The 125,048-nt window shown below is 41.9% G+C and overlaps 1 protein-coding gene across 2 annotated transcripts; it reads right to left on the minus strand.

Moving 5' to 3' along the window:
• Positions 1-38,734: 38,734 nt before the first annotated feature.
• FAM81A (family with sequence similarity 81 member A) lies at positions 38,735-114,837 on the minus strand. Of its 2 annotated transcripts, none has more exons than XM_058737550.1 (9): positions 114,719-114,837; positions 96,062-96,129; positions 94,764-95,037; positions 71,571-71,689; positions 55,074-55,203; positions 53,476-53,582; positions 46,384-46,519; positions 44,604-44,799; positions 38,735-41,086 (listed from the first exon to the last, which is right to left on the minus strand). In XM_058737550.1, the coding sequence occupies exons 2-9, from the start codon at positions 96,106-96,108 to the stop codon at positions 40,962-40,964; spliced, it is 1,134 nt and encodes a 377-aa protein (XP_058593533.1). In that variant the 5' UTR covers positions 96,109-96,129; positions 114,719-114,837; the 3' UTR covers positions 38,735-40,961. The 2 variants fall into 2 exon arrangements, with proteins under 2 accessions (XP_058593533.1, XP_058593534.1); XM_058737551.1 differs by having other exon boundaries at positions 96,033-96,129; positions 114,719-114,778.
• Positions 114,838-125,048: the final 10,211 nt, after the last annotated feature.

A 125,048-nucleotide genomic window follows, 5' to 3' on the forward strand; every position in this document is an offset into this window, starting at 1 on the left:
GAGATGAGCAGAGAGAGAGAGGAAAAGAGAAGCTTGGAAAAACTTAGCAAGGACAATTAAGGACAAAATTTCATTCATCTTCTCATAAAACAAAATCTTGTTGGCCTATTTCTAGTCTTTTTTTTAATGAATAAAAAGTCATAGTATGTATACAGTTATGGAGTCTGCTCTTTTCACTTGGTATTACATACTAGGCAATGACTCATGCCACGAGGACCTCTTTGTAAACATCATTTGAATGGCAGCAAGAGATCCCAGTCCACTGGGGGTTGTAAGTGATGAATCACAGGAATCTACCCCCAAAACCAAGAGTACACTGTATATATACTGTATGTTAGCTAACTTGACAATGAATTATATACATTAAAAAAAAAAGAGATCCCAGCCCAAAGATGTCCTGTAGGCCACCTTCCTCATTTGTTGGCCTGCTCTTGGGCAGGGAGTAGTTCTTTCTCACTTGCTTGTTTGCAGTCAGGTGGGGACCAGGGGCTTGGAGCCAACACAAGAATATACACTGGGGAAAAGACAGTCTTTTCAATATTTAGTACTGGAAAAAACTGGACAGCTACATGCAAAAAAAAAAATCACAAACACATGAAACTGGACCATTGTCTTACATCATATACAAAAATAAATGCAAAATGATTCAAGACCTAAATGTGAGATAGGAAACCATAAAACTCCTAAAAGAAGAAATAAACAGGGGTGCCTGGGTGGCTCAGTCGGTTAAGCATCCAACTTTGGCTCAGGTCATGATCTCGGGGTCCTTAAGTTCAAGCCCCATGTCAGGCTCTGTGCTAACAGCTCGGAGCCTGGAGCCTGTTTCAGATTCTGTGTCTCCCTCTCTCTCTGACCCTCCCCCGTTCATGCTCTGTCTCTCTCTGTCTCAAAAATAAATAAACGTTAAAAAAAAATTAAAAAAACAAAGAGTAAGTTCTTTGACATAGATCCTGACAATTTTTTACATCTTACACCAAAAGTAACAACAACAAAAGCAAAAATAAACAAGTGGATTGATGTGGATTATATTTAGCTTTTAAATAAATATTCTTGGGGCGCCTGGGTGGCGCAGTCGGTTAAGCGTCCGACTTCAGCCAGGTCACGATCTCACGGTCCGTGAGTTCGAGCCCCGCGTCGGGCTCTGGGCTGATGGCTCGGAGCCTGGAGCCTGTTTCCGATTCTGTGTCTCCCTCTCTCTCTGCCCCTCCCCCGTTCATGCTCTGTCTCTCTCTGTCCCAAAATAAATTAAAAATGTTGAAAAAAAAAAATTTTAAATAAATATTCTTGATTAATAAATTGTTTTCACTTTTATTTTTAAAGAGAGACAATCACATCAAACTAAAAAGTTTCTGCATAGCAAAGGAAACCATCAACAAAATAAAAAGGCAGTCTACTAAAGTCTACACAGTATTAAAAATAAAACAGCTAAAAAAGTGGAAGACCCAAATAGCCATTTCTCCAAAGCAAACATACAAATGGCCAACAGACACATGAAAAGATGTTCAACATCACTCATCGAATGCAAATCAAAACCACAATGAGCTATTACCTCCCATTTATCAGAATGGCTAAAATCCAAAAGACAAGAAATAACAAGTATTGGCAAGAATGTGGAAGAAAAAGAAACTTCTTGCACTGTTGTTGAGAATGTAAATTTCTGTAGCCACTGTGGAAAAGAGTAGGGAGATTCCTTCAAGAACTAAAAACACAAGTACCACAGGATCTAGTAATTCCACTTCTGGGTATGTAGAAAGAAAATAAAAACACTAATTCGAAAAGATCTATTCACTCCTGTTTATTGCAGCATTATTTACAGTAGCCAAGATATGGAAGCAATTAACTGTTCATCGATAGATGAATAAAGAAACTGTTGTACACACAATGGAATATTACTCAGCCATAAAAAAGAATTAAATCTTGTCATTCATAACAACATGGATAGGCCTATAAGGGATTATGGTAAGCAAAATAAATTAGAGAAAGACAAATACCATGTGACATCACTTACATGTGGAATCTACAAAACGAAACAGAGACACCTGTCCGGCTCAGGTGGAGCGTGCAACACCTGATCAAGAGGGCAACTCTTGATCTCAGGGTTGTGAGTTCGAGTCCCACGTTGGGTGTAGAGATTGTGTACATTAAAATATTTATAAATAAATAAGCGAGGCACAGGTAGACACATAAATACAGAGAACTGGTGGCTGTCAGAGGGAATAGGAAGGGAAAGGCAAAATGGTGAAGGGGAGTGGGAGATACAGACTTCTGGTTATGAAATGAAGAAGTCCCGGAGATGAAAGATACAGTAGAGGGGATATGGTCAGTGGTAATTGTCATATCACCATATGGCGACGCATGGTAGCCACACTTGGGGTGAGCAGAGCATAAGGTATAGAGGTGTCAAACCACTATTAAATATACACAAAAACATATATATATATGTATATATGTATATATATATGTATGTATATATATATACATATATATATATATATATACATATATATATATACACACACACATATATATATATATATATGGCAAGTCCTCAGAACAGTGCAACCCACACCTGGACGAAAATAAATGCTTTATAGATGTTAATTATTATTAATGAGATCTAACTCAACTCTTTTCTTTCCCTTTGAAGAAACAGTGGACAAACCATGGTCCCAGAGAAACCACCATTCATTTGATCATTCAGCAAATCTCTACCAAGTGCTAAGTGCTCTCAGAACTTGAGAGCATGGAGGGAACTGCTATGCTGCTAATAAAATCTGCTGTGTTTGTTAACGACTTGTTTAGTGCTTTTTATGGGGTAGACATTGCTGAATGTCTTAGTTAGCTCCACAGCCATCCTATCAAGTTATTGTTCCCATTTTACAGACGAGAAAACAGAGGCTTAGAGCTATTAATTGCCCAGACCAGCAAAGGAGGTGAGGAAGAAGGCCACTTAAATGTGTGTACCCCATCTTCGGCAGAGGGAAGTGCATCTTATCCCCAGAGATATCATTCACAGGGCCTTGCATTTAACAAGGTCTCAAAAATATTTTTGAGTTTAGTGTACAACTAGCTTGGCCTTTAAGAAAACGCAAACTTCATTATTTTTCACTTTTGAATAATACATGTCACTATATCCAGCAAGAGACTTATTTAACATCTGACATTATTGGCTATGCACGTGGAAGACGTACGTTATATCTATACCTTGTGCCTTATACAAATTCAAGTTGATTAAAACAGTCTAAAAATGTTTTTACAATTTACATAAGAATCATTGCATGTTAGATGAATGCTAAGTTTATTTTTATTTTTAACATTTATTTATTTTTGAGAGACAGAGAGAGAGAGAGAGAGAGAGCGAGCATGAGCAGGGGAGGGGCAGAGAGAGGGAGACACAGAATCTGAAGCAGGCTCCAGGCTCCGAGCTGTCAGCACAGAGCCTGACGCAGAGCTCAAACTCACAAACCGCGACATCATGACCTGGGCCGAAGTCAGACGCTTAAGTGACTGAGCCACCCAGGCACCCCAGATGAATGCTAAATTTAAATAATTATATATATATTTATATATTTATATATATAATATTATATATATATTTATATATATAATATTATATATATTTATATATATAATATTATATATATTTATATATATAATATTATATATATATATATATAATATTATATATATATTTATATATATTATATTATATATATTTATATATAATATATATTATATTATATATATGTAAATATATTTCGTATGTTATATATTATATATCGTATATATTATATTATATATTATATATATTATATATCGTATATATTATATATATTATATATCATATATATTATATACATAATATATATATTGTACATAATATATATATAGTATTTATACATATATACTTACATACTATATTCTACTAGAAAAATGGATATTTGTATTGCTTAAAGTCAAAAGTGATCCTTTAAAGAAACGCAGATGCTGTATATAAAACAAAACCTCCTCAGATTTAACAGTAAAAGAATGAAACCTTTCACTATGACAAAAGACACCACAAGCAAAGTCAAATGACAAACAGTAACAGGAAGAATATGTTCCCTTAACATCCATAATAAGCAGAGGACTCCTTCTATATGACAATCAGAGGTTGTCATGTCCTGCTAAAGTTTGCAGGGATAGATCTTGTGACCTGCCCATGGTGTCTTACCAAGGGAGTAATGGGTTATGGGACAACGGTCTCTCCCTCTAGTAGAGGTGTAAGATAAACCGAATAAAGCAATTCTATTTTATTGATTTATCAAATAATTTAAGAAGTTAATGCTATTCAAATCCTTTTAGCAGCAACTGAGACTTTCAAAGTGCTTTTACACATCATGTCCCCAGCCTGGCCAAGAGGCCCACCTGGCCCAGCTGTGGTTGATCTTCAACAACATTCTTCCTCTTCCTCATTCTGCTCTCCTATCACTTGCCTCTTTGCTATTCCTCAACACACTCTAGCATCTAGCAAAGGCCTCAGTGCCTTTGCACATACAGTTTTCCTTCCTGTGGATACTCTTGCCCCATACACCCTCCTACTTCATTTCATTCGAGTCTCTCCTCAAATGTCCCTTCTTCAGCCAGGACCTCCCTGACCATAAGGGCAGGGACTCTGTTTTGTTCCTTTAGTGCCCAGAGCTCCTAACAGGAACTCAAATAAAAATGTGTTGAATCACAGAATCACTTCATGTAAGTTAATTCACATAATAAAAAGATATGTTTATCCAGGATATTTGCATTTCTTTCAACACAATGCGTGCCTGTTGCTTTTTTTTTTTTTTTTTTAACATACCTCCAGCTCAAGCACTTGCCTCTTTGACGCATTTAGAAGCTCATGCTTTCCAAACATGCTACTGTGAATTATGCACGTTACAGAAATTAGTCATTCTTCTTTCTTTGGTCAGTATGGAAACTCGAGCAATTTGACAACTGTTACCAAGCTGTCTCCTGTGGCATTCCTGTCCTATGAGGATTCCAGCTTTATGAAAGTGGCACTTCATTTCATTTTCCTGCAGTATTTTCCACCGAAATGTGATGCCGTCCCGCCACAATCCCTGTGCTCGCCTGTGGTCTCAAGACCAACCTCAAGGGGCACCTGGGTGGCTCAGTTGCTTAAGCAGCTAACTACTGATTTTGGCTCAGGTCACGATCTCATGGTTCATGAGTTCAAGCCCCATGTTGGGCTCTGTACTCACTGCTTGGAGCCTGCTTCAGATCCTCTATCTTCCTCTTTCTGGCCCTCTCCCACTTGCAGGCACATTCTCTCTCTCTCTCTCTCTCTCTCTCTCTCTCTCTCTCTCTCTCGCTCTCAAAAATAAATAAACATTAAAAAAAAAAAAAAAAGACCAACCTCGGCTCTGTCCAGCAGGGCACAGGGATTCATGGAAAAGGATAAATGGTATTTCCATCATCTAGTGTGGGGTGGGGGGTAAACAAAATATATAAAACCGATAAAAAAAAAATCCTTGTACTCAAGAGGATAGGAGATTCAAGCCATGAAAACAGATTACACTAAAAGTCAGAATAGAAGAGATGTGTAATGGAAGGCCCAGCAACGTTCTGTAGAAAAGCACATTGAGGGAGAAAGGAGATAGAGCTTTTGTTTGTGTTCAGGGACAGGGATGCTTCAGTTAGACTGGGGTTGACTTAGGGGGTGGGAAGAAGTTAAAATGTAACAGAGGAGGAAAGCTTCTTGGTGAAGAGGAGGATAGGGAGGTACTTGGGTGCAGCATGGGGGCAGGGGGACAGGACAGTCCTACTGAGGGACCGGAAAGTTCACACCACAGTCTTCTCAAAGAAGTGGAAGGCTAGGTCACTGGGTGTGTCGTGGCACAGGAAGGATGAAGTTGCAAAGGACAAGCCCAGATGGTAGGGAGAATACCATAGTAACTAGGGGTAAATAAAAGCAGCAGCAGGGGCGCCTGGGTGGCTCAGCAGGTTAAATGTCCAACTCTGGACTTTGGCTCAGGTCATGATCTCACGGTTCATGAGGTCAAGCCCCATGTGGGGCTCTATGATGACAGTGCAGAGCCTGCTTGGGGTTCTCTCTCTCTGTCCCTCCACCGCTTGTGTGCACATGCTCTCGCTCCCAAATCAACATTAAAAAAATTCAATAACTAAAAGCAGCAGCAAGCATGCAGGCTCTGGCCAAAGACTGATCATGTAACACTGTGATAAAGTCAAGCAACGTGGATCTAGGTTTTTGTTTTTCCAGCACTATTTAAACAGCTCGTGTGCACGTGTGCACAGGTTACAGGCAATTTTCAGCTGGCTTAACCTGTGGTGGGAAATCGATTAGGCTCCTGAAAAGAAAAGAAAACCAAGGGTGAGAAGAAAGGAGGAAGATTATGAGGGCAAAGAAAAGGTTGAACACAACGCCCACACTGGATAGGGGGACAAAGGAGGCCAGTGCAACAGGCATTGGGCAAATAAGGAAGACTTGAGGAACCAGAAGTTGAAATGCTATTACAGAGCAGGTATGAGTGCCGGGGGCGGGGAGAAGGGTGGTGTAGAGAGAAGGTAGAAGCTTACCCTTGCAGCAAGGGACTCCTGTGTAATTTCACATTCTGCAAGGGGGCCTAAGAGGGCTGCTAAGGTGGAGAAGAGGAAGACACAGGGAGGCCAGATACAGGATGAGGCAGTCCTCTGGACACTGGGGATGCCCTGGATGATCATCAGGCCCTGAGTTCTGGGTTAACCCAAGAGGATTAAGGCACCTGGAGGTAGAGACAGAAAGCACCGTGGCCACTGTTAGTGGCTTCAGAGGGGATGATCAAATCATGGCCTGAAGGTAGAAATGGAGATCACAGGTGATACAGTCCTGGCTCCAGTATGCTCCTGGGACTACGAGGTTGTGGGAAGGACTATTAAAAAGTTACAAAAAAAAAAAAAAAAAAAAAAAAGAGCTGAGCCCACAGGGAAGAATGAGGGTAATGACAACAGCAGGGCTTCTCAAGGCAAGAGTGGGAGGGTCAGGGGACCAGCACATTCCATGAAGTCCCTTTCCTTAAACACCCCTGAGCTTCCAGAGCCTTCCCTCCTGCCACCTCCAACACTTAGCTAGCTCACTGCAATTTCCTTTACATCATAGGATTTCTACAAACTTTCCTCAAGTTAGGGATTCTGAGTTAGCAGGTTCCCTGCCCAAAGGACCCCCAGCACTTTCTGGGGCAAAATAACAGGTTTGTTTTTGTTTTTTTTTACATTTTCAAAGTAATTACAGCTGCCCTGTAATGGACAAGAATTCTTAAGTTAACCACAAACAAGGAAATGTTGGTGAAGGAAAAGCCTGGCCAGGAAAGAATCTAAGAAAGAACCAATGGTTCTCAAGCACCTCAGTCTTCTGTTCTCCCTCCCCCTGCCTCTCTGCGTGGCTGTAAAAGGCTGGAGTTCATCACACTTAAGGCGCTACCAGGGGTCCATGCTGAGGAGCATTGACAAACATCAGTTTTGGTCTCAGAGGCAATTGTGTTCCAGTCCTACCTCTGCCTCTCCCCACTCTTGATAACCTTGTATCATTTCTATCAGCTTCAGTACCTGCACTTCCAAGATAATACTATCTACTTCATATAAGACTCTGTGACTAATAAGTACAGTTCCCAGAACCTGGCATATGAGAGTTGTTAGGCATTATTACCTACACTAACCACATTAACGTCAACATTAATAATGAAGTGTTATACATATCACACGTATATCCTCAGAAGGCCTATTGAACAAATGCTCACTTCTCTAGGGTTGCATTAATCTATTCATAGACATTTCAGATACAAAATCTTTCATAAGCAAGGAGGAAACCAAAAATAGATTCTCTATCAATAGCTTTCTCCATTGGATACAAGAGTCAAACAGGTCACCCCATTTGTCCTTACGACTAAGATCTATAATGTCTACCACAATTGCCTGCTGCCTAATTTTCATTGCCTTTGGACTGGCCACCATTTAGCATTTAGTTCACCCTCCATGCTGCTCAGACACAAAGGCTCCTTTCTAAAACAGCAGTGGTCTCAACATTGCTCTCCGGTATAATGTTGAGTAAAACTGGTACGAGGACATACCCTTGACTTGTTCTTAATTTGGGGAGGAAAGCATTCAATCTTCCACCACATATATGCTGTCAGGTAGAAGCTGTTCATTTATTTTTTTAAAGATGTCATTTGTCAGATTGAAGACTCCTAGTATACAAAGTTGTTTTGTTTTTTTAAAAGCAGAAATGGACCTTGGATCTTGTCAAATGCATTTTCAGCATCTATTGAGATGATGATGCTTTTTCCTTTGTCTTTTAATATGGTGAAATGCATGGACACTTGTATGTTAAACCTTTAATTCCTTGATAAATCTCAGGGCAGTACTCTTGTTATATACTCTTGAATTTGTTTTGCTAACCTGTTAAAATTTTGACATCTATATTCACGTGAGATATTTGCGGTATAGTATTTTCTTGTAATGTCTTTCTCTTGCTTTGGTAGCACAGAAATGCCAGCCGTATAGAAGTGACAAATGTTGCCTCCTTTTCAATTTCTGAAAGTTTGTGTAGAGACGTTATCTCTTAAATATCTGGTAGAATTCACCAGTGAAATCATCTGGCTCCAAGATTGCTTTTATGGGTATTTTTTAACTACAAATTTGTTTTGATAGATGTAGGGCTATTCAGGTTATCGGTCTTCTCAAGCAAGCTTTAGTTTGCGTTTCTCAAGCATGTCATTTAATCCAAGCTGTCAAACTCTTTGGCATCAAGTTCATGATATTCCTATGGTGTCATTTGACTACTACCTGCAGAATCTGTGCTGATGCTGTATTTTCCATTTCTGATATTGGTAATTTAGGTCTCTTTCTTCCTCATCAGTCTAAAAGTTCATCAATTGTACCTTCACAAAGAGACAGGTTTTGGCTTTTGATTTTTCTCTAGTGTTTCTATTTATTTGATTTTGTTCTGATATTACTTCCGTCTTGATGCATATTTTGAGTTTCATTTACTGCTCCTCTTGTAGTCCAAAGTGAAAGCTGATTTAAGACCTTTTTCCTACTACAGATGTTTAGTGTTACAAATTTCCTCTAGGTACTGCTTTAGTTACATTCCAAATACACCAATTTCCTATTTTCATTTGCCTCAAATTTTTCTAATTCTACTTTTGACTTCCTCTTTGGGTTATTCAGAAGTGTTCAAGGATTTGCAAATGTTGAACTTTAAAAACACATCAATAGAAAGTTAATTTGTTTAAGCAATCCCTACACCCAACATGAGGCTCAAAATTATAACTCCGAGATTAAGAGTTGCATGCTCAGAGAGCCAGCCAAGTGCCCAGCTATTGTTGATTTCTAATTTCACTGTGATAAGATATACCTTAACATTTGAATTCCTTTAAATTGAGAATGGTTTTATAGTCCAGAATATGGCCTATCTTGATATTTTACGTCCACTTACCAATGTGTATTATGCTGTTAGGAAGGGTATTCTGTGATCAGATCAATTTGGTTGATACTTCTGTGGCAGGAAAGGGGAACCGTAGGATCACCTCACTGTTCTTAAGTGATTAAGCTGTTACTTAAGGAGTTCATTAGCCAGAATGGGAGAATGGGTGCCATGGCCTACATAACAGCAAGGAGCTGGGAAATGGCAGGGGTGGGGGTGGGGGTTGGAACACACAGATACAGCAGAGGCCCTGGAGGCTTCTTAGCACTGAAGCAGAAGTGACTTCCCTAAACATGCCACCAGGAGAGGAGACCTGGAATCCCAACATGAACTCTTGACACTTTTTTACAACTTTTTACCTGGAAGTGAATAAAAGGTCATTTCTTTTGGATTTAGTTCTTGCTCTACTCATTTCTAGTGGTAGGATATTTAATCCAGATTAAGTAAAAAAAAAAAAAAAAAAAAAAAAAAAAGGAGTTTCATAGGTTGGGGGGTGTGTGTGTGTGTGTGTGTGTGTGTGTGTGTGTTTGTACATGCGTGCACCTGTTTTATAGTCCCATCTGTCCCTGGTAATTGCAGGTATCATCAAATAGACTGACCTGGAGTTAACTGGAAGCAGCAAGAATAAGGTAAGAGCAAAGGTCATCATCATTTATTAACTTACGTTCTAATTGAACAGAAATTCTTACTAGATGCCTTTATAACCCCTTTTGGAAAGTCTTTCAACACTTGCATACATTTAGGCTGGGACAGTATTCAGTGACCTTCATGCCCTTTAGGGACTGAGATCCTGCCCTCTATGACAAGGTCATCCTTCAAAATCCAGATCCCTGGTAACTTCCAGAAACCTGCCCAGCAGAATTGCTCCTATGACCATCTCCCTGCAGCCCTGACAAAGCTCATTATAGGCTTCAGTACAGAGCCAAGGGTGGAGGCGAGGACTAGGCCCCCCACAGGACCTCAGCCCTAGTACTGAATCCCTGAAAACCCACATGTGGGACAAGGGACACTTACTGGCGTTTCCCACTCTGTTTCCTAACACACACATACACACGACCCAAGTGTTGTGGGATTGCATGAGGGACACATTTCTTCAATTCCAGCCCCTCTCCTCTGGAACTCAGATCTGTATATTCCTCTCCTCACGTTTCTCCTACACTTCAAATGTCTAAAGTTAGGCCCCTGATATCCCCTCCATTAACCGGTGCTGCCTCCCCCAACCAAATCCCCTTCTCTTCCAGGTGGTCCCTTCAGTAAATGGCACTGGTGGCTTTCATGAGAAACCCAGTTGTTCTTCTTAGCACCAACTTTTCCCCCCTGCCGTTGGATCATCAGGTTGTATCATTATCACTGCCCTATTTCCTTAATTCTAAGACACTTACATATTCTCCAAAGCAATAGAGAAATTGCTTGGCATGAAGCAGGTGCTCCGCATCTGGTATTGTCTTCTTACAACCTACATCAAGGGGCCATTCAGCCAAGAGATGGGTTGTGGCAGAGACAGCGGTCACTGTTCTGTGTGTGTCAACTTGGCTGGACAGGTATTCCTAGATCTTTTTCACCCACTGGTGGGACTCCTCCCAGTGGAACTTTTGTTTTAATCTGGGTTCTTTGTTCTTTGTTCTTTCCTAAAATATCTTCAAGGAGACTGCATCATAACGCAGTTTTCCCTTTAACTTTGGCCTACTTTAACTTACAGAAAAGTTGCAAAAATAGTGAGGGAGGATAAAATGAGAGAGGGAGGCAAGCCAGAAGAGATTCTTAGAGAACTGAGGGTTGATGGGGTTGGGGAGGTGGGGTAAATGAGTGAAATAAGATAAAGAGAGAGAGAGAGAGAGAGGCAAACCATACGAGATTCTTAAATATAGAGATCTGAGGGTTGATGGGGTTGGGGGAGTGGGTGGGATAAATGGGTGACGGGCCTTAAGGGGGGTCACCTGTTGGGATGAGCACTGGATATCATATGTAAAAGATACATCACTGTGTTCTACTCCTAAAGCCATGACTATATTGTATGTTGAGAATAAAAAAAATTAAATATTTTTTAAAAATAAATAACGTGGGGGGGGGGAATACAAAAAGTTCCCTTATATCCTTCGGAGATTCCCCAAATATTGTTTGCTTTCTGAACTATTAAAAGGTCAGTTACAGGGGCACCTGGGCGGCTCAGTCAGTTAAGTGTCCAAGTTCAGCTCAGGTCATGATCTTGGAGTTTGTGGGTTCAAGCCCCACATGGGGCTCTGTGCTGACACCTCAGAGCCTGGAGCCTGCTTCAGATTCTGTGTCTCCTTCTCTCTCTGCCCCTCCCCTGCTTGCACTCTGCCTCTCTCTCCAAAATAAATAAAAGCATTAAAAAATAATAAAATAAAATGTCAGTTACAGACATGGTGCCTGCTTATACCTAAAAACTTCAGTTTGTGTTTTTTAAAAAATAAGAATTTTCGGGGCGCCTGGGTGGCGCAGTCGGTTGAGCGTCCGACTTCAGCCGGGTCACGGTCTCGCGGTCTGTGAGTTCGAGCCCCGCGTCAGGCTCTGGGCTGACGGCTCGGAGCCTGGAGCCTGTTTCCGATTCTGTGTCTCCCTCTCTCTCTGCCCCTCCCCCGTTCATGCTCTGTCTCTCTCTGTCCCAAAAATAAATAAAAAACGTTGAAAAAAAAATTTTTTAAAAAATAAGAATTTTCTCTTAAAGTACCACTGTCCAATAGCCACAATCTGAAGACTAACATGGATACATACAGAGCTACTGTGGTGGAGGCAAGGGGGTGCGTTGAGCCAGGACTCTGCCCTCACTGCTAGAAGGGAGTCCGAAGTTTGTGGCCAGCCTCCCTTCCTGTAGTCCCTCATCTTGTTTTGCCATCAGTTGCAATGCTGTCAGTTTGAGGCTAAACAGAATGTTCTGCTATTGACACCCACGGTGGAAAGGAGGCCAGTGTGTCACTGGCTCAAGGAAACAAGCCTCAGGGGTGGACAAGTTACTGCACATAAAACCCTGGCTATGGGGGCACCTGGGAGGCTCAGTCGGTTGAGCGTCCGACATCGGCTCAGGTCATGATCTCACAGTTTGGGGGTTCGAGCCCCGCGTCGGGCTCTGTGCTGACAGCTCAGGGCCTGGTGCCTGCTTCTGATTCTTTACCTCCCTCTCTGTCTGCCCCTCCCCCGCTCACGCTTTGTCTCACATTTATTTATTTTTGAGAAACAGAGTAAGAAAAAATTAAAAACAAAAACAAAAACCCTGGCTGTGGCCTGGTCCGGCCCCTCCCAGAACAGGGTCTGAAGTGGCTGAGGCCCAGGCCTGGAGACAGGCTCAGCGTGGAGGCAGGGGCCGGGTCTGAGTATGCTCAGGCAAAACCCCACCCCTCGCAGCCAATCTGAAAACTGAACCGCCAATTCTCAGCTTAAAATGGGATATAGCAATACTTACGTTTTTAAAAATTTATCTACAGATCTTACTCACATTTTTCTAATTATATTGAGTCCTTAGCAGAAGAAAATTCTGGATCATGCACTGCATTTGGTTGTCATAGCTCTTTCATCTTAAATGCAAAGACTAGGGAAATGCTTAATGACATGTTGGAAGAATGCAGGCCAGTTATTTTGTAGAAGTTCCCTCACCTTGGCTTTGTCCGAGGTTCCCTCATGATTGCGTCCACCTTAGCCACCTGTGTTCTTCTTGGTACTGATACACCTTCACAATGGAAGTTTATTGCACACACCGAAGATGACCTAGCAATGCAGATAGAAATTACCCTGTTCCTTTCCAACTGGAGGAGTTAGGAAGTTCTTGAAGGACTGTCACTCAGGGCTGAAGGTCTATGTAAAGGATCCTGGTGACTTTCAAGAGAAGCTGTTTAATTTGTAACACTATAGAATTCAATTAAGAATAAAAATCTAGGAGTTATGTCAAATAGAAAATACAGATAGACTTTCACTCCCTTAAAATTATACTTTCAATTCATAAATGTGGTTAAGAGATGGAGATTGCAAGCAAAAGTATTTGGGGGTAGGGGATGGCGGGCGGTGGGGTGGGGGACACCTTGAGCTGTTAACAGCTGAAAGGGATTCAGAAATAGCTTTAGGCTCTGAGTGTCTGCAAACCTCAAACTCAGACTTTGTGGTATTTAAATAAATAGTTGTAATTCTATGAATAGGTGTAATGTTACTGCTCATTAATTTAGAATTGGTACATTTAGTGTGCAAGCCCTGATGCCAAGGCAAGTATTGCATCATGTTCTTATGCACAAAGCACATTCATACATATACTTGATCAGGAGAAACAAAACATTACTATAGAACGGCAAGTGACAGGAGTGATTTTTTACTTTAACAAATAGTAATATTTTTATATAAGCTTGGCACTTTTGCCAATCAAGTGTCAGACAATTACGAGTCCTTAGAGAACAACAAAAAGTGGCAGGAAAAAAAAAAACCGCCCATGGCTGTCTTCATTGAACTAGAAAGTTTAGTTCCCTAAAGGTAGTCATTTAAAAAGTGTCCAATGTAGGGGCACCTGGGTGGCTCAGTCGGTTAAGCGTCTGACTTCAGCTCAGGTCACGATCTCGTGGTCCGTGAGTTCGAGCCCCGCATGGGGCTCTGGGCTAATGGCTCAGAGCCTGGAGCCTGCTTCCGATTCTGTGTCTCCCTCTCTCTCTGCCCCTCCCCCATTCATGCTCTGTCTCTCTCTGTCTCAAAAATAAATAAACGTTAAAATTTTTTTTTTTTAAATAAAAATAAAATGTGTCCAATGTAGAGGGACGCCTGGGTGGCTCAGTCATTTAAACATCAGACTCCTGATTTCAGCTCAGGTCATGACCTCACGGTTCAGGAGATCCAACGCCACATCAGGCTCTGTGCCAACATCGTAGAGACGACTTGGGATTCTCTCTTCCCCTCTCTGCCGCTTCCCTGCGTGTGCTCTCTCATGCACTCTCTCTCAAAATAAATAAATATAGAATTTTAAAATGTGTCCAATATAGAAAAAAAGTGGTTTATTTTTCAACCTCCAGTAAATCGCTGAACCAAAGTTCATTTGGCATCAATGATATCACGGTAATACTTGGATTTTTATTATCATGAAATTCCTTACCAGCTCAGCATATCATATCAATTTTTAAGCTGGCACATTCTCCTTTATCTATAATTAAAGGTAAGGTTTCTTTCATCCCTCCTCCTCTCCCCCCTGTCTGCTGCCACTGCCCAATCATGTTTAAGTTCTTAGTCTAAGAAGAAGCTCCTACGGGGTGACTGAGCCACCCAGGCACACCTCCAAGACCCTGTGAAGAGGATGAGAAGACAAGCCACGGACTGGAGGGAGACCTTCGCCAATACTCTATTTGAAAAGAGCTTGGAGTCAGAAAATATAAAGAACCCTCATAACTCAGCAATAAGAAAAACCAACTTTTAAGATGCGCCAAAGGTTCAGATGCACACTTCAGCAATGAAAATCTTCAACAGGCAAAAAAACATATGAGAAGATGATCAACATCATTAGTCATTAGAGAAACGTAAATTAAAACCACAAGACACCATTACACGCCTATTTAAATGACCAAAGAAGATTGGCCATACCAAGTATTGTTATACTCTGCTGGTAGAAATGAAACTTAGTAGGACTACTTTGGAGAACAATTGGACATTTTCTTAAAAATATTATGTACCTGGGGCACCTGGGTGGCTCAGTCAGTTAAGCGTCCGACTTTGGCTCAGGTCATGATCTCACAGTTTGTGAGTTCAAGCCCCGTGTCAGGCTCTGTGCTGACAGCTCAGAGCCTGGAGCCCGCTTCAGATTCTGTGTCTCCCTCTCTCTCTCTGCCCCTCCCTGCTCATGCTCAGTCTTTCTCTCTCTTGCTAAAAAATAAACAAATATTAAAAAGTACATATAAAAGGACATAATATACATTCTTTCCTACCCCTGCTTTTACACAAGATCTAAATATATTGTTCTCCACCTTAATGTTTGTTGAATTTTGTTTGCTTTTAGTTCAAAGTCGATCTTCACACATAAATCTAAAGCTGTGTGCTTTTCCACTGGATCTCTGCACCGTGGCTAATCTTCTGCTGAGGAACATTTGGATCATTTCTCATCTTTCACTAGTGCAAAGAAGGCTACAATGAATGGCTTCACATAGTTTCATAGAAGTACACGTGTACCCCACAAGTTAAAGCCCCAGAAATTGAATTGCTGCACCCAAGAGCATGGGCATTTGTAACTTTGATGTTTTCAACACGGAACCAATCTGTACTTCCTCCAGCCACGTATGAAAATGCCTCTTTCCCCACAGCCTTGTTGACAGGTGTTCAACTTTTTTTTTTTGGCACAAATCTGACATCTCAGCAGAGTGTTAATTTACTTCTATCATGTGTAAAGTTGAGCCCCAACTTCCCCTATGTGTAAGAGCCATTTTTGTTTCCTTTCCGTGAACTGTTTGTTCATGTTCTTTGCACGTCTTTCAAGTTTTATTGTTTTCTTCTCAGTTGCTAGAAGTTCTTTCCATATTGGAGACATTATTAGCCCCTTACTCATAGTCTGTGGTAAGTATTGCCGTTCTTTTCCTCAGATTGCCTTTTTTCCCCCCTTTTCTTATGGTATAGGTTTTGTTTTGCCAGTTGGAGGGTTCTGTGGGGGTTTTAAGTGTGGTCAAACTTATATGCCTTCTCTTTTGGGACTCTGAACCTTGAGTCCTATTTTGAAAGGCATGCCCCACTCTAAGCCTATAAATGAATGCTTTCACGTTTTCTTCTAGTTCTTTTAGGTCTTCCGTATTTTTCTATTTAAATCTTCAATCCATTGGGGCACCTGGGTGGCACAGTTGGTTAAGCATCCAATTTTTTTTTTTTTTTTAATTTTTTTTTTTTAACATTTATTTATTTTTGAGACAGAGAGAGAGCATGAACAGGGGAAGGTCAGAGAAAGAAGGAGATACAGAATCCGAAACAGGCTCCAGGCTCTGAGCTGTCAGCACAGAGCCTGACGCGGGGTTCGAACCCACAGACCGCGAGATCATGACCTGAGCCGAAGTCGGACGCCCAACCGACTGAGCCACCCAGGCGCCCCAAGCATCCAACTCTTAATTTTGACTCAAGTCACGATCTCGTGGTTTGGGAGTTGGAACCCCTTGTTGGGCTGTGCCAACAGTGTGGAGCCTACTTGGGATTCTCTCTCTCCTTCTCTCTGCCCCTCCCTGATTCATATATATGCATACTCTCTCTCTCAAAATAAGTAAACTTAAAAAAATCTTCAGTCCGCTTGGAATTTATCACCTTAGTCAACAATGTGAGATGTGGATCCACACCAATTACTCTGTTTAATATCAGGGAAGAGGTAGCTTGAGTGATAGACTAACCTCCAAAGCCCTTAAGGTGGCAGGTCAGTGCTGGGTTCCGAGGTTCCAGATTAGTCAACTAAGGTCGCATCTTCCTTTCCAAAAAGTCCTGGTTGTCCAGTTCTAAATTCTTTCTAAGAGTATATTAGCCAAGAAGCTGTTTTGAAAGTAACACTAAAGAACTCACTCAAGTAAACTGTGTGTTGCATTCCTAGTTTTCCCCCACTGCATTACTTTGACCCATGAAAATACAACGGCAGCATATCTCAACTGAAAATACAGGTTATTAAACAAGGTTGTGATGACATTGCAAATACATATTCCCATTGAGTTTAGTGGACAAGAGCAGAGTAACAAAGGCATATTGATAGCATTGATGTACATATCAGAAAGGAATTAAGGAACATAAACTGTAAAGAGGACAGAGAACCAGGTGGTTTATTTTCTCCAAAAAAAAGTCTTTTTCCCCCCAATTTCTTTTTCTCTCATTTGACCCACAATGTTGAGTACTTCCTATAGGGCAAACCCAAGCTAACTCCTGCTGAGCTGTGGGTGTATCTCCTTTGGAGGAAGTGTGAACAAACAGATAACTAAAGGGAAATTATTTCTTTCAGTCGTCTGGTGTAGTGGAAAGGGCACTGGCAGGAGGGTATGAAACTTGGGAATAACCTAGGATAAGTCACTTAATCCTGGTCCAAATTCTCATTTCCTCATCTGCAACACCAAGGAACAAATCTTCTATCTACACCCACAATTGGGTTAAAAATTAAATGAGGGGTGCCTGGGCAGCTCAGTCAGTTAGGCGTTGGATTTCAGCTCACGTCATGATTTCACAGTTCATGAGTTCAAGTCCTGTATCAGGCTCCACGTTGGCAGTGTGGAGTCTGCTTGAGATTCTTGCTCTCCCCTGGCTCTCTGCCCCTCCCCCATTCATGCTTTCTCTCTCCCTCTCAAAATAAATAAACTTAAAAAAACTAAATGAGCTAATTGGTGCAAAAGGGCTTTTCAAAACACAAAAAAGGATGATTCAGACTGTCAGGGTTGGGAAAGAAAAAAAACCACAGGCTCTAGTTGAACATAGTCATGTTACTCTATGGAAATGGCCAACATAGGAGGGTCTGAAAGCCTCGGCCAGGGGCACAGGTGGAATCAGAACACTGACCTCCTGATGCCAAGCTTAGTGCTTTTTCCAAAAGCTCCGTCAGCAAACTTGGCATGACAATACAGGCCATCAGCAAGGTGACAGGACAGTGAGGCTAAAGCATCACTCCACCGTTAAGCCCAGGTGTGTGTCCACAGCACTGAGTGCCACCAACTGTGTGCCCTGGGTCAAGACCCTCCTTCCCTCCAGGCTAGTTGGTCAAAGGAGTTGGGCTGAATGGACTCTATGTGTCCTTCTATCAATTATATTCCAGGGTGTTCTGTCAATGCAAATATTCTCTCATTTTCTCCCTCCCCTCTTTCCCCACCTTCCCCATCTCACCCACACACACACACACCCCCCCACACACACACACCTTTTACTTATTGCACTAACCACAGGCCACAGAACAGGCACATTAGTTATACGAACTCTTACCTGCAATGAGTGGGCTTCTCATCTTCCTTGGATCAAGTCAAGGCCAAATTCCTCTTCTTGACACTAAAGATCCTACCAAACTGCCTTTCTAATTTTACACTAACTCACTTGAACTTCTTATTGTTAGTCTACTGTGCTCCATACCATCCCCAAATACTCCTGCCACTTTTCCACCTTCATGCATTTGTGCTGTTCCTGAATTGCCATCCTTTCCCCGTTATCATCGAGACTCTGTCTTTGGGGCGGGAGGATGGCAGGAAGGACTCCACCTGCACATGCCAGGTCACTAGGATTATAATGCTTTTGGAGACTAGGTACATGTTCTGCTCTTCTCCGTCCTCATAATGCTCTGCGATGAGACTCCACCCACATAGCAAAGGACTGACTACAGACATTGTGTTTTTAAGTTTAGAGGTTTTTTGTGCAGTTGGGTAAAAAGGTCAAGAGAAGTGAAGGGAATGGCCTAATATCAATGGCAGATCAAGGACACAGCTAAGAGATCAGAGCTGGAAAAGAAGCCTGGCTCCCAGGACTTCTAGGCTAGAAGTTTGATCAATTTCTGTCCCAGGGAGGAGTTACAGAATTGAGCATTTAAAATGTATGCACTTGTTAGGATTCCATTTTAAAAGTAAACAATTAAAAGCCAAAATAACCATGAATATATTATGGTACTTCCAAACTATAAAAGATTATGAAGTCATGAAAACATTTTAATAGTAATCTGAAGTCTAAAAAATGAGTTAGAGCATAGAAAGAATGAAACAACATAATAGTCATGACATGTGGTCCATCAATGAAAATAGGTATAGGGTAATATGAACAATTAATCTGTAGAAAACAGAAACACTGCTATACATACTTATGCCTGCAGACACACAAAAAAGCTTGGAAAGACAGATCTAAATGGTTAATGGTGCATCAATGCACTGGCAAAATTAGGAGGAAAATTTTATATACACATGTAGTGTGTATATGCAGGTGTTAAAATGAACACACACTATTTTTATACTCAGAAAAAAGTTAGGATCCAATTTTGAAAATACAACATGTCTGAGAAGAGGAAAGAACTTTGCCAGGCATGACCCTCACTTTTGCAGAGTCCAGCCAAAAGGCCACAACCTACCCTCCAGAGGAAATGACCAATACAAAAGCAAACAGGGGAGTGTCTCATGATTGTGACTGCTGCCATCACTCTGCTAAGGATCCCAAACCTTACAGTTTAATTGCTTCCCAGATTTAAGAGCTTCCCTTTAAACCCTTAGCAACCAGAACAGATAAAAGCAGATTTACTGAGAGGCACCTGGGGATGGCAATCAGGAAAGCCCTGAGGAGACTTTCCTGTGTGGCCCGTTGGTAGCCTGAGAGCCAATCCCACACCAGTTTGAGAAGAGAACTTTCTGTTCCTCCCACTACTACTGCTCTCTTCGTTCATGTAGAAATAAGAACAGAGTCAGAAGACCTGGAGTCACTTAGTACTTTCATTTAATTGCCAACCATGGGGCTATGCTCTCCAAACTGGAGTTTTCTCATTTGTAAAATGACACTGACTCTGCCTATCTCCCAAGATGCAGATCTTATTTAAAATAGAATACATCCAGGGGCGCCTGGCTGTCTGTCAGTGGATCTCGGGGTCAGGAGTTCGAGTCCCACGTCGGATGTAGAGATCACTTAAAAATAAAATCTTGGGGTGCCTGGGTGGCTCAGTCGGTTGAGCGGCCGACTTCGGCTCAGGTCATGATCTCGCGGTCTGTGAGTTCGAGCCCCACGTCGGGCTCTGTGCTGACAGCTCAGAGCCTGGAGCCTGTTTCAGATTCTGTGTCTCCCTCTCTCTGACCCTCCCCCGTTCATGCTCTGTCTCTCTCTGTCTCAAAAATAAATAAACATTAAAAAAAAAATTTTAAAAAAATAAAAAAAATAAAAACATAAAATAAAATCTTAAAAAAAAAAAAAAAAATAGGATACATCCATACCTTGCAATCGCCAGATGGGTCCTACGTAGGACCCATGGAAAAGGCACCAAGAATTGATTAGTAAATGAGGAAATACAGGCACAGAAGAAATTGTTCTGCGTTGACCCCGCTTGGGTGGTGGATAGGAATTCATGCTCTAGGTGCTAAAGGATATATCCATGGACCAAAAGAGGACTCAAAGACAAGGCAGAGAGGACCAAGGGGTCTTGTCTCACCTTTGTGTACCAGTCGGTTCTGCCTGATTTCTAGTTTATCTTGTGCATTACTTTTCTTATAATTTAAAATGGGCAATGTTATCTACCTCATGAATTATTTGAAAATGAAGATGTATAAAACCCTTCCGCAGAATAGAACACAATTTGCCAACTGTACTTTTAGTATTCTAAATAGGACCAAATATCCATTTATTGACTTCTGTTCTAAAATTAAATGAGAACCCCTCCCCCAATTTAGAACTTTCATCTTTAATATTTCTGATGGTTTGAAACAGCAGACCAGCCTCCATCCAAGGGTGCCATGCAGGCCACAGGAACTTGGCGGACCCATCTGCACTACCACCCATAATCCACACCACCATATAACGGGGCTCCCTGATTCTGGCCTTGACACTTGCTATCTCACTATGGCAGTTACAGGGAACAAGGAAAAAAATCTAAACCAGATAAGTCATTCCTCTGCTCCCCTTCTAATTGCTGCCACCTAAGCCAAAGCCAAGGTCCTCACAAAGCCCAGTAAGGCCTCACAAAACCTGCCTCACCATCTGCCTTTCAGCACACTTTACTTGCCCCTCTTGGCCTTTCCTGGAACACCAACCGCTCCCTTCCCCAGGCCCTCCATATGTGCTCACTACAGGACCTGAACCCCAACCTCGCTTATCTGCATGGCTCCCCACTATGAGTCATTACTCAAATGTCACCCTTTCAGGGAAACCTTTGCTGCTTCCCCTACTTTCAAATCACCGCCTTACATATGTACACACACGCACGCACGCACACACTTCCCTGGTTTATTTAACTCCATATAGTACTTCTCACACTAAATCTTACTTCTTGCCCATCTCTCCCCACTGCAAAATTTGCTCCACGGGAACAGGGAGTTTGGTTTATTTACAGCTGTATCCCCAGGCCCTACAATAGTATGTGGCACATAGAAGGTCCTGGATAAATATTCACTGAATTCTGGCCACAGGGAGATGGATTATTGAGTTGAACTAGTTTATTTAAGGTTCTTTAAGGTTTCTTTGAGTACCTGCCCTGCCCAAAGAAAGGGTAGGTAGGTGTGATGGAAGAAAAAGGGACAATGGCCAGACTTTGCTGTGACTCATATTCTCCCAGAAGGATTGCTGAGGCATAGAGATTCCAACATTCCTACAGCTCCCTCAAGGGCATCCTTTAATGTTTTACCACTATAGTTTTGCTCTGGTTAGGGTTGCTTCCCTCTGACAACCATAAACATCCCCCACACATCCCACCCCACCCCACCCCACCCAAGACATAGGTTAGCAATCATCTTTCAAACATATGGCCCACTGTTATCTTTTTTTTTAATGTTTATTTATTTTTGAGACACAGAGACAGAGTGTGAGTGGGCAAGGGGCAAAGACAGAGGGAGGCACCGAATCTGAAGGAGGCTCCAGGCTCCAAGCTGTCAGCACAGAGCCTGACGCTGGGCTCGAACTCACAGACTGTGAGATCATGACCTGGGTGAAGTCAGACGCTCAACCAACCGAGCCACCCAGGAGCCCACAGCCCATTGCTATCTTAACAGCAGCTGGTGCCTCAAGGTCCTGGAAGCCTTGCTTCCAAATTCCTTAAAGACTTACACGATCTCTAATGCCCACTAACTGAGAAATGTATCATCAGTCACTCCTCACAATCCCAGTGTAGCTCTTTCTGCCCATGGGTCCTATCCCCGTGCTGTAATAAAAGCACCTTTTGGCACTAAAAAGTTCTCAAGAATTCTTGATCATTCACTTGTGACTACATATCATTTTGGCACCCAACATGGGGCCAGAGTCCTCATGTGGACCTCGAGCGTTGGTACAGACTTGGCGAATTACTCCCTCTCTTTCATTTCAGGGGCTTTTCCAGGAGTGTGGTCTTACTCAAACACTTTCATGTCAGTGTCTCAGGATACAATCCTCTAGTCTGTGGCTACTCTACACTGAGGAATAAAAGCGTGCCTTTTAACTGGAAGCTAGTACCCTGGCCAAAATGGTAAGGAGAACCACAAACTTGATGCCCTCTCTATTCCTATTCTTATAAAAAGCGCTCTTTCCTGGGCCTGGCACCACCACTTAAATCACTAGGACAGATGCCCATCTTCAGACTCCCATGTGAGGTTTCCTCCTCATTGATCTAACATGATCCCTTCCACACATCCCTAGTCTAACTACTTCTGGTTGCGAGACCTCTGCTCAGAGCTGGCCGAAACCAATGCCTGATTGAATTAAAACCCAACCAGGGACCATTTCCTAGGGAAGTCAACTGCAAAGACTACACATGTTAGAATGTTTAGACCATGATGGATTTCTACCTTTACTATTTTTCATCACTGATCCCTACTGACTACTTAAATTCCAACATTGGGTAATTTTCCTTTGTTCCACTTTTCTGGTGTTTTCCACAGGTTAAAAACAGTGGGTTCTTCTCAGCATGATGACACAGCATTTTGGCCCATTCACCAGCACCCATATAGAGTCTAGAATGCAGTGGGGAGGGACGCCAGCACCCCTCCTCCAGGCCTATGATAATCAGAGCCTGTTGTCTGTGGTTAGTCTACCTCACGATGGGGAGGAACTTCAAGGAATATTCCCAAGCAGCTGCCAAAAGTCCTTTTGTTTCTAGGAAATTCCCCATCTTCCCCAACATGACATGGACTTCCTATTTTCACTTCTTGTTGGGAAAAGAATATGTGTCTGTTCATCTGTCCAAGCTGACAAGTTTCATTAGTTTTTTCTTTTAATCGTTTACTTTTGAGAGAGAGAGAGAGAGAGAGAGAGAGAGAGAGAGAGAGAGAGAGACGGAGAGAGACATAGTGTGGGCAGGGGAAGGGCAGAGAGACAGAGAGGGAGACACAGAATCTGAAGCAGGCTCCAGGCTCTGAAATGTCAGCACAGAGCATGATGCAGGGCTCAAACTCACAAAATGTGAGATCATGACCTGAGCCAAATCAGACTCTTTCACCGACTGAGTCACCCAGGCACCCCATAAGCTGACAAGTTTGAGGACCAGAAGTTCTCTTTCTTGTGTCTGGACTTTTACCTACCTCCAGACTTGTTGGCAGCACCTTAGCCCCACCCCTGCCCCGTTTCTGCACCACTAAGGGTGTGGCCCGCGTCACCAGCTCCTATAGCATCTTTGGGACTCCAACACCATCAGCTCCTCCTCCTCCTACAAGGAGCAATCAAGGAGCAAAGATTATCCCTTCCTGGGCCTAAACCACCCATTTCAGATTTCTCCATTGGTCCCCCAGGCAAAAATGGACAATGGGGAACAAACTGATTCACTTTTTTTTTTAATACTTTTTTTTTTTAATTTGTTTTTAACGTTTATTTTTGAGACAGAGACAAACAGAGCATGAAGGGGGGAGGGGCAGAGAGAGAAGGAGACACAGAATCGGAAGCAGGCTCCAGGCTCTGAGCCATCAGCCCAGAGCCTGACGCGGGGCTCGAACTCACGGACCGCGAGATCGTGACCTGAGCTGAAGTCGGACGCTTAACCGACTGTGCCACTCAGGCGCCCCCAAACTGATTCACTTTTAAGCAGACATAGGTGCAACGTATTCTGTATGAAAGCTAATTAGAGTTTGTAGATTTTTATTTTTTGGGCTTGTCAGTTTTATTAAGATGGACATGTCTGTGGAGTTGTCAACAATATAAAACTTTTATTCTACCAAGGTTTACTGATGGTCAAACTGGCTTTGGTTAGCTCTTGCAATTTGTCAACAAAAGATGGCTTCAAGTGATGGTTAATTTTGTCTGTCTCAAAGATTTAATGGATAATTGTTAAAACAGCTGTCAAAATCTTTGGTGGCCTGAAACTTTCAAGTTTTACTTAAATGATGGGCAAGATTGGATTCATTGGATATCTAAGTCTTTTCCAAATAAGAGAGGATACTAAAACACTAATTACTAAATATAAAAGGCTTATCTGCTTTTGGTTTCCCATTGCAGAGAAGCTGAGGATACATGCTTTGTGTTTTTACTGCACTATGAAAAAACCAGTTTTTAGAAATTATAAAGTTTTAAGTTTGTCAATCTAAATTCTGGTATAACAGTTCACAATTGGTTACTCTTTAGAAACTTTAGGCTCGGAGCATCTGAGTGGGTCAGTTAAGCATCCAACATCGGCTCAGGTCATGATCTCATGGTCTGTGGGTTCAAGCCCCACACTGGACTCTGATGACAGCTCAGAGCCTGAAGCCTGCTTCAAATTCTGTGTCTCCCTCTCTCTCTGCCCTTCCCCTGCTGGTGCTCTCTTTCTCTCTCTCAAAAATATTTAAACAATTAAAAAAAAAAAAACAAAACCTTAGTCTCTACCAAAAACTAAGCATTAAAATTCTAATAAATGTAATTAAACGTTTAATATGACCCATTTGCCTTTGGGATCTTGTTTCCTTTGTTAAATCATTTTTATCTTATGATGATCTATAATCCTACTTAGGCATGTGCTTTAAAACTGAGGATTTTAACAAACTTCAGAGATTTGGTTTGTAAATGAAATTTTTTTGACTAATTAGACTTATTTTGTATGTTACTTGGAAAGCACTGTCAAATAAGCTTTCGGTTGTATTGTATGGGTAAATGCTCTAACTGTTCTGGAAAACAGATAAAATTCCTAAAGTTTGATAGGTCCTAGTATAAAGCCATCACTTAATATTCTGATTACTGAATGGTTCTGTGTCACAGAAATGACTAGATTTCCTTGCCAGCTCTACTGTAATAACTCTTATCAGATTTTTTTTTCTCCCATCAGATGTTAACTGTGGCCATTTTTTTTGAGTCTTTTGTCATTTACAGTTATTGTTCTGATGTTCTTGCAAAATGTGTTTTGTCTTCAAGGAGACTCATGAAAAGAACTTTTTATTATTTTGAAGTAACGCCTGCACCCAGTGTGGGGCTCCAACTCATGACCCTAAGATCAAGAGTCACAGTCTTCTGACTGAGCCAGGCAGAGGCCCCTCTCTTGTTATTTTCCTCATGTTTTGCTGTTTTCTGAGGCATTTGAGGCCTTTGTGCCTGGTGCTGACGCTCCTACAGTGCCGTTCCTTCGTTCACACAGGTGTTCCTTTCTGCTCAAGAGACCCCCACATGTTATCAGTCCCAGATACAGCTGCCTCAGCCTTTCATGACTCAACCAATGAACTTTGACCCATAGGTATGGGCCTATGTCCCAAGGCAGCAGGAAGTTACAGAAGGTAAGAGCTCTCAGCCGCAGCAACCTTCAAGATTTGAGGGTCAAAGTTATTCAGGGTGGAGCATGGTGGACAAAAAGGAACAAAGGCCAGACTTCCTTGTGGCTTGTAGAGATTCTAACATTCCTCCAGCTCCCTCAAGGACATCCTTTAATGTTTTACCACTATAGCTTTGCTCTGGGTAAGGTTACCTCCCTCTGATGAAATACAGGTTAGCAATCATCTTTCAAACTTACGGCTCGCTGATAAACATCTCAAGAGGCTCAAGACTTACGTTTTATTTGACAGTAGTCAACAGCCTTAACAGCAGCTAGCCCCCCAAGGTCCTAGAAGCCTTGCTTCCAAATTCCTTAGAGACTTACACTACCCCTGACCCTGGCTAACTAAGTATATAGTCACCCCTCACGATCCCAGTGCAGCTCTTCTTGCCCCTGGGTCCTGTCCCTGTGCTACAATAAAAAGCACCTTTTTGCATGGTAAAGGTCTTTAAGACTTCTTTCTTGACTGTTTGCTCATAGCCGCACATGAGGTAGGCCACCCACTTTTTGAAGGTGCGTTTTAGTATTGAAGGGGGTGTTGTGTGTGTGATGAAAGCAGGAAGAGACTCATTGAGAGAGAGAATCATTCCCTTAAACCGACAAGAGTTTATAGGTAGACAGCAATCATACCGTCACTATTTGTTATAAAAGGCTTCTAGCTGTCAGGCAAAGTGTAGGATTACAGCCTTCCCAGGGGAAGATGGGAAAACACTCTTCCAACAAGTGAACACAGAATTAATATAGGTATTAGAATGGGTATTAGGATAAAGCGAGCAAAGTTAAACACTGACTCTATGCTCTCGTGGTAAATACACTTGCCGCTTATCGAGGCTGTGAGACATGAAGACATGCCCTGGGTCGAGGGAATCCGATTAGAAGTGGTTATTGCCTGTCTGCTAACTCCACTGCAGTTCCTTCCCCGGTGTTAGGGGTGCTGGCAGCTTCACAGCTGTGCTCATTCAGCCTGAGGCTCAGGCATGTGGTTTTAGCTGTTGAGACCACAAATATGAAGTCTTGGAGAAGGGCAGTGTAGGGGGGACTGTCCTATTGAGGTAGTGTAGTTGATCACTGCTGGGCAGGACCCCATGCTTACCTGAGTCATGGGCAAACCGGAAGGGCCCAAAGCTGAGGAGAAAGGACCCTCAGACACCCTGGACAGCCCAACAGGAGAGGCCACAGTTCTTTTGACACACCTGTATGTAGTGGCTGATGTTTGGCCAGCTAAGTGTAGGATGCGCTTTGTAGTGCTTGAGGTCTGATCTTCTGTACAAAGAGAGGGAATCTAGTGCGTCGAGAGCAATTTCATTCTGCCTCAGGGAAGAGCTCTGCCCTGCTCTCACCACCTCTTTCCAAACCTTCTCTGTAGCTTATTTCCTCTATTAGATCCCAAATGTATTTCTCTCCCCCTCTCTAATGACTGTCACAGAACTGACACCTAGGAATTGGAGGGTGCTGGTTGGGGTGAGAGGAAAAGAAACTTCTTTCTTCTAGAGGTGTTTAATTCAAGGAAGTCTAAGTTCATGTTCATGTCATTTCTTGTTTTAAACATTTATTTTGAAAGAGAGAGAACATGCACACACTCCTGAGTAGAGGAGGGAAAGAGGGGCAGAAAGAGGGGGAGTGAGAGAGATAATCTCAAGCAGACTCAGCACGATCATGCAGAGCCCAGTACAGGGCTCAATCTCATCAACTTTGAGATCATAACCTGATCTGAAATCAAGAGTTGGATACTCAACTGACTGAGCCACCCAGGTACCCCTTCATTTCCTTTCCTTATACCCATACTTATCCTAAAAAGAACTACAATATATATAAAATATACTTTAAAAGTTAGGAATGAGGAGGAAGCAGTAAAGTAATAGAAAGGACAGGTCATACAAGGCAGCAAATACACAACGCATCGCAGCAAGACTTACATCCCTTTAACAAGGTTATAAATCCAATTCTAAATTTGCTAACTGGAAGGAAAAAAACCTCACAAAATAAGAGTAACACAAATTCTAGGGTCTGATTCAAAAAATAAAATGGCTTGAGAAACACCTACTTGCCAGTCAGAACAGTTTTACAGGTATGTAATGAATGAATGAGGTCTTTAGAATGGACCAAACTATAGCTTCACAGAAATACTTAGAAGATTCCACAATAACCACGGGCATCGCTCCCAAGAGCCACTTGTTGATAGCAATTCTAGGATGTCTGGGCTCCAGACAACTGCTAATGTAACATACCCAGTCTTAAATTTGAAACCTGGAGATAGGCTTGGTGTAGCTGGGACTGTTTTGTGATTGTTATTGCTGTTGTTTTAAAGTTAATGCCTTTAGGAAGGGCACACTGCCTCATTTCCCCACTCTCTATTCTTCCAGTAGCTTATACACTTATGTTGCCTAACTGGCCCCGAAAACATTGCCTTAGAGACTCGGTCATTCATTTACTCCTTCAATAGATATTTTTCAGTACCTTTTATCGTTTGGCACTGTTCTCTGCAAGTAAGCAAACAACCCATCCTGCCTCAGGAAGCTTAAATCCTCGTGGAAATTAACAGAAAATAGATAATAATAGGTGGTTTATCAAAGGAAAAATATACGGGATTACCAGGAAAGTCCAGACAAAGATCGCATTTAATTAAGGACAAATGAGGAAGCTGGAGCTATCTAGGGGAACAGCAAGTTCAAAGGCCCTGAGGTAGGGAGGCACTTGCCTTGGAGGACCAGCACCCAAGCTAATGGGAACAGAGCAAAAAGCACGGGTGAGCTAAGAAGCTCTAAAGGGAGAAAAGAGAATATAGGACCTGTTAGATCATTCTAGGTACTTGAGAGGAGGCCATCGGCGGGTTTTAAGGGGAGAAGTGACATCACCTGACAAAGTATTAGGACTACTTGGATCTGCTGGGGATCAGCTCACAGACTATTACAATCATCCCCTGATTTAGAAAAACAGTAATTGTAGATTCTTCAAGAAGTTCCCTATAGATAGGATTATTTTCTGAACGCTGTGGTGGCATCCCTGGCAAGCAGCAGTGGTGTGATCAGTTGGGGGGAGACGTGGGAATGGTCCCTGAAGAGGCAGGGATTCCTCCCCTTCAGAGGGGAGCTGAGGAAGCCAGTCTGATTCACCTGAAGGGGACTCACATCGCCTGGAGCAGAGCTACACCAAGTAATTGTTGGCTGGAAAATATTCAACAGGCAGGTACAATAGAACTTTGATCTCAGGCATGCATCACTCACACACACACACACACACACACACACACCCTTTCCAACACTTTGCTTTGAGCACAATTACTTCCCGGTGAGCCCTCCAAGACAAATGAGCAGTAAAACAAACTGGAAGGTAACTGAAATCAAAGATTGGCTTCCTGGGATTAGAAGAACCAGCTCAAAAAACAATTAAAAGCCAGAGAACCCAGGCCAGAGAACTCTGCATAGGCTATGGTCCTAGAGAACAATAACCCTTTTGTCTGGTCTGAAAGGGAGTATCTATTTCCTTGTATCCCAGCAGTAAAGCACCTGAACAGGAAGTGTCCCCCACAAGGGCCCAAAGCTCTGTGAGGGCACCAGTACCAAGTGGAGGAGATCTCCCAACACCCCAACTCTGCCTCTCACTGGGTGGGTAACTGAGAGCCAAACTGGTTCCTCTGGGAGCCAGGGTCTCACCTCTAAATTGGGAGTTTTCAGAGGGTTAAAAGCTAATACGAACATAGCACAGTTCATACTAGGGATTCACTCAATCTATGTTAGCTCCTTTTGCCTCCCGTCAGTTCCCCCAAAATAAGAAAACCAACACAAGGTCCCAGACTACTTTTCCACCTGATTTGCCTTTTCCACGTCCTGGCTAAAGGGGTCTGAAGCTCCCCTGATGAGGAGTAAGACCCGAGAAATCTGCCTCCACCCCACACCCCTCCACACATGTCCCTTACCCCCCAAAACACAGAAAAGGGAGAATGCCCTAGGCAATCCTCCATGATGGGGGGCAAGGAAAGCTCCAGAGGACCAGCCCACCTAAGCTCTCACAAGAACTGGCTCCTAGAAACCCAGCCTAACTGTTATTCTGAATGTCTTGCTCTACCAAATAAAATGCGAGATCGCTTAAGAGGGCTTTGTGTTTCAAGAAAGACCAAAAAAAAGCACATTCCTTTGTGGAAGAGAAGAGTCTTCCCAGGTGCTTGATACATAAGAAAATTCTGTTCAGGTTGCAAGGATAGGACCTGCCCCAGGCCTCCATCTGGTCTAGGAGAGCCAGTCATGAGGCCACGGGCCCTAGACAGAGAGTCTGGACATGCTGCGGCGTGGAGGAAGCTGCCAAGAGTCTGGGGAGCCAACTGACATTGAAGACACGTACACAGGAAGAGAATTGTGCAAAAGGAAGTTCGAGAAGGACAATCTAGAAAGTCATGCTGCCGACCTGTGGAGCCACCTGGGGCCCAGATCTCTCCATCTCACTCCTCCCTGGGTGGAGTCCATTCAGTTTCCCCTAAATTCCCAGGCATGCGTCCTCACAACCAGCGTACCTTGCTTGACATAATTGGATCCTAGTCCTTCCATGCAAGGAAGTCAAGGTGTTACTGTTCCCCCTGCCCTTACCAGAACTGTTTCTGCCTGAAGGACCAGCACCAGGACACCTGAATCCAAACCCCTCCTGTCTGCTTGGTGCAGGATAAACGCCCTCCCCCACCCCCACTCCCACTCCCACCCCCATTCTCAGCCTCAGCCCTGGCTTTCTTGCCCCTCACAGCCCATCGCTCGCCTGGTCACACCTTATTACCTCCTATCAGATTACAGCATGACACCCAAGGGAACTTTGGAACCTGAGAATTTCAGGGTTGCATGTCCAGACTCATGGGCTCCCAAAACTCCTTCCATATAGCTTTGTGCAACATATAGGTCTCCCATTTGTGGGCATCTCCCCATATTATGTCTTTCAATCCAAGACTATGTACTCGTCCTGACCTCAAAATATGTTCCATCGCAGCTCCACAGGTTCTATGTTCCCAGGTGACCCAACATTTTTGCCACTTCAACTATACAGCCACTAAATTTCAGCGTAACAAGGGAGCTTACAAGTCACAGACTCTTTATGAAGCCTGAATCCCTCTACTGTAATTAGGGGAGTGTGTCCTCCTTGACCAGAAACATAGCCCAGAGGTACAAGCCACCACACTGTTCAGGAAGGAGTCCTCCTGAGTGCCCGGCTTATTCTTTGGGACACAGAAAGCCAGCCCCCTCCCTCTTTCTTGGAGTAGCCATCCGAGGGTCAAGACACTTACCTGCCTCCTTGTTGTTCTTCTTCTGGCTAAACATCTCCAATCTATCCATGCTGCTTGGATGCTTAGTTTGGAATCCCCTAACCACCCTACCTGCACTCCTTTACATATGCACTGGGCTCACTGAGCTTTTCACACCCTAAGGTGCATAAAAATCACCTGGGCTCTCCTCCTTCCCTCTCAGGTCTGGGTGGGGCCCAAGGAGTCCAAGTTTCTAACAAGCTTCAGATGATACTGATGCTGCTGGCCACCACTTTGACTAGTAAGACTTCCACTTGGGATGGACTTTCTCCTTGGAATCATCTCTTGTTAGAAACATGACTCTCAGGGCAACCTGGGTGGCTCAGTCGGCTGAAGCGTGTGATTCTTGGTTTCAGCTCAGGTCATGATCTCACCGTCTGTGGGATCCAGCCCGCGTTGGGCTCTGCGCTGAGGAAGGTGCAGAGCCTTCTTGGGATTCTCTCTCTTCCCTTCTGTCTCCGGCCCTCCCCAACACATGCTGTCTCTCTCAAAATAAATAAATACAACTTTAAAAAAAGAAAAAGAAGCATGACTCTTGGGCCCCATCCAGATGTCCTGAATCAGAATCTGCATTTTAACAAGATCCACAGGTTTATAGTATCCCCTTGAAAGTTAGAAAAACAAGCTGGCAACCGTGGCTGCATATTAGAATCACCTGGGAAATTGGTAAACAATCCCATGGCCCAGCAGCACCCCAGACCAATGATATCAGAGGATGGGATTCAGGCATCAGCAGTTTTAAAGCTCCCCAGGTGATTGCAATGTTCAGCCAGTGTTGTGAACCCTGCCAGAGAGCACTTAAAATGTATGGGGCACCTGGGTGGCTTCTTCGGCAAGTGTCTGACTTCAGATCAGGGCATGATCCTATGGTTCATGAGTTTGAGCCCTGTGTTGGGCTCTATACTGACAGCTCAGTGCCTGGGGCCCACTTCAGATTCTGTGTCTCCCTCTTTCTTTACCTCTTTCACTCACACTCTGTCTCTTTCTCAAAAATAAATAAACATTAAAAGAAAATTTAAAGTGTAGGCCTACCCTTGAGACTTTCGCCAGAGAAGGGCAAGGACATGCTATCATCTTTAGCTCCTCCGGTCATGGCCTGAGGTCCTCTTTGCTCTAGACAACCATCTGTAATGCTAACTCCTTTTGAGGCAACACAGAGTAGTGGTTAGGAGCTCTATTCTGGAATCAGGTAGATCCCGATTCGAATTCTGATTCCAATACTTACTAGCTGCATGATCTCAGAAAAGTTACCTAATTTCTCTGTGCCTCATTTCTTTGTGTGCACAGTGGAGCCAAGATAGTACCTACCTCCTAAAGTCACGGTGAGGGGCGCATTAAATGAGAAAAAGTATATACAGTTCTTAGCGTGGCCCCAGCACCACAGAAGTGCTCAGCAATGGTTAGTTGCTGTTCTTAACATTGATGCTAGAACTCCTGGACGTTTTCCTGATCCACTAGTATCCTGGCCAGATTCTGGAGGGCCCAACTGAGGGCCTGGGAGTTGCTAAGGGACCAGCAGGAGCCTGGGGCAAGGACAAAGGGGCTGCTCAGCCTGGCGCTTCTTGGTAGATGTGGGGATCGGTGATAGCCCACACTCAAAAAACGTTAGCCAGTAGTAGAGGTGGTACTGGTTTTTTTTTTTTTTAATTTTTTACTTATTTTTGAGACAGAGAGAGACAGAGCATGAACGGGGAGGGTCAGAGAGAGAGAGAGAGAGAGGCACAGAATCCGAAGCAGGCTCCAGGCTCTGAGCAGTCAGCACAGAGCCCGACGCGGGGCTCGAACTCATGGACAGTGAGATCGTGACCTGAGCCGAAGTCGAACGCTCAACCGACTGAGCCACCCAGGTGCCCCGAGGTGATATTGGTTTATCGGAGAGCCCAAGCCGGGAACTTGCAAGGAGCTGCACAGATCCAGGCACAGGTGTGGAGAAACCATGATAATCACAGATACCATTGGCTCTCCTTGCTTGGGGCCATTCAGGAAAGCAGAGCCCTCACCAAGTATTTCAAATAGGAAATTTAATACAGGGAATGGGTCACCCAAAGTGTGGAAATGAGAAGGCAAGAGGGGACGGTGAGATGTTCAGAGGTTATAGCAGCAGAAAGCCCCTACTAACCCGTACCTGGAAGAACAAAGAGTTAGCCACTGGATGGACACTGAATGCTTGAATTATACGTAGTTTTATCTGCTAGCAATAAGATGTAGGTAACTTATTCCACCGGGTATGAAATTCTTCCACTGCCTGGCTCCCTCTTAACTTCATCAGGTCTTTGCTTCACAGCAAGCCTTTCCCTGGCATCCTGTTTCCACGTGTAGCTCCCCTCCTGGCACTCCCCTCCCTGAGGACCCGCTGTATCTTCCCCCAAAGCTCTTATGATCATCTGACATACTGGTATTTCCTTGTTTGCTTATTTTCTCTCCCCACCTCTACCTCATGCTAGAATTAAAACTCCATGGAGGCAGAAATTTTGGTCCATTTTATCCACTGCCATGGCCCAGCCAGTACAGAGTAGGTACTAAATCACTATTATGGTTACAGCCTATCATACTAGCACACTACTTACGCCCCTACAAACCCACTTCTAACTTCTCTGGCACTCTGTTTCCTGTTCCAGAAAATGAGGGAATTGAGGTCAGTGATCTCCAAGGGCCTTCCCACTGAGGCACTCCTTGGTTGTGGTTCTTACTACTGAACCAGATTTCCTCAGAGTTCCCAGTGACCACACAGGGGCAGCAAAGGACAGCAAATCCCCAGGGCTGGCCCGGTGGCAGGAGAGATTCCCCACTCCCCTGCCATTCTTCCTCGAGTCTCAAAGAAGAGTCAGATCTCTTCTTAATGTGTGGCCCAACCTAGTTCCAGGAAGAATTAAGTCACAGGTCTGAAAATGAAACAAAGCGTGGCAATTAGGGAAAAAAAACAGACCAGAGACTATCTAAAGCAATCAGACACGCAGGAGATAAGCTAATTATGGTAACTGAGCGCTGAATTTAGCTCCAACTTTCCAGACATCTAGGCAGGGCAGCGATTAGGGTGAGGTGAGTGAGGCACACTCTTCAAATGGTAAATGTAAGGAGCAGCCAGAATCCTGTCATCAAGATAAATGTTAGTACAATGTTTCTAAAAATCTACATAAATGACAACAAAGTCCGCAATAAACAAAATGTCAAAAATTTAAAATTACATGCAACATGTATTTAGGGGAGCAGAGTTTTCTGTTTTGCCTCATTTCCAAAATGGTTCTGGGCAATGTGGTTGAATCTAGTCTTTCAGGCTTGAAATGTTGCTCATCGTGCATTTTTGGCATTAATTTTGATCTTTAAAAATACTGTTTTAACACATTATCATTTTTTTTTTAAATTTACATCCAAATTAGTTAGCATATAGTGCAACATTGATTTCTGGAGTAGATTCCTTAATGCCCCTTACCCATTTAGCCCATCCCCCCTCCCACAACCCCTCCAGTAACTCTCTGTTTATTCTCCATATTTAAGAGTCTCTTATGTTTTTCCCCCTCCCTGTTTTTATATTATTTTTGCTTACCTTCCCTTATGTTCATCTGTTCTGTGTCTTAAAGTCCTCATTAACACATTATCTTGATTAAAGTTTTTGCTGTCCCTTGGAATTTTCCAAGGTGAAGGGAGCCTGAGTGGCTGAATTGGTTAAGAGCCTGACTTCAGTTCAGGTCATGATCTCACAGTTTGTGGGTTCAAGCCCTGCGATTGGGCTTTGTGCTGACAGCTCGGAGCCTGGAACCTGCTTCACATTCTGTGTCTTCCTCTCTCTCTGTCCCTCCCCTGTTTACACTCTGTCTCTGTCTCTCAAAACTAAATAAACATTAAAAAATTAAAAAAATATATATATTTAAATTTTCCAAGGTGAATGCCTCACTTTGCCTCACCCTAATCCCCTAGAGAGATGGGTCCCTCTCCCTAGGGAGCCTCTGCATCACTCAACAGTCCCCTGGCTGACATCCCCTTGCCAGACACATGCCTTAAATGTCCTGGTACAAACCTACTACACAGCCCCGCCCCTTGGCTGACATACTTTGGCTCTTCTCCTTGAGTCTCGTACCAGCCTCCCCATCCTCTATACAACACCCCCAGCAGTAGCATCTACTGATCAGAACCAGCAAGTGGGACAAAACCTTATAAATAAAGACCTGCGAAATGATCTCTAATAGGGACAACTGATATAAGATTGTAGAGATGAGGGGCACCTGGGTGGCTCAGTTGGGCAAGTGTCGAAACTCTTGGTTTCAGCTCAGGTCATGATCTCGTAGTTGGTGAGACTGAGCCCTGCATTGGGCTCTGCGCTGTCAGTGCAGATTCTCTGCTTGGGATTCTCTCTCTCTCTCTGTCTCTCTGCCCCTCCCCTCTTCTCTCTCTCTCTCAAAATAAATAAATAAACTGAAAAAAAAATTGTACAGATGAGACAGAAGGAAAGTTCTGGGTCCAAATCCCATTCTAGGCTGACAGATGAAGGTACAGAGTTTGGACAGAGTGGTCAGTTGAAAGAGCAAGGAACTTACTACTCTAGACCAGGGCTGTCTGATAGAACTTTCTGCAATAACAGAAATGTTCTACGTTTGCATGGGACAATACCGCAACCACTCACCACAGGTGGCTATTGAGCATTTGAAATGTGGCCAGCGCAACCAAGGAACTAAGTTGTTAAATGTATTTAATTCTGATTAATGTATATTTAAATTTAAATGGGCTAAGGACTAGTGAATTACAGCACAGTTCTATATCAGCGAGTCTCAAATTTAACTTGCATTAGAATCATTAGCAGGACTTGTTAAAGCAGGTTGCTGAGCCCATCTCAGAGTTCCTGATTCAGGAGGTCTGGGATGGAGCTGAGAGCTTACATTTCTAACAGTGCCCAGGTGAGGCTGATGCTTCTGGTCTGGGGATACTTTGAGAGCCACCAAGCTAGACAATATTCTCATTCCAAACAATTGTTAGATATTGAACAAATCACCTTATATGTAGGTATGGGCTTTCTTGAAGCAAAATGGCAGCCTAGACTTAGAAGACAGGTATGGATTGAAATCCCTGCTCCTCCATCAATTAGTTCTATGTCCTTTGTTTCATTTTCAACTTCTATATACAGTTGACCCTTGAACAATGTAGGGGATTAGGGACATTGACAACCCTCCACCACCTCCTCTACACAGTCAGAAGTCTGCGTATAACTTTTGACTCCCCCAAAACTTAACTACGAATAGCCTACTGTTGATAGAAGCCTTACCGATAACATAGTCAAGTAACACATATTTTGCAAGTTATATGTATTATATACTGTATTCTTACAACAAAGTGTGCTAGAAAAAAAATTTTATTAAGAAAACCATAAAGAAGAGAAAATACATTTACAGTACTGTACTGTATTAAAAAATCCACATGTAAGTGGATTGCGTAGTTCAAATCTGTGTTGGTCAAGAGTCAACTGCAATATTAGTCAATATTTAACCTCTCTCTCTGCTCCATCCACAAAATGGAAATAATAGTACACACCAAGTAGGGTAATTACAAAGATTAAATGGGATAAAGTATATATGCCATTCAGTATAAGTTTTTAAAGATCATGTCTTGCTCAGAAAGTGTATGAGATTATATATGTAAACATGTAATTTGTAGCACAAGCAATGAGCATTCCACCAAATAGCTCTGTCAATATTACACAGTGCCAGTGCATCAGTGATCTATGGCTGCATATAACAAATTAACCCAAAACGTAGCAATTTAAAACAAGAAAAATTTATCATCTCGCGGCATCTGTGGGTCAGACGTGTGGACATGGCTTAGCTGGGTAACCTCTGGTTTAACATCTCTCATGAGGTTGCATTAAAGCTGCCAGGGCTGCAGTCTCACCTGAAGGCTCAACTGGAGGGCTAAGGAATCCACCTCCTATTTTTTGTTGTGATAAGATATGTGTACATTTTAGTAATTCAACCATTTTTAAATCTACAGTTCTGTGTCATTGAGTACATTCACATTGATTGCAACCATCACCACTATCCATCTGAGAAGTTTTTCATTTTCTCCAACTCAAACTCTGGACCCATTTGGTACTGGCTTCCCATTCCCCACCCCACCCCTGAGCCCCTGGCAGCTATCAGGCTACTCTGTTTCTATGAATTGGACTCTTCTATGTACCTCAAACAAGTGGAAATCTACAAGGTTTGTCCTTTTGTGACTTGCTTATTTCACTCAACAAAACCTCCTCAAGATTCATCCATGCTGTTAATGTGTCAGAATTTCTTGTTATGGCTGCATAGTATTCCATTGTAGGTATATACCACATTTGTTTATTCATTCATCAATGTACACTTGAGTTGCTGCCACCTTCTGTGTCTTACCCCAGCTTCCCAGCCCTCTCAACACTGGCCCCTCGGTGGATGTGGCTCCTCCCAGGCTGAGTCCTGGAGAAGTCACGCCTGCCCCAAGGATGAGACTAACTAGCCTGTGGTTCTGCCCAGCGCTTCCCCAGATTCAGGGACTGACCCAGTCTGGTCCTGTCTGCTTATCTCTGCATCCAAGCTGCTCTTCTGTGTTTCAGGTGGGGATATCACTTATCTTTGGAGGTTAGAGTCATTTCCCATAAATGATCCCAGCAGGTAATGGGATGCTGTCAACCAAAACATGGACCCTCTATTTACCTGCTATGTCCCACCACCACCATCTCCCTGCCCATATCCCATATTTCACCACTTAATACCCAATTTTGCATGAACTATTTCAGCATTTCAAAAATTATAAGTGAGCCACTTCTTTTATATAATTATAATCTCCACTCTGCAGATGAGAAAACTGAGATTCAGAAAGGTGAAGAGAACTGCCCAAGGTCACACAGCGAGAAGAGGGCAGTGACAGAACCCCATATAGTTATCATTGAGTTTCCAGGATGTCATGAGTGGTTTGTGGGGTTTTTTTTCCAGGCTGAAAGCTGAGTGGGATAACCACAGTTTAAAGGGAATCGTTTTTCTGTTCAGCAGCCACCCAACATAACTCATCTCCCAATGCAGAGAACCACAGTCCACTGCCTAGGACGGCCCAAGCACAGGGGACGAAGTGTCTGGGACCCTACCGTCCTATGGCACCAAATGGCCCCGCCTCTGTTGCTTCCACTGATAAACCAGAGGAAGCCAGTGGACCCAAGTGAAGCTAGTAAGGTGCCTCTCTCGGGTGCTTGGAACTAGGGCATTAAAGAGCAAAGGGCCTTGGATGGTGGAGCTGTAAGGTCATGTAGAGATGGGGCTGCTGTCGGTGGGCTGGCAAGTCAGCTATGTGGGAAGCAAGGCTGTATCTTTAGAGATGGGACAGTGGTATACTTGATAGGTGCCCAGAGAGTGGAAGGAGGAGGCTGCCTGGTTTAAATCGAGGATCCCACTTACCAGCTGCAGGACTTGGGGCAAGTTGCCCAACCTTTAGGTGACCCATTTTTCTCATCTGTAAAATGGGGAAGTGAGTAGTCCTTAACTCATCACCATAATGAACTGAGTGAACACACACCAAGTTCACAGCACAGGCACACATGCACAGTAGGAACTGCCAGCTGGCATTACTCCAGCCTTGAAGACCCACAGACGGAGCAGCTCCCCGTGACTTTCCAGTTCCCAGTAGGTTGCCTCACTCTAAAAAAAACTTTTAAGTTTAAAAATCATACACCACATTTATTTGGAAATTTTATTCTTTTTATTGCAAATTTCTGGTAAAGGAAAGAACACGGAAGCTGATCCTCATTTAAACTTTGGTCATAAGAGCACACTGTAGTTCAGTGGCTTACAACCTCAGCGGCCTTTGAATCACCCGGGGGCCTTTGACACCTTACTGATGTCTGCCTCCCTCGTCCCAGAGGTTCTGGCTTAATTGGTCTCGGGGGGCAGCCCAGGCATCAATAGCTTTTTGAACTCCACGGGTGATTCCAACATGTGGCCAGGGTGGGGGACCCTGCTGGAGCTCATGGCCTGAGCTTGGCAGCATCAGGAGCACCCAAGCAATTCCAGCGGACATCCAACCGTCGCCTGCTCACGTCACCCCACAACCCGAGTCCTGCTGGCCCCCCCGTCCCTCTTCCCAAGTGTCACATGTGCTGACTCTTCCTCCTCAGAGACCGCAGAGGAGAGAGACACTGGAGGACACGTGACTCTCTGTGCTGTGGCTTGTGCGTAAACAGGGGAAACTGTACTAAATATGGTTATTCTATCGCAGAAAGAAATTCACTTTCTGGTTGAAAATGAGCACTAACCTTTTTTTTTTTTCATTGTCAAGTGGAAATAGTCTTCCTATAGAGAGAGATGCAAAGATTTGTGACAAAATAAGGAAATACGTGTTGGATGACACATTCCTTAGATGATTCCTCAGGTCCAATTAAAAAAACATTTTTTTGTCAAGCCAAAGAAGGTAAAATACTGTGTAGTGTAGCAGCATATTTTATATGGGTAAACAGTAATAGCCAGTTATATAATTCATTTATGAGTTATCCTAAAAATAGAAAATGCTTTAATTTTCCTGAGTCCTTGGCAAACAACAAAACACAAATTTTTTTTTTTTTAATTTTCTAGAATGATCTTCCTTTTCCTGGGCACCCTCACAGTTTAGGACAGTATGTGTCTCACCATCAGGTTTTACATCCACGGGTCAACAACTTCACTGGCACCAATTTTCAATGACTAGTCAAATATGGAGATTGAAAATAAAACACCCATCCTCCACAAAGCTGCTCAAAATGAAAGGTTCTTGACAGTGTTATAAATGCAATATCAATTTGATTCTCTGTCCATATAAAAGTATGAATTTCTATACCATTAATAATACTGAATGACTAATGTCTTAACAGTGATAAAATTTTCAGAACACTTAAAAATTACATAGGATCCCATTTTTACATCATAATTCTGATGTATTATCATGCCTTCTATTTTGTCTGTAAAACTTTTATAGGATACAGTGCATTGACGTGGTAAAACCAAGGCACAAGAATACAGTTACAATAAGTGTATATAAACCTTAGCACTTTGTGCCAATTTTGGAAACATTTAGAGAGGAGATCATAAAGCCTGAAAAATTCTCACATCCTATTATGATTAACAAACGATTAATTGTGCAATAAACAGACTATCAACCACCATTCCATTATTAAATATATGGCTATCACTATACAGGCTGTGGATAACTGAAAAAAGTTTTCAATATTAAAACCTGGCTTAATTAGGTGGTCACTGTAGATATTGTGCCTTGCATTATCTAGATAATTGTCTTAAGTTTCCATTTTAATCTGCAATGTATATGGCAGTTATCAATTTTTAAGCTTTTTTCATCATGTAAATGATGAAGGGGGTTTCCAAATGTTAAATCCCTTGTCTCTACAAAAGACAGAAGATTTACAAGAAGATAACCTTATAAGAAATGCACAGATAACAATCATAAAATCCAAATATGGACTAAAAGGTTGAATTCTAATCTACCAGGACATTCTCTTAATTTAGGGTAAGGAGAAACATTCCTGTGATAATTCATTAGTTTCTTAATTTTAAAAAAAATCACCATGACATTTTTGAAAATAGTAAAGTCTTGGCTAAAGCATCAAGCTTTGAAGGAAAGTTAAGTCTTTTCATTCATAAAATGAAGGGGATAAAAGCCTTTCAAAATCCAGGGGCAGGGAGGATATTCCATTGAATTTAGAGAAGTGGAATAAAGTGGTAAAAGTTGTATTTCATACTTTTAAAAAAAGTGTTTTTGAGACTCAAGGTAAACGTTTAGACCCATGAAAATACATTTCTTGGCACATGCACGCCATGAATAGAACAATCCCGAATGCAGTGACAGCCTGGCTACACAGGTATCTAGCTCTAGCCCCACGAGCAAAACCACGTTTGAGGTCCTTGTCCCAGCCCGCTTCACATGGGACCTTCTGGCTTCTGCATCTGTTGGATTTGCTTCTGCAGCTGGTCCTTGTCCAACTTCATCTTGGCTTCAAGAACTTGCCTGAGGGATCCTATACTTTCATAGATGGCTGTAAACCCTTTAAGAAGAGGTAAATTTCACAAGAGTTAATATTAAAAAAAAATGTGTCAAGTTCTACAACATATAGTAATAGTTGATTTGGGCAAAAGCTATCAACAGATGCTAAAACTAATGAAGTAAACGTTTGATAGGAAACAAGACAGTTACATAGCTTGGGAGCATCTCCCTACAGGTTACTTTTTTTTTTATTTTTATTTTTTTAATTTTTTTTTAACGTTTATTTATTTTTGGGACAGAGAGAGACAGAGCATGAATGGGGGAGGGGCAGAGAGAGAGGGAGACACAGAATCAGAAACAGGCTCCAGGCTCTGAGCCATCAGCCCAGAGCCCGACGCGGGGCTCGAACTCATGGACCGTGAGATCGTGACCTGAGCTGAAGTCGGACGCTTAACCGACCGAGCCACCCAGGCGCCCCCTTACAGGTTACTTTTTAATTACAAAGTGGGAAAGAAACTATTACAGTGGAGAAATCTGGCAGATACCACTATAACCAAGGGATCAAAGCTAATGTCACCAATGCCGGGAGAAACCAACACCAGGTACCCCTGATAAGGTTCCCTGAGAAGTGAAGGACACACCGCTTCTGTGGCATCATCTGTCCAAAAGGCACAACCTGAGGGGCACCTTGGTGGCTCAGATGGTTAACTATCCAACTACCGATTTCAGCTCAGGTCATGATCTAATGGTTCATGGGGTTGAGCTTGGGATTCTCTCCCTCTCTCTCTGCCGTTTTCCCACTTGTGTGCATGTGCACATGCACTCTCTCTCTCAAAATAAAAAAATAAACATTTTTTAAAATGCACATACATACATAAATAAATAAATAAATAATAAAATGCACAACCTGAATCTAATTAAGAGGAAGCAAACAGACTCAAACTGACATTCCACAAAATACTGGCCTGTATTCTTTAATGATGTCAACATCACTGAGAAACTGATCCACTTCAAGACAGTAAATACAGAAAAATGATAACTAACTATGCTGTATGATTCTGGAATAGAACTTAGACCAGGGAAGGTCTTCTATAAAGGAAACAATGGTTAAAGTTGAAAACTGAATATTGAAAAAATCTACAACATATTACACTATATTATAGTTATTTAAGAGAATGTCCTTGTTCTTAGGATATATAGAATGAAATAATACAGGAGCAAAAAGGCATCATGACTTCTGCAACTTACTGCCAAATTATTTAGGGAAAAAAATTATATTTACACATACACACACACACACACACACACACTCATATCACACAATAAGATTAAGCAAATTTCCAAAATGTTAACAACTGGTTATATAGAGTTTTGGGGTTACTCTTACTGTTTTTCTAAATTTGAAATAATTTCAAAAGAAAAAGCAAAAAAAAGAAAAAAATTCTCCATCAAAAACACATTTCATATTATTCTATATTTATGTGGGTTTTTAAGATAAATGTTTAACAGCTCTTGTTTTCATTAGTAAATTTAGAATTTTCTCAAAAACATTTCTCTATATTACAATTAATGTCATATAAGGAATAAATATTACTTATTTTAAAAATGTTCTTATTAGAAAGATACAACATATGAAAGAGTAGGTTACAAATCAGCATGAGCTTCCATTTGAAAAAGCACATATATATATCACATATGTATAGAAAGATTTATATAAAGATGACAGCTGAGTGAGAGAAGTTATGAGTATTTAAAAAAATATTTTGCACTTTCTTATTTTCCATTAAGAAACATATTGTTTTTAGAATAAGAAAAAGTAAATTATTTTTATTTTTAAAAAGCTCATATGCCTTTCTTAGTAGTAGTTACTAAATCTTAACAACCTCAGTGGCATGTTGAATATATAATAACAAACCCACCCAGAGAATGATGCAAAGGTAAACACTGATGAGGGGCGCCTGGGTGGCTCAGCTGGTTAAGCATCTGACTCTTGGTTTCGGCTCAGGTCATGATCTCACAGTTCGTGAGTTTGAGCCCCATGTCGGGCTCTGCGCTGACAGCACAGAGCCTGCTTGAGATTCTCCCTCTTTCCCTCTCTCTTTGCCCCTCCTGCACTCATGCTTTCTCTCACTCTTAAAATAAATAAATAAACATAAAAAAATCACTGATGAAATATTCAAATACCATATTCTAATAGCCCCAAAGACAAAAGAAAGAAAATTCATTGTTATCTTCACAAGTTCTTGAATTCATAAATTTATTTGTGATTTCTACTTTAAAAAAATGATAAAACTTCTGGTGGTAACAACAAAACTATTCTTGGGATAACTAACTACTTTTATTCCCATGTAGCCAAAGTAGAACGATTCTGCAGGGGAAAATTATGGAATCATGGAATTGGAGGCAGCTGGGAAATAATGTAGTCCCCCTCATCACATTGTAAGACTGTCTTCTTTTTCCCAACCACACCCAACCAGCTTCCACTTGAATACTTTCAACAGCAAAGAACCCTCAGGCTCACAAGCCACCAGTGTCTTTTTTTAAAAAGAACCCATTACCTGAGGATATTTCTGCCCTGTGTTAAGTTAAAATCTGTCTTCAGGTAACTTCCAATTCACTTACTGGTTCCAGGTCTGTATTCCTGAATTCACAGAGTAACTAAGTCTAGCCCTTCCTTTATATGCAATAATACTTCAGACGTGGAATATAGCTTTAACAGTTTCTTCCGAACAAGTGTGAATTAATGGGCCCTGTTGACTTGTGAGCAGAAGAAAATCATTCACTGCTGTGGTAGCATACTGCCAGCAGTAATAAAAGAAGCCTTCAGAAGTGCCGCAAAGATATGTGTTTATTTCTGAGACACACCGACAGTGGCTATAAACAGAAAAGAGCCCTCAGAAGGCATTAAAGAAAACGCACACAAGGGACGCGTGGGTGGCTCAGTTGGTTAAGTGTCTGACTTCAGGTCAGGTCATGATCTCACGGTCCTTGAGTTTGAGCTGCGCGTCAGGCTCCGTGCTGACAGCTCGGAGCCTGGAGCCTGCTTCAGATTCTGTGTCTCCCTCTCTCTCTGCCCCTCCCCTGCTCACATTCTGTCTCGTCTCTCTGTGTCTCTCAAAAATGAATAAATGTTAGAAAGAAAGAAAGAAAGAAAGAAAGAAAGAAAGAAAGAAAGAAAGAAAGAAAGAGAGAGAGAGAGAGAGAGAGAGAGAGAGAGAGGAAGGAAGGAAGGAAGGAAGGAAGGAAGGAAGGAAGGAAGGAAGGAAAGAAGGAAGGAAGGAAGAAAGAAAGAAAGAAAGAAAGAAAGAAAGAAAGAAAGAAAGAAAGAAAGAAAGAAAGAAAAGAAAATGCACATTTGCAAGCTGAGCAATTTTGGTTGGTTTGCCTGTCCATCATGGTGGCTTTCCATGTACTTAGAAATGACACGACATTTTAGTTCCCTACAGCACAGCTACTCAGAAAATCACCTAAGGACATTTTACCGTTATTACCACCAGCCGGGGTCACAGTAGTTGCATTAACTGGTTTTCAGATCATAGTGAAAATAAACCATGAGAGCTGTTTTCTTTTTGGCCTACCAGCGTCAACTTCTGCCTTCATTTCCTTCATGTCCTCATTCATCTGTAACTCCAGCTTGCTGATGCGCCCATGAACCTTCTCCTCTTCCTGTTTTGTTCTCTGCACCTCCATATTCTTCTTCTGACTCTCTTCTATTTTGTCAAGTCTGGCTGACATCTGGCTCAGCTTCTTCTCCATGTCCCTTTCACTGGCTCCCTGAGATCCGTGATAAGAATTGCACCTGATTACTCCAAAAGGAAAGTCTGTACTGCACTCGCATCAGTCCTAGTATCATTTAACAACAATCTGCAGGGAACAGAATCGCAAGGGTGGCTTGTTGCTCACTCAAACATCCATTCTCCCCTGTTTCCTTAACAGACCCCCAATTTTCAGCATGGTGTAAGCTCACCCAGAATTAAGGCTACATTTTATATAGTCCCCTGAGTTTAGTGCGGCCATAAGATTAAGTTCTGGCCAACAAGATGTATGTGGCAGCTTCTAGGAAAAGCTAAAAGGCAGCTGAGACATGGCCTCACCCCTTCCTTTTTCCTTCTGTTCCTGCAATTCAGACGTAATGGCTTGAGCACTAGCCATCATCTTGAACTATGAGAACAAGGGTCACTCTCTAGAATTGGCAGAGGTAAGCCAGAAGAATCCTAGGCTGCTGAGGACTGATTAGCTACCGCATCAGCACTGCACTCCCTACACCCAGACATCTTTTATGTGAAAGAGAAATAAGATGCCATCTATCAAAGCCACCGTTATCCTGAGGTTTGCTATTAGTTATTAACCAACCCATGTGTAAAAATAAACAGTGATCCAAAGACACAGAAGCCTACAAATGTAGTAGTATGAAATTAAGCAAATCAATCAGTAGATCTGATAATATATGGGAGAACACTTAAAGAAGTATTTGATATATTAAATATTGTCTTTCCTTTACTTTCTAGCGTGCTTGGTTTTTATGGGAACCTGAATCTGCAGGTGAGCCTTGGAGGCCAAGACTACAAACACTGAGCTTTCACTCGGCTATTGCATGAACCTAGCTCTCTTGATGTTATACAATGTGGTCTGCAATCCAGCAGATCAACACTGAGAGCCAGCAGAGTCAGAGATGCAGAGTGCACTGGATGCTTCTGCTCCATCAAAGTCCAATAGGAAGAAGCAGTGCAAGAGAAGAGAAGGGAGAGGAAGAGGGTCAGGCTAAACGACCAAAACACAAAAAGATTTGCCTGCCAAATACCAGTTTCAGAGCCTACTGACTTTGAAGACTCTACATGCAAGGCTTTCTTGATGGTTTTATGGAGCAGTTCTGCAAACCTTAGTTCTATGGGAGAATGGGCTAAAAAGAGAAGGAAAATGGAGAAGAAAACAGTAGATTTTGTTGACGTGTTGCACCGTGAGTGTGCATACTGTGGTTGTAGTGTGATGGCGGGGCCTAGTGGGAGAAACCTGGCCAATGTCGTGTTTTCCAGAAGACGAAATTAAACCAAATAGGATGAAGTTCGTAGCTGTTAGTTTTATTTAGAAATGCAGGTGGACAATTTGGTTCACTAAGGCCTTGACTTAAATTCATCTTAGCTGAAAGTACTAAAATTTTCTATTCAGCCTTTATTAACCAAAACAAGTCCAAGTGCTCTCTTTATAAGGAGTACAAAGAAAGGATTCTAAGGCGATAAACAACTGAACAACTTAATGTGGTGCTACGTAAGTCAATACTAAGTTGCAAGGGATTATTCATAAACATTGCAGGCCCCCACTGAATAACTTCACTATATTGTGCTAAACACCAATACCTACACTGTTTTCCTTAACAACCAAGGAAAGCTGATCGATTTTCTGTAAAAGTTCTTTTTCTATTCGTTCTTGTTCCTGTTGCAACCAATTCCGTGCAGATAAAATCTCATTACTGAGCTCCTCAATCGTACCTTTAAATCTAAAATAAGAAAGTTAGTAAGTTAGATGTAAAAAAATTTTTGAATTACATCATATAACCTCAGTCTCTGGCTATCAAATTTCTCACAAATATGTCAGCATTAACCTCGGCTCCCTCGGAATTACAAGCTTACCTTCCCTTAGAATTGTCCTTAGCACTAAATTGGGGATGGGGTGCCAGGAAGGATGACACAACAGATAAGCACCTGCTAACACTTCCTACTGGTGTAGGGCGGATGGTGTGGGTGTTGAGGTGTCACACAGTGACACACAGCCACGCCCGGTGCTCATCTTTGCCTTCAGAAGGCCCCCAGTGCTCCTGGCTCAGAGGACACAGTATGTTGGCACCCTTCCAGTCTCCTCTCTTTTCCTGGGCTCTTCCTCCCTCTCCCTGTTATCTCCCAGGACTGGAGCCTGGCGCCCCTTCTCTCAAATGTTCTCCAAATTGCTCTTGCCGGATACAGATATTTCCTAAAAGAAAACCGACAGAAAAAAACCCTAACCTCCATTCCTCCAGTCCTTGTCCTTTCCAAATACATTAAAATTCACTCCACACTTGCTATCTCATTACTTTTGTATTAGTTTTATTATGAAATAGAATAAAAGCAGAAGAGAACATATGACTTAAATAATAGTAATAAAATGGACACTGTGGTAGAAGACCCTAAATTATCTGCTACATGTTTTCCTCTTCTTTCCTATTAAGAAATCCTCAAAGAGGCGCACCTGGGTGGCTCAATCAGTTGAGCATTTGGCTCTTGATTTCAGCTCAAGTCATGATCCCGGAGTCGTGGTATCAAGCCCCATGTCATGCTCTGTGCTGAGCATGGAGCCTGCTTGACGTTCATCCTCTCTCTCTCTCTCTCTCTCTCTCTCTCTCTCTTTCCCTGTCCTCCCCCATCCCCACTGTCCCTCTCCCCTGCTCATTCTCTCTCTCAAATAAAATAAAATAAAATAATAAAAAATTATTTAAAAAAAAAAGAAAGAAAGAAATCCTCAAATGTGAACTGGGTACATGGCTGCCTGGCCAGAGACTACATTTCCCAGCCTCTCTCGCAGCTAGGTATGGCCATATGACCAGGTCGGGCAATGGATCACAACTGCCCGGGTCTTGCCACTATTAAAAAAGCTTCCTGGGCAGGAAACGCAAGCCAGCAGCCCCTCCCAGCTGTGGAGCTCAGCCTACAGCCCTGCCTGACCAGGAAGACTGACCACAGAGGCTGCAGCTTAATGCATTCACTTATTCTAGCAGTATTCTGATGTAGTCTTTAGAGTTTCTCCATATAAGATCATACCATCTGCAAAGAGGAATAGATTTACTTCTTTTTTTCTGATTTGGAGTGCTTTTATTCCTTTTTCTTGCCTAAGTGCCCTGGCCAGGACCTCCAACACTGTGTTGAATAGAAGTGGCGAGAGTAAACACCCCCACCTTGTTCCTGATTTTAGAGGAGAAACTTTCAGCTTTTTACTGCTGAGTAGATGTTAGCTGTGGGTTTGTCATATATGACTTTTATTATGTTGAGATACATTTTATACCCAATTTGTTGAGTCCGTATCAAGAAAAAAGTATCAAATTTTGTCAAATGCTTTTTTCCATACTGAGATAATCATATGATTTTTTTATCCTTCATTCTGTTAATGTGGTGTATCACATTTGTTAATTTACATATATTGAACCATCCCTGCATCCCAGGGATAAATCCCATTCCCTCATGGTGTATGATCCTTTAAACTTGCTGTTGCATTTGGTTTGCTACCATTTTGTTAAAGAATTTTTACATCTATGTTTATCAGGGATGTTGGCCTGTCTTTGGTATCTGGGTGATGCTGGATTCATAAAATGATTTTGGAAGTGTTCCCTCCTCTTTAATCTTTGGAGGGGTTTGAGAATGGGGTTTGGGGTGGGGGTTATTGAATTTGTTGGCATTTAATGGTTTATAATAATCTTTTATGATTCTTTGTATTTCTGTGGTACCAGTTATAATGACTCCTATTTCATTTATAATTTTATTTATTTGAGTGTTCTTTCTTTTTTTTCTTGGTTAGTCTACCTAAAGTTTTGTCAATGTGGTTTATCTTTCAAAAAATCCCCAACAATTAGTTTCATTAATTTTTCCCATCATTTTTCTTTCTTTTTATTAAACATTTTTAAAAGTTTATTTATTTATTTTGAGAGAGACAGCACGCACAAACTAGGGAGGGGCAGAGAGAGGGAGACAGAATCCCAAGCAGGTTCTGCACCATCAGTGCAGAGCCCAATGCAGGGCTTGAACTCACAAACTGTGAGATCATGACCTGAGCCGAAATCAAGAGACAGACACTTAACCTACTGTGCCACCCAGATGCCCCTTCCGTTGTTGTTTTTCTATTGTTTTCTAGATTCTATTTATTTTTGGTCCAATCTTTATTATTTCCTTCCTTCTGCTGTCTTTATGCTTTGTTTGTTCTTCTTTTTCTAAAAGAAAGAACATATCTTTCAAGATACCTCATATATTTCAAGAGTATCTCATATTCCTTGAGATACAAAGTTAGATTGTTTATTCAAGATCCTTCTGTTTTCTTAATGTAGGCATTTAGTATTGTAAACTTTCCTCATAAAACTGCTTTGGCTGCATTCCATAAGTTTTGATACTTTGTGTTTCCATTTTCATTTATTTAAAGATTTTCTAAATTTCCCTTTTGATCTTCATTGGCCCATCTGTTGTTCAGGAATGTGTGGTTTAATTTCCATATATTTGTGAATTTTCCAATTTTCCTCCTATTACTGATTTCTAGTTTCATGCTATTGTGGTCAGAAAAGGTACTTGATATGATTTTGATCTTCTTTAATTTATTAAGACTTGTTTTGTAACCTAACATATGATCTATCCTGGAGAATACTCTGTTTGCACTTAAGAGAAATTTGTATTCTGCTACTGTTGGATGGAAAGTTCTGTACATGTCTGTTAGGTTTCTAGTTGGGCAGGGCTTCTGCCTATGCTCTGAGGTCAGGGGATGGGAGGAACAGCTGCCTGGGCTCCCCAGTCAGATGGGCCTACAAGCTGGGCTCTGCATTCAAGCAGGGCTGCTGGCTGGGCACCCTGGCCAAGTGGGGCTGCTAGGCTAGACTACACGATCAAACAGAGCCACTAACTGCACTGGGCAATTACCTCTGGCCGGCTGAGGTCTCAGACTGTGTTCGCTGGCTGGGCAGTTCGCTGCTGTTTGGACTCCATGATTAAGGGCTGCAGGCTGGGCTCCACAATTGCACCCAATAAAGTGAGACCCCCAAGCTATGCTTCCCAGCCAAGTGTTACTACTGGCTAGCCTCCAAGTTCAGCTGGCTTCATCATCAGACAGGGCCTCAGGCTTGCTCCAGGACTGGGCAAGCTGCTGGTTGTGCCACACTGTTGAGTGAGGTTCCTGGCCAGGCTTCCTGGTCAGGTGGCGCCAGCTGCTATACCTCACAGTTGGGTGAAGCTGGTGGCTGGGTTTTGAGATCAGGCGGAATCATTGTCTGGGCTTCTGTTTGGGGGAGGGGTTACTGGCTGGGTTCTCTGCTTGGGCAAGGCTACAGGCAGTGTTCAACAAATAAGTGGGAGCAGTCTGGGCTCCACTTACTAAGCAAGGCTGTAAGCTGGGCTCCACAGCCAGGTAATGTAGGGGGGCTCCAAGGTCACCTGGGGTCACTATGCAGGCTCCCCAGTCAGGTAGGGCTACAGGTTACAGCTTTTATTTTTGATTATTATATTTTCTAGAAGTTCTATTTCGTTGTTTTCAATTCTGACTGATCATTTTTAATAATCTCTCATTCCTCAGTCATACTTTCAAAATGTGTGTGCATGTGTGTGTGTGTGTGTGTGTGTGTGTGTATACTCACACATACATGTACATCACATACAAATGTATGTACGTACGTGTATACTTATTTTATCCAATAATTCCTATATATGCAGTATTTGGACATCAAATTCCTCTTTTCTCTGTTTCTCCTGACTCTACCACATGTGTGACTTTTTTGTTTGTATTCTTTTACAATTTTTGATTATACATTCATGCTCCTTAGAACTTGATCTGTTCTGGGAAGATCTGGGAAGCCTTCAGGACTGGGTATTTACATCTGTTTCTTCCAGCTTCTTAAGCCACCACCAAAACAGGATCATTCTAAGATTAAACTCTCCACTGTGGTTTTCTTCAAGCTGCTTGGGTAATGTAAATTCTAGCTCTAAATTTATATGAAGGCTGTATTGTGGGGGCACATGGCTGGTTCAGTTGGTAGATCTCAGGGTCATGGGTTCAAGCTCCATGTTGGGTATAGAGGTTACTGAAAATAAATAAGCAAAATAAATAAAGGCTATATTGTGGTCCTGAATTTTCAAGGAATATCTTCTATCCCTCTACCCAGAGCCAAGATTTAGACAGGTGAGTTTCCTTAGGCTCTCTTTGTGGAAAGGGCATTTTCCCCAGTTCACCCAACCAGGGTTTTCCCTTTGGGTAATCAATCTGACCTTCTGCCCCAGGCTTTGTCCCCTCTCCCCTGTGAAGAGCGTTTGTGTCTAGACTTCTAGACTTGAAACTGTAGGAAGGAAAATAAAGATGTTCGTGTCTGCTGACTAGTAATATCTCCTAACGAAGTAATTTACATAGGAAAAAATACCAACATGTTTATTTTTTCCTCTGTGATGGAAGGAAGAGGATTGAAGAGATTTTTCTGTACTTGGCAAGCGTGTAGGATCTATGAGAAGTGGTGACATAACTCAACGATTATATAATACAGACAATTAGTGAAAAAAGAAACATGCTTGTCATAAGAGAATTCCTGTTAACTCAGCAACAACCTTGACACAACATTAAATATGGTGATGATAAGATATAAGAACCAGGAGAATGATTAATTTAAAATCTCCACAAGTCTCTAACAAAGTTCCACACTAAAATCATTGTTAAACAATATATTAAGTCAAATACACACACACACACACACACACACAAACATATATAGTGATGACTGGCTCTGCTTAGGCAGGAAAATGCCAAGCTCATGAACATTCATGATGGGAGAAGATGTATGGTTTTGTGACTGAGTAGAAGGGCAGATGATGAGTTTCACTGTGGGCAAGTCCAGTTCAAAGTGTTACTATAACAAAATGGGAAAGTATAACACATCATAGGGTGCTGACTAGATAGTTTACAATCACCCTAGTGCACACCTCTCCCACCTACACTACTGCAGCAATGCCCCCACCTGATGATGTTCCCATCTCTGCTTTGCCCCCCACTTTTAAAAAAATTTTTAATCTTTATTTATTTTTGAGAGAGAGAGAGACACAGTGTGAGTAGGGGAGGGGCAGAGAGAGAGTCTCTGGAGACACAGAATCTGAAACAGGCTCCAGGCTCTGAGCTGTCCACACAGAGCCCGACACAGGGCTTAAGCTCACTGAGCGCTAGATCATGATCTGAGCTGAAGTCGGACGCTTAACCAACTGAGCCACCCAGGCACCCCACGCTTTGGTCCCTTTTGATTCACTTTCTTTTTTTAATGTTTTTAGTTATTTTGGGGGGGGAAGGAACACATGAGCAAGGGACGGGCAGAGAGACAGAGGGACAGAGGATCAGAAGCCGGCTCTGCGCTGACAGCAAAAAGCCCAATGTGAGGCTCGAACTCCTGAACCTCACGATCGTGACCTGAGCCAACGTCCAACACTCAACCAACTGAGCTACCGTGGTGCCCCACTGTTTTCTGATTGCCACCAAGGCCATTTAAAAATAACTATAAATCTTATTATATCACCCCATCTGCCTCAAGCCCTTCAGTGGCTGTCCTCACTGCACTACAGCCAGAGACAACAACCCCGCGTATGGTCTACAAGGCCCTGCTGCCGGCTTGCCTCCTCCCCAGGCCTCACTTCCCCTCCATCTCTCTTCCAGCCACCCTCGCCATCTTGCAGCTTCTTGTATGCCACACTCCTCCATCCCATACGTTCTTACCTCACTCTTCACCTAGTGAATCCCATTTCTTCTTCAGCTCTTACTTCAAACATCACCTCCTCAGGAAGGAGGCCCCACAACCAGGCCTCATAGCACCATTCGTTGTATTAGCTTCCTGTGGCTGTGGTGACAAATTGCCACAGACTTGATGGCTTAAAACAACACGTTTATTCTTTCATAGTTCTGGAGGTCAGAGGTCTAAAATCAGTTTCACTGCGCTAAAATTGAAGTGTGAGCAGAAGTGGTTCCTTCCGGAAGCTCTCAGAGGAGAATCATTGCTTTGCCTCTTTCAGCTTCTAGTGGCCACCTGTATTTCATGGTCTGTGGCCCCTTCCTCATCCTTAGAGTGCATCTCTGAGTCTCCAGTCTCTTTTTCCATTATCACGTGACCTTCTCTCATGACTCTGACCCTCCTGTCTCCCTCTTACAGACACTCTAGGGATTACATGGGGTCTACGAGGTAATCCAAGGTAACCTACCCATCTTAAAATCCTTAATCACATCTGCAAAGTCCCTTTTTACCATATAAGGTAACATATTCACAGGGCTTGGGCCATGGTGATCTTTGGGGGACCATCATTCAGCCTACCACAACCATGCACCTTTTCTTCAAAGCAATTGCAACCATTAGTAATAATAAGGCATACACTCACTCAAGTCACTATTTGATTAATGCTCATCAACTCCTTAGACTATAAACTCCACAAGGACAGGAACAGAGTCTGTTTTTCTTTATTTCTGGATCCTTAGCAACTAGGCCAGTGCTCACTATATATCTACTGGATGAATAGATAATTATCCAACTACTAAAAGCCATAAGAAGGAATGTAAAGTGGCAACATGCTACAAGGAAACTTTTCCTCTTAACTTCCATTATTGTTTTCAGTTTGTTTTATGTGATAAATAAAAATGAAAAGGAAAAAACTGTCCTGGTGAATAGGGTTATCAAGAACTCGAACCAAAAAAAACGTTTATAAGCTGACTACTTACTTCGTATCCAAAAGCTGCAGCTGGTGGTTACTGTCTCTGTGGGACATCTTCAGTTTGGTGCTTTGCTCTGATATCGACAAGTCCACTCTGTTCAAAAGCTGAGAAATCTGGGAAAGAAACCTTGCTTGTAATATCACATATGACCTTTAGAGGTAGTTTCAGATAACATCTGGTAAGCTATATTCTAGTCGATGACATTAAGATTCAATATAATTTAATATATTCTTTTAGTAGTTCACCTCATCTTTCCACTTCCATTTTCTATCATACACACTCATCAGAAATCAAGACCAGGAGTGATGCCAAAATTCATGACGCTCTGAGTACTTAACTTTATAGTTCTCTGATGAGCAAGCCTAGTTTCTGCCCAGGACCACTACTTCCACCTGCTGGCACAAAATACAGTTATGTTTACTTTGGGATTTCTACCATTAATGTGGCTGCTAGACATAGAGAATGGAATTCTTATCACTTGCAAAATCCTTTGAGGTCCCAGATTTACCTCCATATCAAGTCAAGTCACCAGAAAATATAATTTGTAAATTCCATCCCTCCTACTCCTTGTTCCCACCACCCGCCCCTTTCCCTGGTCTTTCTACTAAGAGTCAATAGAAACTCGTCCTATACGAAATGTCTTTAGTTTCTTCAGGAATTACGGTGTTCGATATTCCTCACTCACAGATTCATGGGACAAGTATTTATTAGATCCAGAACAAAAAGAAGTATGTCTCCTTCTATAGATTTCTATATGCATCCGACTTGGCTCGGCCACCAGGAAGCTTAGTATCTACTGAGCATTTATCTTCTGTTGTGGTAATTCTGTCCTTACTCATTCTCCGAAAAAAAACTATTGGAATCTTGTTTTATTGTGGGTTTTTTTGGTGGCTTTAGAATATCTGTGTCCTTCACATAAGCAGATTTAGATTTTTATTGAATGTATTTTGAACACAAGTATTTTTACTCCAGCAAACTGACCAGGTGCCTCTTTCTACTGGAATGGTCCCTCTTTGCATGAAGAATAGCAAGTAGGGCAGATACTGTGGGGCAGACCCTAGAAGACAGGCCCCTTGATGGCAAAGGGAAGCTTTGGCCAAAAGCAAATGGTGAAATGCCAAAAGTTATGCTTTATAAAATTGATCTGTGTTTCAAGGTGGAGTACTCTAAAATTCACCGGCCAGCCTACCTCTACCTTTGTCTGAATCCTTTCCCACCAAAGACTATGTGATGAGGTAGCATGTAACATGAGTCCCAGGACAGTAACTATTTCCTGGACCAAAAATGGGGACATGGCATATAACAGAATGCCTGATCATTTACCTATGCACGAAGTAGTTTTGGAGCCATAATTTAGAATTTCTGGAATATACTAATTGTTTTAGAAATGAGGGAAAAGAACCTTTAAAATTAGGGCTCTACCAAAAAATTTGGCGCTTTGGTTGCCGTACCCGTGAAGGGCCACTGCACTGAAACAGGGGGAAAGAAGAAGTGAGGAAAAGATACGCATGTGCTAGGCGTCCCGGCTGGTTTCTCATCACCATGTTATTCTTAGCTAAGAACAAATTACCTCCTTTTAAAAGGCTACCTGAAGTAGGCCATACCTGCCCCTCTGCGTCTTTGATTTTTGTTTCCAAGATAAGTTTGGCAGCTTGCTGTTCTTTGTTCAGGTGCTGGAGCCCCTCATAAGTCGTTTTGTGCTCTGCAGAGAGTCTGGCTATGCTGGCGTCACACCTGTCCAGGCAAACGACAAAGCTAACTCTGAGTGAAGTTTAAAAACAAGCACTGAAGCTCCTTGACATACTCAAACACACAACCCCACTCAAAGAAACTGCACTTTGACTCATTCTTTTACACAGAGGTTCAAATGAATATAGAGAGCTGCCCTCGTTATGGGTTTTAAGTTAAACCACAGGATGCTGCTTAATAAGAATAGGGATGTCACCATCAAAGGAGCAAAGGCTTTACAATGCTCGTGAGTATAAAACTGTACATGCAGTAAGAGCCCAATTACAGAAGGCCTATACAGTGTGCCGGACGGGGTCTGTCACTCTTCAGTGCCACCTCCACCCCTCTAAGTTCTCTGGGCCTTCTTTGGATCGTGAAGGCAATTCCTTCTACATTTGAAAGTACTACTCCTAACCTTTTACCAAATCGCCTCAAGACAGTCAGCTTTGAGTGGGGTCCAGAGCTCGAAAAGGCTGTGCAGCGGGTCTGAGCTGCAGTGTAGGCTGCTCAGTCCCTTGGGCCTCATAGCTTGGCAGTGCCAATGGTGCTCAAAGTATCTGTGGCAGAGAAGCCGTGTGCGAAGCCTCTGTTGAGCCCTAGTAGGAAATTCACAGAATAGCTCCCTAGGAATACGAAACTAAGTCGGCCCCGTTCCAACCCAATCATCCCGCTCTGAAAAGTAGCCATTGGCTTGCTGCTGGGCCCTGGTGGCAAATTCGTTCCTGAGCACGGGACATTAAGTGACCAAGCAATCTGGCCAGTCCATCCTGAGCACCAAGCCATAAAGGGAGGCATATGAGCAGTGCTCCATCTTCAAGGGGAAGAAAAGCATAGACATCACGCTTAAATAGGTCCCAAAGGCATAAGTACACTGCATGAGCCCACACTCCTGTGGCATATACTCTTGCTTCTGCCAACTTTCCTTTAACTCACACATACAGCCTCTTGAGGAGCTCCTGATGACCAGGTGGACCAGCGGAGGCAAAGCCAGACCTGGTTTACGAAAGGTGTCAATATGCCGACACCTTCCAGAAGTAGACTACTGACACTTAAAAGCCCACTAGGGAGTGGATCTCAAGGGTGTTAAGGAAGGGAAACCCCCACAGTTGGCAGAAGTTCAAACAATGTATCTGCCTAGAATAAAAAATAGCCAGATGTTCATGATTAATGGCGAGAGACACAGAAGAAACATATTGGAGGATTGGTGACAACAGGAAAAGAGTCATATATTTGAATTGCTCAGAACTGACACAGCATTTTTGGGGTGCCTGAGTGGCTCAGTTGGTTGGGCGTCTGATTTCAGCTCAGGTCACGATCTCATGGTTTGTGAGTTTGAGCCCCATGTCAGGCTCTGTGCTGACAGCTCAGAGGCTAGAACCTGCTTCAGATTCTCTGTCTCCCTCTTTCTCTGCCCCTCCCCTGCTCACGCTCTGTCTCTCTCTCTCTCTCAAAAATAAAGAGACATTTAAAAAAAATTAAAAAATGAAACAAAACTGACAGAGCATTTGTGCTCCTTGTGAATGTTCTCTGTATCAAGGGAGCAGAGGCCCAAAAATTGTACTTCCCAAACAACCTTGGCAGCTGGTTGTAAATAACTGTAAATTACTTATACAGAGAGGTGGAAGAGAAGCCCTTATGTTCCCCTGGAAGGGATGGGCAGACATGGGATAAACTGCACACGTGAGGTTTACAGCCACTTCTAGGCACACTCCTGCAAATCACTCACTCCCATGTTATAGGCAGCTGATGTTTTCAATGGCTCCTTTCTGTGATTCTTGCACATCCCACTTTCCTGAAAGCCAACAGCAGTTTCCTTCACTTTGCTTGCTTAAATCTGCCAAAGGCTATGCAAGCTCTAACGTCCTGGATTAAACACCTTCCTGCTAAAATACTTAGAGTGGTGGGGCGCCTGGGTGGCGCAGTCGGTTAAGCATCCGACTTCAGCCAGGTCACGATCTTGCGGTCCGTGAGTTCGAGCCCCGCGTCAGGCTCTGGGCTGATGGCTCGGAGCCTGGAGCCTGTTTCCGATTCTGTGTCTCCCTCTCTCTGCCCCTCCCCCGTTCATGCTCTGTCTCTCTCTGTCCCAAAAATAAATAAAAAACGTTGAAAAATAAAATAAAATAAAATAAAATAAAATAAAATAAAATAAAATAAAATACTTAGAGTGGTTTCTGTCTTCTTGACCGAACCTTGATGCATATAGTCATATATCCATATAAAATTTTACAAGGAAGCATGCAAAATATTAACCAGCTATCTTTGGATCATGTGTGATTTTTATTTTACTTTTCATTCTTTTCTAAATTGTATAACTTCCCCGCAATAAGTATGTATAATTTTTCTGATCAGAAAAATAATTACACAAGGAAAATATTTTCATCAACGGCCATGTACAAAGAATGGGTTCCAATTTTATGGAATATGCACTATCCTACCATCTTTCTCTGGGGTCCCCATGAAGCAGAAATGAGGCTGGACTACAAGGAATCCAGAGCTAGAGAAATGTGGGTTAGAGTTACTGTCATGAAAGTTAGGTCAGGTTCAAGGCAATAGGTAGCAGAAGCAGAGAGGCGACACTGGGAACCCCACTCCATAATTTACTCTTTCAGTCAATAAGTATTTGTAGAATGGCCACTATGTGTCACATACTAATTATACAAAATGAAGACATAGTGGGAACTTTTTTCTTCAGTACACATACCATACAATCCAGAAATTTAAAAACAGATTCTTATGCCACCACTATAAAAATCCTATTCAGCTTACATGTATATTTTCTTCTGTCATTGGTGGAGATTTTATCTGACATTTTGTTCTTGTTCATTATCCCTCAAATCAGACAAATCAGCTCAGAAGATTGGGAACTTGCTGAACAAGTCATTATAAATACATAGACTGAAGACGGAGCCAGTGACAGGTCCCAGTTTCAGTAAATCAGCGGTCTGCAATCTTCCTAAAAGCACCGGAAATGAATTCTTTAAGATGTAGATCTGCATTTAGGCCTCAACGAGCATTATAAATTGTTCCCTAAGTGACTCAGACACTGAAAAGAATCTCACTGACTAAGTCATACAAAATATTTGCAACAAGCTTAAAAAAACAAAATATTGATCTAGAGTATATAAGCCATGAATAAAGATTAAAGAGCATGCCAGTGCTTTGTAGGCTTTCTAATAAGCAATAAGATTTAACTGATTTACTAATCATTTTGCATGAAAATGTTGCTAATTAAAACTACTACCTGGTCTGTCGGTTACACATGGTGGACTGAACACGTGCCCTTATTTTGGCTCCCTCCTGAAAACCTATCAAGATGACTCCAGATGAATTTTAAAAAGGTATAAATCCACAAGGACAAAAAATAATGGGAGGGAAAAAAAAGTATGGGGGAAAGTAGAAAGCAGACAGATGGTGCAGGAGATGGAGCAAAGCGTATATTTTGCTACGGCCGGTGCTGGAAGCTTGAAGGACTCTATATCTGAAAACCAGCAGAAGCGAGAAGAAGCTTTAGTTCCCACGCGGCAAGAGGGGCAAGAACCGGCTCCACTCAGGAAGCACACAGGAGCACACTTGTGACACAACACAGGAACCAGGGTAACTGAAACCAGAGGTCTGAGTGGGGCCCTACCAGCTATGGAAAGCTCAAAAAACAAACAAACCAAAAAAAAAAACCAAACAAAAACCTGGATGAGGGGCACCTGGGTGGCTCAGCGGGTTAAGCAGTTGACTTCAGCTCCGGTCATGATCTCACAGTTCATGAGTTCGAGCCCTGTCTCATGTTCTCTGCTGTCAGCGCAGAGCCTGCTTCGGATCCTCTGTTCCCCTCTCTCTGCCCCACCCCACCCTCTTTCTCAAAAATAAATAAACATTTTTTAAAACTTGGACCAAATGAGTTTTTAAATAAATATGTTTAAGATACTGAAAAAAATCGAAGACAGATTAATATCTATAACAAGAACTCTGAATTATTAAACAAAAACAGGCAGAGGGAAAAGAAGAACAAGTGGATGAGAGAAAAATGGAAAATCCTGGAAGTAAACTACACAGTGTCTTCACAGACCTGATAAATTCTAGACTGGACCTGACTGAAGATGGTCAGTTAGTTTGAAGACAGTAGCAAGGAGCTCACACAGAAGGAAGCAAAGACAGTGATGCGAAACATGAAAAAACAGGTAAGAGACAAGGAGGACAAATAAAGAGATGCCAACATCAGTGAAAGAGGAATTGAGAAGTCCCCAAAACAAGGAGACAGAAGGGTGGAGAAACATCTTAGGAGTGAGGAAAAATAACTTATCATCCCAGGATAAAGGCAAAATAAAGACAGACACAGATTTAAACATGCAAGGATAAAGACATGTATTGACCACAAACCCATACTGAAAGAGTCACTAAATCATGTACTTCAGCAAAAAGAAAAGAGCACCCAGGGACATCTGGCTGGGTCAGCCAGTAGAGACCGTGACACTTGATCTTGTAAGTTTGAGCCTCACGATGGGTGTAGAGATTACTTAAAAATAAAATCTTTAGGGGTGCCTGGGTGGCTTAGTTGGTTAAGTGTCTGACTTTGGCTCAGGTCATGATCTCAGTTTGTGAGTTCAAGCCCCACGTTGGGCTCTGTGCTGACAGCTCAGAGCCTACAGCCTGCTTCAGATTCTGTGTCTCCCATTCTTTCTCTGCCTCCTTTGTGCATATGTTCTCCCTCTTCCTCAAAAATAAATAAACATTAAAAAATAAAATAAAATCTTTAAAAAAAAAAAAAGAGCACCCACAGGAAGGAGTGGGATGCAAGAAACAATGGTGAGCAAACTGAGAAAATTATTGGTAAATTTAAGTTATTGTCGACTCTGAAGAAAGTAAGCTACCAGATCAATTATTCCAGTCTTTTATTTTTTTTTTTTTTCAACGTTTTTTATTTATTTTTGGGACAGAGAGAGACAGAGCATGAACGGGGGAGGGGCAGAGAGAGAGGGAGACACAGAATCGGAAACAGGCTCCAGGCTCCGAGCCATCGGCCCAGAGCCTGACGCGGGGCTCGAACCCACGGACTGCGAGATCGTGACCTGGCTGAAGTCGGACGCTTAACCGACTGCGCCACCCAGGCGCCCCTATTCCAGTCTTTTAAAAATCATTTCTTGGGAGGCGCCTGGGTGGCTCAGTAAGTTAAGTGTCCAACTTCAGCTCAGGTCATGATCTCCTGGTTCGTGGGCTTGAGTCCCGTGTCAGGCTCTATGCTGAGAGCTCAGAGCCTGGAGCCTGCTTCAGATTCTGTCTCTCTCTCTCTCTCTCTCTCTCTCTCTCTCTCTCTCTCTCTGTCCCTCCCCCACTTGTGCTCTATCTCTCCCTCTCTCAAAATTAAATGAACATTAAAAAAATAAAGAAATAAACATCCTCTTTAAAAACAAGAAAATAAAAGTCATTTCTTGGTACTAACTCACATTTACTTGAGGCTGAACAACTTGTTTAGCTCAGTCATGTTGTTAAAATGCTATAATCCTTTTCAGAAGTAACAGGAAAAAAATTAATGGAACAATTTTTTTTTAATATTGACTTAAATACTTAAAATATTCTTTAAAAATATTTTAAATAATCTGACAAAACTGCATATATGCATTTAAATATTTTCAATATTCATAGTACGATATATACAATTAAGCAATAATTATGCCATTGTTCTTCTGTATTGGAAATCTTTTTTGAATGTGAATGCCCAGTGTTGGAGAAAGTTTGTAGAATCAAGCTATATCACATACTTCTGGTGGAAAAATACATTTTACAAGCTTTCTAGAGGGCAACCTGGCAGTATATGCCCCAAATTTTGAAACATAAATATATTTCTATGTGCCTTTCAATCTAGGTATTAGCCCCAAAGAAACAAAGTTTCAGGAAAGAAAAAAAAAAAAAACAAACTAAGTACAATTCTTTATCTGTATAAATGCCTGCTGTTTAACTTGCTACTATTTTAGAATACTGGCCAAAATCCTTTAAAATGCCCCCAAAGGGTTGCTCCCTATCCATCTAACTTTCAGCAACATCTCACACACCTCAGTCCCTTTTCCCCTCTTCATCTAGTCACACTGATTATATTCCAGGGCTTCGAACTTACCTCACTCCTTCCCACTTCAAGGCCTGACCCATGTTGTTTCCTGTCTGGAATGTTCTTCCCTGACCTCTTCACATGGGTACTTACCATTCCACCCTCAGAGCTAAGCACGCAAGTCACATCCTTAAGGAAGCCTTCCCAGAGCGCCCAGATGAGACACACTAGTTACATACTTGGAGAACGCCCCACATAAATCTTTCACTGACTTGCGATTAAAATTTATTATTGTTATTATTTTGGATATCTTCACATAAATCTTTCACTGACTTGCGATTAAAACTTATTATTGTTATTATTTTGGATATCTTCCATAATATACTCTTGTTTCATAATATACTCTCATCACTGGCCCAAGCATGGCTCACTTTGTTCAGTTAATTATTTTGAGTAATGGCTCCCATGAAAGTAAGCATTTTGAATCCTGTGTCATCATTCCCTTGTTTTCCTATTAAGATGATTGATTAATGGCAAGCCAAGAAACAGACTCTTAACTGGTGGTTGCCAGAGGGGAGGTGGGTGGAGGGATGCATGAAATAGGTGATGGGGATTAAGGAGTGCACTTGCCCTGGGTGATGTTTGGAAGTGTTGAATCAGTATATTGACACTTGAAACTTAAATAACACTGTATGTTAACTGTACTGGAATTAAGATAAAATAAAATAAAATGTTAAAAGACAGTTAATTGCATATACACATGCATGTATGTAAGTACATATATATGCAAATACGTGTGTATATATATGATGGCATGCTATTTCTTTTTTTTAATTTTAAGTCTATTTTGAGCAAGAGAGAGAGGGGGAATGCGAATGTGGCAGAACAGAAGAGAGGGAGAGAGAGAGAACCCTAAGCAGGCTCTATCTGCATTGTCAGAGCAAAGCGTGGAAGGGGCTCAATCTCTGCAACTGTGAGATCATGACCTGAGCCAAAATCAAAAGCCAGATGCTTAACCAACTGAGCTACCCAGACAACCTTAGCATGCATTTCTTAAAAGTATATATATGCATGTTTTCGTTGAATTTAACTTTTACAAAAGACATTATGTCAGGGGCGCCTGGGTGGCTCAGTCGGTTAAGTGTCTGACTCTTGGTTTCAGCTTGGGTCATGATCTCACGTTTCTTGGGTTCAAGCCCCATATCGGGCTCTACCACTGATAGTGTGGAGCCTGCTTGGGATTCTCTCTCTCTCCCTCTCTCTGCACCTACCCCACTGGCTCTCTGTCTCTCTCAAATTAAATAAACAAACTTATAAAAAAAAGACATTATGTCATATGCAATATTTTGGTATTTATTTTTTCCACCTATTATATTGCTAAGATTCATCCATATTGCCATACAGCACTGAGGTTCATTTTGACAATAGAATAATATTCTGTTGTTTGTTACAATTTATTTGTTCATGCTCTCATTGATGGGCACTTTGGGTTATTTCAGTATTTTCTATTGTGAATGATGCTGCTATTAACAAGACCCCTTATACAAGAATTTCTCTCGGGCAGAAACTGATGGATCATGGAGTATGTGAATGTTCAACACTGGGAGGTAAGATCAGGTTCTACTAATTTATACTCCCACTAGCAAGGAATAAGAGACTGTAAGAAGCCACATCCTCTCTAACGCTTATTTTCAGACATTTCAGATGCCAATCAACTGGGTGAAAAAAAAATATTTTGTGTTTTGAATTTTCATTTCAACATCAACCACTGAAGTTAAATCTCTTTACATGTTTGTTGACCACATATGTTTCTGCTTTGTTAAAATGTCATTCATATCTCTCACCCATTGTTACACTGGGTTGTTTGCATTATTCTTATTAACTTGCAGGAAATCTTTAAATGCTCTTAGCACTAACCCTTTACCAGCCAATATCGTCCTCAGTTTGTAACATTTAATTTTCTTCTTTAAAGGGTCTTTTGATGAGCAATGTTTTAAATTTTAATATAACCAAATCCATCAATGCTTTTTATGTCAAGAAGAAATTCTACCCTACCGAAAGATCTAAAAGATATTCATCTATATTTTTCTATTAAAAATTTTTAAGTCTTATTTTTAGCACTTAAGCCCTCTACCCGTCCAGAGCTGATTTTGTATCTGGTAGGAGGTAGAAAAGAAATTACTCTTTTTTGATATGTATAATATATATTTTTCAGCTTTACTTATGAGCAATCCCTCCTTTCTCCACTGATCTGCTATGCCATCTATGACATGTGCCAAGGTCCCACACATATGTGGTCACAGTCCAATTTGTGCATGCTCTATTTTATTCCATTTTCACTTTCTCTACCCCTAAGCCAATAACATAGAGTTTCACAACAAGTCTTGCTATCGGGTAGGGCAATTCTCCCCTCTCTGGTCATCCTCAGAAGTGTACCGGATATTTTTCACTCTTAACCCTTACATATAAACATTAGGGTCATTTTATCAAGTTCAATGTAAAACTCTGTTAGGATATTAACTGGAATTTCATTAATTCTAAAATTAATTTGAAAGAATTGACATTGTCAGAAATATTAAGACTTCCTACCCTTGAATATAATATCAATCTCTACTTATGTTTTCTTCTTATTATTTTTTTTAATGTTTATTTATCTTTGAGAAAGAGAGAGACAGAGCATGAATGGGGGAGGGTCAGAGAGAGAGGGAGACACAAAATCTGAAGCAGGCTCCAGGCTCTGAGCTGTCAGCACAGAGCCCAACATGGGGCTCGAACCCACAGACCATGAGATGGTGACCTGAACCGAAGTCGGACGCTTAACCGACTGAGCCACCCAGGTGCCCCTCTTATCATTTCTTAATCAAATTTAAAAAAAATTTTCCCTTTAGAGGTCTTGAGCAATTTTTGTTAGATTTCTGCCTAGTTATTTTATATTCTCTGCTTTTATTTTAAATGGTATCTTCATTTTGGTATGTTTTGTTTAATAGTAAGGAAACTGACTTTTGTATATTAATATATCTAGCCATTTTGCTAAGTATGCATTAACAGATCAAAAGGGAAGGATACCAAAAGATTTGAACAGATGCAAAAAATACTTGAGAAAACCCAATACAAATTCATAGAATCTTAGTAAATTAGGAACTGAAGAAAACTTAATCTGATAAATCTATGTTAAAAAAAATAACATGAGCAATTATCATTCAAAATGGAAAAACAATGGAATAATTTCATTGAAGTAAAAAACAAGAGAAAGATGCCGCCAATCACATCTACTTAACACGGTATTGGAGGGGTTTGCCATTATAAGATGACAAGAAAGAGAAACTAAGGATACAAGGATCAGAAAAGAAGAAATAAAATTATCATTATTTGCAAGTGATATGATTTCTATAGAAAACCCCAAATATCAGGGCACCTGGGTGGCTCTGTCAGTTAAGAACCTGACTCTTGACTTCAGCTAAGGTCATGATCTTATGGTTTATGAGTTCAAACTCCATATAGGGTGCTGCACTGTCCTGATCTGCTTGGGATTCTCTCTCCTCCTCTTTCTCTGCCCCTCCCCCACTTGTGTGTGTGCACGCGCGTGCTCTCTCTCTCTCAAAATAAATAAATAAACTTTAAAAATATTTAAAAAAATAAAACTCCAAATATCTACAAATAAATTATTCAAATAACAAGTGAAATTAAATAACTATTTGGCATTAAGTTGTTTGACATCTGTGTCCCCTCCTAGACAGAATATAAACAGCAAGACAGAGGGACGACATTTGCCTTTTTCATCACGAAAACCCTAGTGCCCCGTTCATTGCCTTACATGTAGAAGAGGCTCAACAGATATTGTGAATGGATGAATGTATTTGTGAATGGATGAATACACAGAAAATTACTGTACAGTGCAAAGTACTTGATTCATACTACTTTCTTTAGTCTTAAATCATCCCTCACTTCACAAATGATGGTAAAACAAACACCAAATAAAGACCTTTCTTTTTTGAGTTCATAACTGTTTAGCAAAATATTATTTAAATCTTATTTGGGGATATCATGGGTTTTAACATACCATGAAATACAAAAATATTATACAAAAGCTTTATTTTCCAATCCAAACACAGCTTTTACTGGGTAGGAACTGTCAGGTATCACTACATCCGACCAGTTTCATTATCTTTGCAAAGCTGTTTGAGGGATGGACTCTGTTTGAAAAAGTTATTTAGAAAGATCTTGAAATTATCCTGAAGTTCATGGCTCACTGATTTTCCCTAGCTTTGGCTTGGCTTCAGTATTATTTCTCACTTGGAAACACAAATACTACAACATAAATTTCCATTAACATCAACTAGTAGTTATATACAATAAATTATGGCACACAATTTTGGCAGGATACTCCATACCCAAGTAAGCAGTATACTAGAACTATGCATACTCAAAGAAAGCCCACAATGTACTGTTATGTGCGAACACTTCAGTTGCAGAATAATATATGTAATACTTTGTAAAATCAAAATCAGACTGTTGTGATTGTTAATTGATTGTGAGGCTGCAAATCATCATGTTACTACAATGATAAATTATTACCTCATAACTATGTATGAAAAAGTCTGAAAGGACAGACATCAAGCTATTAATATTAGTTACCTGTAAGGAATAAAACAGAGCAAGGGGCTGGTGAACTTAATTTTTTTCTCTACTTTACATATTTCATAATGTTTCTGACTAATACCACACACTTCATCTTCGTACCTTTATAAGTAAGGGGACAAAGCAGGTGGGGAGGGCAGGGAGGGCTGCAAGGTAAGATACCAAAGCCTGCCATCAGAAAGCATACACAAAGAAATCAACTCTGGTTTTCTTATGTTAAAAACAAAGTTATCCTTATTCTCAAATGCTGCATAAAAATATTACATATGAAAGAACAGAACTGGGACACCTGGGTGGCTCAGTTGATTAAGTGCCCAACTTTGGCTCAGGTCATGATCTCGCTGGTTCACGGGTTCAGGCCCCATGTTGGGCTCTGTGCTGACAGCTCAGAGCTTGAAGCCTGCTTTGGATTCTGTATCTCCCTCTCTCCCTCTGTCCCTCCCCACCTCATGCTCTGTCTCTCTATCTCTCAAAAATAAATAAAAACATTAAAAAAAAGAAAGAAAGAATAGAGTAAATGGAACGAAATGTTAACACTTGGTGAATCGTGCAAACTTTCTGTAAGTTTCCAATTGTTTGTTTGTTTGTTTTGAGAGGGGGGAGGGGCAGAGAGAGAGAGACAGAGAAAATCCCAAGCAGACTTTGCACTTTTGGCACAGAGCCCCACACAGGACTTGATCTCACGAACTGTCAGATCATGACCAGAACCAAAATCAAGTCAGATTAACCTACTGAGAAACCCAGGCACCCTGCAAATTATTTCTAAATAAATAAATAAGAAAAAAGGGGGAAGCTATATTGCTACCTCAGCTAATATTGAATCAACGACACTGTTCCTGTCTTTTCAAAAAAAACACTCATAAAAGACAGCCTCAGAGTTCTAAATATAGCTGTGTGCATGGCTCAACAGCTTTAGTTAAACGAGAATTTGCAATCAATCTGACAAGTTGCCCTATTTTATCCTGTTATGTTATAAATGAACCAATAATGTAGTCGTTTCAAAATTTCCCTTTTCAGGTCTTTGGATAACTGTTATCTCCCAGGTGCAGTTCTTGATTGTAGCCATTGTGTGGCAGAATAACTTTTCATCTGGTTATCAGATCAGTGGCGAAGAGGTGGTCAGAAGTTCATTAACAGAGAACCAAAGGTCTAGCCACAGACCTGACCAGGCAACATGCTTAAAGTAAACATCTCTTACAGTTTAGGACATGGTGGCATAGCACACCAAAGGCAGTGACATTTTTTTTTTATTATTTTTAAAAAATATTTACCTAGGGGCACCTGGGTGGCTCAGTTGATTAAGTGTCCGACTTTGGCTCAGGTCACGATCTGTGAGTTCAAGCCCTGAGTCGGGCTCTGTGCTGATAGTTCAGAGCCTGGAGCCTGCTTCAGATTCCACGTCTCCCTCCCTTCCTGCTCCTCCCCCTCCCCCAGTCATGCTGTCTCTGTCTCTCTCTCTCTCTCTCAAAAAAATAAATCTTAAAAACAAATTTTGTTAGTGTTTATTTGTTTATATTGAGAAAGAGAGCATGAGAAGGGGAAGGGGCAGAGAGGGAGAGAGGGAGGGAGGGAGGGAGAAGAAGAGAGGGGGAGAGGGAGAGAGAGAGAGACAGAGAGAGAGAGAGAGAGAGAGGGAATCCCAAGCAAGCTCTACACTGTCAACACAGAGCTTGAGGGGGGGTTCGATCTCATGAACCGCGAGGTTATGACCTGAGCCAAGATCAAGAGTCGGTTGCTTAACACCCAGGCTCCCAGAAAGGCAGTGACATTTAAAACATTAAGTTGTTCATGTTCCATGTTATAATTACCTATACATATAATAATTCTTGTATATATACATAATTAAACCTTTAAGGGCTGGCAATAATTTAACTGAATCAGACTCCAGAGCAATTTATGTCCCAGGGTATTGTCAGAAACAATCCCTGTACAGCAATCTGCCAGAAATTAATGGCCATGAACATCTGGACGTGATACTTGTAGAGGCAGACGACTTAATAAAAGATCAAGGAAAGAGGGGCCCCCAGGTGGTGCAGTCGGTTAAGCGTTCCACGCTTGATTTCAGCTCAGGTCCTGGTCTCACAGTTCTGAGATCGAGCCCCACGTCAGGTTCTGCTGGGTGTGGAGCCTCCTTTCTCCCTCTTTTCCTCTGCCCATCCCTGGCAAGTGAGCGCACTCACTCTCACTCTCAAAAAAATTTTTTAAAAGATCAGAGAAAAGAGAGAGTCTTGCTAAGATCACTGACATCACAGGGCACCTGTGCGCTAGATGCTTCATACTGCCGGAGAAAGAGACATCTCTAAACAATCCGGCCAAGTCACTGAACAAACAACCAACCAAAGCAAGCAGAGGGAAGGAGCTGTCAGTATCCAGTATCCAGCAAAGACACCAGAAAATATGAACTAAACACAGAAAAAAAGCAGGCAAAAGAAACTGGCAGTGAGAGGGAAAGATGTCAGATTTAAAAGACACAGACTTTAAGGCAGCCATTATAAACACTGGATGCCCAAAGAAATAGAGAAAACACGATTTAAAAAAGTAAAGGAAGGTATGGGGTGCCTGGGTGGCTCAGGTGATTGATCTTCTCACTCTCGATTTCAGCTCAGGTCATGATCTCATGGTTTGTGACAGGGCTATGGGCTGACAGCACGGATATGCTTGGGATTCTCTCTGCCTTTCTCTCTCAAAATAAATAAATAAAAACTGTAAAAAAAAGTAAAGGAAGGTATAATGGTAATGTCTCATCAAATAGAGAATATCAACAAAGAGACAGTAATCATTTTTTAAAAGAACCAATTGGACCCAGTCAAATGAAAAGAAAACCCTTAGAACGGGGGAAAGCTTTTTCAAAACAGGTATCTGGTAGTGAATTGAATCTAGAATATATAAAGATCTTCTGCAACTCAATAATAAAAAGACTATTAATCCAGATCAAAAATGGGCAAAGGATCTGCATAAACAGCTCTCCAAAGATCTACAAATGACCAATAAGCCCACTGAATGGTGTTCAGCACCATTAGTCACTAGGGAAATGCAAATCAAAAACAAGATGTACTTCATACCCATTAGGTTGGCTCTATCAAAAAGGTAAGTGTTGGTGAGGACGTGGAGAGATCAGAGCCCTTGCACAGTGCTGGTGGCATTGTAAATGGTGCAATCGCTTTGGAAAACAGTCTGGCTGTTCTGTTCCTCAAAAGGTTAAATATAGAGTACCACATTACTCAACAATTATACTCCTAGGTATATATATATATATATATATATATATATATATATATATATATATATCCAAGAGAAATGAAAACATATGGCCACACAGAAATTTGTCTGTGAATGTTCATAACAGCATTATTTAAAAGAGCCAAAGATTTTTTAAGCTGATGATGTCTAATTTATCCATTTTCTTCCTTTGCACCTGGACTTGCTTACCTGGAGGGAACTTGCACACCTGCATCAGTATATAGCTATTTCTCCTTTAAAACTCTGGCACCATGAAAACAGACCTCAAGGAGGAATGGAAGTGGCCGCTGAGCACTGGGAAAAATGAAGAAGACAGGCCAAATAACGGACCCACTGTTCCAGGAGGAAGAGGAAAGCTGGCCTCCCTGAGCTCTGCTTTAGGGAGAAATGGGAAACTCTCTAAGAAAGTCTGTTCAGAGCATGCCACTCTTAGTGGGGTGAGGGTGCCACCCACCTCCACAGAGAAGCACAAGGGGGAGCATCAGGGCCAGCTTCCTACCAAGGGCATCATTGGTGGATCCATAAACACTATAAAATAAAACCTGAAATAATATAGCAGCCTAGTAATTTAAGACCATCACTTAGCACGTTCATACGCCTCCAATTCAATCCAAGAAAGCCAAAACTTTGCCAAAGATTTTTTTTTTCCACACAAGTTTATTCCAACAAAGTCTTATTAGCATTCCAGGGGAAAGACCAGTAGAACCACAAAACAAAGCGAAAATAGGTGGTGCTCACAACAAACGTTTGTGATTGTTTCATTGCAAAAGTATTTGCTATAGGGAAGGAACGTACTGCATAAAGAACTGAATGTGAAACTGCACAGGAAAAATGTAAAATTCCTGAAAATAGTTCAAAGTCATTTCTCCATTTGGTCATTAGAACAGTTTCATGAGGATAACGTCGCTGCCGCTGCCCCTGAGATTCACAAACGCTCCCACTTGCTCTGTATTCACTCCATGCCATGCCCTGTGCTAAGCCTCGTACATAGCTGGCCTCACGTAATCTTCATCTGCAACTAAAGTGCATAGGCAGATCCTCAAAATCTTCCACAAGTCCCTATTCTGCCCTGTAGCTCTGAAGCCCTTCTAACTTCTCACTCTTCTGGGAGGTCTCACAGAGTGGGCTTTCTGTTAAGCCAATCTCCACAAAAAGACGTCAAGTTTTTCAGTCCTGTTACAGTAATTTTTCCAGATCATTAATTCATCCAAACAAATATGTATTGAGAATCTACTGCTCTCCAGAGACTGTTTTATGCATGTAGGTTACAAAAATAAAAATGTACTCTGAAAACAGTAGAGAGACTCAATAGAACAGAATGCTTGGAGAGCTCAGGAGAGTAGGGTATCAGAGAAGACTTCCTGGAGGAGGTGACATTTGAGCTGAACTTGAAAGTCTGATTAGAAGTTAGAAAAGAAGGGGGAAAGGCATGGTGGGTGAAGAAGCACGTGCAAAGGCACAGAGATGGCAGAGCATGACCCATTCAGGGACTAACAAGTAGCTGATTACTGACGAAAGGTACAGTGCAAAGGTCGAGAGAGATAAGGAGGTCAGTGGGGGGTTCATCTCTAAAGGGCACGCTAAGAAGACTGGCGCTGACCCGAATGAGAAGAGATAACTACACAAGAGTGGCAACTAGGCCTCCATTCATTCTATGGGGCCATCTGCTATAAGACTGATGTTCACCCAGCAGACCGAAACACACATGCCCAGCATCTAAGGTCCTTCGTGTGTGGTCTTGCACAGATCCCCCAACACTACTCTCCTTTGCTCCAAAGAGGTCTTGGATCCCGTGTTCCTGTTCTTTCTTCCGTCTCACCCTTTACAGACCAGCCTCATTTTCACCTCAGCCTGATTCGAATTGTTTACTGGCTCCACAGCTCCCCTTGTAGACTTGTGCTTGACTCTTAACAGCAGCAGAGGGCAGAAGAGGCCCATAAATACTTTAAAGATCGTGCATTTCCAACAAGTTCTGGGGTGACTCCAATGGTGCTGGTGCACGGAGCACTCCTTCAGGAGAAAGGGGCCGGAACAGCATCTTTTGTACTACCTGAGGTCAAAGATCTTCTCTAAATTTCCAATCTATCACAGACCAAAATTTTCAGAAGATAATAAAAAAATAAATTACAAGGGAAATGACATTTTTAAAAGAGACATACAAAATGTAAGTCTCAACTTTGTATTACTGGAGACAGTAAACATAATTATTACCCGGCCAAATTACACAGGTCAGCCGAGCCCTCCCATCATTTCCTTCCACAAACACAACTCCAAGATAAGAAATCGTGGCATGCTCGTAATCAGGTGGAACTTCTACCTTAGATTTTTATGGGCAAAGGAGGGAATGTACTAGAAGGACGCAAAGAATTTGCTTTGGGACTTTGTGAATATATACTTTGTAAAATGGAGTTGATGAAAAACAGCTTTCGATGAGTACAGTCCCAAACACCTGACCACCTACCTTGCCACTCTCCCCCGAAGGTCTCCCAAACCGGAGAGCTGACGCATCTCCAGAGTCTTTAAGGCAGAATTAGTTCCGTAGCTGATGTTGTCCCGGGCCCGGATCTGCTCTTGGAGTACCTGGGCAACACAAAAAACCACTAAGAGGGTCTTCTGAGAACTTACATGCTGGCACAAAAGCATTTTATACTTTTGATAAAAATAAGAACATTTAACTCCATTCCTAAGAGCTCCTTTTTGACAGCCACCTGATATATACACGTGTACAGAAAGTACTTACACATGCTTAGAGAGACCTCAGAGATCTCACACACACACACACACACACACACACACACACACACACAGTCCCTTCAGCTGCCAGTAAAAGCACTGAGACTTGGATGCCACATGACTTGACAGAGCCCCTCACCACCTCCCCGGCCCCCCACGCTGCAAGAAAGGGCAAAGCTCGGACTAGGTCCCTGGACTCTTGCTCTTACAGTTCAGAGCTCTTTCCACCACTCCAGGCTGTTTTTTGATAGTCATTGCTCTAGGCGAAGACTCCCTAAATCGGTCAGGAAGTAATAAATCAACACCAAGCAAGGACAGGGCTGGGCAGGGGGTGTCAGACAAACATGTCCAAATTCAGTTCCTCTAGCTGAATGACCCTGGGCAAATGTGTCAAGTCCTCTGAGCTTCCTTTTCCTTCTCTGTTAAGGAAACTTACATCTGTTAAGTGACTGTACTCTTAAGGGCACAGTAAATGTTTCGTGACACGGTGTGCAAAAAGCACCTACAATGCCTAGCACAGAGCCAAGACAGCAAATGCTGATCCTCTTACAGTACTTATCTGATGACAGTACTTCTGCTGGAATAGCAGAACGGGGTCTCGTGGAAAGGCATTCAGTGAGAGCAGGTGCCCCAACACCGCATGGCCTGGCGGAGCAGCCATCCTGGCAAGTCTAAGGTCTAAGGAACGGTGGGGATGGTAAGGACACCCCTGGTGTTTACTGAGCATGTACCAAATCCACACTCTTGGGGTCCCCGGTGTTTCAGGATGAAATGATGCACCCAAAGTCACACGGACGGCACGTGACCAGTCAGGACTGACCGAGCAGCCTGGCCCCAAAACCCACCCTCCCTGTAACCACTCTGCAAAGAAGATGAGTTGAAGCACGACAGTCAGAAAGACAGACAGGAGAACCGGAGTCCTAGGTTGCAAGAGACCAATGTTCCTTCTGAATATTTCCTTATTCTTTCGCACACGGCTTCCTTTCTGCCCTCCCTTCCTCCACCGTCATTCTGTCCCTCACACTCCCCTCACCAACACCACCTTCTCTCCCCTTTGCAAAGAAAAAGCTCTTGATTCCTTACCTCCTTTTCTTTTCAACCATTTAAAATTTCTCATTTGTTTAATGCCAGCTTAAGTATTTTTTAATTTTTCTTGCTTTTCTTTTGGTTTTACTCTTTCTTTTAGTAATTTTAAAATAGGAGTACTAAGTTCCTCAATAACAAAGACTTTTTTTTTAGAACAGTATCTGCTGTGTCCATAGACTGAGTGTGAAGTGCTTTCCTTATTAGTTTTAATTTCCATTTTGTGTTCCTCTTTGATCTTTTGATATTTAGGTATCTAAAGGATTACTTAGAGTTGTGTTTCCTCATTTTCAAGCAGTTAAGTGTTTTGGTCATTTTTATTTATTTATTTATTTACTTACTTTTTAAAGATTTTACTTCTAAGTAATCTCTACACCCAATGTGGGGCTTGAACTCACAACCCTAAGATCAAGAGTTGCACGCTCTATCAACTGAGCCAGGCAAGCGCCCCATCATTTTCATTATTTATTTCTACTTTATTGGCTTGGGATCAAAAATATGGTCTGGAATATACTTAATTTTTTTGAATGTATTGGGATATGCTTTGCAGCACATGTTTACTAAATGTTCCATGCAAAAAAACTATTCAAGGAACAAAAGGTTCAATATCGTCTGTTAGATTGAGTTTGCTGATTCCAGTATTCATTTTCTCTAGATCTTATTTATTTTTGTCTAGCAGATTGCTCCATCTGGGAAAGAGGTTTTATGAATTCCTCCATTGTAAAATATTTTCATCAAGTTCTCCTTACATTTTTAACACTTTTCATTTTATTTAGCCACCATTTTATTTGACACATACAGATTTGTGATATAAGTGACCTTAACCATTACACAATAATTTAGTGCTTCTGATTTAGTGCCTTTTTTAAAATGTTTATTTATTTTTGAGAGACAGACAGACAGACAGACAGAACATGAGTGGGGGAGGGGCAGAGAGAGCAGAAGACACAGAATCTGAAGCAGGCTCCAGGCTCTGAGGTGTCAGCACAGAGCCCGACCCGACGTGGGGCTCAAACTCACGAACCATGAGATCATGACTTGAGCAGAAGTCGGACGCTTAACCGACTGAGAGACCCAAGCGCCCCTGATTTAATGCTTTTAATGTTGTTTCATTTTACCTAATATTAACACTGTGACCATACTTTATAAATAATAAACCAAATACTTGCTTGGTCTAGCACAGCATGCACTGTTCTGAGTGTTGTAGCTACATTAACCCATTTATCCTCACAACACCCTCCGAAGCGGATACTATTATTATCTCCATTTCACAGGAGGTGAAATCTCTGAGATATTAAGTAGCTTGTCCAAAGCCAGTTAATAAGTGACTGAGCTGGGATCTGAACTAGGAACTCTGGCTCCACAGACTGTGCTCTCTCTCAGTCATGACACTACACTGCTTTGTGTTTACATTTGACCTTTCATCTCACTTTATATTTACGATTTATGCTGCTTCTGGTTGCTGTTTCCTTGCTCCTTTTCCTTGTTTTGATAGGTTTAACCAGGTTACCATCCAATGTCCTCCCTCCCCTTGTTGACTGGGGAATGTTCCTGGACATCGCTATTCTATGAATGGCTCCCTTCCCTTCCCCATGTCCATAACCACACACGTCTACTCTAGGCTCTGTTCCTGCACGGCTCCCCCCTCCTTGGTATGAAACACTCAGCACACCTCACGCCCACCCTCCTTCGCCCTCCAACGCAGGTGGTTTATCAGGAAGGATTTTACTTTCCTCCCCTCTTGCCCTTCCCTCACCCCAGTTATGCTTTGCTAAAACAACTTGGTACCTCTAACTGGGCTGGAACTAAAATTTTTCCTTGCAAAATGTCTCTTTTATTTCAATAATCTTTTCTCCTTTTTTCAGTACTTCTGTTACCCACTCTCAAGCATTCCTCAACCTCTACTTACATGAAATAACATAGGTCTTTTCTACGGATCATTGATGACCTCTGCCTTCTTCCTTTTCCTTTCCCCCTATGTTAGGGTCTCTGTGTAGACTCTCTAACACTTTCCTCAGATCAGGCGCTTGGATAAAAGACTCTCTGAATCCCTGCCATGTTGATAACCCTCCTTCCCTTACCCCAAAGGCTGGGGATCAATTGAAAGGTATGGAATTCTTAACCTCAAGGCCCCTCCTCCCAGTGAACTTCGAGGCTGATAGGAAGTCTGGTGCCTCTTCCTCTGTAAGTTTCTCGGCTCCTTATGCCTAGAAGCTTGTAAGATTTTATTCTTCTACTTCGGAGTTCAGTTTTATCAGAATGTACCTAATTGTGGACTTCAAAAAAAAATTCAATTCTACCTGGAACTCAGTGAATTTTTCAATCTGTAGTCTCAGAGGATTCTTCTATGTAGCTACTGTTTGTTCTCCATCTGTTTCTTTGTCTCCTTCTGGAACTCCAACTATTCACATACTGGGTGCCCTAGATCTGTGTCCCCACTGAGTCTTCCATCTTTTCCCTCACGGTTTCTCTCTCTTCGTATTTGGCTCTGATGTTTCTCTCTCTTCTACTTTGTCTCGTGGGCAACTAATTCAAGTCATAAAAGTTAACCATCCTTGCCTCTGGTTCATCTACCGGCTTTTAAAAACGTTAAGTTCAAGAAAGAAATTTTATGTTGCACCCAGATCTCCTAAGTGTCCTGTCTTAGTCAGACGGGGCTAAAAGAACAAAATGCCACAGACTGAGCAGCTTATAAACAACAAACATCTATTTCTCGAAGTTCTAAGGCTGGGAAGTGCGGGACCAGGGTGCCAACACAGTCACGTTCTAGGGGAGCCCTTTCCCTGGCTTGCAGATAGCTGTCTGCCTTCCTTCTCACTGAGCCTTTACAGTGGAAAAACAAAACAAATGAACAAACGAAAAGCAGAAATAGACCCATAAATAAAGAACAAATGGATGGCTGCCACGGTGGAAGGGGACTGGAGGATGGGCAAAACGAGGGGAAGGGGAGAGGGAGGTATAGGGTTCCAGTCATGGAAAAAGTCACAGGAAGTAAAGGACACAGGCAATGATGCTGTAATAGCACTGCACGGTGACAGATGGGAGCCACGTTTGCAGTGAGCACAGCATAACATACAGGCTTGTGTACAGACATGTACATAAATTGTTTTTGTGCTGCCTTTTCTCAACTATTCTTTTTCAAGTATGCAGGCAACTGCGCTTACATACATTTTTTTTAGGATTTTTCAAACTTCCTGGTAAAAATGAGAAATTAGCAAATAGGATTTTGTGTTTTCCTCATTGGAAACCTGGTTGCAGCCACTATAGACGGAGTGATAGTGACAATAAAAAGAATGTTTCACTGATGGGAATTTGGAACTGCTAGACCTATCTGTTCTCTGCTATAGTTTCCAGCTTTTTCTGAATGAACCCGCTCTGTTAAGAAGAATGCAAACCAGCTACAATACCTGTGAATGACAAAATGTTAGTCATCTGAACACATTCTTGTAAGAAACCTTCAGATCTGACTAATCTGGTTCTGACACTCTCCCACTGATGAAAAGGCGCTGGTGTTCTCTCTTTCAATAGGAAGTAACACTTATTTGTTATAGTTTATAGAAAGGAGTAGGCCATTTTTCTATGTAATGTTTCAAACCTCTGTTTATAAAAAGGCTTAAGACCAGGGGTTCTTAAACGTCCTTAGGGTGCATAAGAATCCCCAGGCGGCTTGTTAAATACACAAATCCCTGGGCCCCACCCCCGGAGAGCCAAAGCTAGGGAATGGGCCCAGAAAAGTGGATGTTCAAGGTCCACAGAGCACTCCTGGAGAAACACTGCATCAGATGCTGTACAAATGACAAAGGCTATAACCAATCGTATTTCCTCTGAGCTGTCTCTCAATCAAGACATCACCAAGCACATGAAATGAAGAGCAACCCACAAAAGAGGTGCTAAAAATAATTCACACCATTTTTAAAAGGTTCAGTCTTTCTAGTAAGCAAAGAAATGAAAAATAAAAGTCATACCATGATAATGCAATACTATGGCACGGATATTGATAATGGGGGACCCTGGGGAAGGGGAACATCTGGGAACTCTGTGTTTTCTGCTCAATTTTGCTGTGAACTTAAACTTCCTCTAATAAAGTCTATTTAAAATTAAAAAGTCATGCCATTTTCATCAATTAAAAAAGCAAATGTATTAAATTTATAATACTAAAATAGCATTTCAAAATTAAAAAGGCATAGTTGACCCTTCCTGATACATCTTTCTGGAACACGATCCATCAAAATATATTCACAATGTTCATAACCTTTGATCCAGTAACTCTAGCTATTGAAATTAATCAAGGAAATAAGAAAAATGGCAACAATGTACTCACAAAGATATCTTCCTAGTAAGATACACCAAGTATTTTCCAAGGTTTTATACATTCTTTTTTTTTTTTTTTTTTGACATCTCACTTTTTATTTCTGTCTCTTTCCATGCATTTTAAACATTCTCCAAATCATCTTTTCTTTTTTTTTTTTTTATTTTATTTATTTTTTTTTATTTTTTAATATATGAAATTTACTGTCAAATTGGTTTCCATACAACACCCAGTGCTCATCCCAAAAGGTGCCCTCCTCAATACCCATCACCCACCCTGCCCTCCCTCCCACCCCCCATCAACCCTCAGTTTGTTCTCAGTTTTTAACAGTCTCTTATGCTTTGGCTCTCTCCCACTCTAACCTCTTTTTTTTTTTTTTTTTTTTTCCCTTCCCTTCCCCCATGGGTTTCTGTTACGTTTCTAAGGTTTTATACATTCTTACACAACCAGGAAGAAGTTCACAGAGAGCTTCTAAAACTAAGGGAAAAAGGGGCACCTGGTGGCTCAGTTGGTTAAGCATCTGACTACTGATTTCAGCTCAGGTCATGATCTCACAGCAGGTGGGATCAAGCCCCGTGTCAGGCTCTGTGCTGGCAGTGCAGAGCCTGCTTGGGATTCTCTCTCCCTCTCTCTCTGCCCCTCTCCCACTCACCCTGGTTCTCTCTCTCTCTCAATATAAATAAACATTTAAAAAATAATAAAACAAAAATAAGAGAAAATGTATACAGTTTAATATCATGGAAAAAAGAAAGGGTACAAAATAAATATACAGCATGATTCCTGCTGTGTATAAGATACATATAAAATAATACTGGAATATTAACGCTGTGCTATTCTCTAGAGTGGGATTATGTTTGCTTCCTCTTTGTAGTTTCCACAAAGGCCTTACATTATTTTTATAACCAAAAAAAGTGTGTGTGAGTATGTGTGTTTTAATGCTTACAAGTAAGAAAAGCCCATTTAACTTTCAGAATTCTTAAGCAGATGGGTAAGCGATTGTATTAGAAGTGCTTTCTTTGAATAATACAGAAAAGCATTTCATCAAAACTTAATGCAATATTCATGCTACTGAAAAGTTATGAGAAAACAGAGGGTATTAGAGAATTCTATGAAGTCTTAGAAAAGCAAACCCTGTGTACGGCCAGTAATGTTCCCTAATTGTCACTTCGGAACAATGTAGCAAAATATGTTTACTTTAACAAGGTTACACCCCCACTCTATCATGGACACTCCATTACTGTCAATTCAATGCAAGAAACTCTTTTCTGTGTGCCACGACATACTGTGCCCCAGGCCTGCCCTCAGGGAGGCTCAGCTGCAGTAGCAAGAAAAAGGGTGGCAAGTGCATGCCCTAAAAGCATACAATAACGTGTTTCACACAAAGAGACACTTTGAAAAAGTGATGTCCCAGGGTGCCTGGGTGGCTCAGTCAGTTAGACATCTGACTTTGGCTCTCATAGTTTGTGGGTTAAAGCCCCACATTAGGCTCTGTGCTGACAGCTCAGAGCCTGGAGCCTGCTTTGGATTCTGTGTCTTTGTCTCTTTCTGCCCCTTCCCAGCTCTCTGTCTCTCTCTCTCTCAAAGAATTAAGAAAAAGCTTTAAAAAAAAAAAAAAAAAAAAAAAAAAAGGAAAGAAAAAGCGATGTCCTAAGTCTTCATTTATTTTTTCTAAAATATGGCCTACGTTTACAAAATCTCCCTTCCCAAAGACAGTAGGAAATGGTGCCCCGTGTAAGCCCCACAGTGCTGTATCATGCTGTGTCTGCAAAGGTGAGACCCATGCCCCCTGGACCTTGCCCCACCAGACAAGCTAGGATTGCCAGGAATGACCAGGACGGAAACAGCTCTGCTTGTCTCTCCTTCTCCAACTCCTCCCAGATTTGTGAGGACTTGGAAACCGAAGTGTAACTCCAGTATCACCTGGAGAAGGGCCCGACTGCAACAGGTCAGGGCCTCATAAGATAGTATCTCTCTACATGGCTGCTTCATTTGCACACTAGGACTTAAAACGTCCCCGAGTTCCAGCTTCATATCAAACTGCCTTCTTGGCATTTCCATATGGACATTCAATGGGTCCCTAAAACTTGCCACGTCATGCACGAAGTCTCTCTGCCTCCACCGTGCTGGAAGTCCTGTTGGGTCTACCTCCAGAACAGATCCACAACCCATCTACTTCTCCCCATCTCCACCATGACTCCCCAAATCCAAGTCACCTTGCCCCTGAACTGCCATGGGAGCCACGAATCCATCTCCCTGCCTCCATTCTTGCTCCCCTACAATCTCGCCCTCCTGTTGCTTACAGACTGATTTGTGTTTCAAAATCACTCTGCTGCTACATGGGGAAGGGTTTTTATCTGTTTTATTCACTGATGTATCCCCAGCACCAAGTGTATGAATTAAATTCCTTTGCTTAAAATTAAATAATGGTTACCCATTTCTAAACTCCAAACTTCCCACCATAACCTTCCAGGCTAACGATCTATTCCTATTCCCACACACCTCACCCACCTGCCCCCACTCATTCCATGACACTCCAATCCCACTGGTCCTTTTTCTGCTCCTCAAACATGCCAAGCTTCCTTCTGCTTGTGACTTTGGAACCTGCAGCTTCCTCTCTCTGTAATGTTCTCTGCCCTGTGTGTCTCCTCCTCCCACACCACCACCTTGGCTAGGCTGGCCCCTTCTTCTTTTTTTTTTTTTTAAGTTTATTTATTTATTTCGGGTGAGAGAACGCATGCTTGTGTGAGCAGGGAAGGGGCACAGAAAGAAGGAGAGACAGGGTCCCAAGCAGGCTCCATGCTGTCAGCATTCAGCCCGATGCAGGGCTTGATCCCACAAACAGAGAGATCATGACCTGAGCCAAAATCAAGAGTCGGACACATAACCTACTGAGCCACCCAGACGCCCCATCAGCTGGCCCCTTCTGTCACTTAAGTCTCAGTTCACATGTCACCTAAACCACCTTCTTCCTAAAATAGCCCTACAATTACTCTCCTTCATTTTATCTTACCAGAACACTGGACTGAGGCTGAAATTACCTTGGTTACTTAGTGTTTACTGGCTGTAAACCCTACTAGAATGTGCAGCAGGACTAACTAAGAGTAAAGGCCTTGCATGTCTGGGTCACTACTGTAGCCCCAGTGCTTCTAAAAATGCCTGGATCCCACTGGAGACCAATTAATTTAGCTTCATTTTCCAGGATTTGGTCTTTCACATTCAAGTCTTAGAGACTGTATTTAGCCAGTGCCCAGAGGTGATCAGGTCCTCAAAGATGGACCCAGACAAGCTAAAATGTATTAGAGATGAGCAGACAATAGAACACCAATTTGTTAATTTACACTGAAAAACCTCCATCAACAGAACTGAACAAATACTCAAATTGCATTCAATTCACTGTCTTCTCTCCCTAGAGTCAAGACACAGGACAAGTCACGTCTGGCAGGTAGACTTAAAACAAAATGAATATGGATAATGAGGTGGTTAATTATATGTCAGCTTAACTGAGCCAGAGAGCTGGTTAAACATAATTTCTGGGTGTGTCTGTGAGGTTGTTTCCAAAAGGCATTTGAATTGGCACATGCCCTCCCCAAAGTGGGTAGGCATTATCCCATCACTTGAGAGCCATGGTAGAATAGAAAGGAGGGGGGAAAAAAAGGGAGGAAGAAAGGGCATTCACATTCTGCCTGAGCTGGGACGTCCATCTTCTCCTGCCCTCAGCACTGCTGGTGCTCAAGCCTTCAGACTTCGACTAAAGTCTACACTATCAGCTCTCTGGATCCCAGCACTTAGTACTATACCACTGGCTTTCCTGGGTCTTCAGCTTGCAGATGGCAGATGGTAGGACTTCTCAGCCTCCATAATCATGTGAGCCATTACCTTATAATAGATGGATGGATGGATGCATGGATGGATGGATAGATGGACATCCTGTTGGTTCTGTTTTTCTGGAGAACCCTGACTAATACAGATGATAATCACCAAAGTCCCTCTGCTGAGACACCTGTTCCAACTGGACAAGATCACTCAGCTTCAGGCTGGAATTCCCTTTTTAGATAAAATATATGAAGTCTGGAGCATCTGGGTGGCTCAGCTGGTTGAGCGCCAACTCTTGATGTCGGCTCAGGTCATGATCTCACGGTTCATGAGTTCAAGCCCTGTGTCGGGCTCTGCACTAACACTTGGGATTCCCAAGCCCACTTGGGATTCTCTCTGTCTGTCTCTCTCAAAATAAATAAATAAACTTTTAAAGATATGTATATACGAAGTCTGGCAGCCTACACTCTCTTTGCTGAGAGTGCTAGATGCACACTGAACCAAGTTCCCATTTGTGCATCCAAGTATACATGAACATGATTGTCCTCACCTCTGCTGTGATATGCTGATAAGGCCCAACTCTGCACTCATCGCTTGAGTTTAAAAAATTCTTCAATAGCCCACTTGCAAATTATTAAACTAGCAAATTATGTGTAATTGAGTCAATAGGTGAGGGCTTGATACAGTTTCCCAAAACTTAACTAGGTCAGAGCCACCCCAAGCCAGACAGACATGAAGCCTGAGCACATGGAAACCAGGAGTAGGTCTGCAGATTCCAACCAGCAAGGTAGCAGACCCCACTGCCTGACTCCCTAAAGGCCAAAGACACAGTGAAAGCCCTTAGGGGACACGGGGGTCTCAACCACTTCCCAAGCCATCAAAGTGTCATAGAAGGGGAAGCTTACCACCAACAAAAGGCATTGACTTCTTATCAGGAGTTGGCCTCCAGGGATTGATAAAAGCTTAAAGACAGTACAGATAATCCAGACATGTATAATTCATAACTGACCACACTACCTCTTCTAAATTTATAATGATGATGATTATTTGTGGAATGTTTCCGTGGAATAAATAATTGATAACATACTCCACATCGTAAGGCAAATTGCCAGTGGAGACAATGGGTGGGGAAACATTAAAACAAAAGATTCTTTCCTTCAACATTTATCAAGCACCTACTATGTACCAGCACACAAGAGTCATCTGTTTTGACATTAGAATCCACTGATAAAATATGGGCAATAATTACAGGGTTCTGGAAGGGTCAAGGTCCCCAGAGCCTTTAAATATGAAACTTTTTTTGAGGGACACCTGGGTGGCTCCGCCTGTTGAGCGCCCAACTCTTGATTTCGGCTCAGGTCAGGATCCCGGGGTTGTGGGATCAGGTCCTGTGTTGGGCTCCATGCTGAGCATGAAGTCTGCCTGAGATTCTCTCTCTCTCTCCCTCTGCCCCTCTCCCCCACTCACACTCTCTCTTTCTCTAAAATAAAAAAATTTTAAAAAGAAACATTTTTTGAACTCGTACTCTGTGCCAGACACTGTGGTAGGTGCTAAAAATAGAAAAATGAGGACTTAGTTCTAGCTCTTAAGGATCACACAGGCTACAGGTTTAACAATGCATTTCGCTTTTCTTTTTGTATACTGTGTTCAAAGCCACATGACAGAGAATCATAAAGACTTAACAAGGCAAATTTGCCAAGATATAGTATTAACATATCTCAATTTGACTAGCTCTATCAGGAGCCTGGAGAGAACTTTACTACAGCCTTAGATTTGTGACACAAAATCATCTGCAGGGACAGATTTTTATAAAACAAATACCCAGTAAGTTTTTATTTATTGAACTGAAAAACAAGTGTAAACCAGTAATACAAATAATTTTAACACCAGGCAATTCACTGAAGAAATTCATTAAGAACCTACAGACAAGGGGTATCCAGCTGGCTCAGTCAGTAAAGCATGCGACTCTTGATCTTGGGGTCATGAGTTCAAGCCCCACATTGGGCACAGAGCCTACTTTAAAAAAAACCAACCAAAATACATCCTTCACATCATTTAAATACACTTTGACTATCTTCACACCTCTTTGCTTTAAATATGCAAATAATGTCTTTGCATAATATCCACCATCCCAATTTTATAGTACTTATAAATAAAGACTTCTTTTTAGTACTTTTTAAATTTTAATCTACACCATGATTTTACTTTAACAAATTTTGGCTACAATGTGGCAATTCTGATATCTCATCAAGCATCCTAATTTTAGTTGTGTTTGGGTAAACACGCTCAGGCTCATAATATATGTAAAACCATGTAATTAGTGTTTTATATTGGAGTCTATTAAATTTCTAAACTTCCTTCTGTTACTTTATAATGATACATAGTTATTACCAGTTATAAAAAGTAAATGCTCATACATGCAAAGTAAATTTTTATCAGAATCAGATTTTATTCAGTTCTTTCTCTCTACAACGGAAATCATCTTTTCATTTGCAAAACCACAAATCCAAAAATATATGTAAATGGAAAAGAGTGCTGTCTGGTTAAGGCAAGAATAATCATTATATACAATGTGTTTCAGATGGAAAAGCAGCGAAATTGAAATTACTTTAAAATTCATTGCATTGCAGGGAGCCTGGGTGGCTCAGCTGATGGAGCGTCCAACTCTTAATTTTGGCTTGAGTCATGATCTCATGGTTCGTGGGATCGAGCAGCCCTGCATTGGGCTCTGCGCTGACAGCAGGAGCCTGCTTGGGATTCTATCTCTCTCCCCCTCTCTGACTCTCCCCCAATCTCACTCTCTGTCTCTCTCACTCTCTGTCTAAGTAAATAAATAAACATTAAAAAAAAATAGTTTGAGCATCTGGGGGACTTAGTCGGTTAAGCGTCCAACTTCGGCTCAGGTCATGAGCCACGTGGTCCGTAGGTTTGAGCCCTGTGTCACACTCTGTGTTGACAGCTCAGAGCCTGGAGCCTGTTTCAGATTCTGTGTCTCCCTCTCTCTCTGCCCCTCCCCCACTCGCACTGTCTCTCTCTCTCTCTCTCTCTCTCTCTCTCTCAAAAATAAATAAACATTAAAAAATTAAAAAAAAAGAAATAGTTTAAAATATATAAATAAAAAATAAAATTCACTGCATTATAAATTGTTAAAAATCACATTTTAAAAACACACCTTAAAAACAATTAGCAAAATCCTACATGACTGATGATGACTGGATTCCTAGGGATGTTTGCTAATAACTGTAATTAAGCAGTTTAATGAACTTGCATCAAAGGAATGATGGGGCAGGAGAGAACTCAGTATGAACTAAAGCTAGAATTACCTACTTTCATGAAGAAATTCTTCCTGACAGGGTAGAAATATTCAGAAAGCAAAGAATGGCTGAAAAGCACGACCTGTCACATTTGAGAGTTGGCTACCTAAGGCCAGAGTTCTAGAAGAGCTTCCAAGAGGCGAAGTAGAAAAGAAAAAGAGCGTATTTTTGGATTTTAACGACCTGAGTTTAGTCTCAGAGCTGCCACTTACTGGCCTTGAAATCTGAAAGTCCCCTCACTTCCTGAGCCTTGGCTCCCTCGTCAGAGAAGGTTGCAGTCTGTACAGATGACCTCAGGGTCTCTTCTCCTTCTCTTTATGCTACCGGCAAATCTGCAACCGGCTTCACTATGAATTGGGCATTTGTTCACTTAATAAGCATTCATGGCATTTTGCTCCACACGCTGTGCTGGACAATGCACAGATGAATAAGACAAGCTTTCTTTCTTTTTGAGGAGTTCACAATCTATTGGGGAAACAGACTTGTAAAGGAACAATGCCAGTCCTATTCCATAAATGCTGCGGTAATGCTGGTAAGTGCTGGGTGCTCAGGATACCTAAGGGAAGGGAAATTAGAGGCAAAGGAGGAGGTAGCACGGAGGTCTTCCTATCAAGAAAAAAACTATTAAATAAGACTGAGGGCTCAACTGAGGTTGGAAATTATATGTTTTAAAGTGGTTCTGATCATTGGATTAGTACATAGCAGCTACGAAAGAGGAAATTATTCCCTGGGCCCCATAGTTGCAGCTAAAGCACTATCAGCTTTCATGACGGCAAAAATTAAGTCTAGGGCTTTCTTTTCTTTTTTTTAATGTTTAAATTTTATTTACTTTTTTAAGTAAGCTCTATGCCCAACATAGAGCTTGAACTCACAGCCGCGAGATCAAGAGTCACATGCTCCACTGACTGTGCCAGGCAGGCGCCCCAAGTCCAGGGTTTTCTAAGGGCACAGTTACTTACACTCTATGCTTTTCCTAAGAACAGTACCGCCAGAGTAGGTTGGCTCCAGGCTCCAGTCTGTCCACTACCCACACAGGCAAAGGGAACCTAGCTGAGTACCTCCAGGGACATGCTGGGCATGGAAAGGCACGGAGAGGTCATAGTATTTTCTAACATGAAACACAGGGGTGTTTGTATTCTTTTATGAAATGCTTCTTTGCCACTGGTTAAGGGATGGAACAGTGAGAATCATTTATCCCCAATTACTTTGATTTTATCTATCTCCCTCTCTAGATTTGGGTACAGCAGGGATATCAGTCCCCTAATGGATCTCTACCCCTTTTCAAAGTTGAAATCTTTAAGATGGGGTTCTTCAATTTAGTAAAGGTACCAACTTGGGGTTGGCAAGTTATTCAGCTTCTGGGTTCAATAAAACTGCTTTAGCTCACAAATATAAAACTAATATAAAACTGGAAAGATCATTCTAAGTACAAACACCACCTTCCAAAAACATGTAAATTCATCTATGGATCTTTTAAACTTCCTATGCCCTTATGATGTCATTTGAGTTCTTTGGTTGCAGGCAATGGAAACTTGCCTCTGGCTTAACTTCGGGGAAAAATGGAATTTACTGGAAGGATCAGAGGAGAGATCCGAGGACAGAGGACAACCAAAAGGGCAGCTGGGGACGTAGACTGAAGAGGACATAAAAGGTGTTTCCTAGGGTCCATGCAGCAGGAACACTGGCCAGTATCCTGCAGACACAGCTGCTGTGGGGAAGACGCTCCAATCATTTCCACTCTGAATCACCCCGCTCAGGTTTCAAGCTCCAGGGAGTGAGAGACTCAATTCTCTGGCCTGAGTTACTGGTTCCAATGCTCTTTAGCAAAAAAGGTGATAAGGCAACTGATGAACAGCCATCCAGTCTGTGTCCGATGGAAGAAAGGTAAACACCGGAAAGAAATCAAGTTTCTGTATACCAGAAGAAATTGGAGCGGATGACGTCACGCACCAAAACGGCAAAGATCCACTACATCCCCTGAATAACAAATACATAATCCTTTTCTTCAAACATCATAAGAAGAATAGATATTTTAGAACCCTGAAAACAAATATACTTTGATTAGGGTACAGTTTTGAGTGAATTCCTGTCCTTAGTAAAGGTATGTGAGAATCTCAATGAACAGTGAAGGTTGGTTTCCATGTGATACACCAGGACCTTACTTGGGTATAAGCTAAGAGAGAATTATCACAAAACGAAATTAAATATGCACACAGTAGCCATGAAAGAGTTGAGATAGTTATACTAATATCAGACAAAACAGACTTCAAGATGAGAAATACTACTAGAGAGAGAGAGAAACATTTAAAAAAAATTTTTTTTCAATATATGAAATTTATTGTCAAATTGGTTTCCATACAACACCCAGTGCTCATCCCAAAAGGTGCCCTCCTCAATGCCCGTCACCCACCCTCCCCTCCCTCCCACCCCCCATCAACCCTCAGTTTGTTCTCAGTTTTTAAGAGTCTCTTATGCTTTGGCTCTCTCCCACTCTAACCTCTTTTTTTTTTTTTTTCCCTTCCCCTCCCCCATGGGTTTCTGTTAAGTTGAGAGAAACATTTTATAAAGATAAAAAGGTCAATGTATCATTATAAATGCATATGTACCGAGCAACAGAACCCCAAAACACTTGAAGCGAAAACTAACAGAGTTGAAAGGAGAAAAAGATTTTTCAACAACAAGAGTTGGAGACTTAAATAACTGATAGAACAAGAGTCTCAATAAATGTAAAGTGATCAAAGATAGAAAAAGTATGTTCTCTGCCCACATGGAATTAAATAAGAGCTCCACCACATGAAATAAATTTTGGGAAACCCCAAACATTTGAAAATTGAACAACACACTGCTAAGTAACACATGAGCCAAATATAAAGTTACAAAAATAAAGTGAAAATTTTAAGTATTTTCAACTGGGGGTGCCTGGCTGGCTCAGCCAGTTAAAGCACGTGACTCTTGGTCCTGAGGTTGTGAGTTCAAACCCCATGTTGGGTGTGGGGATTACTTAAAAGTAAAATCTTAGGGGCGCCTGGGTGGCTCAGTCGGTTAAGCGTCCGACTTCAGCTCAGGTCACGATCTCGCGGTCCGTGAGTTCGAGCCCCGCGTCCGGCTCTGGGCTGATGGCTCAGAGCCTGGAGCCTGCTTCCGATTCTGTGTCTCCCTCTCTCTCTGCCCCTCCCCCGTTCATGCTCTGTCTCTCTCTGTCTCAAAAATAAATAAACGTTAAAAAAAAATTAAAAAAAAAATTAAAGTAAAATCTTAAAAGTAAAATAATTTTCAACTGAAGGAAAACAAAAACACAACATACCAAAATTCATGGGAAGCAGCTAAAGCAGCTGGAGGACACTGGATAACTTTAAACACCATTATCAGAAAAGACTAAAGATCTCAAACCAATTACCAAAGCTTCCACCTTAAGAAACTAGAAAATGGAAAGCGAACCTAATAAAAGCAAGCAGGAAAAACGGAAATCACACAGAGTTGAAATCAATTAAATAGAAAACAGGAAAGGAAGAGAAAAAAATGAATAAAAGCAAGAGTTGGTTCTCTCAAATGATTAATGAATTACTCAATATGGTGAAGATGGCAATTCTCCCAAAATTGATCTATATATTTGAGGCAACTTCTGTCAAAGTCTCAGTAGGCTTGCAACTAAGACAGATGTTTACATTTTATTTTATTTTATTTTATTTTATTTTATTTTATTTTATTGGTTTTATTTTAGAGAGCACAAACAGGAGAGAGGGATGGGGGAGGGGGAGAGAAAGAGAGAGAGACAGAGAGAGAGAGAGAGAGAAGGAGAATGAGAGCGAATCCCAAGCAGGCTGCACGCTCAACACAGAGCCCAACATAGGGCTTGATCCCACAACTCTAGGATCATGACCTGAGCCTAAATCAAGAGTTGGATGCTCAATGAACTGAGCCACCCAGGTGCCCCTAGAGATTTACTTTTATCAGTTTGTAACACAGAACTCTTTCATATTTAAATTTTTTCATAATTATATAATAATTACAATAATTATGTAATTACCAAAAAAATCTCAGTAGGCTTTTCTATAGAAATAGCAAGCTGATCCTAAAACTTACATGAAAACACAAAGGACCTAGAAAAGCCAAAACGATTTGGAAAGGAAAACAAAGTTGGAGGACTTATAGTGTCTGATTTCTACTTTTTTAAATATTTAAATTTTAAAAATATTTTTAAATGTTTATTTATTTTTGAGAGAGAGAGAGAGAGAGAGAGAGAGAGAGAGAGACTCCCAAGTAGGCTCTGTGCTGTCAGAGCAGAGCCCCGCATGGGGCTTGATCTCACAAACTATGAGATCATGACCTGAGCCAAAATCCAGAGTCAGATGCTTAACCAACTGAGCCACTCAGGTGCCCCAGTATCTAATTTCAGTATGTATTCTAAAGCCAGAAATTAATTAGGGTAATGTGGTATTAGCATACAAAAAACATAGAGATCAACAGAATCCAGGAAAAAACCCTTGTTTTATGGTCAACTGATTTTCAACAAAGGGACAAATGGGAAAATTTTCCTTGAGCATCCAAATGGGGAAAAAAATTAACTCAGACCTTTATTTCACTTTTTACATAAACATGAACTCAAAATGGATCACAGACCTAAATGTTAAGAATTAAAACTAAAACTTTAGAAGAAAACATAGGAGAAAATCTTTGTGACCATGGGTTAAGCAAGACAGTTCTTAAGACACAACACTAAAATTACAAGCCATAAAAGAAAAAAACTGGTAAGCTGACTTCATTAAAATTTTTAAAATGCTGCACTTCAAAAGACACCATTAGGAAAATGAAAACATAAGCCAGAGAACGGGAGAAAATTTCTGCAAATCACATGTATGATAAGGGACTTGAAGCTAGACTAACTTAAGACTTCTTACAACTCAGTAATTAGACAAATAACCCAACTTAAAAATAGCTTCTAATATTTGCTACAACATTCAGCTAAGTGACATAACCCAGACACAAAAGGACACATACTGTATGATCCCACTTGTATGGTGTACCCAGGATAGGCAAATTCGTAGAGACAGAAAGTAAAATAGAGGGTAGCAGTGGCCGAGAGGGCTGTGGAACTGGGAGTTATTGTTTCATGGAAACGATGTTTCTGTTTGGGATGATTAAAAAGTTTTGGAAATGGGTAGTGGCGATCATTGCATACAAGACAGTGAACGTACTTAATGCCACTGAATTGTATGCTTAACGGCTAAGATGGTAAATATCTTACCACAATCAAAAAATTAATTTTAGGGGCGCCTGGGTGGCTTGGTCGGTTAAGTGTCCAACTTCGGCTCAGGTCATGATCTCACGGTCCGTGAGTTCGAGCCCCGCGTCGGGCTCTGTGCTGACAGCTCAGAGCCTGGAGCCTGTATCTAATTCTGTGTCTCCCTCTCTCTCTGCCCCTCCCCTGTTCATGCTCTGTCTCTCTCTGTCTCAAAAATAAAAATAAGGGGCGCCTGGGTGGCTCAGTCGGTTAAGCGTCCGACTTCAGCTCAGGTCACGATCTCACGGTCCGTGAGTTCGAGCCCCGCATCGGGCTCTGGGCTGATGGCTCAGAGCCTGGAGCCTGTTTCTGGTTCTGTGTCTCCCTCTCTCTGCCCCTCCCCTGTTCATGCTCTGTCTCTCTCTCTCTGTCTCAAAAATAAATAAACGTTAAAAAAAATTTTTTTAAATAAAAAAAAATAAATAAATAAAAATAAACGTTAAAAAAAATTAAAAAAAAATTAATTTTAAAGACTGGGCAGAAGACTCGAGGAGACATTTCACCAAAGAAGACATACAAATGACCAATAAGCACCTGAAACGGTGCTCAGCATCCTCAGTCTTTAAAGAAATGCAAATCAAAACTACAGTGGGACACTGCTACACGTCCATTATAATGACTATAATCAAAGAGAGAGAGAACACCAAGTGTTGATAAGGATCTGGAGAAATGAGAAGTCTCATATATTGCTGATGAGATTGTAAAATGTGTAGAGCCACTTTGGAAAATTATTCGGCTATGTTTTAAAAAGTTAAACATACGCTTACTGTAAGACTCAGTCAGCAATTCTACTCCTAGTAATTTACCCAAGAGAAATGAAACCATGTCCACACAGGCTTATACAAGCAAGTGTTCACAGCAGCTAAAACCTGGAGACAATCCAAATGTCCATCAATTAATGGATGGATAAGCAATATGTGGCATATCCATACAGTAGGATACTACTCAGACATAAAAGGAAATGAACTACAGGCATACCTTGTTTTATCGTGCTTCCCAGACACTTCAGTTTTCTACAAACTGAAGGTTTGTGGCAACCCTGTGTTTAACAAGTCCACTGGCGCCATTTCTCCAACAGCGTTTGCTCACTTCATGCTTCTGTGTCATATTTTGGTAATTCTCACAATATTTCAAACTTTGTCATTATTATTATTATACTTTTTATGGTGATCCGTGATCGGTGACCTTTGACGTTACTACAGTAATTGTTGTGGCATGCCACAAACTGCACCCATATAAGACAGTGAATTTAACGGATAAATGTGCGTGTGTTCTGACCGCTCCACCAACCAGCCATTCCTCCATGTCTCTCCCTCTCTTTGGGCCCCCCAATTCTTTGAGCCACAACAGTACTGAAATTAGACCAACGAATAAGCCTGCAATGGCCGCTAAGTGTTCAAGTGAAAGGAAGAGTCGCATGTCTCTCACATTAAATCAAAAGGAGAAATGAAGAAACTTGGTGAGGAAGGCATGTGGAAAGCCAAGACAGTCCAAAAGCTAGGCCTCTTGTGTCAAATGGTTAGCCAGGTTGTGAACGCAAAGGAGAAATTTTTGAAGGAAATTATAAGTGCTACTCCGATGAACACTCAAATGATAAGAAAGCCAAAGGGCCTTGTTACTGATATGGAAAAAGTGTGAGTCATCTGGACAGAAGATCAAACCAGTCACAGCATTCCCTTAAGCCAAAGTCTAACCCAGAGCAAGGCTCTAACTCTCTCCAATTGTGTGAAGGCTGAGAGGTGAGGAAGCTGCAGAAGAAGAGTCTGAAGATAGCAGAGATTGGTGTATGAGGTTTAAGGAAGGAAGCCGTCTCCATAACATAGAAGTGCAAGGTGAAGCAGCAAGTACTGATGTGGAAGCTGTAGCAGGTTATCCAGAAGGTCTAGCTAAGATAATGAATGAAGGTGACTATACTGAACAACAGATTTTCAATGGAAATGAAACAGCCTTATATTGAAAGAGGACACCATCTAAAATTTTCATAGCTGGAGAGGAGAAGTCGGTGCCTGGCTTCAAGGCTTCACCCCCTGTTAGGGGCTAGTAATGCAGCTGGTGACTTTCAGTCGAAGCCAATGCTCATTTACCATTATGAAAATCCTCGGGCCCTTAAGAATTATAAGTCTACTCTGTCTGTGCTCTATAAATGGAACAACAAAGCCTGGATGACAGCACATCTGTTCACAACATGGTTTATTGAATATTTCGAGACCATTGTTGAGATCTGCTGTTGAGAAAAAAAAGATTCCTCTCAAAATATTACTGCTCATTGACAGTGTATCTGGTCATCCAAGAGCTCTGATGGAGATGTACAATGAGATTTATGTTGTTTTCATGCCTGCTCATACAACATCCATTCTGCAGCCAAAGGATCAAGGAGTACTTCCATTATTTAAGAAATACATTTGATAAGGCTAGAGCTACCACAGACAGTGATTCCTTCTGGAAATCCCTCTGGAAAGCATTCACCATTCTACATGCTGTTAAGAGCATTTGTGATTCATGGGAAGAGATCAAAATATCAACAAGAACAGGAGCTTGGAAGAAGTTGATTCTAACCCTTGTGGATGACTTTGAGGGGTTCAAGACTTCATTGGAGAAGGTAACTACAGATATGGAAATAGCAAGAGAACTTGAAGTGGAGCCTGAAGATGGGACTGAATTGTTGCAATCTCGTGATAAACCTTCAACAGATGAAGAGCTCCTTCTTACGAGTGAGCAAAGAAAGTCTTTTCTTGAGATGGAATCTACTCCTGGTGAAGATGCTATGAAGATTGTTAAAATGACAACAAAAATTTAGAATATTACGTAAACCTAGTTGATAAAAGTTTTGAAAGAAGTTCTACTGTGGGGAAAAGAGGATCAAACACCATCATATGCTACAGAGAAACTGTTCATGAAACAAGAGCCAATTAATGCAGCAAACTTCATTACTGTCTTGTTTTAAGAAATTGCTGTAGGCACCCCAACTGTAGCCACCACCACCCTGATCAGTCAGCAGTCATCAACACTGAGGCAAAACGATTACGACTCATGGGAAGCTCAGACGACGGTTGGCATTTTTTAGCAGTAAAATATTTTTAATGTTTTTTTAATGTTTATTTATTTTTGAGAGAGGGAGAGGCAGAACACGAGTGGGGGAGGGGCAGAGAGAGAGGGAGACACAGAATCCGAAGCAGGCTCCTGGCTCTGAGCTATCAGCGCAGAACCTGATGCGGGGTTCAAACTCATGAACTGTGAGATCATGACCCGAGCTGAAGTCGGATGCTTAACCGACTGGGCCACCCAGGCACCCCACGATAAAGCATTTTTAAATTAAGGTATGTACATTTTCTTGACATAATGCTACTGTACACTTAATAGATTACAGGATAGTGTAAACATAACGTTTGTATGCACTAGGAAACCAAAACATTCATTTGACTTGCTTTATTGCTATATTCGTTTTATTGCGGTGATCTGGAAGCACACCTGCCAGATCTCTGATGTATGCTTGCACTGATACATGCTAGAACGTGACTGAACCTCAGAAAGATTATGCTAAGTGAAAAAAGCCAGTTGCAAAAGACTTCATATCATAAGACTCCATTTATATGGAATTTCCAGAAGAGACACGTTTATAGAGACTGAAAACAGTTTAGTGATTGCCCAGGCCTGGGGTACAAGTAGGGATTGACGGCAAAGAGACCGATAAAAATTTTCAGGGTGGGGCGCCTGGGTGGCTCATTTGGTTGAGCGTCTGACTTCGCCTCAGGTCATGATCTCATGGTTCGGTTCGTGAGTTCGAGCCCTGCGTTGGGCTCTATACTGACAGCTCGGAGCCTGGAGCCTGCTTCAGATTCTGTGTCTCCCTCTCTCTCCACCCCTCCCTCGCTTGCACTCAGTCTCTCTGTATCTCTCTTAAAAATAAATAAACATTAAAAAAAAATTTTTTTAAAAGACATTTTCAGGGTGATGGAAATGTTCTACAACTGAGTTGGGTTGATGGTTGCACAACGGTATAAATTTCCTAAAAATACTGAATTGTACACTCATACTGGGTGGATTTTTGCGCCTTATAAATTATATATCAATAAAGTATTAAAAAGTAAATAAACACAAATCTGACATGGAAAAAAATAAGGCTTAATTTCAGGAAGCATAAGTCAGGTACAATCTCTATGACTTGAAGCAAAGGTTTTCCTTAATCTATCCACATATCTTTTATTTATATATTTAAAAATTACATGTGAAGGATAGCAACACTGTTCAGTGTGAAAACTCAGGCCCTAAACAATCTTAAGCTTCTGAAGTAAATTGTGTGGTCCCTGTGATTATTCAATAAATAGCAATACATTTACAAATTTTAAAAATTTAGCCACTACTGGCCTTTCATTGGGCTCATTTCAAAGAAAAAAATAAAGCAATAAAAGGGAAGTCTGAGAAGCAATCCAAATGCATAAATTGTATGAATAATAAACTGAATTATATGTAATCATTATGACCTAGAAACATTTAATCTGAAGCAGCAAAGGCTGGCCTAGTAATTGACTTAATAGCTGTCTTTGACAATACGAAGGGTTTTACAGGGAAACTATTTGACTAGTTCTTCTGTCTCTTCATTGAGAGCCGAACAAAACGAAGAGATTTCATAGTCAGCAAGGTAAATTTATTTTTTTTTTTTTAATTTTTTTTTTTCAACGTTTTTTATTTATTTTTGGGACAGAGAGAGACAAAGCATGAACGGGGGAGGGGCAGAGAGAGAGGGAGACACAGAATCGGAAACAGGCTCCAGGCTCCGAGCCATCAGCCCAGAGCCTGACGCGGGGCTCGAACTCACGGACCGCGAGATCGTGACCTGGCTGAAGTCGGAGGCTTAACCGACTGCGCCACCCAGGCGCCCCATCAGCAAGGTAAATTTAGATTAAACATAAATGACACTGACAGTAACTGCTATCAAATACTGAAATAAATTTAATTAGGCTATTTGCTCAAGCGGGTTTCCTTGGCGAACACTAGAATACACAGCCCGAAAGCTTTGGTCTGAATGCATTACTGCCTGGCAGGCAAGAATTCCGCCTGCTGAGCCCCTGAAGGTCTTTGGGAAGGATCGCGGCCACGCTGACTTGCACACACCTTACTCACCTCAATATCCCGATTGAGTTGCTTCACTATGGCAGTGATGTTTCTGATGTGCTCCTCCAAGAAAAGCCTGGCCAGGCGGTCACCTCCCCCTTTGTTTTGCATTTTCTGCAAACTGCTGACAATGTCGTCTTTAATCCGGAAGGCGTGCTCCACAAGGGCAGCGGTTGTTTTCTCGTGGCAGAGGATTCTATCTTCCAGTTGTTCCACTAGGCTTACAGATGAGTAGGGTGCCATGGTCAGGGACTGGCTGTGTCGGGGCATGGTTCTAACTCGCCTGTGCAAGGGAGCCATATTACTAGGGTTGTTAATTGGGAAAAAGTAATTTTCAAAGCCAGATTCAAGACTTTCCAGAGAAGGAAATGCCAATTATTTATCCCTACAAGCTAAACAGGGTTTGAGGGAGGGTTTCTGCACCAAAGAGTTTTCCCTGTGAGCCAGGAAACTTTAAACAATCATACGCAGACACTTCAGTGTGTTGGTAGTAGGTTCCATGACCACCAAAATCAAGAGGCTGGTGGAATTGGGCACACTGAGATGTCTCCCCAGTTGAAGGTGTGTTATCAAGACTAAGCTGTATCATCGAAGTCAAGTCTCCTGACATGCCCTCCTCCTCCATTCCCCTACAGCAGTTTTCTAACATACTAACAAACTCAAAGGCCTACAAGGGTTAAGTAGGTAACATAAATGAATGATGCATATCACATATGATAGGGAGGGGACTGCGGAGACCTGGAAAGGGCATTCCTCCACTAAAGGCAGCCCCAGTTCTGCCCCATCCATGAGTAACCATCTGGGGATGTGGGTCTATTTTTCCAGATCATCTCATATTTTAAGAATAGCCAGGAAATTCAGACTTGTACATGAAATCACCTGACTTTTAAATGTTAACAAGTCATTTAAAAAGTATTTTAAGATAATGCAGGCCAAACAATGCACTTCCATGAGCCAGTTCTGGTCTATGGACCCCCAATCTGCAACTTCTGATTTAAAAGGGTTAGTGGGACACTAGTCTCCAGGCCTCCACAGTTGCGTTTTACCAGTGACCAGAAGTACAGCTGTACTGCAGGGCTATTATGAGGTCTTCACGTCTCACTATCGCTGAGCAGCCAACAGCATTCTACACGGAAGCTGGAGAGGGAACACAACTGTACTTCTATTGCCCTTGAACAAAATCATCCTTGGGTAATGTAACAGCCACAAGCCTTCATTTATAATAACCATCACACCCACTAGCAGCCCTCATGGGATTGGTGGAAAGGAAAAGTATACCTTAGATGCATATTTTCCATATATTATACCTTTCCTCGGTGACGAGAGAAGGAAATACAGGGCACCATCGGGCCATTTTCTTTTTAATAATTCACATCTGTTGAAAAAAATAAGCATTAAATTATTTAACAGTTTATATCTGGAATTTAAATGACGTCTAAAGCTTATTATGAACTTACTAAGTGGATCGTAAATTATGCCAACACACCAATCAGTTGTATTATTAAATGTCTTCTATCTTACATACGGAATAAACAGCAAATGCTTCTAAATAAGGAGAAAAGAATCAAGCAAAATCAAAATTAATACTACGAAGCCTTGCTAGACAGATCAACAAAGACTGTTAAGTGGGTTTTCCTGAAGTTTCCTCATCCCGTACCTGCATGTCAAGCTTGAGAAACCCCTTTTAGGGAAACAAGATAGTTTCTTTAATAGGCTTTTTCAATCATGTAAGGTAGGAAACTACCTTAGTAAATGTGAACTCAGCAAATTTAGTAAACTCCATAGCAAATTAAAAGCACTTATTTCTAAATCAATCTTAAACAATACCTCAATCAGATCTGACTTGGGGAACCTATCTATCCACTAAGAGAATAAGACTGGTATTTATTAAAACTGTACAATAAGATATCATCATTCATATTATTCCTTGCATATAAGGAACAGTTGATCATCCCAGCACATTAGAAATTTGAACAAAACTGGAGAGTTTTTAAAATATTTTCTTACTTGAGTTTCTCAATACTGCTGTTAATTGCCTTAACACAATGAATGCCTAGTAACCATGATCTGATTCAGTAATTAGTTCTCATTTAGATGCTGGATTCAGAGAGCATTTGTGATTGAAACCACTGTTTTGGCATCATCTCCCCAGTGTGTTATTTTTAGAGTTTCAAAATGCGAACATTTCATTTTCCTAGACAAAGAACTTTGAATTTAAAGAAATTACATTTAAGAAAAAAGTAATTCATGCCAAACAAGTTATGATGCCAAAGGACTTCTTCAGTTCTCAAGATAATAATCTGTCATTTAGATTACATGAAATCAGGCCAGTGTGGAAGATGTTAGTATTTAGAATCATAGAATCTTTACCATTTAAAAGTTGTAATATACCTTAGTTGAGATATTAATCTACAGAATAGCCTAACCTACAAAACATTTATTTGGCATCTGTTTTGCAGCTGAGTAACCTAAATGTGTAAGACCAAAAATACCCTCCCCCTCAAGGGCTTCACAGCCTACAGAGAAACAACGGGATAAATGGCTATGAACGAAAAACACATAGGGAGGAAAAAAGAAGATGCCTTACTGTTTGCTGGGTAGCAGCAGGTCAGGGAGGAACTAATGAAAATGAGTAGGATTTCCCAACGTGGAGAACAGAGAGACTGTTCCACACCTTCCCTCAATACTCCAACACCACCCGTACTTTCTATGCTCTTGGAACACTCTGGCATAGGCCCCTCTCCCAGCTCCATATGGGGCCACTCCAGCCAAAGCCAGCCCCCCCCAATGCCACGCCACCCACCACGGTCCGTGAATATGTCATGCACTCTTCTGCCTTCATACCTTTGTCCATGAGCTCTATATCACAAACACCCTTCTCATCCCTGCCTGCCTAGAAAACTCCTATTCATCCTTTAGGCCTCACCTGCCTGCCCCTCAATTCAATAAAATGGCTCCCTTGTTTGTATTTCTTCAGCACTTATTCTGTATGTCTTATACTACTTATTACACCCTATTATTTTTAGCCATGCAATATTTCATCTCCCTTAAACTACATGCTCCTTAAAGGCATATTTCAAATCATAATAGACACAGAGCTGACCTAGAAGATTCCATACGTGCCTGTTAATGGGAGCATGACTTGCATTCCAGTGTCAGAAACTGTAGCAATGAAGGCATTAGAGAATGTTTTAGTTAAAAAGCATAGTTCTTTACTGAGACTGCATCCCAAACAGCCACTTCATATAATTATTTGCAAATAAATGGAGACTTTTGGAATCTCCTTTTCTGAAGGTCATTTCATCCCTCTGGAATTATCCTGCCTGAGCCACAGAAACCCAGCCACATTTCTGAAAAAAAGAGTCTATCCACCACTCATTGTCCAAGATTGCTTTTCAGAATAAACCTATTACCAAGCACTATGTACTCTCTACCACGGGAAATGTCACATGGCATGAATTCACAACACACACTGAGGTCCGTTCAGAACTGGTGTCCTCTGCATGACATATGGTAGGAATTGGTTTATGTTAGTTTTCTTGGTTGGTTAGTATCACGATCCTTTGCCAGAACAATGGGATCTATATTGCAAATGAATAAAGATTAAAAATAAGTAAGTCACAGGGTTAAATAACTTCCCAAAGATCATTTCCAGATCTTCCCATTGTCAATTCTGGCTTATCTGCCTGTGGTCATCAGTTTCTGCACATTTATAAATCTGAACTCTAGCACCACAAGTGGGTCTACATTATTGGGCAGATCCGGGTTGTATATTGCTCTGACTGTGCTGTGTTTTGCTGTAATAATATTAATCTCCAGTATGAGTTTAAAAAACTTGGGGAAATTAGGGGAAGGGGCAGGTAGATAAACAAGAGAGAAAAAGAAGTGAAAGAAATAAGAAAACATAAAATCAGGGGCACCTGAGGGGCTCAGTCGGTTGAGCATCTGACTCTTGATTTCTGCTCAGATCGTCGTCCCAGGGTCATGGGATCGAGCCCCACATCAGGCTCCATGCTCAGCATGGAGCCTGCTTTAGATTCTCTCTCTCTCTCTCTCTCTCTCTCTCTCTCTCTCTCTCTCTCTCTCCTCCTCCTCCCTCTGCCCCTCTCCCCCAACTCACACTCTTTCTCTAAAAATAAAATAATATTAACAAGAAAAAAAAGAAAAAGTAAAATCCCAACGCTCCAAATATGCAATATACCTATACCATTTGGTTGTTCACACAAGAGTAAAGGGAAACGCTATTATCTAAACCAAAATAATTATTTGGGATTACAAGGATTCTTATTGGGTAGAAATACCTACAGTATCATTTAATGTAAAATGATATATGATTTTTATAAGTTAAAATGACAGGTTTTACTGAAAAATTAAATTCTAATCATAAAAATATTTAGTTTTTCAGTTTACTATTAAAATACAGCACTGAAGTGCAGCGTGTCAGAATTTTTTTTAAAAATAGGCAAAGCATGTATGAATAAAGTGGTTGTAATCTGGTGGTAGGGGGGGAAGCCTATTTTCTTATAGTTAAAAATACAGGGAAAGGATAGAGAGCAGAGAACAGCGTAAGGTGTGTCTAGAAAGACGGGTAGGAGGGAGTAGAGCTCTAACCCACCTCAGGACCTGAGACTTTGTCCGGGGGCAGTGTGGGGACGGGCAGCGCGGCTGCGCCAGGGCTGGGACGGGGGAAAGGCAAGCTACAGAGGGGTGGAGGGTCTAGAGAAGGGAGAGGTCCCTTGGACCAGAACTCAGCCCGGAAGGGCGGGGCCTGGGGGAGGAGCTTCTTCCCTCCTTACTATTTCCACTCTTCTCCTGGCCCCGCTCTGCCTGGTCTTTCTCCACTTTCTTTTCCTTTTTTACCCCTCAGGGCTCTCCCTGCAATTTCCTTGGCCCTTTCCTTTTCCTTAACTCCCCATTCTCGCTGCTCATTTTCCTTCCCCCTACTGCCTGTGCTTCCCTCCTTCTGCTTTGTGCAACCGCAGACAAAATTCTCTAGCGTGGAAAGCACGGGCACCGAGGTCAGAAAAACCCTTATTTGAATCCTGGCTTCTCCGCTAACAATACGATCTTAGCAGGCTGGCCTTACCTTGTTGGGCCAGCGACCTCATAAAGAATAGCTGCTCACTCTCACCAAGTGTTTACCCATATCAGGCACTCCTGGAGCACATTTATGTGCATTAGTTGAATTCATCCTCAGAGTCCGTGAAGGGGCTGCGCTTATCGCCATTTAACCAAAGGAAACAGAAATGTTCAGCAAGTGGCCCAACCATACGTGGCCAGGAAAGAACAGAGCAGGGAACCTAGGGCCTCCTCCTCTTCCTCCCCAGGCATTAACCACTGAAGGATTATGGGGAATCCAGAACGCTGTCTGGCCTTAGGGCACTGAATGCGCTTCCAGTAAGGGCTGGTTCCTTTCCCTTCCCTGGCTGACGCACATCTGATAGAAAATACATCCATTGCTAAAAATAAAACTTTATATAAATGGCTCAGCAAATAGTACTCATTTGTTTAAGGAGGGAGATATGATATTGTTTACTATGTGGGGCTAGTGGGGAAATGATTAGGCAGCTGCCATAATTCTTTCATTTGGCCAATGCTATTCCTCCAGGCCTCACCATGTGCTGAGGTTACAGCTGGACTGAAGCAATGCTGTCACTTGTGTTTTCTCAACCAGGGCACATATGTGAAAAGAACAGTTTGCAATACATATATTTCATATGGAGAAATTTGAAATATTTTAAGAAACACCTTTTCTTAAACTGAAAAATGCTTTTTGTGACTATTAAAATTTAAGGTCTACAGAAAGGCATAAAGAGAAAACCACCACTCAGAAAGTGCTGATGTTAATGTATCACTTTACTATTTTTTTTAATTTTTTTTTAAAAGTTATAGAGACAGCACTCACTGCCCACATGTGAGTCAAGTCAGGGAGGAGCACGGGGGGGGGGGTGGGGGGAGGGAGAGATAGAGATAGAGATAGAGATAGAGATAGAGAGAGAGAGAGAGAGAGAGAATCTTAAGCAGGCTCCAAACTTAGTGCAGAGCCAGACATGGGGCTGGATCTGTGACTCTGGGATCATGACCTGAACCAAAATCAAGAGCTGGACATGAACCAACTAAGCCACCCAAGCACCCCTGAAAAGTTATATTTTTTTTAAATTTATTTATTTATTTTTGAGAGAGACAGAGACAACATAAGCAGGGTAGGGGCACAGAGAGAGAGGGATGGAGGGAGAGAGAAAATCCCAAGCAGGCTCTGAGCAGTCAGTACAGAGCCCAATGCCAGGCTCGAACTCACAAAAGCATGAAATCATGACCTGAGCTGAAACCTAGAGTCCAACGCTTAACCAACTGAGCCACCCAGGTGCTCTTGAAATGTTATTTTAAATCATGATTCAGTTCAACTTTTTGGTCTCTTATTTTCCTTTCCTTTGTTTTATGAAATGATGTAGGTAGTATAAAAGTCAGTGGGGCAGAGTGCAAGCTACTTTAAAAACAGGTTGAGGTGAGACTCAGACAATAAAATCTAAAGAATCAAGAAGGGATAAAATCGGTGGATCTGTGAGAACAATCCAAGACACTGCTGATAACTCACAACTAAAACAGGGCAATCTGTCCTCACACTTGTGATTACTAGTTCAATGTTAGTCTTTGGCTCTATACTGTGGGCTCCATGAGGAGCTGTATTCTCCACAGTATCCCAAGCACCTGGCACACGGCTGATGAACTGTTTGCTAGACGGACAAATCTCAAGGTCAGATGACAGAAATGAAGACATTTCACAATGTTGAATTTAATCAACCGAATTATATCCTGACTAGAGAATGAATGTGCGACCATAAAGGGGGATAGTGTACATTGCATATCTAGTAAAAGCAGAGTGTGAAGAGGCAAAATTCATCACTGTTCCCAACAACCTAAGAATCTGCAGCAGCAGGAAGAGTTCTATAACGCTGAGGGATGTTTTAAGTTCTCATGGTCCAATGACATCAGCCACTGAGATATTCCTGCTCACTCTTCTTGCCCTGAGCCCACACTCAACCACACACATCATTTAGCTTCCCATGTGGATGTGTGTAAAAGGAGAACGTGCAGGAAGCAGCACGAGCCCCGCTGTCAGCTACTCTTCTCGTGGCGCTGGGAACCAAAGTCTGTCTCCTGAAATCGGATGGTCTCTGACTGCTGTAGCAGAGCTGAACATCTAAACCTGAAACATGATGAGCACCACCTGGTACCTATTGTGGGGAACAGACTAATGTGTGAGGTAGCCCCCAAGATCCCTGCCTCTTGAAGTTCGTATTTGTGTGATCCCCTCTCCTTGAGTATGGTGGGGCCTGTGACTTGCTCCTGACCAACAGAACACAGCGGAGACCAGTCAAGCGGCAGTCACCTGTACTCAGTCCGCAACTGCAGTCACCCAGGATTCTGATACCAAATCACACGGGGTGTGGTTCTCCTCGCTGGGAAGAGATTTATTTATTTTATAATCTACCTTTTAAGTCATTTAACAAATTCCTAACTGGTTGTTTTGCTTTAAAAAAATCTCAAAAAGGGGCGCCTAGGTGGCTCAGTTTGTTAAGCATCTGACTCTTGATCTCAGCTCAGGTCTTGATCTGAGGGTTGTCAGTTCAAGCCCCACGTCGGGCTCCACTCTGCCTATGGAGCAGACTTAAAAATAAATAAATAAATAAATAAATACATACATACATACATACATACATACATACATAAATACATAAATACATAAATAAAATCTCAAAAAAAACAATGAAGAATAAGAACTTTAACAAGTTTTTTCATAACATTGGCTCTGTGCTGGCCAATGGAAGCAAATTATAAAATAAATCTAATTGGCCATAATAGATAAAATCACAAGGGATACCATTTCACCCCATCATATTGGCAAAACTCAAGTGTGGCAAGATCCAGGATTGACAGGAATATATATGAAACAAACAGGAACACCAAATGGGAGTGTGAATCAGTACCACCACTTTGGAAAGCAACCTTCAACATCTAGTAAAGCTGACGATGCACAAACTCCATGACCCGATGATTCCACTGCTAAGAAATACCTCAGAAACTTCTCAAGCATGTTCACAAAGAGACACTAACAAGACTACTTAAGGTAGCATTGTTTCTAAGAGCAAAAAAGTAGGTGGTGGGGCTGGGGGAAGTGGATTGAACACCCATCATTAGGCAAGTGGATGAATAAACCATGACACATTCATGCAATGGAAGAACCACCAGTTGTGGAAATAAATGGGTTAGAATTACACGTCCCAGTGTGAATGAATCTCACAAATATATTAAGTAAAAAGACCAGCTGAAGAAGGATATGGACAGCATGAGGACCTTTTTTTTTATTAAAAAAATTTTTTGTAAACATTTATTTATTATTGAGAGACAAAGAGAGACAGAGCATGAGCATGGGAGGGGCAGAGAGAAGGGGAGACACAGAATCCGAAGCAGGCTCCAGGCTCTGAGCTGTCAGCACAAAGCCCAACGCGGGGCTCGAACCCACAAACTGCGAGATCATGACCTGAGCTGGTCCAACGCTCAACCGACTGAGCCACCCAGGTGCCCCCATGAAGACCTTTTTATTAAGATTTAAAATATTGCAAATAATATGCTGAATCTATATCTAACGATGAGCATGGAAATGGCAGACACCAAGTCAGAGTCATATTTGTCACTGAGTGAGAGAAAGAGGGGATCAGACACAGGGATACAAAGGGCTTTAAATATATGATTGTTTTTGATGTTTTACTTCTTAAACTTAATTTTTCGTTGCATCATTAAAAAAAGAAAATAACTTCTTCCCACCCCCGCTTAAAAACAAACATGTAAAGACCATGAGATGGAAGGAAGTCCTAGTGTTAGTCTCTTCAGTGCATGCACAGAATGCAATCTTGCCCTAGACATTCTGAGGACCATGAAATTAGAACAGTAACTAATCTTTATCAAATCTCTAGCCCGAAAGCATTTTATCCATACTTGGTATGTGATTGTATCTAAATGTTAGTGTTTCTATAGATGGCTATTGGTTAAATGTCCAACAGTAAAACAGTAGTTAATTAAAACATGGCAAATCCACACAAGAATATATCAATAGCTATTTAAAATAATGGTTGCTTAGGGCGCCTGGGTGGCTCAGTCCCAGGGTCGTGGGATCAAGCCCTGTGTCAGGCTCTGTACTGAGCATGGAGCCTACCTGGGATTCTCTCTCTCTCTCCCTCTGCCCCTCTCCCCCATTTGTGTGCCTGCCCTCTTTCTCTCTAAAATAAATAATAATAATAAAAAACTTGGACTTTTAAAAAATAAAAAAAATAATGGTTATAAAGACTATGAAGTAACATGGAAAATATTTATTTGCTAGCTATAATGCTACTTTTGTTAAAATAACAATATTTGAAAAAGGATTTATAATACTATATAAAACCATAAACAGGGCCTGAAACCACAAGTTGGCTCCACTGCACCACAATTTAGACGGTACAAACATTTTAACTTGAGTTTAAAGGACCTTCATATTTTTAAGTTCTACCCCTCTTTCTCCTCCTCCTCCCCAAGATGAGGAGCTCACCAGACCCTGGGCCTGTGGAGGTGGGTAGAGCAGTCAAGGGCACGACAACCACCACCCCACTGTGTGCAGAGGCCATCCTTATCTGCCTTCCTCCCCTCTCCTACCTGACCGACCACGGGACTCTGCTTCTATGAGTGCGCACTTCCTTGACTTGCAGCTACGTTTAATACCACTGGCCCAATTCACCCTGTGCCAAGTTGCTGGCATTGTTCTGGGATGTGAATAGCTGGTGTTTGGGTAAATCATTTGTTTTCAGTACAAAGAGGAGGAAGAGAGTTGTGCAACTAATTTCAAAGCCAAAATATTAGATTGATAAAGAAAGCCAAAGAAAAACCACTGATAATGGCAGGAGGTTTCCACAAATTAACCACAGGGCTCAGATTGAAGGAGTGCCTCCAAGTTATGTGCAAAGAAAATGAAACCGCACAAGTAAGCATGCCCTGTCTTCTTCTTAGTAGACAGCTCCCCTCTCCCTAAACTGGATGGAGTTTTGGAGAACAGATAGATGAGCCATCCTTGCAAGAAATGTACTAGGCTAACACTTTGGGGGATGGAAATGGCATTATGGTTATAAGATACATCCGGGAGAAATTTGGGTAAGTCACCAAAGAAGGGGATGTTATAACATCCCCCCACCCCCCAACACAGCCCCTAAGACACTGGGCATCCTCCCACCAAAATGTGCCTTTCTGGATACCTTAGGTCAAGGGCAAGTGAATCTTCCCTGACATACCTTCACATTTCTTTCCAATTCTACATTACCCCAGCAACCCAGAAATCCCTCAACTGTCCTGAGGGGAGTGTGGCAGGGCTTCAGTACTAAAAGCAATAATATTTTTTAAAACAATGTAGGGGTGCCTGGTTGAGCGTCCGACTCTTGATCTTGGCACAGGTCATGATCTCACTGTTTGTGGGTTCAAGCAATGCATCGGGCTCTGCACTGACCATGTAGAGTCTGTCGGGGATTCTCTCTCTCCCTCTCTCTCTGCCCCTCCACACCCAGCACGTGTGTTCTCTCTCTCTTTCTCAAAATAAACATTAAAAAAAAACTTTCTAAAACAATGTAAAGAAACAAGCCAAAATATAAATAGTGACATTGGGTATGTTTGTGCACCCTTTGTCTCTCTAAAATACAAAATAATATTCCACTTTTCCTTATTTTCAAAACACTTTAATAAGTACACTATTTTCACAGTGACAAAAATTTAAATAACAACTTCTGGAATAAAAGAATGAACAAAAGAGAGAAAATAAAACAAAAAAATCAGAAATTGTCCATTTACAGTCATCAAAACCAAGAGACAAGCCTGATTCTGGGTTTAACAGATATTCCAAGGTTCAGAAAAATAAGTTTGCTGGAGGTTTTTTGTTTTGTTTTTTGTTTTGTTTTTTGTTTTTACTGTGGTTAAAAACACGTAACCCAAGATTTGTCATCTTTAAAAAATTTAAATGTGCAGTACCGTAGTGTTAACTTTATGCACACTGTTGTGTAACAGATCTCTAGGGGCACCTGAGTGGCTCAGCTGGTTAAGTGTCCGACTCTTGATTTCAGCTCAGGACATGGTCTCACAGTTTGTGAGTTAGAGCCCTGAGTGTGAGCGCAGAGCCTGCTTGGGATCCTCTGTCTTCCTCTCTGCTCTCTCTTTCTCTCTCTCTCTCAAGAATGAATAAACTTAAAACACGCGCACACACACACTAAAAAACAAAAAAAAAACAGTCCTCTAGAACTTTTTCATCTTCCAGAACTGAAACTCTACACTCATCAAACAACTCCCAGTTTGCTGTGAATTGTTACCCAAGCCCCATTCTCTCCTGTGTACATAATGAGGCCTGAGCCCAGTGCCCTCACTGAAGCCCTCCTCAAGGCCCTGGATTGTCCTCACGTAGGCAATCAGGCATTGTGTCCAGGTCCAGTGGCTGCCATTGGTGGGAGCTACCAGCACAGCATTCCAAAAATCTTAGATTCCAGAGATAGCGTGAGGACCTCTGCAGGTCCCAAGGCAACTATTTCTAATGCCTTTTATGAAATGGCCTTGATTCCACTTTGCAAGACTTATTTTCTTTCCCTTCCACTCTAGCACAATTCACAAGAAGAATTCTGTTGAACGTAGAAAGGTGAAGAATGGCTGTATTTCTGACCCATAAAAAAACAAAAACAAAACAAAACAAAAAACCTTAAAATGCTCAAACCATTTATGGTGGCTGCTAGCAAGGACAGGGATTGCTACAGAACTGAAGAGATCCAGTAAATCTGCAACATACACGTGGCCTCTGTCAGGTCCAGATGGATTCACAAATGGACTGGAATCATCTGAACCCCTAGAACCCAAGGAGTAGCCACCAACGTGACTTTAATCCATTCTCTATACTTCAGAACAATGTGAACGTTTTTAGGAGAAACATTGCAAAAACAGATTGGTTTCTGTTCCCGTCTATTAATAACAGCTATTTTGAAATACTATTTAAATCTTCTATTGTTAGTTGAACTTTTCAGGGATTATGTCTCCCCAACTGAGCTACTTTGGGGCAGCAGGGACATCCTGCCAAATGATTCTGGAAGCCCAACACAGCACCTCTTCAGACACTCATAAATATCTGTTCACTTGTTTGTTTTTCTAATTTGGTAAGGCCCATCATTTCAATTATTGAGTTGCTGTGCCCCGATGACATATCGATTGCTGACTCAAGGTCCCTTTCAAGCTGTAAGCCTGGCTGACTCCTTCAGGTTGCCCTGCAGTGTGCACAGGCACTCATACATGCATGTACCTACACCACAAAGAAGTGTCTTAATATTACTTTTAGGGTGTTTTATTATGATCAACAGCTATATTTGGCAACTTTTCTTTTTAGCATTAGAGAAGACACATTACCAAATGTTAAAAAGGGAATCTGCCAAATGCAACAGCTAGAACAGAAACAATATTACTAAAAGCTGGTGTAAACTTTCTACCTACTAAATTACCTACACACCCAGATGCACCAAGGGCCATGGAGAGGAAGGCATGACTTTGTACACTTGTGTAGACAGAATGCAAGTTGTGACTTCTGGGTTCTAGCCTATATGCATCTCTGACTGAAAAGCTATGCATCTGGCCACGGAAGAAAGATCCAGCCTCCAGCTTCTGCCCTTTTTCTCATACACGGTGGGAGGGGGCTGGACGTATCTGCTGAACACAGGAGTCTGTGAGAGACTCTTTTATTTGGAGTAACAACTTGAGCTCAATGCATTAATTTTATAACTATTTTAGAGAGGGCAGGGGAGGACTCCTGAGCTCTTCCAGAGATAATTAAAAATGAGGAAAAAAGAAATCTGAAATAAACAAAAAACAAGCTGAAAGCACCAGGGGTTTCTGAATAACATCTTCCTGGTTAAACAATTTTCAGAATTCCATAATGTGAAAGCAACCCCCACACATTCTCTCCCACATAAACACGCTTTGTATGTAAGCCCCACTCAGCTAAGCAACAGAATCTCTTGCCTTCACTTCTGTAGCGACTTTATCCAGAGAAGATGTCATCTGCACAAAAGCATTCTCTTAAGAATGAGAAAAAAGCTGACCACCAGCCAGCAAGCGCAGGCACGCCTTGAGGAGGAATAATGTCTTTCCAACAATCCCAACAACTCACCACCATAAAATCTGATTACTGACTTCAAATGCCAATCCTGCCTTAACAGAGACTGACAAATTCAGGCCTTTTGATGTCTGTCAACCAGCACATTCCCAGTAACCGCTCCTGGTGTACCCAAAAGGTAACTCAATGAGTGACTCAATGAACCGCTTTATTGTAACTGGTAACAATGTTCTTAAAATACCAAGAACCACTGAGCCATGGGGGGTGAGGGGGGATCAATAGAAGACCAGCAAGTAGTAAAACAAACAAACAAACAAACAAACAAACAAACAAACAAAACCTGTTTATCTCTTCTCACCTGTTTTTATATTAAAAATGCATAGAACATAAAACCATATCCAATAAGCCAAAAAGAAGAATAATCCATACAGAGACAGGAATGAAAGCAGAAGAGTTGTTAAGAGAAGGGAACAGGCAGGAAGAGAGACAAGGGAGAAGAGGGGCAAGAGTGAAGGCAGAGAGGCAGTGCCAATGGGTAAGCAGAGGAGGAGAGGCGGCTAGACAATGAAGAGGAGAGAAACAGGTGGTCCGAGGGCTCCAAGGCAGGATGTGAGCCCGAGAAACTACTCCTCACACATGCAGCTGCTCATTTGGGGTGTGAAGAACTAGATGGGCCATTTTTAATATGCTATGTTAGGTTTCTCTACTCTTTTTTTTTTTTTTAAATCAAATATGCCATGTCTTTGTCTTGACACATATACCCAAAGTTAAGGTGTCATCAGGGGAAAATTACTTATTCCACTTACAACATGGAAGCACCTTTTCAAATCACCCGTCACTTCATAAAAGGCCCGATTTTGAACCCACATCTACCTGACTCTTGGAGTGAGGCATGGGGTCTCGCTCACACCCGCCAGCACGTACCAGAAGCTAGCAGACAACTCTAAGATCATCCTGAGCATTTTTCTAAATGATTTTAATCAAGGAAATTCATCCAGTCAGCAAATACTCACTGAGCCTCCACAGTGCCGAGCAAGACACAGCCCCCACACTCAGAAGCTTCAATTCAACAGGGAAAGAGAACAGGCCACCACGCAAGAGGAGAGAAGCTGGTACACGCCACGTAAGTGGTACACACCAGGCGTTGCTTCTACACAGAAGGCAGGACGGATGTGACCCGGGCCGTCAGGTATAGCATTTGAGCCGGACGCTCAAAGGGATGAGTTAAGGACACACAGGGCGGCATCGGCAAGGGTAGAGGGAGGGCAAAGCAGAGGAAGCACTGACTACTGAAAACTCCTGGCACGTGGGTTCTGTTGGTTCGCAGCGGAAGCAAAAGCTGGGAGGGTCGCTGGGACGGTGAGCAGAGGCGCTGACTCCGAAAATAAGAGAGAGGCAGTAGGAACAGAAAGGAAGTGATGAACTGAGGGAGACTGCAGGGAGCATCTCACCACTCAATGACCACCTGGATGTGGGAGTGTGCAGAACAGGAGAAAAGTTAGGAAAACGCCAGCGCTCAAGAGCAGGTTACAGAGGATGGTGACAGGCATGGAGATAGATCATGAAGGAAATGCACTGAGAGGGGCACACTGTCGTCTCATGGGTGCCTCCCTAAATCCATCATGAGAAACACCAGGCAAACCCAAGTTAAAGGATACTCTATAAAATAACTGCCTGTACCCTTCCAAAGCGTCAAGGTCAAGGTCATGAAAGACAAAGAAGTGAGGAACCATCCGGACGAAAGGAAATTAAAGAGGCGTGGGGGGGCAGGGGACCCAGGTGACTCAATCAGTTAGGCTTCTGACTTGGGCTCAGGTCATGATCTCACGGTTTGTGAGTTCGAGCCCCATATCAGGCTCTGTGCTGTCAGCTCAGAGTCTGCTTTGGATACTCTTCCTCTCTCTCTCTCTCTGCCCTTCCCCTGCTTTCCCTCTCTCTCAAAAATAAACAATTAAAAAAATAATAAAGAGGCATGACAACTAACATAGGAAAAGATTTTTTTTCCCTCCTCTTTTACTATAAAGACATTATTAGAGCTATTGGTGACATTTGAGTAAGGTTTATAGATTAGATAACAGTACAGAATCAATGATAATGTCTTAATAATCATTGAGTATTATGCTTATTGTACAAGAAAATGTCCTTGTTCTTTTTGGAAATATACACTGAAGTACTGGGGGAGGTAGGTACAAGGGCATCAAGTCTACAACTTAACTCTGAAATGGTTCTGAAAAAACCACGACATATGTATGTGAGCATGTGTGCGTGCGTGCATATGTGCATATACAGAGAATGAGAAAGAGGAGGATACAGCAAGTGTGGCCAACAGTTAATATTTATGGAATCTGAATTAAAGATGGGAATTATTTAAATTATTCTTGCAACTTTTCTGTAAATAAAAAGTGAAAAAGGGGGAAATGGTTAAGGAAGCTACAGACAAAATAGCCGGGCTTCTGGGTATCAGATTCCGAACGGAATTTGGGAGAAGGCAGACTAGAAATGCAGATTTGAAGACTGCTGGAGGGCCTTGGGAAAGCCCAGTCAGAGCAGGCTCTAAGGTCAGATTGCCAGAATTCCTCTCTCAGGTCTGCTCCTTCACAACCAGTCACTTACTTCGGTTATTCTCATTTCTCTCTGCTTCAAGTTCTCCACCTATATTAACAGGAACGATAGGAGTATCTGCCTCACAGAGGCGGAGCGAGGACAAAATGACAGGATACGAGTCAGGATACGAGTGAATCGTGGTGCCCAGTAAAGCACAGGTCAACCACCCATTGACAACTAACATAGGCTCTGAGGGGAGTTGACTCTGGGAGAGAGAGAAGGCAGGAGGCCAGCAGAGGAAGAGAAAACGACCAAGAACAGGACCTGACAGAATCTCACATTCAGGGGCACCTGGGTGGCTCGGTCGGTTAAGCCTCTGACTTCAGCTCAGGTCATGATCTCTCAGTCTGTGGGTTCGAGCCCTGTCTCAGGCTCTGTGCTGACAGCTCACAGCCTGGACCCTGCTTCAGATTCTGTGTGTGTGTGTCTCTCCCTCTGCCCCTCCTCTGCTCGCGCTGTCTCTCTCTCTCTCAAAAATAAATAAACATTAAAAAAAAAAATCCTACATTCAGAAATCAGGAGGAAACAGGAGACAAAAGAGGTTCGAGTTGCTCGTGGATAACCAGTGACATGGAGACAAGGAAAGAAAGAAAGATCTGGGTAGCAGACATCAGGGCAGATCAAGGAGGGAAAGACAGAGTAAAGGCCTCAGCTCTGCAACCAGGACACCTCTGCGGGAGCCCTACGACAAAGCAGTTTCAGCACAAAGGTGAGGGTGGGGCCAGACCAGTGAGCGGGCAGTCAAAGGAGGGAAGCCCCTAGGATAGTTTAACACAGCAGCAGGGCGCACAACTATCCTGCCAGATACAGCAGCCATCGCCCTGTGTGCTCTTTAAATTAATTTAAAGCTAACAAAAACTAGAAATTGAGTTCCTCGGTCACACTAGCCATATTTCATATGCTCAGTGACTACCATCCTGGACAACACAGATACAAAATATTTCCATCATCGCAGAAAGTTCTATTAGGACAAAGCTGGGACGCCAGCACAGTTTCTTTCGGTATGAGGAGGATGACCTGATTATATGCTCGGATGAGGGTTGGGCAGAGCAAGGAGGGGCCCAAGAAACTGAAGAAAGGGAGTAACAAATGGAGCAAGTTTCCACATGAGGCAAGAAGGAAGGGAAAAAAAGTCCAGAAAATGCAGAGTGTGGAGTGTATGTGAGTTAATCTTGAGAAGGAGACTTGTAGACATTCTTCCCCCCTCGGAGAAAGAGGAAATAAAGAAGAACGAAGATGGGTAAAGAAAAATGTTTGGGGTGGCAGGATGGGTACAGTGGGAGCTTATATTGAGGTACAGGGCACTAACCCAGGGTATGCACATCGTTGATCTTGTTAGTGAAAAAAGGCTATCTCCTGAAAGGAAACTGACTGGAAGTTTAAGGAATGGGAAAATCTGGCACAACCTCTAAAGGAATGCGGTCAAGAGTTAATAAGAGATGGATTTTTTTTTCTTCATAGAAAAGCAGGACCTAGGTGAAATTAGAGCCAGCATAAATTTGCAGTGGAACCGGTCCATAGGTCTTTGTGACTTTCTCCTGGATAACTTGGCAGGCTGGGAGAAGAAAAAGCAGATAATGAGGGTGATTTTGGACTGAGGACTGGAATATGAGAAGCCCAATATGTTAAGAATAAAGATTCCCGGATTCGAGACAGAACCGAAATGGCTGGCAACATATAGACTCCAACTGGAGAAATGGAGCCATAAAGGAATTGGAACAGCAAGCAATTAAGGAACCAGAGTCCTCAATAATGGCTAAAATCCTGTGCAGTAAGTGGAAAGAATCAGTTGAATGGGCTGAAGTCCAAGTTGAAGTCCAGATTTTGAAGGAGGAAGAAATGCCCAAGACTAGACAAGTGCAAAATGTGAGTGGTTTAAATAAAGTGGAAATTAAGGCCGGGGGAATTGCTGTTGAAGACCTTGAGGAACTTCAAGGTCAATGGATTAATAGAGTCTCAACATAAACCCCAAAGTCACGGGCAAGAGACAGGTAGGGAAGAGAACCAAGCTGGTTGCTCATGTTTGTCTGTCTGTCACTTTTTTGTAGCATCAAGCGAAGGGCTTGCCAAACCTGGGTGTACATCAGAATCACCCACAGAACTCTGTTTTCTCTCCCCATCCTCCTTCCTCCTCCTTCTTCTTTCTGCGTTTGTTTTTAAAATAAGGATTTGTAGGTCTTGCCCGTCTTGATGATTCTCATTTGGTGTGTTTGAGGGAGTCTAAAGAGCCACATTTTTCACCATACTCCAGGTGATTCTGGGGAACCACCGGGTTTGGCAAGCACTGACCCAGAACAGAAGAAGGAGGGCACGGGGCACAAGCAGACAGAACGGCCTCCTAAACTGAAGACTTTGTTAGTGATGGGTTAATGGTTTGGAAGTGGCACGGAGAAACCGGAAATCCAATCCCTCTCGGATGTGACAGGAGAGGGCTGTTCTGAGAGAAATTGTTCACTCAGGCTCTGATGCTATGGGAGGGACAGAAAATGGGCTCAGCTGCAGAAAAACGAAAATACAGGAGTATGGCTGGCAGGATGTGGAAAACAAGAGACTGAAAGGCAGGTTTTGGAGACATACAGGTCAGTGGCCTACAGACAGAGAAGGTGGAATAGTTTGTTAATGAGATTTCCAAGTGTAACGAAGTGTGATTCATGAAAGGATTTGTAGGGCTTAGTGGCTGAATTCTTGCAGTAAGGATTTTTCTATCTGAATGCTATCAGATTTCTAACATGTAAACCATTAAAGATTATTAAACCGTCAGGTAAACAAGCTCACAGCAGCTTATTCATTAACACCAAAAATGTTTTTCTTCCCAAGCTACATTTTTATACAGATGAAATCAGACTGGAATGAATATTTAGGGTAGCTTTGGAGCAGAAAGCCAGAAGGGGCAATCCCAAGCATCCATGAGAGGGACAGGGCATTTCCTCCCTTCCCTCTCCTTTGGAAGAGGGAAGTGTATGGACTGAGAATATAAAAAGAGCCTGAGTATCTTTTTAGCACCAGCCAATGCTAAAAATAGAAGAGATGTCACAGCCTACTCGGTCTCAGGAGTACCTTCCTCACATACACACACTCCGTGACAGGGCCCCGAAGGCCGACACAACGTGCAAATCCTAAGGATGGTCCTCAGTAAAGAACATATTTACTTTCACAAACCCAACTCCCTATTTAAAGAGCAAGCTGCAAATGTTTGCCCGTGCTTCCCAGGGAACTGCACTCTTGGGGATTCAAATGGTTCTATCATTATTTCTGGTTACTCCTATGAAATAATTTCTAACACGGACATACTTTAAGATTAGAGCGCGAGCGCAGCCGGGGACGCGCGCGCGCGCTCACACACACACACACACACACACACACACACACACCCCTCGTGCACACTGAAGAAATGACTCACTTAATTTGCTGCTGCCTGCCACTATTGGGTTTTGATTTTACCTGTTCAAATACAAAGTTTCCTATGAGATCAACTACAGGAAAGAACAACTTGGGAGTATTAACCCTGATTTTGTTCATGACTTTTAGCGCACCCGAGAGGTTTTAACCTGGGCATCCTGACAAGTCACTCCCTGGACCACCCACTGCTTTCTGTCCAAAATCTTCCATAAAACGATAACATTCCTTGCCACTTTGAGAGCCAATTAATGCAAATCTCTTACAGAATAAACATGATTAAGTCCTGTACATCCTGTACCCGCAGAACCATACTTTGGGGCCCTTTCTCAGCTCACAGTACAATGGCACAACAGCACTGTGGAACTGCAAAGAGCCCAAGCCCGTTTTAATGAGAGAGGGGTGGGGGAGGCAGAGAGGTTAACCTGTCCAAGGTCACTCAGCTCTTAGTGGGACGGCTGACTTACCACCACCCCCTGGCAATCTGTGCACCACCCCAGCTCCCACCAACAGTCCCTCCCGGCTTCTGTTGGTTTGCTAGCACGCAACTCCCCCCCTGCCCCCGCAAAAATGCAATGCCAGTTGCGTTCTGTGCCCAACTTCATCCCCTCGCGTCAGCATGCAGTTAACCCTCTCGCCGGCAACACGTCACATGGGCAACACGCAGCTCTCGCTCTGCCCCCCAAGCCGATCTCCCCGGCGGCTGCCCCAAGGTCACCGGCCGTCCCAGGGAGCTCCCGCCGCCGGGGCGCGGAGCACGCCCCGCGGGGGGGGGGGGGAGGGGCCCTCGGGGCGCGGCACTCACCGGCGCGGGGGGCCGGCGCGCCGCGGCTGCCCATGTCCTCGCCGGCGCGGCTGGGTGCGGCGGCCGCTGGCGCGGGCTGTGCGGGGCGCCCGGCTGCGGGCCCGCGCCGCGGGGAGCGCCGTCCAATCAGCGCGCGCCTGCCGCCTGGCCCGGCGCGCGGCCCGGCCGGGTTCGCGGCTCCCGGGGGGCGCGAGCCGCCGCGCGCCGCCCGAGCCGCTTCCGGGCGCGTTGCCTGGACGCGGTTGCCGTGGCAGCCCGAGCTGGAGGCTTTCCCCGCGCACCCGCGCCCAGCCTGGCGGCGCCGCCCCTCCTCCCTCCGCGTTCCCACACCCAAAATAGCCTCTCCTCGTCGCTGCTGTTTCCCACAGAGCTCTCATCCAAGCGGCTCGGAGTCGGCGGGCGGGGATTTCGCTTATTGGAAAATAAATCCTGTTGTAGGGCTGGTTGACTTGAAGGGAGAGGTGTCGAAATGGTGCCCGATTAGGATAATAGCCATGGTGCCTGCACTGTAATTCTCTTCAGAGCCCTAGCATTCCGTATTCGCTAAACCTCTTTCCCACAAGGAAGCGTTATTTATCTCCCCCTACCCCCACCCCCCTTCCAAATTGAGGAGAAGCTATTTTATGAGGCCACCGTCTGGTAGGCAGCTCGCGCGCTGACGCCCCACCTGTGCAGGTGAACTAACCCTCTCGGCTGCCAAGTGCCATGTCATGAATCACCTTGACACCCCCCGCTGGGTCCAAGGATTGTGTAGCGACGCAACAGACGACGCAAGAAGGAATTGCTACCACCCTTCCTCGCAGCCCTTCCTCCTCCCCTCTCCCTCATTCCTTTGCTGGGGCGTCCTAACTCTTTCACCCTTCCTCTCAATTTGGACTCTGAGCAGGATGCACAAGCCGATCCACTCAGTTTTGCTTCTTCTGGGTGGGCGGGATTTAAACAGAGTTGCGGACCTCCACCTTTACACGCCTCACCGCCTCCGGTTCATCTCTCTTTCGTGTCGCTAGTATTTACCCAGTGCAAGTATTCCTGTCTGTCTCTCCCACCAGTCTGAGCCCCTCCAACCCAGGGAATGGAGCATGACACAGTAGAAAGATTCTGGGTTGTGGAGTCAGCTGAGCTGGTTTGGAATCCTCCCTTCATCAGTTACTTCTGTGAGGTCTTGGGTATTTTATGGTTGTTTCCACACTTATAAAGCAGGATAATACCCCCCCCCACACACACACACATACACACACATACACAAAGGGTTAATACCTGGTAACATCCATTCAGTCAACAATATTATCAGATGCCTGTCAAATACTAGAGTCTGTGATTAGCTCTGAGACACAATGGTGGAGGAGAGGCATAGCTCTTTGCTCTCATAGAGCTTACAGACTGAGCGGCAGTAATGAAACAATCACAGACGCATGTGAAACTACCATTGTGCTAAGGAGAGTACATGGCCTTGAAATCCATGATACGGAGATCTGACCTAACAGCATCCCTTTATGGCTGCAAAGTCTCAATGATTAATTTCTTTCCTTCCTTAGATTCCCACTGCCTGGCACATGGTATGCAATCAGTAAATATATATTGAGTTGAATCCTATGTCATGGTGATAACAATATCCCTCAGTTTCCCAGTGACTTTCATATGTAACTTTGCCACCATGTCTGCAAGGCAAGGGTGTGCAGGTATTATTGGAAAGCGCCCATTCAAACCCAGAGCCCATCCTCAAGAGTCCTGAGAAAGGTTCAAAATGTTTCTTGCCTGTCCCCATTGGGTTGCCTTCCAGCGTGTAAGGCGTGTATCTCAGATGGGCACATGCAAGTCCTCTTGGTCTCATTTCCCCTCTCTGTCTACTATTACACTCTCTTCCTTGGTTCCAGTTCCACCCTGCCCCTCCTCCTTAAATCAGAGCCTCAGGGCACCCATCCCTGGCTTCCTAGGAGGGTGACAGTGGACCCTTCCATCCCCAGAGTAGATCACCTATAAAACAGGAAACTCCCTGCTGCTGTTGCTGCTGCCCTACAAAGCATAATTTTGATGCTCTTTTGCTGCAAGGCTCCATCACTTCCAAGGGTAAAGAAGGGGAGGGGCTGGAATGCTGAGGGCCCTTGCCACAGATACACACCCTCCTATTTAGGCTGACTTTAATATCCTTCTTAAACAAAACACCAATGAACATAAAATCCAAATTTTTAAAAGATTAATTAAGACAAACAGCTCTTTCAAACTTGGAATTTCTCAGTAGGAATCCTGAAGTTTCACAGCAATCTTGAATCAGACCCAGAACTTCCCACTTACGACTTTTTTTTCCTTTCCAGGTGATTTATTTTGAATCCTGAGAAGACAAAATTTAGTGCACAGTGATTTAAGCCTATCCTAGTTTTCCAACTCTTAAACTATTTCTGTAGGAAAATTTCAAAGAGCTATCTAGAATCATTGGTTGTGACTCGTTATAGGAAATGGATTTTTTTGTATTACTTTAATAAAAAAGCTATGATTTATCACAAATTACTTTATGCTGGCAAAGGGTACCAGAAACAGTTTCATCAGGAGAGCAATTTTATAAAGTTGATGGCTTTCATACTATTCACCAACAAGTCATTAAATATAAATAACCTGTGCAGTATAATGTGCTAGACACCATGGAAGTTTTTTTTTTTCTTTTAGTGATTTATTGCACAGCTAAATTCTGGTCCTACCTGTGTCTCAGCACCACCTTGAATCATTAAGATATGATGTATGGGACATCTCTGAGACCAGCAGGCACGCACATCTAGGTAAAGGTCAAGGACTCGTATAGGTCAAAAGTGGTATTTGTAAAAAGGCTAGGATGCAGTTAGGTCAATAATGTGGTGAGCCCTGCAGGGTAGAGAGTTAACACTTTATCTTGTAGTCAGCAATTCTCAACCGAGGCTTGAAATTCAGTGAGGTGTCAAGATCCATCATGAGATATGTCACAGGGTGTCACACAGAGTCACAAAAGGGTCCAAAGGACTGACTTGCAAGGAATGGTCACATATATAGGGACCAGAAAAAGGAAGAGGGTTACCACAAAGAGAACAATGAGGAAAAACCAGAGGAAACATAGAGACAATGTCAGAGAAGCCACATGTGGAAAAGTTTAAGGTGACAGTCCTACAGAAAGCCAAGAAAATTTAGTGAACAGAAGGTGACTGGTGATCTCCATAAGTATTTTTTAGTTGTCAGATTGCTGTGGGTTAAGAAAAGATGGACTGCTGGAGAAATGGGTGTGGGTCCCTTTTTAGAGAAGCTGGCAGTAGAGGGAAGATGAGAAATGAGATCAGTAGGTTTCAAGCACCAAGTAACATTTTCAAGATAGGACAAAAAGGTCTCTACATTTGTATATATGGTTGCAGTCATGAAGAAATGGAAAACGCAATATATCATTTTGTACTAACTCAATCTAAATTCTACCATTAAGTTCATCATCACCTTTCCATTTCCTTTTTAAGATTTTATTAAAAAAATTTTTAATGTTTATTTTTGAGAGAGAGAGGGAGCATGAGCAGGGGAGGGGCAGAGAGAGAGAGAGAGAGAGAGAGGCAGAATCTGAACCAGGCTCCAGGCTCTGAGCTGTCAGCACAGAGCCTGACATGGGCTCAAACCCACAAACCTGTGAGAACCTGACCTGAGCTGAAGTCTGATGCTTAAGCAACTGAGCCACCCAGGCGCCCCTTAAGATTTTGTTTTTAAGTAATCTCTATACTCACAGTTGAGCTTGAACTTACAACCCCGAGATCAAGAGTCACATGCACGGGGCGCCTGGGTGGCGCAGTCGGTTAAGCGTCCGACTTCAGCCAGGTCACGATCTCGCGGTCCGTGAGTTCGAGCCCCGCGTCAGGCTCTGGGCTGATGGCTCGGAGCCTGGAGCCTGTTTCCGACTCTGTGTCTCCCTCTCTCTCTGCCCCTCCCCCGTTCATGCTCTGTCTCTCTCTCTGTCCCAAAAATAAATAAAAAAACGTTGAAAAAAAAAAATTAAAAAAAAAAAAAAAAGAGTCACATGCTCTATCTACGAAGCCAGCCAGGTGCCCCATTTCCATTTTTAAATATTTCATCAAATAAGAAAGATCTTGCATAAGGTGGGTTCAGACCTTGGGACAATATTTTCTTAATAACCAATTCAAAATTTAGGTTACCAACCAGTTAACATAATATATATCGTTCTCAATGGCTTTTCTTTGTTGATAATAGTAACTGAATTAAGGAAATCCCTTTTTTACTCTTTTACATGCAAAAATAATGGCTTTTCATCTATTTTAAGTAAATTATAATTGACTTACTTGTTTCCGTTAATAGTTTCCATCCACGTGTTGGCTAATTCCCGCAAAAATCATGTTTTGCTTGTGGATTTGTTGGTGAATCACTCTCACAAGGATTATGAAAAGTAACTACCATTAAGGTACAACCAGCAGAGAAGGCATAAACTATTGGAAGATTCTTCCTAGAAGGGTTCACTTAGGGAGTGTTACGTTTGCCTTAACTTAGATAATTGCTGGCATACAGAGGAGGGCAAAGTCAGCCTGGATTGTGTTGAAATAGTGTGTGACTGAGCCTTAACATAATACTACTCACTAGAGAATAAAATTTGGAATAAAGGAGGATTTGTCCAACGAATTTATGGCCAGAAATTCTAGAATAACTTTGTAATAAAACCAACTCATCTGGGGCACCTGGCTGGCTCAGTTGGTAGAACCTGTGACTCTTGATCTTGGGGTTGTGAGATCGAGCCCCGTGTTGGGTGTAGAGATTATTTAAAAATAAAATCTTGAAAAAGAAAAAAAAAACTCATCCAAAACCCAGTTCAGTGGCAAGGGAAAGCCAAGAAAATTCCATTGCACATTGATTTCGAAAAATGTTTCTTTCCAACAAGTATCAGAAAATAGGCAAAAATATATGCATGGTTTTTAAGCTATTCTGAAGTTTCATACCACAGTGGCTCAGCTCAGTATAGTTCGGCAAACGTTTATGTTTATTTACCTTGTACTAGTTAATCATGATACCACAGTCCAGACAATGAAGTCCCACATAAACTGATGCTCTTGTTTCAGCATTATTGGACAATGATCCTCACAGGTAGGAGAATTAAAAGACAACTTTCACTTCTGTTCAACAACAAAAAAGAAACAATACCCACTATGTGACAGTACGTACAACATACATATTATGGTAAAAGTGCCATACCAAACCACAGTGAAGCTGGGTGAAGGAAAAATCAGGATTGTCAATCCTGTCCTTACAGAATCCTGTCCTTACTGGCCCTGACCTTGGTGGTACAAATGGCCAATGTTTGTATGTCAGGCCCTGTGCTAAATGCTTTACCTATAGTATTTCATTTCTTCCTTACAATAATTCATAAGTAAAACTGAGATTTAGAGGCATTATTTGGCTTGTCCAAGATCCCAAAGCTGTTAAGCACTGAAATTGGAATTTACATATGGGCACCTCAAATGCCACCCTGTGCTTTAACCACCTGCTGGATGGTCTCTCGATGACCACATGAGACTAGAGAGGGAAAATGTATCACAAATTTCAGTGTGTAAAATGTGTGGCACAGTGAGACCTAAATAAATAGTATTCCTTTTCCCCATTCTCTTCCCCCAAGGAGAGCACGTATCAAAGAATATGAATAATAACATACTAAAAAAATTATTTTGAGAGAGCACATTAATGTTAGCAGTCTATCTGATTCCTTACACCTTCATCCCAGGTCTGTACTAGCGAAAGAGTCAAGATTTAGTGTAATTTTCCAAATGAATCTGATGAAAGAATCCTTAGTTTGAAACATACAGAGCCAAAAATGTTTTGGGGTTTGAGTATATTCTTAAATAATGAAACTAAAGCAAGTTCTTTATGAGCACATGCTTGCTAGCAAAAGGTATTTAGAGCTATATACTTCGCAAAAGTCTTAATTAGTAGACAGACATATTCTGCACTTAAAATTAATATTATGCAATTGCTCTTAAAAGAGAAATATCAACTATAATCCTCTTCATATCCCCTCCAATATTTGGATACACTTCAATGTATTTAATGCATATGTAACAGATTTCTGTAGGCAATATAAATGGTTGTAGGATTTTCTATCAGGAGCAGGAGACCCAAACAGTCGTGTAATTAGGTTATCATCACTATGGACACAGGAAATAGCTTTCTCTTCCCCCTTAGAATCATAAATCATAAACTTGAGACATTCTTATTTTCCTTAGGGGGAATCCATGCTGTGAAGTTCCTAGAAACTAATGGTATGTGCTTAGGCAAGTTCTTTAACCTCTCCTTGACACAGTTTCATCATCTGTAAAACAGGGGTAATGTAGTGCCTACCTTGCTGGGTTCTAATGGAGATCAAAGGCATTAACTCATGTAAAAATTTTTGAATAACATTTTAGTTACTATTTTAATATTATTTATTATATCTAATGTCATTTAAATTTTATTGTTAGTATTTTCTCCCAAGACCCAATCAGAAGAGTGGAGGTTTAATTAATACCGGCTCAACTCTTTTATCTTATATAGGGAGACACAATTTGGTAATTAATCTGGTTGACTGGTTCCTCACACTATTACTCATGTTGCTTGTCTTGGAACAATTCTAATTATCCTTCTGGTGTCAGTCACACCCCCAAACCATCCCTTTCCTTTGCATGTAGCTATCAACGTCCTAGTCAAATGTACGTACAGCTCTCAGTATCCTGGATCATTTTTGGCTACACCTAACACAAATTCCAAGGTCTCTCTTCTCTATGAACAATAAGTGAAATTGTCACAGTACATCTTCTGCCTTATATATATGACTCCTTCCTGCCCCACCTATATGATGCAGCCAAATTAAGTATCTACCCAGGTTCTTAAAAAACAAAACAAAACAAAACAGGCCTCTGTACTTGGTGCCATGGAAAGATGGATCCATCACTGGTCCATCCTCCTTCCTCCTCCTGCCAGCCGAAGTCATTCTCCTCACAATGGACATCTCTGAGCATGAATGTAGCTAGCAATGACTGTGGAGTCAATGGCACCACCGCTGCCACCAACACCACACAGTTATCTGGTCCCTGCCTTCAGTTGTTGTATTTATTCTCACAAACTATAAAATAAGATTTCAAAGCATCACCAGAATGAGGAAGACTTTCACCTCCCTAGTCTTACCACCTGACCTGGGTTTTGCCTTCCATGATTCTTTCCTCCACCTGCTACCCTGTTCTCAGCATCAGGAGAGGATGTGGTCTTGTTCCTGATCAGTATCTCTGCCCACATCTCTTACCTCAGAAGTTATGGCTCAGCTTTTCCTGGTTTATTTTCTCCCAAATCCCGTCAGAAGAGAGAACGACTAAGTACTATTGGTTCAATTATTTTATTTTACCCATGGAGACAGAATTTGATAATTCCAGTACTTAACAGTCAGCATATCTGGTTTGGACAGGTTTCAATGACAAAAACAAAATTTTTGCTAATTCATTGTATGATTAAAACCCAACCCAGTATCTGACCTTAACAATCAATTTGACACTGCCTTCTCCAAGGAAGAGTCTACCTTTTTTCCAAGGGGAGAAAATAATAATGTTATCCATAGGAAAATCTGCACAAGAGATATCAGCATTTCTTTGACTCAGTTTAAAAAGAGAAAATGATAAAGTTTTTTGAAACCCTCAACACAGGCATTTTTATTAGCAATATTGAAGGATGGGACACCAATAAGACTGTTATACTAAGCCCCCTAAAGTTGTAGACATTGTAAAAAAAAAAATTCTTACAACTGAAGGACATAAGTATCTCGATTGAACAGAACTACCAAATACCTGGCCAAGTGAATAAAAAAGACCATACCAAGGCAACTCATTTTGAAATTTCATAACACTAAAGATAAAGAGAATCGTAAAACCTTCCAGACTCTAAGTATATCACATATGAAGAATCAGGAGTCAGAATGACATCAGACTTCTCAACAGCCACAGTGAAATAAATATGAGTACCTTTAAAATTCTGAGAGAAATTTATTTCCATTGTAGAATCCTACACTCAGCTGAACTGTCTATCAAGTCTGAGGGCAAAATAAAGACATTTTCACCCATGCTAATTCCCAAAAATGTACCCCATATACACCCTTTCTCAGGATTCTACTGAGAAATGTAAACCATTTGAGAAACTAAAAAGAAATAAACATCCACTTCAAGATAATGGCAAAAAGAATTCTTAGGAGTATGATAAAAGGACATCACAGGACTGATGTCCGGCAGGTCTTATAAAGAGCAACCAGTGCTCGGGGTGCCTGTATGGCTCAGTCAATTAAGCATCTGACTTCGGCTCAGGTCATGATCTCACGGTTCATGAGTTGGAGCCCTGTATAGGGCTCTCTGTTGTCAGCACAGAGCCCACTTTGGATCCTCTGTTCCCCTCTATACCTGCCTGTCTCCATCTCTCTCTCTCTCTCTCTCTCTGCCCTTCCCCCACTTGTGCTCTCTATCCCTATCTCTCAAAAATAAATAAACATTAAAAAAAAAAAAGCACCCAGTGCAGACTGAAGCAAAAGGTAGAGCACCACAGGGAGGGTACGCCCAAGAAAATGAGAGAAAGAGAGAGAGAGAAACAGATTACTTGATATGTTTGACCACAGTGAGAGGAATTCTAATTCCATCAGAACGTCTGTAGGTGAACTAGTGGGTGGTGCAAAAAAGAACGAAACCAATGGACAAAACAGGCAATTACTAATGCCAGAGATAAAAACCCAAAAGTTGTACTATCATCCATGGCTCAGCTGCGAACAGATATAGCGTAAACACTCACTATTGGTTTAACCAAAAATTGTTATGTCACTATATTGAGAAGGTTGGGGGAGAAGAAAACAATTTGAGGCATCTAAGAAAATGAAATCCACACCAGGAAGTCAATAACGGCTAACAGCAAAAGATCAAGAAATATCAGTATAAGCATATTTGACTTTCTAAACTAAGTACATTTTTTCTTTGATGCAAATAAAAAATAAAAGAATCCAAATTTATGAGGAAAAATCTTGAGAGTATTTTTAAAATACATGTACCTATTATTTTAAAAGCCCTCAGGTTATTTATTTAAGAGTCTTATTGCTGCCTTTCTTCCTAGGACACAATTTCTGTATTTCTATTTAGGGCACATTCAAAATGTGTGGTTAGCAAACTATAATTCTTCCTTTTGAGAAGGCATTGTGAAACCTTTCTCAGAGGACTTAAGATACTAATTTGAAAACTAATTTTGTTCAAAAAAGAACACAAACCCATTGACTGCATAGTAAAATGTTCCAGATATATTTTAATGACTTTCTGACAAAAAAAAAAATCAGTATATGGCTTTTCCTGCCAGCTTTAACTCACTAAAAATAAAATAGTTAAGGTGAAGCCTATTTGATTAATACAAAATATTTTCCAGATACATTGAATATTCACTTAAGGTATGATATGTATGTGTGTGTGAATTATAATAATGTTTTAGAGCATGGGAAAAGAAAAAAAATCATTTTAGTTAGCTTTTTATAAGCATTACAAATAACAGAAAGTTGGGGGATCTTTTTCCATAACTCAGATAATAGAAATAATTTGCCTGATGAAAATAAATCACATGAATTGTCATGTAACAGAAGGACTCTAGGATTCAGAACCAAAAGATCTGAGTTTAAATTTTGGCTTTATTCCTTCTCTTACTAACTGGATGATTTGGGGAAAGCTGTTAAATATTTTTGAGCCTCAATTTCCTCATCTGTTGATTACCTAGACTGTGTTAGGCAGTATTTTAGGCAAAGGGGATATAGTAGTAGAACATGAGTATGCCCTCATATTTTAAGGGGAGAAAATAATAAATAAGCAAGCAAAGCAATTTTTTTCAAGAATATCAAGACAAGTTTTTGAAAGTTTATTTATTTATTTTGAGAGAGAGAGAGAGGGAGGGAGGGAGGAATAGAGAGAATGAGTGGGGGAGGGGCAGAGAGAGAAGGAGAGAGAGAATCCCAAACAGGATCCACGCTGTCAGTGTGGAGCCTAATGCGGGCTCAATCTCATGAACCACAAGGTCATGACCTGAACCGAAACCAAGAGTCAGGTTGAATCGACTCAGCCACCCCGGTGCCCCAAGCAAACAAAGCAATTTTAGATAGTGATAAGGATCATGGAGAAAACAAAAAAGCCATAGCATAGTGAGAGGCATCGAGCCTGGCTACTTTAGAAAGGGTGGTTGGTATGGACTTCTCTAAGAAGGTAGTATTCGACACCTGGGTAATCTAACGTCAATTATGGGAAAATTCAGGAGAAGAGAACTGCAGGCACAAGGAATCACCAGGAAAGAAGGGTCTTGG

Source organism: Neofelis nebulosa, chromosome 7, assembly GCF_028018385.1.
Source record: "Neofelis nebulosa isolate mNeoNeb1 chromosome 7, mNeoNeb1.pri, whole genome shotgun sequence".
Classification (NCBI taxonomy): domain Eukaryota; kingdom Metazoa; phylum Chordata; class Mammalia; order Carnivora; family Felidae; genus Neofelis; species Neofelis nebulosa.

What these genes read in the sequence shown, in the direction of transcription:
- FAM81A (XM_058737550.1), bottom strand. Translation starts at nt 96,108, where the DNA reads ATGGCCCGATGGTGCCCTGTATTTCCTTCTCTCGTCACCGAGGAAAG. An exon ending in TCTCTCGTCACCGAGGAAAG is followed by an intron (nt 95,038 to 96,061) that starts GTATAATATATG and finishes TCCCTTGCACAG; the next exon opens with GCGAGTTAGAACCATGCCCC. An exon ending in CTTCGGGGGAGAGTGGCAAG is followed by an intron (nt 55,204 to 71,570) that starts GTAGGTGGTCAG and finishes TTGCCTGGACAG; the next exon opens with GTGTGACGCCAGCATAGCCA.